Source organism: Ceratotherium simum, chromosome 3 (genome assembly GCF_057802395.1).
Source record: "Ceratotherium simum simum isolate JZ-2026a chromosome 3, ASM5780239v1, whole genome shotgun sequence".
Taxonomy (NCBI): Eukaryota; Metazoa; Chordata; class Mammalia; order Perissodactyla; family Rhinocerotidae; genus Ceratotherium; species Ceratotherium simum.
In genome coordinates this window covers 66,556,926-66,678,821 of record NC_141902.1, presented here as the reverse complement: position 1 = coordinate 66,678,821, position 121,896 = coordinate 66,556,926, and the positions used below count along the sequence as shown (strand labels likewise).

At 52.7% G+C, this 121,896-nt stretch overlaps 4 protein-coding genes and 1 non-coding gene across 14 annotated transcripts; 2 read left to right on the top strand and 3 right to left on the bottom strand.

Annotated features, from left to right (window-relative positions):
* Window positions 1-208: 208 nt before the first annotated feature.
* On the bottom strand, window positions 209-4,917 carry ISLR2 (immunoglobulin superfamily containing leucine rich repeat 2). Its single transcript, XM_014780910.2, has 2 exons — window positions 4,683-4,917; window positions 209-3,259 (listed from the first exon to the last, which is right to left on the bottom strand). Exon 2 carries the CDS (start codon window positions 3,249-3,251, stop codon window positions 1,005-1,007), a length of 2,247 nt encoding a protein of 748 aa, XP_014636396.1. The 5' UTR covers window positions 3,252-3,259; window positions 4,683-4,917; the 3' UTR covers window positions 209-1,004.
* Window positions 4,918-15,610: 10,693 nt separating this feature from the next.
* Window positions 15,611-15,714, top strand: LOC147917597 (U6 spliceosomal RNA). Its single transcript, XR_015551834.1, has one exon. It is a non-coding gene; the product is annotated as a U6 spliceosomal RNA (small nuclear RNA).
* A 3,776-nt stretch (window positions 15,715-19,490) lies between these two features.
* Window positions 19,491-64,452, bottom strand: PML (PML nuclear body scaffold). Of its 3 annotated transcripts, XM_014780901.2 has the most exons (9): window positions 64,209-64,452; window positions 61,975-62,441; window positions 42,979-43,559; window positions 41,404-41,474; window positions 34,448-34,597; window positions 33,824-34,079; window positions 32,791-32,843; window positions 23,159-23,309; window positions 19,491-22,078 (listed from the first exon to the last, which is right to left on the bottom strand). In XM_014780901.2, the coding sequence occupies exons 1-9, from the start codon at window positions 64,341-64,343 to the stop codon at window positions 21,291-21,293; spliced, it is 2,652 nt and encodes an 883-aa protein (XP_014636387.1). In that variant the 5' UTR covers window positions 64,344-64,452; the 3' UTR covers window positions 19,491-21,290. The 3 variants fall into 3 exon arrangements, with proteins under 3 accessions (XP_014636387.1, XP_087284813.1, XP_014636388.1); XM_087428687.1 differs by lacking the exon at window positions 34,448-34,597; XM_014780902.2 differs by lacking the exons at window positions 19,491-22,078; window positions 23,159-23,309 and adding an exon at window positions 30,931-32,130.
* A 2,110-nt stretch (window positions 64,453-66,562) lies between these two features.
* Window positions 66,563-75,508, top strand: STOML1 (stomatin like 1). 8 transcript variants are annotated; one of them, XM_087428686.1, is made up of 8 exons: window positions 66,563-66,774; window positions 67,917-68,006; window positions 68,316-68,422; window positions 69,506-69,655; window positions 69,970-70,173; window positions 73,198-73,393; window positions 73,873-74,082; window positions 74,597-75,508. In XM_087428686.1, the coding sequence occupies exons 1-8, from the start codon at window positions 66,657-66,659 to the stop codon at window positions 74,788-74,790; spliced, it is 1,269 nt and encodes a 422-aa protein (XP_087284812.1). In that variant the 5' UTR covers window positions 66,563-66,656; the 3' UTR covers window positions 74,791-75,508. The 8 variants fall into 8 exon arrangements, with proteins under 8 accessions (XP_087284812.1, XP_004421852.2, XP_004421850.1 ...); XM_004421795.3 differs by lacking the exon at window positions 67,917-68,006; XM_004421793.3 differs by lacking the exon at window positions 67,917-68,006 and having other exon boundaries at window positions 73,870-74,082.
* Window positions 75,509-90,966: 15,458 nt separating this feature from the next.
* On the bottom strand, window positions 90,967-115,488 carry LOXL1 (lysyl oxidase like 1). The gene is made up of 7 exons (XM_004421791.3): window positions 114,018-115,488; window positions 100,149-100,257; window positions 96,997-97,134; window positions 96,337-96,493; window positions 95,569-95,664; window positions 93,823-93,938; window positions 90,967-91,301 (listed from the first exon to the last, which is right to left on the bottom strand). Exons 1-7 carry the CDS (start codon window positions 115,162-115,164, stop codon window positions 91,295-91,297), a joined length of 1,770 nt encoding a protein of 589 aa, XP_004421848.1. The 5' UTR covers window positions 115,165-115,488; the 3' UTR covers window positions 90,967-91,294.
* Window positions 115,489-121,896: the final 6,408 nt, after the last annotated feature.

Genomic DNA, 121,896 nt, shown 5'->3' with positions numbered 1-121,896 from the left:
TTCGAGCTGAGGTCTCAGCCGGTCTTGCAGCAGCGGAAGCTGAGCTGTCGAGCGCACCGATCTCCTGAAACTCCAACACAGCGACAACGACATTGGCCGGGGACCAAGCCCACACCCTTGGCGGAAAAAGGGCATGCGGTCCTGCGGCGCTGTAAGTTAGGAGAGAGGGCGAGAGAAAACGGATTCTCCCCCACCCCACCCCGCCCAACCCCCGAGAGAGAGACACACACACACACACAATTCTCCCAGAGGCTGGGAAGGGAGTGTTAGCACCAGACCTGGAGTGTCGCTGTCTTTGAAAACAACGAAAATATGAAAATCGGAGCGCAGAGCTGAAAGGCGCCCCAGGCACGGGGCTCGGCTCCAGCTGGTCAGAAGCTGAGTGGGGGTGGGGGACAGAAGGGTTTGGGTCCCAGTCGGAAGGGGGCTTTGAAACTAAAATCTAGGGAGTGGCCACTGAATCCTGGCTTCTGGGACATGCACCCCGGAATGGGCGGAGTAGAGGTCGAGGCGGAACCCCACACCGCTCCACGCTAGGGACATTTGCTAGGGGTCCCGGGCTGACCCTCGAGCCACAGCGTTACCACCAGATGTTTCCAACGTCTTCTCCTGTTTCCTGTGGCTCCAGAGCCCACGATGGGGCGGGCCGCTGGGCAGAATTCGCAGATAACAATTGCGGTGGGAATGGAGAGGCGTGGATTTCGCCTCACGGTCTGCGAGTTGTGTCTTATATGTGGAGGGAGGAGCGGGGAAGTGTGCTTGCCGTGGAGGGGAATTCAGCCCACAAGGACAATGACGGTCGTGGGTGGCGGCAGACTGGCGAAATCGTCCCACTCTCACTAGAAGTCCCCGGTAGTCAAGATTGGGGAGTGATAAGGGGGCGGAGTAAGTGAAGGTGGCGGAGGACAGGGGCGGAGGGGGGCATAAATCCTGCCAGCCCTAGGCTTCTGCTCCCAGGCACCCAAGTGGGGGATGGGAATAGGCGGGCCGGGCGGGCTCCGGGTTCAGCCTGCTGTCTGCCTGTAGTTGCCGTTAATCTCCTGGTCGATGTTGACCGCCTCGGCACCCAGGGGCAGCCGATCACTGTACTCGGAGCCCGCCTCAAACTCTTCTTGGTTGGCCTTGGACTGGGACTCCACCAGCGAGCAGGCTGCTAGGCTCTCCTCCCTCTGCAGGTCCCCACCTGGGTCCCCCTGCTCCGCATCTTCGTCAAGGCCCTCCCCGGAGACCTCCTCTGGCTCTTCACCGCCCGCCTCGCCGCCTGCTGGGTAGCTTTTCTCGGACTCGAGGTAGGAGGCACGCGGGTCGAAGTCGGCCGCGATGCGCTTCTCCATGGGGTCGGGGGCCTGCGGCCGCAGGATAAGACGGTAGGGCTTGCCCGGGTGTTTGGCCAGCAGATGGCAGCACGCGGCGCCCAGCAAGGGCACGGTGGCCAGCACCAGGAGGAACACGCTCACCGCTACGATAACCAGCAGCGAGGGCAACTCCTTCTTGGTGGCGAACACCACTTGCACGTGACAGGCCTCGCCTGCCAGCGCCAGGCACACGGAGTAGTTGGTGCCAGGCCGCAGGCCGCGGAACCAATAAGCGTTGACGCCCTCCTCCACGCGCGACCACTGCACTGCTGCGCCGCCCCCCGCCGGGCACAGATAGAGCAGGCGCAGGGGCCGCCGCCCCGGTCGCCCCGCTCCCCCCGCTCCCCCAGCCCCGCCCAGCCCAGGGCCCCAGCGCGCCGCCAGCGGCGTCAGCTGCACCCGCGCCTCGCGCTCCGCCACGTCCAGCGCGATAACGCCCAGCTCAAAGAGGTGCGGCTTGAGCTCTGCGCTCTGGTTGAATGCGTGGTTGGACACGTACCGCGAGGGATCCCCGTGGCCACAACTCTGCTCCTCCACAGGATCCGCAGATACCTGGTCTTCCACCTCCTCTCCCTCACCTGCCTCCTCTTCCTCCAGCCCCTCTGTCTCCCCGAGGACGCTAACCCGGTCCAAGCCTTGGCCTTTGATTTTGCCCTCGGGCTTGGAAGGTAGGACGCTGTTGCCTCGGCCTTTGGCTGTGGACTTGCGCTCAGAGGTCGGGGCCTGCCCATCAGGGTCACCTCCTGCTCCAGGAGCGTGCTTTGGGGGCCCGGCATCCGCCACCGCCACGCGTACTGATGTGGAGTTGGTGCCCAGCTCGTTGTGGGCACGGCATGTGTAGACGCCTGCCTCTTTGGCACTCAGAAGGGGCACCAACAAGGATCCGTTTGTGAGGGCCAGGAAGCGCGGAGTGGCTGGGGGCGCGGGCCAAGCGGGTGCCGGAGTCGGGGTTGGGACCTCCGTCTGCGTCGGCCCGTCCCCGTCCCCTTCCCCTTCCTGGCCTTCCACGCCGTCCCCGTCGTCCTCCCGGCTCAGGATCGGCGGCTCTAAGACTACAGTGCCACCTGGGATCTGAAGTTGCCATTGCAGGCGGGGCGTGGGGTGTCCTTCGGCAACGCAGTGTAGCATGAGCGCTAGGCCGGCGCGCAGGGGGCTGCCTGGCGCCTCAGACGGCGGCTCGGCACTCAGGCTCACGCTGGGCGGTGCACAGGATAGGGCGGGCAGGCGGTGCACCGGCACCCCCTGAAGCGCGGGAGGCGAGGCGCACGCGATGGAGTCGGGTTCGGGTAATGAGACCCGAGTGCTCGCGGCCCAGGCCTGCAGCCATACAAGGCTGCAACCGCAGTGGAAGGGGTTGTGATAGAGTTGCAGATGTGATAGCGCGCTTAGCGCGTCGAAGGTGCCAGGAGCCAGGGTACGCAGCCGATTGTTGTTGATGCGCAGGGAGCGCAGGTCGGGCAGCGCACCGAGCGCGTCCCGGGGTAGCGAGCCCAAACGGTTGTGGTTCATTTTGAGAAGCTGCAGCGCGCTCAGGTTTCGCAGGTCGCTCCATGGGAAGCTGGATATGAGATTGTGACTCAGGTCGAGGTTCTTGAGCTGGCTTAGCACGGCCAGCGCGCCCGACTCCACCGTGCGCACCTCATTGTGCGCCAGCCACAGCGACGTGACCTGCGTGACGTCGGCGAAGGCCCCGCGCCGCAGCACGGTGATCTTGTTGGCGGACAGACTAAGCGTCGTCACGTTGGCCGGCAGTCCTTCTGGCACCTCGCGCAGCTCCTTGTAGGCGCAGTCGGCAAACTGATGCGCGTACTTGTCCACGCAGGCGCACGGCTCCGGGCACGCTCTGGCCTCTCCTAGCAGCGCCCAGACCAACCATAGGGCCAGCAAGGGCAGCATCGCGGATCCTGCAGATGGAAACCAGGGAAAGAGGAGAGAAGGTGACTCAAGGAGCTCCAGCTTCCCTCCCATATCAAGCTCTGCCTCCGCAGACCCGTCTGGAGCAGGCCCCAGGGCTCCAGTAACCTTCTCCTCTCCAGGAGCCTCTCTTGGACACGAATGGAGCTCAGCAAAAATCTTGAAATTCAATGCATGCACCCTATCAGGGCCCTAACTTCCTTTTCCAGCGGCCTCGTACCTCGACCTTTTTTCCCTACCTACCCCCTCACCCTGGCGCTGGCCCCTCCACGGGCTCGGCTGCTCGCCAGTCTTCCCTGGGCTCTGCACTGACCCCTGTCTGCGTTTCTAAGCCTTCGTTTAACTCTGTAAAAGGGATACACAGAAAGAGGTTTTCTGTCCATGACCGGCTGTCCTCCCTTGAACTCTTTGTCCCACGTACAGCACTCGCACACACACCCATACAGGCGCACAACAGTACAAACACACGCTCGGGCACCGCCATCAAACCGCCAACTTCTGCAGGGGTTTAGAGGTTCACAACACATTTGGTAGACACACAAACACAAAGACACCCAGACACGGACACAGTATACCCTGGAGACCTCATTGTTCTCTCAGCTGAACCCAGCATTTGTCCAGCATTCTCCACCACGGTGCAAAGCGCTTTCCTGTTCACTGTGAGAATTGACAGACACAAGGACACAAGTCCTCACACGCACCGACCCACACACAGGGACACGGCGCACACCGTGCACACAGCCCTCCACTGAGACTGAAATCCCAGCGGATCAGCAATGCTTAGAACTTGTGGCCAGTGGCAAGAGGCATGCGACCCCGGGAAGTAGACTTGCAGGCTCCTCTCCCATCGCGACAGACCATAGCCACCTGCCCTGGGCTGCAGCTCCCGTGAGGGGAGAACCAGGGGTGCTCAGTTAACCTTCCGACTGAGGAAGGAGGTCCTCCCCCATGTATGGACCAGGAACATTGGGGGACCTCACTAAAGATTCTCCCGCCCATCCCGCAGAGCCCAGGCGGCTCCTGGGGTGAGGGGGGAGGGGTCCCCAGCCGACGGGTCCTGGGGACTGCCACTAGCTAACTAAGCAGGGGAAGGTTCAAGGTTCTGCCCCTTTTCTGCAGCTCCACGATGCCTGAGGATCCCCACTCCCAAGTAAAACCTTCTTATCCCCAGCCACACAAACACACTCACACACAGACTCCCCGCTCCCACCTAGGGCTCTTGGCAGTTTCGGCAGAGCCCCTCCCACACTCTAGTCTTTGAGAACCCAGGTCCCCAACTCCGCCTTTGCTCCTGGGGGAGGGGCCCCTCCCCTCCTCTCCCGGTCTCCCCCACACAGCACAGCGAGGTCCGGCACCCTAGGCGAGATCTACTTCCCCCTGGGTCGAGGTTGTGGGGCCGTCCCCGCGGCTTACCCGCTGCTCGCTGATTCCCCGCACGCTGCCCTCGGGCTGCAACCCCTTCTCCAGACTTGATGTCGCCGAGCCAGGACCACAGCCCCAGAGCGCTTCCCACATCTGTTGCTTCGGCTGTGGGGAAGACGGACGAGGGGCAGAGACAGGGACTGGTAAGTTTGGGGACTCCTCTGGCCCTGAGGTCCCACTTCAGTTTTTCCTTTCGCGTCTGTTCCCCCCACCTCTCGCTGGCTGCAGACTGAAGAGAGTCCTCGCGCGCTCCCGGGCTCGGCAGGAACGCGCGCAGTTTCACCCACCTCCCACATCATCTACATTTGTTAAAGCCATAGAGGCTTTCCTCCTGGCCAAGAAAACCTTGGTCACAAGGGGCGCCCCCACGTCCACCGCTCTCGGCTCGGCTCTTCCCAGTTCACCGCACCCCTATAACCCATGCCCCTCCACATTTACACATCTGCAGACATTGTCACTATCCCTAATCACACCGCCACCCCCCCACCGTTCAAACACATTCGCACAGACACGCAGAGACCCTCACATCCTCCACACAGTCGACCTTCACATGTTAGAATTATGCATCATCATGTAATGATCGCGTCAATGTGTTGAGGTCTCGCTATGTTCACACACATTTTCAAAGGCACACCTTCACCCGGGACAATCACCATCCTCTCCCGCCCGCACGCACACACATTCACGCGCACTCACCCTCACGCGCGGGTCCCGCCAGGGCCAGTGAGCTTCGCTGCTAATTGACTGCGAGCCGCTTTTACGCCCCGCAACACGTGAGACGAACCATTTTTGAAGAATTTGGGGGAAGGGAAGGCGCACGACTAAAGGAGAGGAGGCGTGTCTTTCCCTTTAAACTCTTTTTGCAAATGCAGGCTATGGCGCAGACAGACCTGGAGCCGGGACCCGCTGAGCTGCGCGCAGCCAGGCTCGCGCGGTCCCTTCCTTCCCGCACCCCTCCCCGCTAGCCGCCTCCTCCCCGAAGCCACGTTCAACACGATGCATAATTGATAGTGTTAGCAGAGCGCCTCACCCTCCCTGCCATTTTTGCCTGGATCTGGGCAAATACGAGTCCTGGTCTTCCCCGCCCCCTGCCAGTAGACGGGAACCCGAAGACGGGAACGCAGGGCCCTGCCCGGCGCGGGGGGAAGGGACGCCCTCCTCTCTAGCCCACCGCTGCCCCTGCCCAGCTTCTTAAGCCAGACTCTTTACGTCTCCTCTTTTGTGGCTAAACCAGCGTTGAAGCCCAATGCCCAAGGCCCGGGCCGATGTGCACCGCCAAGTGGGGCGGGGCGAGCGGATATCAGCCTATATTAACTGGAAACCAGCCTGAGAGCACCCAAGCGCCTCGTCCTGAGATCTTGCCAGCTAGAGGCGGATGGGGCACCGGGACTGCAGCAGACAGCGGCCCAAAAGGGACGGTTACAGAACGTCTGCGCCTCCTGAGCACTGTGGGCTAGGAACTTAAAGCCGGAGCATCTCTCTCCCTCCCCCTCCCACGCCAGTATCTTCACAGCCTCACAAGCAAACACACCGTCAACCCCACACACTATCCCCCAAAGCCTCCGCGGCCGCCACCGCCCCACTGTCTCACGCCCTCACACAACAGCCGGCCTCAGCAGACTCGGATACTCGCTGTTCCCGACTCTCACTCCCTGTCTCTGGCCAAACTGCGACATTTCTTTTAGCAACAAGGAGGTGGAGGCGCAGGGATGTCGAGGCATTGGGGCTAAAATTCGATTTGTGTCCCCCTGCACTGCCCAAGGCAGCCCTGGAGACAGAGTTGCTGGCCAGAATCGGGAAAGGAGTACAGGCTCCAAGAGACACGCAGAGCCCCGGTCTCCCCGGGTCCTTTCCGTAGACACTGAGCTCTAGGGGCGCACGTGGCCTTCCAGCTCTCACCCCGGGCCGTGGGGTGTCTGGCAGTGGGTCCACAGAACCGATTTGGGGCCTTTGAGATGGATCTCCCTATTTGAGTGTTGAGCATTCTAATGAGCTGAGGAGGTGGGGGAGAGAGACGGGCGAGGAGTGCTGCAGCTATAGAGACCACCCGACCCTGGGTTCCGAGGATCCTTTGTAAATTAAATATGAACAGACTGGCGCATGCACACTCCCCACCCTCCCTCTCTCCTACTCCTGCCGTCGCTACAGGCGGTGCAGCGAACTGAGATCAGCGCGTTTCGCTCAGCCCAGAATTCAGAACCCAGAACTTCCCTCCACCTGCTTGGGCCTGTAGTCCTCACAGCCCGCCGAGGGTGAGGACGCTGGGGGCGCCCTGCGGCCGAAGGCATCTTCCAGGAGGGTGGAGGGATGAGAGCACCCTGACCCTGCGGTGGGACAGCGGGAGCGGGTCCCTAATCCAGGAGTGCCTGTAAATATTCTCAACAAAATATTGGCAAACCGAATTCGAAACCTGTTTGGGCCTGGCTGGGTCGAGGAGGGGGGCGTCCTGGGTGTGTTGTGGCATCTTGGGAACCCTGAGGGAGAGGTTCCGGGAGTCTTGGCCTGAGAAAAGGGGCGTGGGGAGGTGGGTGAGGCGAGGATGGAGAGTCAGCTCCCGGATGGAGAGTCAGGGAGATGAGAGGCGCCTGGCATAGAGGCAGGGACCAAGGCTCCGGCGTGGAGGCGCAAGGCTTGTGGATCCTCCACCTAGTTTTCACCTCTTTTCTGGCTCTTTTTGCCTTCGGTGAGGAGGCGGACGCGGAGGCAGGGGGGCGGGGGACAACTGGGAAGGGTTGAGGAACTGGAAGACAGGCTGGGGAGCGAAGGGAGAATGGGCTCGTTCACTCTGCGCCGGGCACTTCCCTGGACCGCGGGGACCCGCCCCACCAGCGTCTTGGGAACCTCTGGGGCCCGCGGGCCAAGCAAGACCCCTTTCCCTTACTGTCTTGCCGGGATGCGGAAGCCAAGGGAATTCGGCAGGGAGACAGGGCTCCAGGAGCCGGCTAAGGGCCCGCTGGCCACCCAGGCGAGGCGCCGACTCCTGCGGGCACCTGCAGCTCCCGCCCACTCTCCTGCAAGCGCTTTTGTTCCCCAAGCCTGCCTTGGGCGAAAGACAGCCCTTACCCCGCCTTCGACTCTGGAGAGCCCAGTGCCTGCCCTGGCAGGGCTGCAGCCCGAGTCGCCCCGGGCAGAGTCTGGTGAGGACTAGGTGGGAGCCAAGACTCCGGATTCAGCCTCCGATCCCGTCCAGAAGACGGAGCACATCTCGCCCAGCGCCGCCAGGCGCGCAGGAGCGGGTCTAATGTCTAGAAGGTTAATAATGGTACAGTTATTGAAGGGCTGGGGAACCGGGAGCGAAAATACCACCGCTGCGGCCGCCCACGTCTTTGATCGTTAAAGAAACAGGCACTTTATCAGGTGCGTGGAAGTAGGTGTGGGGAGAAGAAAGATCTAAGGTTCCAAGCAGTCAGTGCGGAGATTCCAGATTTAGAATCTGTAGAATCCAGGCAAAGGCTTTTTGACCCGGCTGGGGTCCCGACCCTAGGCAGACCCAAGGGCCGATAGCTGAGCTCCGGGCAGCGTTTTGTGGATCGACCACTAACTCCGATCTCGCGGACCCAGGCGGTCGCAAGGTTGGAGCGGGTTGAAACCCAGTAGATGCCCGCACTAGCTGCCGCGGCTGTGTCCGCGCAAGGTCTCCGGCCCAGGCCTGGTCCGCGCGCGCCCCCTGCTGGAACCCTCCTGCCTGGCGCAGAGACCCGGAGCAGTGGCTGCGGGGAACTCCGCGAGGAGGGCGTCGGCTGGAGCCCGCAACAAGGCGGGCGCTGCTCTGGGCAGTGCAGTCCCACGGGGCAATGTTACGAAGCGGGGGATGCTTAACCAAAGCACTGAAGCTTTCCTTCCCATGCCCACCCAGCCTGCGTCCCAGGAATCTGCACCCTCCTCTCCCCTGCCAACACAGGCACAGCCATCGCTTTGCACCGCATTGTGTTTCCAGCCCCCCGGGGTGCTAGAGGCACCTCTGAATACTCGTTGAACGAATAGTCCCTGGCAGGAACCACTGAACTCAGTTTTCCCGGGACGAACCTTCCTGTACACCTCCCCACTGTCTCTTCACGTGCTGTATGGGGGCCCTAGAAGGCAGTCCTTAAGTCTCATGATTTTGTCAGGGACCTATAAAATGTCCAAGATCTGAAAAAGAAAATCTTTGGCTCTAAGAGGGGAAAAGAAAACTGCAAAGTTGAAAGTACTGGATGTTTCGTTAAATGTTTGGGACGTGTCACATTGTGCAAATGGTTCAGTTGACTGCACTCAGAGTTATACATGCTCTTGAATTTAATGTGGCATGTGGGAAATTTAACGGATGTGGGAGGGCCTCTGAAAGTAAGAAAGTCAGGGTCGGGAAGGGCACCAAATATCCCCAGCATAGCAGCCTGCTCGGGAGACCCTCCACACAGCTGCCCTCCAGCCAGAATCTCCTGAACACTCCCTGCTTCCCGCCTTTCAGCTTCTGCAGTCCTGTTCCCCCATCCCCCACATTCACACGGTGTTCCCACACTCTCCCCAAGAAGCTGCTTTCCTTTTCTGATTTCCAGCAGAAAGCTCACTCCACTGGGGAGCCAGTCCCTGTCTCTACTCCCCCTCCCACCTTCCATCTCTCCTTCTCCTTATATACACTGTACATAGTGGTTAGGAGGAAAGGTTCTAGCATCATTCTCCACCATGTACTAGCTGTGTGACCTTGGCCAAGTTACTTAACCTCTCTGTGCCTCAGGAAAAAAAAGAGTATAAATATGAATACCTATTTTATTGGGTTACTCTGAGGATTAAATGATTCAATATATGCAAAGCACTGAGTACCTGGCACTTAGACAGTGCTCAGAAATGACCTATTATGCTTTTCAACAATAGCTGGAATTAGCCATCGTTGTTGCCTTGCAGAGTTGAGTACAGGTGTGCTGAGACGTTCTGCTGCACGTGCCCCTACAAGCTTGTGTCCCACCTCCCTTGCAAGAGGAAGGACCTTGGCCCTGCCCTCAAATGTCTCTCATCACCCCCTCCCCCCACACCATGGCATAGGCAGCAATCAGAATTACTACTATTATTTGTAAAGATTTCTAGTCTCAGATACTTAAACCTAGATTCTGATGTTTGTGGCTGTTACCAGTGCGCCTGTTTGGGAAGAAAAACCTGCAGCTACAGCCTTAGTGGAAGGTTTTTAATTAAAATCACAATCTGTTTAAGTATTCATTGGGCTCTGTGACTTTAATTATTTTCTAGGGAAAAACACAAAACCTACATTTGCATATTTCAGAGGAAAGTAGCAACTTGTGGCAGTTTGCTGGAGGCAACTGGGAGGAATTTCCTGAATGGTTCTATCGAAGCTCGAAGCTCGACATTATTAATAATCTGGGATCCAGTCCACGACCTTCCTCCCAGTGCTTTCATGAAATTAGCTTAACTTGCTGGCAAGGCCTTTTATTGCCATCAAAATTAAGGACAGCTCTTCCGGGCCATCTCATGTAATTATCCCGGTCTGTGCCTGTCTCACTGAAGATGGGGAACTCCTGCCTGGAAGAAGCAACACTGCTGTCTGGGAGGAACAACATGCTTAGCTGTTCTACCCAGCCCAGGCAAGACCAGTTCTCCCCAGAGGGGGGTCCTGGGCAGTCAGCCCCTCCATGGCAGGGTGAAGCAGGGGAATGGAGGGCAGGGACTCACTTACGATGCTTCCATCTGCAGATAACAAAATTCCCATCTCAAGGTGATTTAAACTATTAAGTGTATCATGTCACAATCAGGAAGCAGGGCTGGTTGATTCAGTAGCTCAGTAACATCCGCAGGCCCAGGTGCTTTCTGTCCCTCTCCTCTGCCACCCTTAAAGGGCTTCAGCCTGAGACGCATGTCCCTTGGTGCCATTGGAGGGCTTCAGCAGCAGCTAAGGTAACATGCTCATCAGTAAGAGACTAGTGGATAGAGAGACTGAATACTCTTTCCACATGCCGCAGCCTCTCCTTAGGTCTTACTGACACGTATTGGCTTAAGACTCCCCATCTCTGAGCCAATCACGGGCAAAGGAGATGGAATTGATTGGCTTAGAGCAATCATCTAGCCCTGAAATGGATGTTGGGGAGTCAATCCCAAGACTCACTACAAGCAAGAAATGCTCTTTAAATAGAATTGTCAGGGAACTGCATGATCAGAGCAATCTAATGTCCTGTCGAAATGAACTGAGAGTGACATAATTATAATGAACCTGAGTAGATACCCTTTTATCTGGAGATTAGACCAGTCTATGCCCATAGTCTGCGAGCTGGGTCAGGACTCAGTGTGAGCAGGGACAGGTCTCAGTGTGTGAGCAGGATCAGGGCTCAGTGTGGGACCAGGGTCAGGGCTCAGTGTGTGAGCAGGATGAGGGAGCTCTCTTGGGCAGGCATACAAACTAGAGGATTCTCTGCTTTCATAGAATTCTTGAAAGGATAAAAATCTGTTCTTGGAAATGCCTATGCTGGGATCCAAAGCTATTTTAAGAGCAGTGGAGTCTTCAGCCGTTAGTTGGCTATTTAAGAACAGGAGACGTCTATGAACTCAAAGATGTTCCTACATGACTTCACATCCTGAACATGTCACCCCGTCCCATGGCAGAGAAGAGAGGCACCTTACTGTCGAGGTGGCAAACGGAAGGAAGAATTCTACCCTGGTCTTATGAAGAATGCGGAGGCAGCACAAAGCTGCCAGCTTCACACGCTCGCTGTGTGATCTTAACCAACCCTTTGCCCTCTCCCCTTCTAAGATGCCACCCCTGCGGAGGCAGGAGGACGGGCTAGATGTGCTCAGAGGACCCTCAGTGCTGCTCTTCCCTGGGACCCTGCTCCTCCCGCGCTGCGGCTTGAGAAGCCAGTTTGCAGGTTGAGTTGGGGCCTGTAGGGGGCATCTGCCGGGTTTCCCGGGATGACGTCTTCGGAAAGTCTGGGGACCATTGGTGCCGCTCTCCTCATGGCCCTGGGCAGTTTCTTTGTTTTCCTCCTACCACACTGCAACCTGCCTCATCTCTGGAGGTCATCAGCACACCTGGGCCCAGGAGGTAACCCTCTTCCCAAATTTGCTGCGCACTGCTGTGCGGGCGGGCGTGTCTCTTCCTCAAGGCCCTTCACATGGTAGGACTGGAGGTGGGGGTGGGGGGTGATGTCATTAGAGATGAAATGCGATCATGGACTATTTCAGGAGCCTGGTGTGTAGGCCCAGGAAGGAAGGCCAAGGCTGCAAGGGCTCCCTGGCTGGTGGGGTCATGCAGGAGGGAGACATGGCTCTTCTACCCCTGTCTGCTCGGGGATCCTCGGTTCTCCATGGCCTGGTGCCATCAGTGGACATGGAGAGAGGCCACAAGGAGCACGTAGTCAGAGACTTCCTCCCCCTCGTGTGGCCCCCAGCAGAGCCCACAAGGGCAGAGTCCGGGGTCTCCTCCTCCTCCTCCATCACCCAAACTCAAAGCTCCTGGGGGGCCCCCCCGGGGCCTTCGCGTCCACTGTCCCCATCAAAGCCCAGAACAGCACATGCTAGGGCACACGGCAGCGTGGAATAAACTGAATTTCCTCTCGGGTATTTTCAGTTTTTCGCTGTCAACAGGCCCTTCATTTGTTTTTGGAAGTGGTTTCCCAGAGGCAGAGCTGAGATGAGATTTCACAAGCAAGGGGTGGGTTAAGGAAATGCCTCAGCAGAAACCAGTGGGGGAGAAGGGAAGCAGGAGAGGAGGGGAAGAAGCCAAGCCAAGGTGGGGTTTCGGCAGCCTCAGTCCCATCCCAGGGAGCTCTAGGCACAGCCGCACCTCAGAGCTTGTCCTGGTTTAGGCGGGGAGCGCAGCTTCCGTAGGCGCAAGGCAGTCGGACAGCAGACATCGCTAGGAGCTGCCTCCAGATGGAAACTGCCAGGTACTTCCCTTTCTCTGTGCCTGTGGGCAATCAGCCCCAGTAGCCCAAGGGCAGGCCTCAGAAGAAAGTGGCAGATGTGAGCTGTCAGAAGTAAAGCACAAAGAAGCGGAGGGACGGGCACACAGGAACGGCTCTGCTGCGTCATTCATTCTACAAATAGTTAACTGAGTGTCCCCATGTCGCCAGGTGCCGTGCTTGGCATGGGCGCAGCTGTGAACCAGGCAGACGCCATCTCTGCCCTAAGAGAGCTTACAGGCTCCTGCACCTCCTTGCATGTTCGGGTCTCCTGTGTGCGAACCTTGGGGCTTCTGGAAGGCTCGCGTCCCTAGGACAGGCTGCATCTGCTCCAGCCGGTCGCCTGCAGCCCAGGCTGGCAAGACTCTGTGAAGCCTGCACCCGCCCTAGAGAAAGGACGGACAGGGAGCTGTCCAGAGGCACGGAGCATCAGAGCTCGGGCCCGGAGGTCCTGTATCCCTATCCTTTCACTTTACTGGAGGGAAGACAGGCCAAGAGGGGAGTCACAGAGTAGGTGGGGCTGAGAAGTGCCCCCAGCGTGCAGCTTCTCTGACATGCCCTCCCAGAGCAGTCTAGTCAAGAACAGGCCAAGCTTGGTGGCCATTGCTGACCTGGGTGGTTAGGAGGCCCCTGAGACTCGGACAGATGTGGCTTCTCCGATGGCAGAGGGCAGCTGTTTCTGGAGTGGCGCAAGTGTCCCCACTTCAGGTCTCCTGTGTTAGCCCCGGTACCCCTGCTCCAGTGCTCATGGGCACCAGAAGCAGAGCCCTGCCTGTGTCCGGGAGGGACTGAGGCTGTGCCCTCAACTGGAGCAGCTCTAATAACAGCATGCTGACCTCCGCCGGGTCCCACAGGGAGAGCACCTCCAGACAGGCAGCTGGCTGGGCAGAGATCAGGAGGAAGGAGAGCCCTCCTTCGGGAGGGTCTTGGCATGATGTAAATGTGCCTCCAATCTGCACCCAGGCCAGGCCAGTTCTAATGGCCCTGTCTCAGTGACAATGGGTACCACTCAGTGTAAGGGGGTCCAGAGCAGGAGTTCAGGGATTAGGGGGCTGTACCTGCTTTTCCACAGACTTCTGTGAGACTTTGGAAAAGTCTCTCTCTCTTCTTGGCCTCAGTTTCCCCTCCTGTGCCATGGGGCTAATAGTCCCTCCCCACCCACCGGCATCAGCTGGGACAGTAACTTGGATCTGTCACACTCTTGCTCGTCAGGCCTGTCCCTAACATCCAAAATGAGGAAGATCCCTCCACACAGCACCTTCCCAGGAGGGACAGCCACCGTGCACAGTTCTCTGCAATGTCCTCTTTGAAGTGCCATAAATAGGCTTTCCCAGCGAAGCCAGCATGGATGGGCTGGGAAGGGTGAACGGATGCAGCGCCTGTGAATTCCTCAGCCTCGTCTGCCTGAGCCCTTATCTCCAGACCCAGCTGGAAACTTGATGTATTTATTTGCTTCTCCGAGGACCTCCTCTGTCCAACCCACATCCCTGCTGGTGCTGCAAGAAAGTGACCTTCCTGTAGACACTATGTCTGGTAGCCAGGGGGCTGAGGAGGGAGGGGACTGCTGTAAATCCTTCCAGCCTGCAGGGTGACCCTGTCGGGGTAGAGGAGACAGTCGAGGAGGCTTGGAGAGATGGGGACAAATGTACCACGAGAAGCAGTTGGGGACAGAGTCACCCAAATCCTAAATGGAGTGGAATCAGGAGAGAGAGGAGAGGGAGAGAGGGAGGGAAGGGAAGAGGAAGGAAGGGGAGGGGAGAGGAGAGGAAGGAAGAAGCCCACAGGCCTTCTGGGAGTCAGCCTTCCCAGGGTTGACTTCTCCTCTAGGGTGTTGGATATATAGTTATTTTTTTTTTTTTATGTGTTTCTTTTTTTTTTTTTGTGAGGGAGATCAGCCCTGAGCTAACATCCATGCTAATCCTCCTCTTTTTGCTGAGGAAGACCAGCTCTGAGCTAACATCTATTGCCAATCCTCCTCCTTTTTTTCTTCCCCAAAGCCCCAGTAGATAGTTGTATGTCATAGTTGCATATCCTTCTAGTTGCTGTTTGTGGGACGTGGTCTCAGCATGGCCAGAGAAGCGGTGCGTGCGTGCGCGCCCGGGATCTGAACCCAGGCCGTCAGTAGCGGAGCGCGAGCACTTAACCACTAAGCCACCGGGCCGGCCCTAGAGTTATTTTTTATTGAGCATTGCCAATTCACAAAGTTTAGTGCTTTATGGATCTTATTTAATCCTCACCATTTTTGCAGTAGGCATTACCACCCCCAATTTGTATGTGAGACCACAGAGGCTAAGTAGTTTGTCCAAAACCCAAACAGAGCTGGGATTTGAACCAGGTCCCTCCAAAGCCCATGTCCTAACCATCACCCAGCACCCTTGCCCACTCCCAAGCAGACTCAACAAGGGCACCACTGTGGGCCCAGCCTTGCCCACCCTCTGCCACCTCCTTTGTTGGTCTGATTCACTGTAGAATCAGTCTACCCTGGGGTCAGCCAGGGCTTTATGGCTGTAAACTCCAGAAGAGAGTCAGCCCACAGCTAATTCTACCCCCAGACCCTCTGCATTCATTCTGTGCAACAAACACAGTTTTCGACAATCAGACAAGCGACACTGGATTTCGCAATATCTCCTATCACACTTGTTTGGCTGGCTAGCTTTGTGGAAAATTTATGCGGTTAGCTAGCCAGGTCTTGTAATCTGCTTGGAGATCAAGTTTGGGATATTTATAATATTTATAAACTGACTTTCGCATAGTCCAGGCAGCTGGTCTTTGAAGAACTCCTCTGGGCTGAGTTGGAGGAAGTTCCTTGAGCCAATAATGAAGGAATTTTCCTCTCCTTTGTCAGCAAATGCATTTTGTAAGGCTGGGTAGAGACTTCCAAACTTTCTGTTTTGTTTTGCCTTTTTGTTTTGAAAGGGAGAGTCAGTTGAAATTCTAGTCCCTTCTCTCAGTAGAGTCCCCACAGGCATCTGCTTTATTCAGGTGTGAAAGGGCTGGAGCTGACCCCTGGATTCAGAGATAAAAATACATGATGGTGCGCTCGCTTTGGCAGCACATATACTAAAACTAGAACAATACGGAGATTAGCATGGCCCCTGCGCAAGGATGATACGCAAATTCGTGAAGGGTTCCATATTTTAAAAAATAAATAAACTAAAAATAAATGATGGTGCTGCCCCCGTCCCTCCCCCGCCCCAGGCTCAGGCCTGAGTCAGGGACCAAGGCAGCTCCAGGGGACGTGTCCTCAGAGATCTCTGCCCACGTTCCCCTCTATCTCCTTGCAGCCTGTTCCCACTGCGCCCCCACCTGTGGACTGAGCCACATGGAGGGGTTAATAGCCCCCACTACACTTCTTACTTGCATTGTAACTGGAGATGGGGCCTTACCCTAATTCATGCATTCTCAACAGGGGCAATATTGCCCCACAGAGGATGAAAATTGGTTTGAGGAAGGGCACTAACAATCTTAGTTATTCCAAGAGTTCTGACCCTCCAAAGGACCACAGCACCTAAGCAGATAGACAGTCCATCTGTGTAAGGAAGAAGTGAAATGATCTCTATTTGCAGATGGCATGATCTTGTACGCAGAAAATCCTAAGGAATCTACAGTGTATCTATGGTTTTAAATTTCACTGGGGGGAGTCATGACTAGGAAAAAAATTGCCTAAAAAACCTCCTTCGGGGGGCAATAATGGGAAAAAAAATAGTTGGAGAAGCACTGCCTTGAAAAAATTAGAATTAGGGTAATTTCAAGTGCTGGGACCAGAAGGTTGGGCTGTGAGCCTCCTGGGGCCTGCATTTCGCATCATGTGAGATGGGCAGACTAGGAGGGCCAGGGAAGGAGAGAGCAGCAAACCTGAACCCCGACACACGGCGGGGCACTGGCCAGGGAGGGCCGCAGATGGCGCCAGTCTAGACGCGGACTCCCCGCGGGGCAGATCCCAACTCTGCCTCATACAAGTTTAACGACCTTGAGCGAGGTACTCAACCTTCCTGCCCCACCCCACCCCATGTTCATCTGTAGAAGGAGGATGATGTAACCGCGCGGGTTGTTGGGAAGGCTGAACGAGGTTACCTGTGCTGAATGAGAAAACAGCGTCTAGCACATAGTGATCTTTCAGTCGGGTTAGCTAGGAGCATTACTCACCTGGTTGTCCCAGAGGCTGACTCCTGGATTGGGTCATTGTGCCCCCCAGGGTTCAGCGAGCTCAGGCGGAACCCCTGCTGGGTGCTTCTACAGGGGATGCTGGGGAGGGAGCTAGACTGCACTTGGGGGCGCGGGACCTAATAAAGGGGTCCTCCTCAGAAGCTCCTGCCCAATTGTCTGCAGTTTCAAGGACTTTTCTGTTGCTAAAGTGACAAATCCCTGCAGCCTAAAGAGTGATTCTAACTCAGTTCCTAATTAAATTCCTAACTCCATCCCTGACCTAAATCACCAAATGCGACCCTAAATTTGATATAACCCCAAATCCTAACCTCAGGCCTCACCAGCCCGACTCCTAACCCCACTCCATCCTTACCCCAGTTCTAACCTGGGCCCTAACCTTAGCTCTAACCATCACCCATAACCCTCACTCTAATTCCACTGGTAACCCACTATTTCCCGAAATTACGTCACTCGCTTCCACGGTCACATGTTTCGCTATACCTGTGTTCCTTCTGAGCATGTGCTTACTTAATATTTGTCTTTAAATTAGAGCTTTAAAGAATCCCACTTTAGCGTCATTCTGAGCAACTATATTCCAGAAATCACGGTTCTGATATGCTGGTTGTATTTTTTCTAGTTGATGTTAAAATGAATACAAAACAGTTAACCTTAAAAAAAAATGTTTCTCCGTGCAACATCTACCTAAAGATATCTCCCATACCACCGGAAGTATGCGTGGCACTTGGGAAAAGGCTGAAGCCACCGCGAGCCTAAACCCCACACACCACGGTTCCCCACCCACTTGGAGCAGTAGCCTCAACGCGCGACCGGGTGGGGCTGCGGCGCCCTCTGCTGGTGAATCTGGGAGCCGCTCCCCTTTGCTCTGGGCGGGTCGGCAATGTGCGACTGTTCCTCTGATATGACGTTTGGTGTCACTAGCTGTGGAGTTCTCTTGATTGTGAGGAGTGAAGAAAGGTTAGGAAGAGCCCCCTTACTCTAGGCGTAGTGGGCACCTGGGGGTGAGGTCAGAGGAGGAGACAGGAGCAGGCTGGGGCTGGGCCTGCTGGGAGGTGTGGGGTGAATTGTCAGGGTTGGGACTAGGGGGTCAGAGTGGGTCCAGGGTAGGAATAAGGATGGAAGTGGGGCAGGCCAGGGCTGGATGAGGGGAAGCTGCAGGGCGAGAGAACAGCAGGGCCAGACACCGGGTAGCAGCTGGTGTTGCGCAGGTAGAAGGAAGAGCTAGCATGGGGTTGAAGCAGATTTTTAAGTGAGCTTGCTGGGAGTGTGAGTGAGCCCTTGGGCCTCAGAAGGAGGCACTGGAGCAGGGCAGGGCTGGGGGGGCTGCCACAAGAAGGCTGTTCACTCTCACCACAGGTCTGTGTGGCTGAATTCTCCCACGGGGGTATACTGGGGACAGAGAGCCACCTACTGCTCAACCCCTCCACTGTGGATGCCCTTGACCTCCTTCCTTGCTCCCTCAGACCCCAGGACCCTACAGTTGTCTGCTCTGTCCCAGACCTTGTTCTTTATTCCCCAGAAGACAAGCCCATGTACTTTTTTGCTAAGATCCAACTAATATCCGTTTATTTTCCTATAACTTATAACGCAAATAACACTGCCATCTGGGTTGTCTGTGAAGTAAGATCTCACATTTGTGTGGTTCTTCATATATTAAAAGACTATTTTCAGGGGCTGGCCCAGTGGCTTAGTGGTTAAGTTTACGCACTCCACTGCGGCCGCCCAGGGTTCGCTGGTTCAGAACCCCGGGTGAAGACCTACTCACCGCTTATCAAGCCATGCTGTGACGGCGCCCCATATAAAGTAGAGGAAGGTGTGCATGGATGTTAGCCCAGAGCCAATTTTCCTCAGCAAAAAGAGGAGGATTGGCAATGGATGTTAGCTGGGGGCTAATCTTTCTCACCGCTCCCCTCCACCCCCAAAAAAAGACTGTTTTCACAAATATGTTCTCATTGGTTCACACAAGATCCTGTGAGGTAAAAATGATCAGAATTATCCCATTTTATGGAGTTAGAGCCTGAGCATCAGCGAGTTGGACGCTCCAGACCAGAATTACAGGCTACTGGGGATTGAAACTCGGTGTCTTGACCTGTAGCCCGGCAAGCTCCTGGTTAGTTGACATGGATGAACCTAAGACAGAATTCAGAGATGAAGCACAGGTGACCTATGTGGACTTGCTCTGAGAGACTAAGACTCCAGGACTGGAATTTGGGCACCTGGGACAGGTAGGTGGGGTTAAGGGTGGTGGCACTGATCAAATCACAATACCTGTGCCAGGGGAGCCCTGCAGTACTAACGTGAATTCCATCTGTGATGGTCAAGACAGCGACACATTAATGACACACCACCTCCTTCTTAAGGGTTTTACCACCTGTGGCTCTGGGGACACAGACAGGGGTACAAGATTACCCAGCAAGGGACAGAGTACAGTTCCTACACACCCTGATCTCTGGCTCCTGACTCCCTCTAGTGGGTAATTCTTGAAGCTGGCGCTTCTTTCCCTCCATGTGGCTCTCCTTTTTGGAAACGACCCCAGGCAGGCCCACCCTGGGTCTCCCCACTTGGAATGGGGGGGTTCACATCCGAGAGGCCCTCAGCACTGAGCAACGAGGCGTTCTCAGCTCTGCTAAGTCCCAGAAGGTCCCCACAAAGAGCAGCTCTCCCATGCCCAGGAGTGCTCCCTCTTCACCAGGCGGGAAGCTGCTCGGTGTCCCTGGGTGGGCAGAGTAGAGACTATGATTGGCGCATCAGGCTGTGAAGATTCATGTCTTTATTAAAGGCTGTGGAAGTAGAGGGAGGGCAGAATAGCCCTTTCTTACAAAACCTGTGATCAACTACATCTGAAGACAGCAAGCATTGGGGGGCTGAGCTTGGAGCTGGAAATCAGTGGACACTGCTAAGTTCACAGCGAGGCTGGGGGGAAAATGATATGGGGAGTGGCCCAGGTGCTGCCTTGCAGCTGCCAGGACGGTCATCGGTCATCGCAGCCAGGCTGGGGCCCCATCTTTTCTCCTTCCCTCTCCCCATCTGCCTGTTCCCACAGGCGCTTCAGAGCCGGCACCTGCTTTGAATCAGGGTCCTAGGTTAAACGCACTGGAGTTCACTGTTAGAGCCAGCACCCCCACCGTGGCAGCAAGTTCCTTTGGGCACCCACTGGATGGGGGCTGAGGTGTGGGCGCACAGAGTTCAGCCCTGTGGGAGCTGAGGCCTAGAGGCTGGAGGCCTGGGCTGCATCCCAGTGGCCGGGAGCCACAGAAGAGGGATGGGAGAGGGGAGGGACAGTGGTTCTGCTAGTCTGATGGGACGGCCCTGTGTTCTGCTGCTGGCCTCTGGTGTGACCACAAGGTTGGGGATCTTAGCTTAGGGCTGGGAGCTTGGGCTCAAGAATGAAAACCTTCTTGTCCACTGCCTCAGAGGCCTGCTGTCCATTCCTAAAACCCCAGAATGGCAGACCTGGATGGGAGCTCTGAGCCTGTCTGGGCCAACCAGCCCATTTTACAGGTGGGGAGGTGGGGCTCAGGAAGGGGCCTCTTCCAGGTCACACTCAGTGCACGCAGTCAGGGCCAGGACTTTCTCTGCAGCTCCACACTGCTTCCCCTTGGAGGAGTAGTCTATCAGACCAACGGTTCTGAAATTTAGCGGGCATCAGAATCATCTGGAGAGCCTGCTGAAGCAGCTTGTTGGGCCGTGCCCCAGAGATTCGGATTTAGAGGTCTGGAGTGGAGGCTCTCAGGGGATGCCAATGCTCCGGGTCCCTGGACTACACGGAGAGCAGCACTGGGTTAGAGGACACTCCTCAGGAGGGTTGGGGGCGCAGTGCAGAGAGCGAAGGGCCATGCTGAGAGGAGCTGGTGGCTTGGGGAGGTGTTTGGGTGGCCAGGAGGAAGGAAGCAAGCATGGAAGGGTCAGAATTTGGAAGCAGGGACAGGCATGGGGCAGCAGCCTCTGTCTCTGCTGATATGAGGCCCTTTGAGGATGAAAATGTTCCAGAGGGGAAGTGGACAGAGTGGCCTCCAGGCAGGCAGGGGCTGGGAGAACCCAAACTCGTGAGGGGCAGTTTGCTTGGAAAGGCACTTTGGGTACCCGTGGGGCCGCTGGTGTTGCCGACAGTGTCCGTGGGAGCTGCCATTAGTCCCCTGGGGCAGTGGCTGGGGGTCAGGGAGGAGCTGCAAGGACACCATGGATGTGGCAGGTCAGGTGGCGGGGGCAACATGGGGCCACTTAGAGAGCCCAGAGGCCATGCTCTCTTCACCCGGGACCTCCTGGTTTCGGCTCCTGGAGGGGAGGGGCCTGCAGTCTGGTGAGCTAGCCCACTGGTGCTCCCAGGGGCCCCACGGGGATCTGGTGGCCCCTGGAGGTGGCTTGGCCCTGAAACCTTCTTTGTGGGATTTTTAGAGAAAGGGAATTTGGTGCCAGAGAAGAACTGATTCTGGACCAAATGACAACTGAGTACTGGGGACCAGGGCCTGGAAATGCTGTGACGGATGGGGCCTGGCTCAGGGACCCCCGCCTTCTCTGCCTCCAGAGACTCCCAGCCAGTCATCCCCTCCTCTCAGCTCTGCTGGGAGGCCCTTTCTGCCACGCTGTGGCCAGTGAGAGGGGCAGAGATGCCTTCTGCCCGTGTCAAGGCCGGCCCATCCGACAGGCCTTCAAAGTAGGTGCTCAGAGCCTGCAGGTTGAGAGCAGGCTGGGCCGGGGGCAGTGAGGTGGTCTGCGGGCTCAGGTAGCGGCTGTACTTCTTCAAGCCCCCCTGCGGGTCACGCTGGTGTGCAGTCAGCAGCTCCATGAAGCTCACGTTGTGGAGGGCCAGGAGGCGGGCCTCGGCCTGGGGCAGGACGGCCGCCCGCACCAGGGGCTGCAGGGACGCGAAGCACTGCAGGTTGCTGAAGGGGTAGATGTGCTGGGCCAGCTCGGGGCCTGGGGAGATCTCGAGGAGGCGGCACAGGTCGCGCATGGTCAGCACGGTGGCCAGGGAGCTGCGTTCGCTCATGTTTCTCACCAGGTAGGTCTTGGCCAGACTCTTGAGTTTGAAGCTGCTGGCCCCGGGCACAAGTTCCCGGATGAGGGGCAGGGTGGCCAGGAAGCCCGAGATGGCCTCCTGGAACTCCCACAGCCTGTTCATGCCCTCCAGGGCCTGGAAGAAGTTGGGGAGGCCAGGCCCCCACAGCTTATAGCAAGCCAGCACGGGGCGGTGCATGGAGCTCAGGAAGCCGAGGAAGCGCTGCAGCCCCACCTCCAGGGAGACGGCCTTGGAGTAGACGCTGAAGAGGGCCTCCGGCTGGATGAGCACGCGGAACTTGCTTTGCTGGTTCACAGCCGCCAGCTGGCTAATCTTCTGGGCTGAGCAGGAGAGAAGGGCAGGGTGAGGCCCCAGGGGCACGGGAGGCATTGGGCAGGAGCAGGGGGTCCTCTAGGGCTGCCGACCCACCATCCAGAGACCCCACCTTGGAGCCTGCTGGCAGGAACCAAGCATTAGCCTCCAAATGCAGCTCTGACCCTGGCTCTGATGGGGACAGGGGTCAGAAGGGGTCAGGCTGCCCTCCAGACACCCCATGCTCATCTGCTGGGAGTCGGGCTCCCACTATCTTGCTCCCTGCCCCAGAGTTCACCAGACCCTTTAGATCCAGGTCTCTCCTGTCTGTCTTCTGTCAGCCTCCACCCACCTACACTCGAGACCCCTCATTGTTTCTACCTGGCCCTCCACTCCCTGCCTCCGGGCCTCCAAACCCATCAGTCACTTAGCTAAGGCTCCCAGCCCAGGCAGAGCCCTGGGTCAGACAGCACACCTGCCGTCCACTCCATTCAGAGCGTGGCCCAGAGCCTCCCTGTCAGGTCTGCAGACGACTTCCCTGTCCTATGGAAACACCTGCTGCTTCTGTTTGGCCAGCCCCATGTTGAGTCCATGCCACAGGGCAGGGCCCGGGCCTTCCGGCTCAGGGAAGGGCACTGCAGGGCCAGAGCAAGCACCGTGGGGAGTTGAGGGCCTTCCGGGAGAAGGGGTGCTCTCTCTGTGACCTGGGCTCTGTTGGCCTCCCCGTGCAGCCCCTATAGAATGGGCCCTGTACTCAGAAATGTGCGGTCACAGCCTGCGGCCTTGCTTGGACTGCTGGTCTCATGGCAGTGACTTCCCGCCCTGTGTTTCTGTTTAGAAGTGTGTTCCCAGGCTTTCTAGGAGAAGCACGGGTCAGAGGTGAACTCATGGAAGCACCTGCCTCCCGCTTTCAGGCACCGGTCCAGGCAGAGGTCCTCACTCAGACACCCGGGCATCCCAGGGGAGACGCAGGGCTCTGCCCACTCTCTGGCTGCAGCATTGGCCAGAGCTCAGGGCTCTCTTGGGCCTTGCAGATGGCCCTGCCTGCACTTATTTTGGGGACTCAGAGACTAAACTAGAAAGGGGCGGGGGTGCACTGGAGAACCCACTTTCATTGTCAATCATGAGGTCAAAGAAAACCAGGGGCCTGTCTTCTGCTCGGGGGTCGGCGAGGCTGTCGTTCAGGACCCTGAGGGAGCTGGGGCCCTCCAGCTGGAGGTCACTGGACTCGCTGCTGCTGTCATCCAGCTCTGGGGAGGACTGCAACACAGAGAAACCAACAGGTCAGGGGTCCGGAGGGCGAGAGGGGGCATATTGGTAATGCATGGTTGTGCCGGTGAGCAGGTGTGTGTGGTTGTGTGTGCAAGAATGTGAGTGTGTGTGGGAACACAAGCACGTTGGTATGGCTGGCGGCATCTGCATGCACATGAGGGAGGGTATGTTATTGGGAAAGGGAAGGTGTGTGCACAAGAGGATGTGTATGTGTGCGTGAATGGATGTGAATGTGCATGTGCACGTGCGAGGGTCATGTGTGTAAAACAGTGCACTAGCATTAGTGAATATATGTAGCAGTGAGAGGATGAGATCCCGTGGGCAAGTGTGTGTGTGAAAGCACGAGTGTGGGAATGAATGCAGATGTCCACTGTGTGTGTGTGTGTATGCATCTGAGGGGTGTGAATTTGTGAACCTGTGTTGACACAAGTGTGTGAACATGTGAGAGTATGTGAGCGGGCGTGTGCATGGGGGAGTAGTGCTGGGTGTGGAGGCTAGGGGCGGAGTCAGTGCTATGGTGGGCAGAGAGGGGTCTGCTCCTCACTCATCTCTCTGAGCAGACTCAGAAGAAACATCACAAACTTGGGACAGGAGGAAGGAGCCTCATCTCCAACCCCAGATGTTTCTCTGGAAGGGCCCAGGAGCCTGGCTTTTCTTGTCCCCAAAGCCAGCTGAGGTCCCAGTGTCCTACACAGAGGGGAGGGGGAGGATTGCTTGGCCTCTAGAATGCCACGTCCAGGTGGACAGAGCCTGGCAGTGAGGGCAGTGGAGGGAGAAGGCTCAGAGCCTGGAGCCCCCCCTCTCCTCCCCTGGGCTTAGGAAGCCTGAGGCCCAGGGGTCCTCTAGGCTGGGCACCTGAGGCTCTGTTCTCTCCAGCACCAAAGCAAAAACAGTTTGAAAGGCCTCGGGTGGAGGAAGGGCTCTGGCTCTGAAAGTCTCCCAGGAGGCTGGGGCTTCAGAGGGAGCAGAAACCTCTCAAAATATACAGTTAATTGCCCATCATCTGCACAGCTGCCAAATCCAGACGTTCAGTCTTTGGTGACCCGCTCAGAACCTCCTGTGAAAGCCACCTGTGGACATTAGCCAGAGACCAGGAGGAAGGGACATGGCCAATGTCACAGGGCCAGCTGGGGGCACTGCTGGGACAGAGTCCAGAGCAGGCCTCCAGTCTTTCCTCCTTATGGACTGGCTGATGGAGCTGGCCTCACCTGGGGCTGACTGAGGCCTCTAGGAACTCTGGCCTCTGGCTGATATCCCTGGCCCGGAACATCACTAACACGTTCTCCTAGGCCCTTCCACGCTCCTGGTGAAACATTTGTATTAACAGAACTTCAGCTAAGAGCAAAGTCATTACTAAAGACAGGTAAAATGTGCTGGATTTTCCTAGGAGTGGCTGATTTTTACCTTATTTGCATTTCATAGCCCTACCTCAGGCTCACTAACTTCCTTCCAGTTGCTGATAGAAACGGACATTCACTATGAATCTCTCTAGAGCAGGTTTTGCTTAGAGAAGCCTGTGAGTTCTGGGACTTCGTACAGCAGGCCATAATAAAAGACTTTGTCAAATGCCTTGCATATCCGTATCCGTGATTCGGCCACGCTTCAAAGGCTGATTTTGCATGTCTTGCTCTGAGTCTGTCTCTGTCCTGGCTCCCTCTCCTCCCTGTAAGGAGTCTTCTACCGGTGTCTTCCTCGAAGTCACTAGCTGGTGGACCAGAGACAACATCTTCCTCCATTGTGGGAAAATCCAAGTGTTTCTCCCTCCAGGCTTCCGGTGCCTGCTCCCGCACTTGGGCGGGTGGAAAGTGCTGGGCTCCCCTTGGTATTCTCCCCTGGGTCCCAGCCCCCTCTTGCCAACAGCTGAAGAACTGTCCCCTTGGCCGAGTCCTGCCACCCATTGACATGGCACACTGGGCTTTCTTGCTCTTCTTCCTTTCGCTCCGACCAGCACTGCAGAAGCCCTTGCAGTGCCCTGAGCGCTCCACCTGTCCCCTTCCTTCTGGCAGTGTCTTCAGGCCAGAGAGCCGCTCTTCGCTTCGGATCTTCTCTGCCAAGAGTGGAGCTCCCTGGAGAGCAGCACAGCTGTATCTTTGGGCTATCTCCTTCATCTTTATACCAGGGTCATTCATGATGGCCATCAGAATCTCACTTTTAGAGCCTCCCATTGTCCTGGGGTCCTTCTCTCTTTTATAGTCACGGACACGTCCTTTGTCTTGAACTCACTGGAGACGCTGCTGGCTCCTTTAATAAAAGGACACCCCTTTTGGCTAAGCTTGTTGACGGAGGGAAGGCTGGGTCTTCCAGCCCAACTCTTCTTCCTCTCAGATTCCCCTCGTCCTTGGGGACTTCCATCAAGTATGGCTACTCCATGGGGCTGGTCTCACTGGAGCACTTCCAGTGACCTCTGGCCAGCTGTAAACTCAAGTCCCCCTCCCTGCCTGAAATCCCAGAAACACAGCTGGGAAGCACTGGCACATTTAAAAAAGACTTTTCTAAAGACCCAAGTTTAACATAGGGCAATCCGCCGCCAGCAGAGGCTCTGGCGCAGGATGTCTTTCCAGCCCTGCTCACTAAGGGAAACCCTCGTGATCCACCCCCACACCCCTACTCCTCGCCTTATTACAATCAGGATAATTGAGTGGGTGGGGAGGGAGCATAGAGAGGGACAGTGGTAGAGCCCAGAACCCAAGCCAGGAGAGGGCCTTTCATTGGAAAAGGCTGGGATTTGCTTGGAAGGGAAAAGGAATGCAGCGGAGGGGAACGGAGTGGGGAAGAGATGAGAGCTCACGTGTGAGGACTGGAAAGTGAAAAGTGGGGAGACGCTTTGAGGAACTAGGAAGTGGGAGATGATGAGAGCTACAGGAAAGAGGAAGAGGAATTTAGGAAGTGCTGTTAGGAGTTGGATCCCCTTTAATATTCTTTGAAAGATGCAATACTGGAATTTATTTATTACACTTGGTTAATGGACTGTGTTTCTTTGATTGTAAAACTGTGCTCAGACCAAGCCACATGAGATCAAGGATTTTTCCAGGGCACACATGCAATCTGGTTCACGAGCTGTATTGCACTTATCTTCATCACAGGTCAACTTAGCAGGTCAAGTATTCCAACTCAGCATAGCAGGTCTAACGGCCGTACCAAGAGTGACCATGGGAAGCAGCTGGGTTGACATTTCAATCACCTTGCAAAAGTCTAGGAGGTTTATATGGGAAGATCCAGCAGCTCCTCTCCCTGCTAGATCACATCCCAGTATGTACGTCACCTCCATTCAAAGCTGATACATACACAGATGAGCAGCATTTCTCTGTCACAGATGTGCAATTGAATCCCCTCAATTCAGTGGTACTTTGGCTGTGCATTAACAGCTTTAAAAATCTTGATGCCCAGGCTGAACCCCAGCCCAATTCAATTAAAATCTCTGGGGCTGGGACCCAGGAATCTGTCCTTGGTAAAAGCCCCCAAGTGATTCCAGTGTGCAGCCAGGGCTGAGAACAACTGTCCTAATTACTGATTCATTCCATGTTTGGTCATCAGCAAATCAGACAAGAGCCAAGCTCTTTGATATTGAGCATCCAGTCCCCTGAAGATATCTATCTAGTATCTGACATTAATTCTTATCAAGAGTCCCCAAGCTCCTGAGGAAGTTTCTCAGCACCCAAGCTTAAGTAATAGCGGGGATCAGTTTGGCAAGACACACACATTGCTGTTTTTTGCAGACACAAAACCCCAGCTCTTGTGAAGTCTGGAAGACCCCAGAGATACCTCATGTTTGTCTGTGAACTGGACCACCCCGTTAGCTAGCCTGTGGCCCCTACTACCTTCTGCCCACTGCTTCAGCCCCTCTGCAGGCTGCTGCTGCCTCTCAGGGGACACGGCTCCCATCTTCCCAGCTGAGCCCCTGTTCTTTTTCTAATACACTCACCAGCATCATGGCCTCTCCCCTGTATCAGCTGCTCCCCACAGGCCTCCCTTCCACTGCCAGTCACCACTGCCACTTCTGCCAGGGGCTGCCCTCTCGGCTAGGCCCCCTCCTGCTTCCACTTGGTCCTGCTGCTGCCGGGCACGGGGGCCAGTCATCTGTAGCAAGAGTGGGTGAGAACACCCATCTTTTTCTGCCATGGATCCTAACACAAGGCCCATGGCAGAGGCACTGCTGACCCACCCTCGTTTTTAAGCATAGTCCTCACTCCAGGTCTCCAACGTCAGACCTGGGTCTTGCCCCTCCAGCCAACTATGGCCCCACTGCCTCCTCCAGCAGGGGTGAGGTCTCTTACAGATCACTCTTCCTGCTCAGTCTCTCCCCGAGCCCTGCCCACCATGCCAGACCTGTGCCAGAGCCCCCAGACATGTCTAGTTAACGGTCTAGCAACTGACACAGCTGCAGCCCGAGTGGGGAAGTGGGGGCCAGGGGGTGCCTGCATGCGATGGTACACTTGGAAAATGTGGTATCTTAGCAAGCCAGTATTCTACAACTTTCACACTGAAAGGTCGGATCAAGTCCACGAAGAGAGCATGGGTATGTGTGAGCCTGGAGGACCCTGTGAATGTCACCCTGCCCCCTCCCTCTAAGTTGCCGCGGGTCCTCGAAGAGAACCAAGGGTTTTAGAAGGGGGCACAGAAGGTGAGTGAGAAATGCATAAGGGGGACCTAATTTGTTTTCTTTTTAATTTTTTTCAAAAAAGCTTGGGAATCCTGTAATGGTTAAATTAAAAAATGTGTGTCTGATGAATACCTACACAAAAGTGGTGGTCCTCTGGCTCTCACCTCCAGACCTGGTCTCCAGAGGTGAGCAGCTGCTTCTAATCATTTAATTCTTCATAACCTGAAATGTGCTTCTCCTTCCTCCCTTGATTAACCTCAGACCTCACCTAGTGACTCCTTGCTGGCGGCTGAGGATGACTGACACCCATCTCCTAAGTATTGCTGGTTCCAGTTCCTCCACTTGACTCTCAGGAAGGCTGGCAGGACTACTGGCAATCCAATCCCTTTCTCTATCTTCCCTTCCCAGGCTTCTACCTCCACCCAGTGTCAGTTTTAATTTTATCAAGATTATGGGATGGAAAGAAGTGCTCAGATTTCAGAGGAATTTAGAACATGTAAAGATAAGACTCAAAAATTGACTGACTGTGAGGAATAATAAAAAGGGGGGTTGTCCAGGGCAGCCCTGGGGTCTTGGCTTGTGTAACTGGGCAGACTAGTGCAACTTACTGAGTGGAGGACGAGAGATGAGTTTGAGGTATCCATGGGGCGTCCGAGTGGAGACGTCAGAAGGCCATTGGCTATACTGGTCTGGCAGGCAGGAGTGAGCGCTGGGCACCAGCAGCCCCTGGACAGTAACTGAAGCTATGGGTGTGGCTAGATCACCAGGGAGAGGATATAGACGAAAAAGAGAAGAGGGCCCAGAAGCAAAGTGGGAAGAACAACATTTAAAAGAACAGAGACCTAAAGCAATCTACAGATTCAATGCAATCCCAGTCAGAATCCCAATGATATTTGTCACGAAAATAGAAAAAAGAATACTAAAATTCATATGGGGCAACAAAAGACCCCGAATAGCTAAAGCAATCTTAAGAAAAAAGAACAAAGCTGGAGGCATCACAATACCTGACTTCAAAACATACTACAAAGCAATAGTAATCAAAACAGCATGGTACTGGTACAAAAACAGACACACAGATCAATGGAACAGAATTGAAAGCCCAGAAATAAAACCACACATATACAGACAGCTAATTTTTGACAAAGGAGCTAAGAACATACAATGGAGAAAGGAAAGTCTCTTCAATAAATGGTGTTGGAAAAACTGGACAGCCACACGCAAAAGAATGAAAGTGGACCGTCTATCACCATTCACAAAAATTAACTCAAAATGGATCAAAGACCTGAAGGTGAGACCTGAAACTATAAAACTCATAGAAGAAAATATAGGCAACACACTATTTGACATTGGTCATAAAGGAATCTTTTTGGATGACATGCCTACCCAGACTAGGGAAACTAAAGAAAAAATAAGCAAGTGGGACTTTATCAGATTAAAGAGCTTCTACAAGACAAACGAAACCAGAATCAAGATGAACAAACAACCCACCAGCTGGGAGAAAATATTTGCAAAACATATATCTGACAAGGGGTTAATCTCCATAATATATAAAGAACTCATACAACTGAACGACAAAAAAACAAACAACCCCATCAAAAAATGGGCAGAGGAAATGAACAGACACTTCTCCAAAGAAGATATACTGGCCAATAGGCACATGAAAAGATGTTCAACATCACTAATCATCAGGGAAACGCAAATCAAAACAACACTAAGATATCACCTCACGACCGTTAGAATGGCTAGAATCACCAAGACAAAAAACAACAAATGTTGGAGAGGATGTGGAGAAACAGGAACCCTCATACACAGCTGGTAGGAACGCAAACTGGTGCAGCCTCTATGCAAAATGGTATGGAGATTCCTCAAAGAATTAAAAACAGAAATACCCTATGATCCAGCTATCCCACTACTGGGAATCTATCCAACGAACCTGAAATCAACAATCCAAAGAGGCTTATGCACCCCTATGTTCACTGCAGCATTATTCACCATAGCCAAGAAGTGGAAGCAACCCAAGTGTCCTTCGACTGATGACTGGATCAAGAAGATATGGTATATATATATATACAATGGAATACTACTCAGCCATAAAAAAGGACAAAATCGTCCCATTTGCAACAACATGGATGGGCCTGGAGGGTATTATGTTAAGTGAAATAAGCCAGAAAGAGAAAGACAAACACTGTATGATCTCACTCATATGTGGAATATAAACCAACACATGGACAGAGAAAACTGTATTGTGGTTACCAGGGGCAATGGGGGTAGGGGGTGGGCACAAGGGATGAACGGAGACATATATATGGTGATGGACAAACAAAAATATACAACCCAAAATTTCACAATGTGATAAACTATTAAGACATCAAAAAAAAAAAAAAAAAAAGAACAGAGACCTGAAAGGAGAGTGAAGAGGAGCAGCCAGAACTACAGGAGAAGCTGGGAAGGAGAAAGCAGAGGACCTGAAAGTAACAGACTGAGAACTCAAGGGACAGGAGGCTGTGGTCAGAGTCTCAGTGGGCCAATTCCCGGTGATGGTGAGGTCCAGGGTGCAGACACGTAGTTGGCAGCTGCAGTGGAATGGGGTGAAGACCCCAAGAGGTCAAGGAGTGGAGAGGCAAGGGTGGTGGGTGCTGGAGTCACCCAGGAAGAAGGCTGGACCTACGTGGGGACAGGAAACCTAGGAGGCAGGTCCCGGGCTCTTCCCTATGTGGGGTGAGGCAGGAGGATGTCTGAGAGGGGCTGGAGAAAGTGGGGCTCACCTGGAGACCTGGAACCTCAAAGGCAGAGGGATCTTACCAGATGGTGGGACTGAAACAGTCCAGGAGGCACCGAGGGCCTTGTCCCCACCTCCCACTTCTGATGCTCATAGGGTGTGAGAGAAAGAGGAGACAGTTTCCCCACAGGAGAACCGAGTTTCAGTGCAGGGAGGAAACAAAGCCACCTGCAGGGAAGAGCTAAGTCCAGCAGGGAAGTTGATGGTCATGGAAGAAGGGTTTGCAAGGGTATCTTTCAACAAATATTTATTGAGCAGCCACATCTGCCAGGTCCTGGGATGGACACAGTCCCCGCCCTCATGAGCTCAGATCCTGGCAGAGGCCTAGTGGAAAGGCTTGGGGTGGGGGTATGGGGCAGTGGGAGGTGCAAAGGGCGAGAGAAGCTTCTTTTTCTTGGGCAAAGAGGCCCAAGGATGTGTGAAATGATGGCCTGAATCCCAGTCATGTCCTCTTGGCTGAAGAGGACTTAAGTCTTCCTGCCCAGAGTCCATGTAGCCATTCATTCCTTGGTTTACTCCTTGACCAAGATGTATTGAATGCCTATTGTGTGCAGGACCTTTAGTGTGTGGGCTGGGCCAGGCAGTGGGATGGAGGCTCAGGGAGCAGGTCATGGGTGTTTGGCCACAGGTTACAAGAGGGTGGTGGCCAGCAGCTGTAGAAAAGGGAGGCACTAGGGACTCTCAGAGGCTTGTCTGAGGGGGGCCAGGCTGGTGGGGGACCTTTCTGGAGGGTGGGGTGGTAGGAATGCAATTGGAGGGACTTCCACTGGGACCTGGACTTGGGGATTCTCCATGGGGGCTCTGTCAGAATCCCTGGGGGAGACTCCTGCCCCAAGAGTCTGGGGTGCTCTTCCTCCCCCAACACCCCCCCTGAGAGAGGCATCAAGCTGGGGAGCCACAGACGACAGAGGAAGGGCAAAGAAGTTGTTAAGCCACTGTACATGGGGGAAGCCGCGGAGGGAGCGGCCTCGGGATAGTACTGCGCCTCTCGCCCAGCGGGGTTGCCCGCTTGCCCTTTGGAGGCGAGTGGGACACTCTTGGGGATTGGCACGATGGTTGGGAGGCCCCGTGGTGGCAGGGGTAGTGACTTGGACCGTGAGGGGAAGGAAAGTCCTCTTGGGGGTACAATAGACTTCGAGGGGCAAGCCTAATGAGCGGCGAAGGTGGGTACTTCTTGGTGTTCTGCGTGACAGGGAGCTGATCCCACGGTGGACAGCAGCATGCTCCTGGTGACCGGCAGTCTGGTTGGGACATTCAGCATCAGGGACAGCAGCTTGCTCGATGGGAGGGTGGAGAGGCCAAGCCAGGGGGCGGCATGTGCCATGTAGCAGACGGGTGAAACGCCGGCAGGGGTGGGACGCTCCTTGCGCTCTCCGCAGTGGCTGGGCTGGCGAGGAGTGTGGCGCATCGCTCTCCATGGGCTCCACGCGCTTTCCAATACAGAACCTCAGACTAAGGGCTGGAAGGGACCTCGGGGGTCACCCAGTCCAACCTTTCACTCTTCAGATCCCCTTTCCCCTGGACAGGTGACAGCTCAGCCTCCATTAGCAAACCTCTGGAGACAGAAGGGTTACAACCCACAAGGCCACTTGTTCCATTGTAGGATGGCTTTAAAGAAGTTCTTTCTTACATGGAGTGAAAACTTGCCTGTTTGGGCCCTGCACGGTGCTGCCCACGCCCACACACCCCTGCACCGGCCCTCACTGGCTGTGATTAACTGGGGAATGGGTTCTCGTCTACCCTCCTCACTGAGGCCTTAAGAGGACAGAAAATGCATAAGGAAGCTCCAGACAAAGGCATGGGCTAGTCCAGAAAAGAGACAGGGCTCTGGAAGGAAGCACTCTATCAGCATTTCAGAGGAGTATACGTGGTTACTGAAGGCTCCTGCCCCAGTATGGAGGGAGGGCTGGGGTGGTCCAGGCCCACAGCTGGCATTTGGAGACTGTCCTCAGGACAGCTCAGGACTCATTGCCTCGCTGGAAATTCCCCAGGCGCAAGGCGAGTCTGAGAGTCACCTGCTGCGGCTGTGCCCCCTGGGACCTGGCATGGGGAGAGGCAGGAGTCCTGGGCCGAACTTCTGGGCCACTCACCGAGTTTTCGGCATCTGAGTCTTCTGAGCTGCTGATCACCACGATGCGTTCCTCTGAAACAGGGCAGGGGAGACAGCGTTAGGCCCTGCCGGGGTTGCCCGGGCAGGGGGGTTCTGGGGTATTCTCCCGTGGGAGTCCTTGCAGGCCAGTGGACTGGGTGGGTGACAGGTGCCCTGCAAGGGGGGATGTGAACATTCACCATGTGTGCCAGCGTGAATCTGTTTACTCAAAGTGGCTTTCCATCACTGCCTGCCCTGCCCTCCCTGTGAATACTTAATTCAGCTGTTGGCCCTAAATTCAGCATTTGCTCCCTGTAGACATTTGACCCCTTTTGCAATCTTAAAGAAGCACCTTGCTTTCTTCCATTCTCAGCCCCTTTTGATTACCAATCGTGTTTGTGAGCAAGGAATATCAGTCGGGGCTCAGTATGTGAGCAGGGTCAGGGCTCAGTGTAGGACCTAGAATGAAAACAAAGCTGGACTCTGGATGAAGCAGATCCAGGAAGAACTGTCTTAAACGTTCCAGAATTTTATGGGTTGACCTACACTCATGCCCAAGGACTCCTTGTGTGGCAGTGTCCATAAAAGATATCCAGGACAAATGAGGCACCTTCGGTGGGTGGCCTGTGCAGAAAAATTTGGGAACTGATGGGAGTGGCCTCGATCCAAGTCCTCTCTGAGAGTGTGCCAGGCACCCACCCACAAACATTTCTTGGGGAGACCCACCCTGTGCAGAGGCAGGGTTCCGGGCACTGTAGGGTGTGTTGGGGGAAGGAGCTATGGACTGTGGGCCTCAGCCCTTCATGCTCCCCACAGTGAATCCCGGCAAAGCACATGGTAAGTGGATCCACCTCACCCCCAGGCAAACCGTGCGCTTTCCCTGCCCCATCAGGTGGTAGCTGAGAGCAGGACACACAGGGAAGACTGGTGGCTTTGGGCTCCCTGGGTGGCGTAAGGATGCAGAAGGGGGGCGCTCCCAGTCCCTGGAGGACAGCATGCAGGCCTCAGCCTCTGCTGCCCACCCACCTGCCTACCTGCCTCCGCAGGGTCGCTGGTTGTGTGGTTGCTGTTGGGCAGGAAGACCTCATTTCCTACGATGGGGCTCTTGGGGCTGGGAGGCTTGTCCAGGTGGGGTGGCGAGACTGCCCTGGAGGTGCTGGGCCTGGGCTGCTCGGGGGAGCTCCGGGCCAACCTTGCCTCTCTCTCCTCAGACTCCATCTTGATGACCTTCCTGGGGCACTCGGTCTGGCAGGACTTCCTCTTCTGCGGTGTGGCTGCACTGGAGACCTCCTGTGCAGTGGGAAGTCACAGGGCTGGGTCAGAAGCCTCCAGAGGCAGTGGGGTGGGGGGCAGGGGCCTGTGCCCCCCACCTTTCCTCTGCTCTCTGCCATGCAGATCATGCCTCTCTCCGTACAGGAAGCCCTCCCAGGCTGCCATGCACACAGGCCCTGCCTGCTGACCACTGACCTCTGCTGGCCTCTGATTGCCCTGGGAGTGGCTCATGCTTAGAGGGGAGCTTCCTAACAGGGCAGCCAAGAACGAGGGAGAACATAGAGTAGGTGCTAATTAAGGCCTGGAATCTCACCCCAGCTCCACCTCTTACTGTCTGGTGGGATCTGGGCCTTCGGGAGGGGACGTGGGTCTGGGGAGAGCCTCACCTCTCTGTCGGAGGGGTCTTTGATGGAGTAGGCGTACACTGGCACAGGGTGTGCTCCAGGCACCGCCTGTACCACAGCCACAGGTTGGGTCTCAGCCAGGGCCTCGGCCAGCCCCGGGGCCGGCGCCTGAGCCCTCTGCACCTCCTCTGGCTGCAAGGTCAGGAAACGAGAGTCAGGAATGACCAGGCAGCAGGCCCAGGGCTGGGACCCGAGGCCTGAGGTCAGCCCAACCCAGGGCCTCACCCAGCCACAGGTGCAGGCTGCCTGGTCCAAAGGGACCAGGAGGCCTCCCCACACCCTCCATGACTTCACCTCCTTCTGACCCTGAGGTGCTGGCTTCAATTCCTATGCTTCCTAACAGGGCCAGCAGACGACCTCAGGGTCACACTGCCCGGCAACTCCTCAAGGCTCACTCGACACCAGCCCCAGCTACACACCTCCAGGGACACAGTGCTCACTACTGACGGAAGCAGCTCTTCAAACTGCAAGTTGTAATGGTGAGGACATCCTTCCACTGGGCTGAAATTGGCCTCCCTGTGACCTTCATTCTGCCCCCAGGGCCTTAACCCCACCTGGGTCAGAACAGCGACTACACACTTTGGGCAAATCACTTAACACTTCTTGGGCCTCAGTCCCCTTCTGTAACAGAGGAATAATAATAATATCGCCCTCACAGGGTAATGTGGATGACATGCGTCACTACAAGTAAAATGCTTAGAAGAGCACCTGGCACTTAGTGAGCACCGATGATGATGATGATGATGAAGAATACTGTTTAAGGCTCAGTGCTGAGTGCTTCATGTACCCATCCCAAAATGTAGGGGCAGTTCCTCAAAAAGTTAAACATAGAATTTCCATATGATCCAACAATTCTACTCCTAGGTATATACTCCAAAGAACTAAATACAGATATTCAAACAGAAACTGGCATGTGAATGTTCACAGGAGCATTATTCACAATAGCCAAAAGGTGGAAACAGCCCAAATGTCTATCAACTGATGAATGGATAAATACAACGTGGTACACCCATAAGGCAGAATATTATTCAGCCATGAAAAGGAATGAAGTTCTGATATATGCAACATGGATGAAACTTGAACACATTATGCTAAGTGAAAAGAAGCCAGCCACAAAAGAATACATATTGTATGATTCCATTTATATGAAATATCCAGAATAGTTAAATACATAGAGACAGAAAGCAGACTCGTAGTTGCCAAGGGATGGGGGAGGGGGAAATAGGGAGTGACTGTTTCACAGGTATGAGGTTTCCTTTTGGGGTAATGAAAATATTCTGGAACCAGACAGATGGGATGGTTGTAGAAGATTGTGAGTGTACTAAATGTCACTGAATTGCACACTTTAAAATGGTTAAAATGGTGAATTTTCTTATGTGAATTTTACCACGATAAAAAAAATTATAGTTAAAAAAAAATAGGTACTACACTATGGTTATTGCCAATCTACAAAGAGGGAAACTGAGGCACAAAGAGGTGATGTGATTTCCTAAGGTCAAATACCCAGGAAAGGCCTGGACCAGGGTTTGAATCTAGCGTTCTGGAAATGGAAATTCCCTTCCTGCCCCTGCGTGTGATCCCTTTTTAGTCACTGTCTCCTTTACATCCCTCCCCACCAGCTTCCTCTATTGTGGGAAACTGAAGCATTCGCTGGACCGTTTGCTGAAAATGAGTGACGGGTGACCCAGACTCCAGGGCTCAGCTCCAGGGGCCCTGGCCTGCCACTCCTGTCTCCAATCCTGATCCCTGGGCACCTCACTCTGTGTGCCCCCAATGGATGAGCATCAATCAGGAGCCTGTAGTCCGTCCATGCAGTGAAGGAAAGGGATTCCCACCTGGCTGGAGGGGGCGCTCCATCTAGGAGAGCTGCATGGGAAGGGCCAGGCACTGGACGGGGAGATGATGAGGTCAGGATATGCTTTCCTCACATGGACAAGCTCTGTCCCTCCTGTGTGGTGGAGGACACGGTCAGGCCCACCCTCACAAGGGAAACACCAGGGATGGGGTAGGCAGGGAAAGACCGGCATGATGGCCCCTGTGCTGGGTACTGGAACCCCGAGGTTGATGCTCCTTAGCATCAAGTGCTTTGATGTAGGATGTGGGCTCTACACCATTTGCTATAATGGATGACTTCCTTCTCTCCTCCCTCTTCCCTTCCTTCCTGGGTTTTTCTTTCTCAACATCTTTACATCAAGGGAGGAGAGCTGTCTCTCTGGATCAGAGAACGGAGCCTGTCTGGGAGAACGGGTGAGAGTGAATGCTCTCCCAGGCCTCTAGGAAAGCCACATGATCTCCACTCTGCTCTCTACGCCAGTGTTTTTCAAACTACAGTCTGGGATCCACTAGTGGAACACAAAAGCAATCTAGTGGGTCATGACCAGCATTTTTTATATTACATAGTATACAAAATATGAAAGTACTTCCCATGTAATAAGCATAATTTGTTTTGCAAAATTTCTGTTTTAGCTACAGGTACTTGTGGGCATGTGTATACACTATAGGTTAGATGTAAAATATATTTTTACAGTGGATGGTGGTCAAAAAAGTTTAAACCACCTCATACCCATTAGGATGGCTACTATAAAAAAAAAAAGTGTGGGGCCCTGCCCGGTGGCGTAGCGGTTAAGTGCGCACACTCCGCGGCAGCGCGGTGGCCAGGGTTTCGGATCTTAGGCGCACACCGACGCACCACTTGTCAAGCCATGCTGTGGCAGGATCCCATATAAAGTGGAGGAAGACGGGCACAGACGTTAGCCCAGGGCCAGTCTTCCCTCAGCGAAAAGAGGAGGATTGGCGACAGATAGCTCAGGGCTAATCTTCCTCACAAAAAAACAAGTGTGGGTGAGAATGGGGAGAAATTGGAACCCCTGTGCGTTGTTGGTGGGAAGGTAGAATGGTGTGGAAAATTGCACTATGGAAAACCATATGGCAGTTCCTCAAAAAATTAATAGAATTACCATACATCCAGCAATTCCACTTCTAGGTAAATTTTATGTGTATTTTATCACCATTACAATACAAAAAAAGTTGAAAAGGCCCTGCTCTATCTATCCTCCCACGTCTGGCTGTACAAACTGCTGGGATGTAAAAGACCCTCTTTCACGTGGACCGTGACCTCCCTGAAGGCAGGGCTGGGCTCCTCTGCCTCTGTCCCACCCTCCCTGACAGTCATTCCCTCCCACTCCCCCAGCCAGTGTTAATGAAGCAGGGACACATGAGGGCTCAGTAAACAAAATAAAATCATGATGACTGATTTATAATTGTTGTAAAGCTTTAAAATTTTTTATTTTTTCCATTAAAGTATTGCAACGTCATTACAAAAAGAGCCTATGAGAAAGAAGAGGGAAAATGCCTGAGCCGCTGCTGCGCCGCCCCCCACCCGCGGCCCCCCCCCAGCGCTCCCTGGCTTAAGCCTGTTGGTGAGTTTGCTCATCTCCTCCTAGGCACACGGTTGCAATGAAAGTAAACCCGCATTTTAAGAGGAATGAGTGCTGGCACCAGAGGCCCAGCTCCTGCCTCCTAAGGCAGGGCCCCGGGGCCAAGGGTTGCCTTTCTCCTGGCACACAGATGGAACTGACTTTCTCCTGGGACAGCCAGCCTCACTCGAGCTGCCACACCTGCCCTTTGCACTCACAGTGTGTTACCAGTTCCTTCACCCAGCTCCACCCACCCCCAGCCTATTACCAAAGTGAAAGCAAAGGGCTTTGGACAAAGAGCATTCTTCTGATGTTCCAAGTTCAAACTGTTTAGAAGCTGATAGTGAGAAGCTGTTACCCTGGCTCCTGGCCCCATAAGACATTAACCACAATCCCGCTCAGAATAAGCCTGACGTGTTGTCTTTAGCTTGCAGGAAACCACAAAGGAAGGAAGGAGAAGATGGCTGAACAAAACCAGTCAAAACCGGTTGAAGGCAACACTGCAGTCTGACTTGATCTGACACAGACCCCGCAGCTCTGTCACAATACATTACCATATTATAGAACACACCCACTGACGCCACGACAGTTTACCACCGCCATGAAAATGGCAGGCTATAACCAAATAAGGAAAGAAAGGAGGTGGCACCCTTGCTCCCCAGAAAAGCCTGCCCATTTCCCAGAATAACTAGGAATATTCCTCCCCTTCCTTACCTAGACCCCTTATAACAGCTGCTTAATCACGCCAGGAGCTGAGAAGTTGATTTGTGAACTTTGTTCCCACTTCTCCATTCTTTGGCCACTGAATAAAGCTTGTGCTATCGAACACTCAACGTCGGTCTCCTTTCAAAGTTGTGACCCGGAGCAGAGGAAGAACCCTGAGAGGAAAGGCAAGAGATCCTCCTCCAGTCTCTCCCTGGCTGGGGAGCGAGTTCAATCGGTACCAAAGTCACATCAAGACAAAGACCTGGCAAAATGCCTCAACCATAGGCAAGACAGCAGGGGCCCTCTTGCTATTCATTAACCAGCGACTGGCACCTGGAAGACGGCCGAGATCTATGACCCACAGCACTTTCCACTCTTACTCATGTGATTTATTTGGGGATATTATTCATTCTAGCATTGCTTGTAGTACCAAAACAACCTAAATATGCACCAACAGGGAACTGGCTAAATAAAGTATGCTCCATCCATTCATTGGACCACTATGCAGATGCAAAAAGGCATCAGGAAGCTTCCTGCCTACTGATAGGGTAAGAATTCTGGAATACATCATTGGTGAAAAAGCCCCAGCACAAAACTATGTATATATGGTATTATGCTACCTTTGTGCAAAAAAAAAAAAAAAAAAAAAAAGAATGGAAAACTAATGTCTATAATCATATTTGCTTGTAATTACATGAAGAAATTCTGGAAGGATATGTGAGAAATTAATAGAGAACTGGACAGATGGGGGACATTGTAGGAGTGAGACATTTATCACTTTCTGTTTTTATTTCTGACCATGTGATTGTATGACATCCAAAAAATAAAATAAAATGGCCTTTTTTTTAACTTTTGAAGTTGTGTATATGGGAATGCAGCACCTAAGGCAGTTAGGAGCTGGCTTCTAGTCCTATCCCTAGCTTGCTGTGTGGCCTCGGGTTAAGTCACACCCTCTCTCTGGGCCTTAGCTTCATTCTCTGTAAAGGAGGGAGTTAGACTCCATGCTCTCTCCCAGCTCTGAAACTCTCAGATCCTAAGTCCTGCCTCCTCCAGGAAGCCTCTCCTGATTGTCTCAGCCTGCAGCAATCTCTCCCTCCCACTGGCCATGCCATGGCAAAGCTAGAAAGGCTTATTGCCCTGACCACCCCCACCAGAAGACCTTCTTTCCATGGAGGACTAGTCAGTTCTGGGCCCAGATCCTTGACAGGCAAGCACACGCAAACCTGGATGACCAGGATGGGGAGGAGACCAGACACCTGGTGCAGGAGGAAGCTTATCCTGGTGGAGAGGAGCCATGCACGCAAGAGCCCAAGAGGGCAAGTCAAAGGGATGCCACTGCATTTCCACCTAGGGAAGCACTGTAAGTCAGCGCAGCTCAGAGATGGCAGTGAGTGCCTCAAGAATGAGTGAGCTGCCTGTCCCTGGAGGTGCGTGCATTGCGGGAGATCAGAATTTGCTACCCTAAAATGTGTCTCTTTGGCTTGATTATTTTTAAGAACAAGACTCAGAAAGAGGGGCCGGCCCGGTGGCATAGCAGTTAAGTGAGCGCGCTCTGCTTTGGCAGCCTGGGGTTCGCAGGTTTGGATCCCAGGCGCACACTGACACACGCTTGTCAAGCCACGCTGTGAGGGCGTCCCATATAAAGTAGAGGAAGATGGGCACAGATGGTAGCCCAGGGCCAATCTTCCTCGGCAAAAAGAGGAGGACTGGCACCGGATGTTAGCTCAGGGCTGATCTTCCTCACAATTCAGAAAGAAACTTTGACCTTCCCCCTAACTGCCCAAAGAATTTAAGATAGAAGGCCTGTCCCAAGAAGGAGCTATCACCATAGGTAACTCTAGTATAATATGAACTAGGTGTGGTAGACAGGGTGGAACCTACCAAAGCCCATTTTATCAGTTCTCTCATTGTTTACAGATGGCCCAGCAAACATTTATTTACCAAACATTTTCTTTTCCATCTCCATGTGAATTGCCTTCCTTCCCTTTGAAGTTCCAAACTACAACCCCCAACATCCTCCTCTGTCTTTAGCTGAAGATGGTATTTAAGGTGGTGGCTTCAGCCATTTTGGCGAGTTACTCAGTTTTCCTGGGTTTCTCCCATCTATACATGTTATTAAATTTGTTTGATTTTCTCCTGTGATTCTGTCTCATATCAATTTAATTCCTAGACCAGCCAGAAGGACTCAGAGGGTACAGGAGTATTTCTTCCTCCCTTACAGCATGAAAGCTGGACAGCCACAGGTCAGGGGTGCTGCAGAGGGAATGCCAACATTAGAAGGGGTATGAGCACCTTCCAACCCTGAACAACTATGGTTCTTGGATATACGCTGACACTGAAATCACACTGATGGAACCCAGGCTGCTGGGATCGAGGCCTGACTCCTGGCCCCATTCTCCACTCCTCTCCAAGAACCATGAGCGGGGGGAGAAGAGGGGAAGGTCCACATGTTGACCCCAGGAAAGGCTCACATCTAGGGTGGGGTGGGGGGGACAGTCATTTGCCACATCTATCAGTGCCACCTACCAGTGACCACCTCCTTCACTTCCTGTCCACCCCGTGGTCTAAAGCCCTGAACCCATCAAGAGCTACTTCGGCATTTAGGAGCTCAGAGCCAGCCAGCCAATCCTTCCCTTACTCCCTCCCACTGAAAGCTCCAGTCCAGCCACTGGCTGTCCCTCTCAGGCGCTCTCCCTCCTCTACTGCCTGGAGACACACAGACAGCAAGACTCAGTTTCCTTCCTGACACAGGCAACTTTCAACCCGCTGACCTGCTGGACTGTACCGCCTCCCCTTCAGACCTCAAACCCATCTCACCAGGTCAACGTCAGAAGGGTCCCTGCGAGTGCTGGCAGCCTCTGGGCTGGTTCTCTTGGGTACAGCTGCATCTGGAGAACACAGAGAAGGTCACAGGCAGGTCAGGCCCAACCCTGGTGAGAGGCACCCTGGCTTGGGACAGTGACAGAGGGAACATCCCTGTTGCTTTTCTGGGAGACTCATTCTCCAGGGCCTCTCACAGCACTAGGACAGGTTCCTTGAGGGGCTGGCAGTTGGATGGAAAGCTCCTAGACTGCAATGGGCATGAACCCAGCCAGAGGGAGAGAGGGGTGGAATCAGAGAGCACTTGCCTTTGGCTTCAAACCCCAAATGCCCCTCTCTCCATCTCTGGGCCACCACCAAGGCAAGCGTGGACAATCCTAAAGGCATCATTGCTCACTGACTGCTCTGCATCCAGTGAGAGCTCTATGATACTCTTCCTGTTTTTATTAAATCTAAATCTCTCATGCTTCAGAATAAAATAACTCCCTTCTCTGCCATTGCCAAGTTACAACACCCAAGGCAAGCTGTTTAGACTCTGTGGGGTCATTTCCTGTATACCGGGTAACATTTAATATGTAGGTGGCTAAGGCACAACTCCATGGCCATTCTAGAACTATGTATACTTCTATGAGCTCACATCCATCAGCCCAAGAGCAGGAGTGAGTGAGCCCTCCATCACTGTCACCTGCCCAGGGAACCTTCACATTCTGTAGCCTCTCTCCCCTTTCCCAGTAAGGGCATCCTCATACCAGCTGTTCAGAGCTCAGATTCCAGCCTAGAGATTTCGTCCAAGAGCCATTAAAGCCTCCTAGCCCTGCAGGCCCTCTTGTGCACACCCCTCCCCATATCTCTTGAAAGCCCCCTGATGTCTCCAGCTCATACATACAGAGCTGCTACAACTCCTGGATTTGGACTGCAGAGCCAAGTGCTGTTTCATTCTCCAGCTAGTGATGTGCCCCATCTTGTCTCCAGCTGGATTGGACAACTTGAGGTCAGGAACTGGTCTGCTGTCTCCCCACTTCCCAATACCAGGCAGGACCCACAAAGGTTGGCAGCTGGTCCAGATGGCAGGCCATCCTGGAGCCAAATGATCTCCCCTGAGCCACAGCCTGGTTTTAGGTAAGCACTTAACCACTCCAGGGGGTTTTCTCAGCCCCCTTCCGCCCTAACCTCATGTTCCAGCTGACTTCTCTGTTGCTGGACCAGGTGGCTTAAGAGAACTTCCTGAAGTGGCTGGTCCCTCCGGGGCTAAAACGATACCGGCTCTCAGCTTTGTAGTTTCTTAACTCCCCCAGGGTCACAAAATCACAGCTAACCCATAGCGTCTTCTAAATTAATAAAACGTGACCCCTGTGGGGGGGCTGCAGCTCCATGTCGGGGCATCCTCTCTGCTTTATCCTGTGCCCTGAAACCTCCGATGTGATCAAATTCAAGAAACTTAAAAACCCCACAGTTTCTTTTCTGTCACATGGAGATGATCTTTTCTGTCCCGCCTACCCCAGGGAGCAGCAAGCAAGTCACAAGCCTTTAAATGGTAAACAAGGCAGCCATGAGGGTGTCTTGGGTGCTTACCTGTCCCCTGGGTGATGCAAGAGATGAGGTCCTGCAGGCGCACCTTGAATTCGTCGAAGCTGTCGGTGCGCACGGCGGCCTGCAGGCTCCGGGGCTCCTCCTGGCGCAGACGGCCGAGCGCCTCGCTCAGGAAGCCGTGCATGTCCAGCACCTCCTGGTCCGAGGCATAGCGCTTCATCCTCTGCACGAGCGCGCCGCCCATGCGGATGCGCTGCAGCACTGCATCCAGGCGGCTCAGCTGGCCCGCTATCTCTTCGTAGTCGCGCTGGTACCGCTCGTTCACCGCCTCCAACAGCTCGCGCTCCTGCTCCCGCACGTGCGCTACTACCTGGCGCACGCGCGCGCGGATCAGCTCCTCGGTTTCGGCGCGCACGCGGCCCAGCTGGCTGACGGCCGAGCTCATCTGCGCCTGCGCCGCATCAAAAGCGCGGTCCTGCTCCTGCAGCGCTTGGGTCATGGCGTCCAGCTCGTCCTGCCGCTGCTGGATCTCCGTGCTGATGTCGCACTTGAGCTCGCTGTGGCCGCTATCCAGCAGCGCGCACGAGCAGCACAGCGGCTTGGAGCAGCCTCGGCAGTAGATGCTGTGGACACACAAGGCCGGCCTGATTTAGGGCTCTCTTGCTTTTTTTCCCTTGAAATTTTTGTTATTAAATTCCTCTTCAAAAATGACAAAACTTTGAATCATGGTATGTTTCTAGTTTCGTGCTTTTCCCAATTCAGTGTTTGTGGTTATGGTAATAGTATCCAAACTACCAATAAAACATTAGAATACAAAAAAGTTATTAAAGTAACAAGAGCTAGCCTCTGTGAAACAACGCAAAGATACCTAAAAAGAAAGTTAGTCATCTCTTCCCACCGGTTCTGAATTTCCTCTGCCCAACTCCAGCCAAGGTATCCAGGTGAGCATCCTGGGTGCATCCTTCCACACCTCTCTCCACTCAAACCACCTTAACACAAATAGTATCCAGACTGCAGCTGCTTGCAGGATTCTAACAACTTGATACATTTCATCTCATTTAATCCCCGCTAGAGCCTGTTAGGGGAGAATTATTGTTATCCTCATTTGACAGCTAAAGAAACTGAGACATTCAGAGGTTAAATAACTGTCTCAAACATCTACAACAATTTTGGGGAGTTGATGATTGTTCTTAAAAAAAGATGAGATCATGCCATACTGTTACTTTGTAACTTCCTCCTCTAACTTTCTCTAGGTCTGTGAGTATAGATCTAATGTATTCTCTTTAATAGCTCCATTATATTCCAGATGGACCACAAGGGATTCAGTCATTCTCTTGTTAATGGACATTCCAGTGATTCTTGTTTTTCTTTTTGCCAATATGGACAAAGCTTTATTTAGCCTAATGCATGGATGCTTTTGTCTCTATGAAATAGATTACAAATAATAGGATTGCTAGATCAAAGAGTGTGTACATTTTTATTTTAATATTTTTATTTATTTAATATGTTTTAGCTAGCAGACACTTCCATAGCAGTTACTATGTGTCAGACACTATTATAAGCATTTGACAAATATGAACTCATTTAATCCCCCTAATAATCCTACGGAGTACGTATTGTTATTATCTCCATTTTAAGGATGGGGAAACTGAACAAGAGGTACAATAACTTGTCCGAGGTCACACAATTAGTACGTGGTAGAGTCCAGATGCAAACTGTAGTAGGCAGAATAACGGCCCCCAGCCATGCACTAATTCCCAGAACCTGCGAATATGGTACCTTACATGGCAAAAGGACTTGGCAGGTATGATTAAACCAAGGATCTTGAGATGGGGAGATTATCCTGGATTATCTGGGTGGACCCAATGAAATCACAACTGTCCTTATAAAAAAAAAGAGGAGGAGAGTGGGAGAAGGGAGACGTGATGATGGAAGCAGAGGTCAGAGTGATGCTATCCTGTGAGCTTTGAAGATGGAAGGGGGTCATGAACCAAGGACTGATGGAGGCCTCTAGAAGCTGGAAAAGGCAAGAAAAGGGATTCTCCCCAAGAGCCTCCAGAAGGAACACAGCCCTGCTGACACCTTGGTTTTATCTCAGTGAGACCCATTTCAGACTTCTGACCTCCAGAGCTACACAATAATATATGTGTATCGTTTTAAGCCCCTAAATTTGTGGTAATTTGTTGGAGTAGCAATAGGAAACCAATATAAAAACCCAGTTTGGCTCAGACTCCATGCTCTAACCACTGCAATGCTGCCTCTTCAAATATTACCAGGAAAAACATTTAGTTCCTTCCCCAGAAGTATTGCTGTAATTTACTCTCATCAGCAATGATAATAATAAGTCAGCCCACCTGAGGCCAGGAGAAAGGATCTTAGCTGGGGCCACTTTGGCTCAATTATTGAGATCAACTTGTCCTGAAAACTGTCAACAGAGAGGTTATGGCCAACCTGATTCCAAAATCACGGCACCAGGTACTGGTCCTCAGCTTTGCTGGCTCTTAACCTTCCTAAGTCACCCAAGGTGGTAAGGTCCCAGGGCTTGATCGTCCTGATCAAACACAGGAGACTTATTCCAGGCTAGCAGAGGTTTCCTGGAGAGCCCAGCATGTGGGAAAGGGGAATGGGGGTTGCCACCAGTCAGAGCATTCAGCAACTCCAGCCACGGGAAATCTGATCTAAGAAACAGAGACCCATTACCCAGAGGTAGGGCCAGTGACTGAGGTACGGGGCAGCTGAAGCAGAGAAAAGAGGTGGGCAGATGTGGATCTGACCTCAGCTCTGTACCCTTGGCAGGTCACTGAACCTCTTGACACCTCAGTTTTCTTATCTGGAAAACAGGGATAATTCCCACCTCATATGGGAGTGCTGTAGGGGATCAAATGAGAGAATTCCTATATAAAAACATTCTTAACAAAGACTATGATAATTATAATTGACTGAAATATTAGTGCTCACCCATGACGCTATTAATGAGAAATGCTAAGCAATTATGAAAAGAACTAATAACTCTACAGAGGGCAATTTGGCAATATCCATCAAAATTACAAATGTATTTACCCTTCGACCCAGCAATCCCCCTTCTAGGTAACTATTCTGCAGCTCTAGCTCCACACTTACAAAATAACATCCATACAATGCGACACAGTCCAAGATAGCAAAGAACAGAAACAACCTAAGTGTTCATCACTAGGCAATGAATTACATAAATGATGACGCACCCATACAATGGAGTACTATGCAGCTGCAAAAAAACTGAGGAAGCTCTTCATATGGCAAAATCTCCACGGCCAAATGGGGACAATAATAGGAGTATTAGAAGGATTTAATGAGTTTAAATATATAAAATTTAGAACAGTGACTAGCATATAACGAGTGTTTAATATTTGTATTATAATGATGTATATTTTAAGTAAAAAAAAATCAAGGTGCGGATGTATAGGATGCTACCTTTTGTGTAAGAATGGAGAAAAATAAGAATATATTCATATTTGATTGTGTTTGAATAAAGAACTCTCAGAAGGATGCAGAAATTAATGAAAGTAGTTATGGGATGGGGCGAGACAGAGGTGAAGCGAGACATTTCACTGTATGCCTTTTAGGATGCTTTCATGTTTGAACCTGGTGAATGTATTACCTACTTCTTAAATTAAAGAACAGAATACTAATAAATGTGGGCAACTATACAGGGTGTAGAAATAAAGGGAGGAGAACTAGAACCAGGTGTCGTTTTCCCTGCTTTGGACCCCCGGGAGAGGGGCTGAGTCTGAAACTGGCTTCCCGTCCTCAGAGAGAGTGCTCCATGCCTGGGAGGGGCACACTGAGGGCAGCCTGGCTAGAGGGAGAGCTAGACTTCTGGGCTGACCAGTCTCTGCTGGGTCCTATTCCTAAACCCCCTCTGCCCCAAATGGGGTCTCCCGAGGGAAACCGGTCACCGCCCCCACTCTGGACGGAAGTGGACAAGTGGCAGCAGCTCTCTGTGAGTTTGTTGGACTGAATCAGACCCCCTGGGTCTGAAAGCCGTCAGCCTTCTGATAAGACTGAGGGGCACTCTGAATCAGAGTGACCCATCGAGAGGCTGCCACTCAGGACCAGGAATGACCTCCTTGGCCTAGGATCCCTTCACTCTCACTCAAAGGACACTTATTGAGCACGTACTGTGTTCTTGGCACTTTTGGGGATGCAGAGGTGAGGTGGGCACCTGCCCACAAGGAGCTCCATGACAAGAAGCCAGACTTAACACAGACATAGAGAGGTGTAGCTCCAGAAAGCAAAATCACAGTTATTTGTTCCTAGAATATTCAAAAGAATGAACTAAAATACCACAGAATTAATAAGAAATTGCTCAGCAAAGTGGCTGGATTACACTAGAATTAACCGAAGAAAATAGCTTAATTCTATCTCAGCAAAGCAAATGAAAAGAAAATATGGAAAACTAATTCCATGCTCTTATTCACAACAGCAATTTAAAAAATGCTAAAAAGAGGGGCTGGCCCGGTGGCGCAAGCGGTTAAGTGCACGCGCTCCGCTGCGGCGGCCTGGGGTTCGCTGGTTCGGATCCCGGGCACGCACCGACGCACTGCTTGGCAAGCCATGCTGTGGCAGCGTCCCATATAAAGTGGAGGAAGATGGGCACAGATGTTAGCCCAGGGCCGTCTTCCTCAGCAAAAAAAAAAAAAAAAAGAGGAGGATTGGCGGATGTTAGCACAGGGCTGATCTCCTCACCAAAAAAAAAAAAAAAAAAAAAAAAAAATGCTAAAAAGAAACCAAACAGAAAACAAAACAAAACAAACCTAGACATGATCCTAACGAAAAATATGTAGGACTTACATGGAGAAAACGACAAAAACCCACTGAGAGATAGAGAAAAATCTAAAAAACAGAAAAAGTGTATCAAGGTCCCAATGAGAGAGACTAAATACTATAATATTCTCTTCGAGTTAATGTAAAGGTTTAAAGCAATTTTAATCAAATTACGAATGAGATTTTGAAACTTGACTGATTCTAAATTTCACATGATGAAATAAACAGATCAAATAGCTAAGAAATTTTTGAAAAATCAGTGTAAGGAAGGAGATTTTCTCTGCCAGACAACACATTATAGAACTACCATTATTAAAAGTGTGGTCCGAATCTGAGTCAAGAGAAAGATCAGCAAACAGACCAGATAGTCTTGAAACAGGCTCTGGCATCTCTAAGAATGTAATATTTTATATAATGAGGAATGCATGCCAAACTAATGGACATTAAAGGGGTTTTCAACAATTGGAATCAGGAAAACTGGCTACCGGGGGGGGAAAAATCAAGTTAGAGCTTTGCTTCATACAACACACCAAGATACATTTCCAATGGATCACAGTTAAACGTGGAAAATGGCTCCATGAAGATGCTATAGTTGACTATTTACTCTCATGATAGTAAAGACCTATAACCACTGAAAAAATGGAAGAAAATACAATCAAAAGATGTGACTGCCTAAAAACTCAAAACAATACATTTTTTGGAAAGACATTCACAACCTCCTGTTATAAGAAAAGCTCGCTACGGAACATTGTGTTGTTCATTTCACTTTGGATGGTTAAAGAGAGAGCAGGAAGGAAAGGAAAAGTCTATATTGCTGGTAGTTACCTCTTTGTCTTTCTCCTTCCCCCCTTTCACCTATTTAGATTTTCCAAAAGTTTCCATAATCAATTCTAAGCAAAGGAGTTTGGACTTTAAACAGGAAGCAATGGGGAACCCTCAAAACACATCCCAGGGCCGGCCCCGTGGCTTAGCGGTTAAGTGGGCGCACTCCGCTACTGGCAGCCCAGGTTCGGATCCCAGGCGCGCACGGACGCACCGCTTCTCCGGCCATGCTGAGGCCGTGTCCCACATACAGCAACTAGAAGGATGTGCAGCTATGACATACAACTATCTGCTGGGGCTTTGGGGAAGAAAAGAAAAGGAGGAGGATTAGCAATAGATGTTAGCTCAGATCCGGTCTTCCTCAGCAAAAAGAGGAGGATTAGCACGGATGTCAGCTCAGGACTGATCTTCCTCACACACACACACAAAAAATCCCATCTAGGAATTACAACAAAGCTCTTTCTCTTCTTTCCTGAGGTGTATTGTTTCACTTATCGCTTTATGACTGCTCAGTGAATTGACTACCTTGTTAATATTTTAATAGAAGCCCCAACATGTTTCCTGGTTTCTCAATCTCCCCATCCTAAAGCTGCCTATGTCTAAACTAGGTGAACAGACTTAGGCCTGAATCTGAGCTCTTCCAATTCCCAGCTATGAGGCTTTGAGTAAGTTACTTTCTTTGAGTCTTAATCGCCCATCTATAAAATGGAGATAGGATGCTTCTCTCACAGACTGTTGCAAGGATGAAGATGGGCTGGTGTATGTGAAGTGACCCACACAGTGCCAGGTACACACTGGACATTCTGGAGCTGTGAAAGAAGAGGGGACATTAACTACACATGTACACATGGCAGCTGATAGCCCGGCTGCTGGGGGGGGAACCTCTCAGCCTCAGGCTGTAAGGAAACATCACCACTGAGTATGGTCTCTGGATGTCCCCTTCCCAGTATGGACAGGCCACCCCAGTCCAGCCACACCTCCCGCTAGGACCAGAACAGCATGCCACTTATGCTGTTCTAGGAAACAGGGTAGCTCAGAAAGTAGAAAGCAAAAATCCTGTATCAATAGGACCCATGGAGAGCTGGCCTCAGAGCAGGACTCCAGTGCAGGGCCTGGCTCGCTTGAACGGCAACTGAAAAACCGCCCTCCATCATCCCCACCCCCACAAGGGCAACTGGGAGCTTTCACTTTGGTAGAGTAACAAGGGGAGCAACCTCCTTTGAAAATTCAAATAATTAGCTAGAGAGCAATTAAAGAGACCCGTCAGTCATTTACACAGTAGTGTGAAAACATTTAATCAGACTGGTTTCCTGCTATCTTCTGGGTGACACAGATGAGAAAACAAGATTTTGGAAGCCAGGAGAAGAGATGGAGAATTGTAGAGCCTGGGATACTTAAAGAGAGTGACAGCATTACTCCTATTGACCTTCCGTCCTCCAACTATTCATTGGTTGAGAAGGTGGTGGCAGAGATGGGAGAATCTGAGGTCTCACAGAGGAAGATAGTAGAAGTTAAGAGAAGCAGCAAGGAAAGGGGAGAAGAGGATGCCTTGTCTGTTTCACACTATTGTCTTATGCTGGCCCCACACCCAAGAATGAGGAAGAGAAAGTCTGTGCTTTTCCTGTCCCACTCTTTTCTATGCAGGTCTCTGCTCCCAAGACACAGGGCTGGCACATCCCTGGCGGACAGTGTTCTGTTGGGCCACACCCCTCACTCAGTGAGTAGCAGGTGCGCTGCTGCGTGGAGCCCCTACCCCTCCTGCCCTCTTTACGGCGGTGAACAGCACCACCATTCAATGACCACTCAAGCCAGAGCCCACGGGGAATTCCAGGTTCCTCCTCCTCCTCTACTGCTTCAACAGTCACCCATCATTAAGTCTTGTTGACTCTACCTTCATTTACTTTAAAAAAAATTACTGAGTAACCAAGTGTCTGCACAGACTAGGATGTGAGGGTGATTAAGGTAGCATCCTAGCTCCCAAACCTCTCACCTCAGTTCCCATCGCTGCTGCCTTTGTTCTTGCCCCAGTTACGGCTTTTTATACCTCCTTTGGCACTATCCCCTAACAGGCCTCCCTGCCTCTGGTCTCTCCTGTTAACCCTTCCCAGTGCCACCAACATGGCATTTCTAAACTGTGATTATCATCATATGCCGAGGTGATTGCAATGATGTCCCGCAGTCGGAATAGTATCAAGTGCAGGACATTTCTAAAGCATCACCTAAGTTATACATTAATGAGGGAGATTCAATTTTTGGAACAAAGTGGATCACTTGGGGAAATCCATTGAGTTTTATAATAAGGCACTACAATTATATCACACTGAATATTAGTGAACATTAACGCAATATGAGTCTACACGCCAGTAAATGTTGCAAGACAGTAAGACAGTTTATCACATAGATAAGTGCAGTGATTATCAAGCTATTTAAGTCTGATCTAATTTCAGTAAATGAAATGGCAGAAGAGATGGAAACGGCTAAAACAATCAATCAGTTAAAGCCATGAATAAGAAAAACGATATTTGATGATTAAGCTAACAATAAACACTATATTAGTTAAATAACATATGGAATAAACAGGCAGCTCTTCTATTTAGTCACACCAATCTCAAAATACCTCACCAACTCTAACAGCTTTGTCAGAACAAATCCAAATTGTAAAATATGCCAAAGCAGGAATTTGTTACAAAATTCAACGACTAAAGTTAATCATTCAATGTTAACAGAATCTGGTGACACAGAAAACAGGCAGTAATCCTTATGTGACATAACAATTTTGATATGCTCAAGCACTTTTATAAAAATGTGTATAAAATGATTTTATGTAGCTTTGAACATACACTGTGGTTCTGATTGTCAAATCTCATTCAATAGTCATTAAATAAACAAGTTCCCCTCAAATTATAGTAATACTGTTAAGATCACTAATCTGAAAAAACCTAAAAATAATAAATTAAAAATTGGTAATACTAATGGTAATAGAGCAAGAAGAGGAAAATAAAAAGGAAGACCAAGAAAGAGGAGGAGTCATGTAAGAAAATTTCATAGAAGTAATCAGAATTTTTAAATTGAAGGAGTATGCCAGGTTCCAGAATAATTTGATACAAAATGCTCAACACCAAGACAGCTTAGTCAAATTAATAAACTTCAAGAATGAAAAGTATCTTTAGGCATCAAGACAGAAAAGGCAAATAAATTTGGCCTCACAGTTCTCCCCGTGAACATTTGATGCTGGAAGACAACGCAGCAGGCCCACAAAATTCTGAGAAAAGCCTGTGACCCAGGTTGATTACAGTCAGCCAAGATAAGAGCAACCAACAGACACTCTCAACATCAAGAGACTCTAGGAATTCAGAACACAGAAGTCCTTCTTGAAAAATACTGCTTATTGACAACATCCATTCAATTAAGAGCCAAATCAAAATAAAGAATTGGTGAGAAGTGGGGCCGGCCCGGTGGTGCAAGCGGTTAAGTGCGAGCTCCGCTGCGGCGGCCCAGGGTTCGCTGGTTCGGATCCCGGGTGCACCGACACACCACTTGGCAAGCCATGCTGTGGCAGCGTCCCATGTAAAGTAGAGGAAGATGGGCATGGATGTTAGCCCAGGGCCAGTCTTCCTCAGCAAAAGGAGGAGGATTGGCAGATGTTAGCTCAGGGCCGATCTTCCTCACCAAAAAAAAAAAAAAAAGAATTGGTGAAAAGTGATGTTAAAGGACCTTGCTGCGCATTAGAGCCACTGCGACACAGAACCAAGACCAGAGAGACGGGAGTGGACCATCCTGATCTTTCTTAGCAGAGACTCAGTTACTACTGTCTAAAATGGACAGCATTTCCTTAAAAACAAACTATAAGGACTCCAACCCCTTAATGTCTTAGCAATTGTTTTGCTTTATCTTAGAGAGATCTTTTAGGAAATATTTTAGAATGAAGAAATACGTCTTTGAAGTTTAGCAAGTCCAATTTTACTTGAGTACTTTTTCTTCTGTTAAAGTCAAGGAAAATTAAGTTTAACATTGCGTAAATTGCATGCTTTCTTTTAATAGTCTAATTCTAAGGGAAACCACACTCCAGTTCTAAACAAGCAACTTGCAGAATCCTTTTTTGTAACTCAGCCGGTTGTTAGTTGAGGACTGTCTGAAGGTAGAGGCCAGCAGTACCAGGAAAGGTGCGCAGGCTGCAGTCAGGAAACCCTGCATCCTGTTCTGGCCCTGGCTCAGACAAGATCTCCTATTTGGGGGTTAGCTCCCATTAACGCTCTGGCCTCTCGTCTCATTTATACAACGGGAACAGTTCTTTCTTCCTCAATAATCTTACAGACGGGTGTGGGAATTAAGATAAGAGCACAGGAAAAACATCTCAAAAGACAGAAAAGTTCTCTATTGTGTTAACAAGAGGTAGAATCCACCCAGAACAGCCCATTCTCTGACCATATTAGAGGAGAGAAAGCTTCCTACTGGAAAGGGGCTGCCCAGGTCCCAAGGGGATGGGAGCTTCACTTGAGGCTGGCTTCAAACCTGTCCCAGGCACTTTGGTTTCTGCTCCACTGCATTCCACACACCTGGACTCTGCTTTGCTTTCGCTTGCAGTGGCTGCCGGACATTTCTCTAAGATGTATTAAGGACACACTCCTCTTGCTTTTTGTACCACACGGAATTGGATTTTCCCTTTAGGGAGACACACACTCCCTGTTCTCAGCCCATGAGCTTTGGGGGAGCCCGTGTCTGAGGCCTAAATCAATCTGAGTAATCCCCAGCAGCCTCAGTGACCCTCTCACGGACAGGAGCCTGATCCAATCAGAGACAGGCTCCTGACCCAATCAGATACACGCTCAGGCTTGGCTTAGAATTCCGGGAAGAGATTCTTGGTCTCTCCTGCTGGATCTGAGGATGAGGGTGTGTAATGGAGCTGTTGCAATCATCTGGCAACCGAGAGGGAGAAATCCTTCTGTAACGGAGCTGACTTGGAGGAAAGCCAGGTCACAAGAAATACAGAGAAAGCAGGTTCTGGTCACACAATTTGAATATATAATCGGGTCAGGTCAGAAGCCTACCACATTTATTCACTTATACAAGCCATTCATCCATTTTTGGCTTAAGCCATTAACTAAAAATTTGTTACTAATTTATACGTTTGTTTTAGTTGCAACTCATACAGACAAACCTCTTCGAGGTGCAGCTCAAATGTCGACTCTTTCATCAAGGTTTCCCTGATCCTCCCAATTAAACACAACTTTTCCCTCCTTAAAACGGTCACAGCACTTTATCTGAACATGTCTTCTGATACCTATGGGTCCCTGCCGTGGAACACAGGGCTGTGCACACTCACAACTTATCCATAGACAGAAACCCTCCATAGATTCAGACTTCAGAGTCAGGAATCCTTATTCGCCTGGCAACAGCGATCAATGCTGGTATGAAATAAATGCTCAATCAATGGTTGTTCAATGGCTGGATGTACAGACGGTCAGATGTGGTTCCAGGAGTTTAATTCTATGAGTTAGGAATCAAGACAAAAGGCTATTAATTTCAAGTCTTATTGTTAAAACTTCTTCTAAAATGTCTGCAGCCTCTACCCCTGAGCAGCAAAGCCCACTCCTTAAGCTGGAAAACTCAGAGATGGGGATTCAGGAGAATTGAGACAGGGACACCAACCCTAACCCTGATCTTGGCTTGGGTCACTCCAATTCCTTGCTTCTTTCTCCAAAACACAGGACACCAGGGGCAGGGGAAATCCCTTTTACCCACATATTATTCAACCAAATCTACCTTCGAGGTCCCCCCAGGAAAGGAAAAGCAGTTGCTCCTGGCTCTGAAACCAAGTTCCCTGGGTGAGTTCATAGAAAAACTTGAAAACGGGTCATTTGTGCCCTAACTCCCGGCAGCAGCGTTTCTTCTGCCCATGTGGTGCTCCTCACAGCCAGCATTCAATCCCAGTAATATCTCAATCCCCAATAAGACGCAATTTACTGATAACTTTACAGAGGTCACCAGGCAGGGCAGCCAGACACCTAGGCTGCAAACTCTCAGGAGGGCTCACTCGGTTCATGAGGGTAAGGGGGCTCCTTAGAGTCTGCACCCTTGGCATCTGGCTTTCCTCCTGCCAGCCCAGCCGTAAGCGGGCCGATCAGGACCTGTCTTTTCCATTTCCATTTAGCCAGCAGCCCTTCCCTTCCTTGCCACCAGCTCTGCCACTGCATGATGTCTGCCTCTGCCATGACCCCTCCCCTGGGCTGTCCAGAGTGCTTCTCCCTCACCTGTTTCCAATCATTCCAACTTTTGGTCTTGGGAACTCTTTTCTCAGTTCATGATCTCATCACACCTCTCAAACTTGATTAATAGGTCTTTTGTTTTCTCCACTCAACTATAATTCAAGCTCTTTCTGGCTATAAGCTTTGATGGCCGTGGATTAATCCCCTCACCCCATCCAGCCAGGCTTTGGGATCTGACACCCAGACCATGGGTCTCAGCTTCACCTGCAGTCCTAGACCCATATTCCTCCCGGGTGGAAGGCACTCCCCAGCGCTCCCGAGCACACATGATGGGAAGGCAGGCCTCCAGGTCAGGCAGGCCCCGGCAATGTGAGACCCCGGCCTTCTCCCTACCCCTCCATCTCTGCCTTCTTGCAGGCCTCACCCCCACCTGCACCATAGCCTCAGTCTCCCAACGGAGTTCCCTTTTCCCTGGTTCAGATTCTTTGCTTCAGTTTCTGTTGGGTGCATATACCCAACAGTATGGTGGTAAATCTCCTCAAACCCTTTACGGAATGGGGTGAAATATAAATAAGCATGAAGCCAAAGAAACAAATGCTAGTCTCCCTGCTCCCAAACTTGCCACTTCAAAGCACCACGTTGATGGATGATCTGATCATCCCACTCTCTGCCTTAACACTCATCAGTGGGTTTCCAACAGTGCCCCTCACAGGGTCCATTTACACTGAGTTCTACAGGATATTCACTGGTAAAATAAAAGTAAACTGCATGAAAAAGGAGAAAGCTGAGAACCTTCTATGTCCTGGAAATTGTAAGACAGAGTTCTAACTCCTCCAGGCCCCCCATGTCTGACCCCGGCTCACCCTTCCAGCCCCTGCCCTCATGCACACCTTTTACTTGCAGTTTCTGAAATGCAGCAGACCTGCTAGTGCCTCTGCCTTTGCACCTGCCCTCCCCCCAGGCCACTTCTCCTTCCCTACAAGCCAGGCTAAGTGTGACACCCTCTTGGAAGCTGCTTTCCCCAGTCAATGCAGGCTGGGCAAGTGGTCTTTCTGGAGATCACTCGCCTTTGTGACTGCCTTCCTTATTCCTTCTTCTCTTAAACAATCAACTGAGCACACACGGGATTGTCAGCCCTGTGCCAGACGGGGATACTGGCAGGGAAAATGTAACATAGGGGACAGTGTGATGCCACTTCAGCACGGAGTGACGCTGGTGAGCAGGCTGCCGGTGAGCTGGCTTCCTCGAAGCACTTTGCAGCCTTGAGTGTTAATTCCGCATCTGTTGTTGTGGCCACCAGACTGTGACCTCAAGGAAGGGCAGGGCTATGTCTGTTCACATTTATACCCTAGCACCCAGCAGAGGGCCTGCCACACAGTAGGAAGGTGGGCTGAAAGAATGGACTCCACAGGCCTGGTGATCAAATGCCAGTGGCCCCAGGGCAGACACTCCCAGGCTGAGTTCTAAGTTCAAAGCCACCTCTGGTGCTGCTCCCCAGGGTGAGCTCTAAATTAGCTCTATGTCGAAGAATGGAGTGGTTTATTACTGACTTGCGACCTGAAGAAAGTTGTGGGTTATTTACGACACTGAGGTTTTCCACAGAAAAAAGGAGTTTTTCGAGTAAACTGTGAAACAATGTGAACTGAATGTGCATGTATGATTTTCTAGCAACATGGCCAGGTTTCTGAAGCCATCCACCATGCTTAAGGGACCAGAATCCTAGCCTCTTGCTGGCTGGACCAGCCTTGCCCTTTGTACCCGGGGAGAAACCCACCCCTGACCCCCATATTAGAAGTGGGACTACTTGTAAGCTATCACCACCTGGGGCTCTGGGGGAAAGGCCCTGTCCTCACTGCGGGCTAAACTGTGGTTTACACAATTGCTGCCGGCTGATAACAGCTACCAGAATGCTACACTCCGGATGTCAACATTTACACGTCAGCAGACAACACAGAACCAAAGGACCTATAAAGAGAACCAGCAGCCAAAATGGGGACCGAACAAATTCTCGGCCCACACTGAAAAAAGGGTAGTTAGGAAACACAAACCTAAAAATTCTAACTTTGTTTTTCAGAGAGCTTTAAGAACAAACTACATCGAAAAACAAGATCAGGCTGACAAGAAAAAGCATCCTGAGAACATTAACCTTTCTTGGAAATTAAAAAAACATGATTGGGGCCAGCCCAGTGGCATAGCGGTTAAGTGCCCGCGCTCCGCTGCGGCGGCCCGGGGTTCTTGGGTTTGGATCCCAGGCGGGCACCGACACACCACTTGTCAAGCCATGCTGTGGCAGTGTCCCATATAAAGTAGAGGAAGATGGGCATGGATGTTAGCCCAGGGCAAATCTTCCTCAGTGAAAAGAGGAAGATTGGCAACAGATGTTAGCTCAGGGCTGGTCTTCCTTACCAAAAAAAAAAAAAAAAAAATGATTGCTAGGAAAAAAAAAAACCCACAAAACTCAACATAGGCAGTAAGTAGTAGAAAGGAGTCTCCTAAAGAAAAAGAAAAGTTGGTCAATTAGAAAATCAATTCAAGAAACTCTGAGAATCTGGAAGAAAAAAGGCAAAGTAACAGAATTAATGAAAAAAGATAGATGGATTTGGAATTCTAATCTCCATATAACAATAGTTGTAAAAAGAAAAAATAAGCAAGTAAAGGGAAATCAATTCATAAAAAAGCAGAAGACAATTTCTTTGAGCTGAAGAAAGACTTGAATTTTCAGATCAACAACGTCATGGAAGATTACCAAAAAAAGAAAAAAGACCTATACTTAGATATAGCTTCATCAATTCTTTCCAAGAATAAAGAAAAACTTACATAAAAATCCTTAGCAAACAAAAACAGATTACCCACAAAGGAAAAATAACTAGACAATAATTGAATTTCTCATCTGCAACACTGGAGGCCAGAAATTTATGAAGCAATGTTTGTATATCCCAAGATGAAAGAATTGTGATTGTGACCTCAGACTCTCACACCTAGCTAAGCTTTCCTTTATGTGTGACAGCAAACCAAGGACATGCAAGTTAAGACATTTAAGGTCTTCAGAAAGTAAACTCTTTCTGAAAAGCAACAACAAGTATTCCAGCCAAATGGGAAATTAATCACATTAAATAACTCAAGAAAGGAGAAGATATGCTATAGAAAAAATTATGTGAGCAATGAAACCAATTAAAATCCAAGATTATAGATAACAAGTGGGTTATAATGTGATTTTGACACTTAATAGCTGTTAAGAAAGGATGCTTGGAATAGAAAAGGCATAAAAAATTTGGTAATAATCTAGAACCAAAATTTCATGTTATTTCAACTAAATTAGAGTGTGGGTAGGGAAAAAGGAGAGAAGAAAAAGTATGCTAAAGGTTTAATCTTATCTGGAAGACTAGTTATAATCTACTCTTGATGGTGAGATACACACACATACACACATATGTTCTAATATGTTTGTTAAAAATCTAAACAAGAGTAGAAAGAGGAAATATATTGAGATATATGTGTGTGTGTGTGTGTCTACTCTACAAAGAATACACATTTTTTAAAATCCTAGTAATATGCTGTCCAAGGATTATGGTAGACCCCAAAGAAAACCTCAATATTGTCTCAGATATAGAACTCTTACATATCAACTGATCATAATGTAGAAATTAACATCAAATGTAGAAACCAAACATGACAAACCACTTGAAAATTTTAGAAAACACTCTTTCCAAAACTCTTCCGTCAAAGACAAAATTTTCCAAAAGAGAAAAGACTGAAATTATAGATATTTGAGAAATGACTGAGTATGAGAACACTACTTAAAGTTATGGGATGCACCCAAAGTCATATTCAGAGGAGCTTATTAAAAGGATAGCAAATAAATGAATTAAATGTTCAATTCAAGAAGTTAGACGATGAATAATGACAAAAATGTAGAAGATAGAAAATGATGATAAAAACAAAAAGATTAATTAGAAAAAAGGAAAATACTAATATCTGTAAGCAATATAAGGAAAGACCAAAAGCTAGTGCTTTGAAAAGATCACTAAAATAACCACAAAGGGCCGGCCCCGTGGCTTGGTGGTTGAGCGCGTGCGCTCTGCTGCTGGTGGCCCAGGTTCGGATCCTGGGCGCGCACCGACGCACCGCTCCTCCGGCCATGCTGAGGCCGCGTCCCACATACAGCAACTAGAAGGATGTGCAGCTATGACAGACAACTATCTACTGGGGCTTTGGGGGAAAAATAAATAAATAAAATCTTTAAAATAACCACAAAGATACAACATGAGAAATAAGAAAGGCAATAAAATTACCGGTATAGAGATTTTTAAATTATGAAAGATAACTCAGAATGAACTGGAAAATTTTCCAGAAAATCTGACTAATGATCAAAAACAGACCAATACCATGGAAAAAAATCTACTATCCAAAAATGGCACCAGTCCCAGATAGTTTTTCGAGAAACTTCTATAAGTCTGAATTGCTTATGTTCTTTAAACTGTTCTAGAGCAGAGAAATTATAATAGTAAGATTTTAACATTTACTAAGTACTTACTATGTTCTAGGCACTATGCTAAGCAATTTATATATATTATCATGTTCAAAAAAGGAAAGCTTACAAATTCATTGAAAGAGATTAGTATAAAATGGATAAGAAAACTTAACAAAGAAATCACATATATTCATAAAAATTGATCACATGTATAAATATAGATAATAGCTTAAATAAAACAGTACTAAATGGAATCTAACTATGAATTAAAATAGTAGTATATCATGAGCAAATAGAATTTTTCTTCCCAGGAATTAAAAAATAAAGAAACATACTGATATATCTCATCATACTAAAAGGTGAAAGGACCCCTTCATAGAGTCCAAAAGAACACCCATTCCTGAGCTAAAAATAAAACAACATAACAGCAACAACAAAACTCTCAGTAAACTAGAAATGGGAGGCAACTTTCCTAATGTGATTTTAAGTTACCTTAGGAAGTCAATAATAAGCATCATACTAAACAAGAAAAGATAAGAAACTTCCTCATGAAAGAAAGGAACAAGATAGAGTTGCCTTTTCTAACCACTTCTTCACATTATTCAATATTGTTCTGGCCAATGAAACAAAGCTACAAAGAGGTAATGTGTAAAAGCTGGAAAGAAAAAAGGTTCTATTATTTGCAGATATGACTGTTCACCTAGAAAACCCAAAAGAATCAACTGAAAAACTTATAAGAATAAAAGAGCTCAATAAGATGGCTAGATATATTAATATACATAAATTAAGAGCATTAGTGAATGTTAATGATAACCAGTTAGAAATTACAATGGAAAAATATTCCATTCACATTATTAAATATTATAAGTTTAACTCTAATTTAAAAGTTCAAGACATCTGAATAAACCTATAAAACCCAAAAGATATAACCAGAGATGAGGACAATTTTCCCCAGATTTAATGCGATTTCAATCAAAATCCCAATGAATATGAAAATTGTGAAACTGCATAAATTATAAGAGCAAAAGAAAAGCAAAATTATTTTTGAAGAAGAATGGGAACTTGCCCTATCAAATATAAACCTACAGACTTCCTTACCACAGTAAAGATTAGCGTAGGAATAGTCAGATCACTGGCACAGAACAGAGATTTATAAACACACCCATGACTACATGTGCATTTAGTACATGATAAAAAGGGCATTTCAGATCAAGGCAAGAGTGGATTATTCAATAAAAGTTGTTGAGAGAACTGGTTTTCCATTTGGAGAGAAAAGCAAAGTGAGGATTCCTCCTTATACCACGTATAAAAATAAATTCCATAGGAATTAAAGACAATTATAAAAACAAAACCATGAAATTATTAAACTAGAATATGTGTAAGAAAATATTTTTTACATTGGAATGGGAACAATCTTTCCTAGGATGATCAAAGCCAGATACCATAAAGGAAGAGATTGATGGATTTGACTATATAAAACTAAAAACTTAAACACAATACCTCATATTAAACAAAATGACAAAGGTCAACATGGGAAAAACAGGCTATTATAATTAAAGAGACTAATTCCTCAAAAGGAAAAAAAAAAACAAATAGGCAAAGGACTTAAATAGGCAATTCACAAATGAAGAAACATAATGGCCAATAAACACATGAAAAACCACTGAACCTCAACCTTAACAACATGCAAAGAAAACCAGATTCAAATGATAATATATGCTGTTGAGGAATCTGGGTAAATCGCATTCTGGTGGTGCAGGTGGTAAATTTCCAAGCAGGAAGCAAGCCACACTCAGTTAGGCAGTGATGTAGCTCGAAGTGTGTCCCCAACGGACAAGAATACTTGCACTTTGCAAGCAGATCCCCCGGAATGAGTACACACAGAATCTTATACAAGCAATCTATTGGGGTCAGGGGAGATCAAAAGTTCACATAGATATGCTACCTTTTGGCTAAAAGGGGGAAAAATAAGACCTCATAAGACTATATACGTCCATCTGTGTATTTATTCACAAAGAAACTCTGGAAACATTCAAAACTAGTAACAATGGTTAAGTGGATAGGGGGAGGAAGAAGTGGTGGGAATTAGGCAGAAGGGGACAGAGAACTGGAGACTCTGACTTCTCTCTTTATAAATTTTGTTTGCATCTTTTTGAATCATATAAATGTATTATCTATCAAAAAATTGAATTAAAATCTTGTGTTTAATAAAAATAACCAGAGTTGATATTTTTTTCATACCAACAATCCCAGATAGCACAGTGATAATGGTTTTGACTTTTCAGACAGCAAGTAACTGCCTGCATCTCATCCTAGAATCCAGCTACACGGAGACCCCAAGGCAGCACTTATGGAAAATTCCACCCTGAGACTTTCTAAAGGGCAGTTTGGAACATGTATCAAAATGTAAAATTTCCATACCCCTTCACCCAGCAACGGCATTTCTAAAAGTTTATCCTAAAGAAATTACTAGATAAGGATGCAAAGATGATTTTGCAGCATTCTTTATTACAGAGGGAAATTGGAAACTTTTACTATCCACTCGCGTGGGATAGCTTAAATTGTGGTCATCACCACAGATGCTGCTGGTCTGAGGAGCACACTTTTGAGTTGCAAGACCCTGAAGCTCCTTGTCCCACGCTCCCAGCTGTGTGACTCTGCGGATCTCTGCTCCCCTCACCCTCTACCTGGCTCTTGCAAGGATGCGCCACCCGACCCCGGGGCCTGCTCTCTCACCTAGTCAGCGTAGGGGTGCGGTGGTTGGGGTTGGAGCAGAAGATGTTGTTGGACTTGCGCGTGCCGTCCAGGAACTCGCGCACCGACTGGCTGCGGAGCTCTGCCAGGCGTCGGGCCTCGTGCTTGAGGAACCACTGGTGCGCCTCAAAGCACTTGGCGCAGAGGAGCTGCTCGCACTCGAAGCACCAGAAGTCGGCCGGCTCTTTGCAGCGGGTGCAAACGGCCTGCGCGTCCACGATCTGCCGGTACACCGACAGGCGCCGCTGCAGACTCTCGAAGAAGACGTTATCCAGGGCCCGCGCGTCAGCGCCTGGGGGCTGGGTCGCCTGGCAGATGGGGCACTGCGTGCCCGGCGCCTCCAGGCATCCTGAGCACAGCGTGTGCAGACAAGGCAGCAGCTTAGGGCACTTGGCTTCGGCCTTGCAGCCCTGGCAGCGCAGGAACTGGAACTCCTCCTCCGTGGCTTGCTGGGGGAGCAGAGAGGGAGGGGAGGACTTAAGTCCCAGGAGTCCCAGCCAGGAGACACCCGCCGCTATGGCTGGAGGCTGGAGGCTGGAATGGGACTTCATATTCCATTCCAGGCAGTTACTGGATGATGCAAAACCCAGGCTTCTCAGTAACCCAATCCCCCATTTACTCACTCCACAATTTATTGAGCATCTATTTCCCATCATAGTACCAAGCCCTGAGATACAAGGACATATGGGATACATCCCTGCCCTCAAGGAACTCAGTCTAGATAGGATATACATTAAGTATCAACTTTATACTCATAAGCGCTCATATAAAGTGCTTAATACAGTTCGGTGGTACCTTAAAAAGTTAAACAGGACTACCACATGACCCAGCAATTCCACTCCTAGATACATACCCAAAAGAACTAAAAACACGAACCCAAACAGGTACTTGTACACCCATATTCATAGAAGCATTATTCATAACAGACAGAGGTGGAAACAACCCAAGTGTTCATCAACAAATGAATGGATAAACAAAGTGTGGTCTACACATACAACAGAATATTATCTAGTCTTAAAGAGGAAGGAAATTCTGCTACACCATGGATGAACCTTGAAGACATTATGCTAAGTCTTAGACAGTATGGTTAAGTCAATAAGCCAGACACAAAATGACACATCTTGCATGATTCCACTGATATGAAATACCTAGACTAGGCAAATTCACAGAAACAGAAAGTAGATTAGGGGTTACCAGGGGCTGGAGGGAGGGAAGAATATAAGAAGGTATTGCATAAAGGGTATAGAGTTTCTGGGGTGATGAAAAAATTCTGGAAATAGACGGCGGTGATGGTTTCACAACATTGTGAATATACTTAATGCCACTGAATTGTACACAGAGAAATGGTTAAAATGGTAAATTTTATGTTATGGATATTTTACCACAGTAAAAAAATGTAAAAAAAAAAGTGCTTAACACAGGACCGGCACATGAGAGGTGCTCATAAATGCTAACTAGTATTGATAAGTAATATTATTCCTAGTTGTAATTATGCAAATAATACAAATTACTGCACTTACTGTGCTTTCATGAAGGGGAGCAAAAGGGCCTGGCAGAGCATAGAACAAGTGATCTGAGAGTTCCTTTGGGAGCGGGAGGCTGGGGGGGTCTGTCCAGAAGACTAAGGCAAAGCTTCCAGGAGGAGGACCTAATAAACTCCCTTGGGGATGGGGGTTGGATGGGCAGGGTTTTCCAAGAGAAGAATCCGGAAGACTTCCCAGAGGAGAAACCACAGGAGCTGCGAGGGGTTAGCTGATACACCTCTCTCCTCTGGGCCACAGTTTCACTTTCTGATCTGGGAACTTGGATTTAACTTTGTCCACACCTGGGACACGCCACTGGCTTCAGGCGGGGGCAAGCGGGCTCCTAGCTCCATTCTCCCTCACCTGTGGTCCTTCATCTGAGGCGAGCGCTACCAGGCAAGTCATCAGGGTGCGCGGGGAAGTCCAGTTCTGAGGGCCACTGACCCTCAGCATCTTGCCCCCCTGCTCCTGGAGAATCGCAGCCCAGAAAGGTTCCCCTAACTCATCCCGATCCTCTCTTCTACTCCCGGCTACCCCTACGCCAGCCAAGAGGGTCAGGACCCCTAGAGTCTGGTCTTCCCTCTGTGTCACTCTTTAAGGTACTTGGCCAAGTTCCCCTCTCCCTTCCCACCTCTCCCCCCAACATAGCAAATCAACAAAGCCTAAACCCCACCTCCCAAAACCCAGTAGTACCTCTGTGGGGCAGTGGCTGGGGCTGGGCTGGTGGTCTTCCGAGAGGGACTCCGGGGGAGGCATGGTGGGCGTGTGGGGCAGCGCGGGATCCTGCTGGGACCCCGGAGATCTGGCGGGTGCAGGCTCCTGCTGCATGGACTCCAGCTCAGTTTCGATTCTCGATTTTGATCTTGGAGGGCGGGAAGAGAAGCTGAACGAGACGTGTGCGCCAGAAGGCTGCCTCTCGAGGGTTCGGAAAGAGGAGGTGCCGGCTCAGGGCCCGCCCCCCGAGAGGAAGTGAGACAGAAGCTGGGGGCGGTTCTAGGCGCAAAGAGGCAGGCTGTGGATTCTGAAGACACGCTCAGAGCGGGGAGGAGGAAAAAGGAGGAGCGGAGTAGACGCACAGCGGGCCTGGCGGTCAAAGGATAGTGGCGGGGCTGACCAGGAGGGAGGCAGCCCCCACCCTTGGCTGTGAGCCGTACCTTCAGCTCACACTGGCAAAGCTTTGTGCCAGCCCCCAGATGGGAGCTGGGGGCATGGAGACGAGTCACATGTGGCCCTTGCTTTAGAAGCCCTGATCTTGTGGAAGTAGCAGGCCCCCAAACTGAGATTTTCACACAGTTATTGGGACTGGCTGGAAAGGAGATACTTTAGCTGGGACTTGAAGGAATGGTGGGAATTCACAGGGGATTCAGGGATTGGGGGAACACTTAGAGAGAACAGCAAGTGCAAAGGCATGGAGGCTTGAAACAGGAGAGCCTGTTTAGAAACTAGTTTTGGTTATTTTCAGATTTAAGAGGAGACTTAGGAGCAATGTTGGCCCAGGAGTGGGCTGGGGCAAGATCATAGCTAAGGAGATGGACCAGTTCTGTGGGTGATAGTCGGTTTGGAACCGAGGAACAACATGATCCATTGTGCATGTTGGGACAGTCACTCTGACAATGTGAGACAGGTGGCCTGGCTTAGGAGAATGGCTGTGGGATGCAGAGGAGAGGCCTGAGTTAGAGACACTGGGAGGCAGCGCTGAGTGGAGATACAAGGAACAGGATGATGACTTGGGCGAGAGCTGGAAAGGCTGATGAATCTGAGGCAGTGAGGCATGGGGAGGGAAGAGGGAGAACTGGTGAGTGAGTATGAAGAGGGTGAGGAGAAAGCAAGTTAGCTCTTGGCCAGTGGAGAGGCATGCCAGGCCCGCCAGCTGGTGAGGGGAGAAAGAGCAATTCCAGGTGGCCTCATTGGGCCAATGCCCCTGGCTTCAAACTTCAAAGCATCCCAACCACTGTGCTGACCCTTGTATACCCATTCTGCGCTCAGTTCTAGCTTGGAACAGACTAGAAGGGATGGTGACAGGGCCTTGCTCTTGTAAAGCTTATAGTCTGGGGTGTGTGTGGAGGGGGCATGGGGGGAAATCCAACTTCCCAGGGACTGTGTGAGGACTCATGAACCTGCCCTACCCTCTAGCCTGATCAGTACCCCTAAAGCTTTAGAATCAGGCCATCAAAGTAGGAAAAGCCAAAGATAGTGAGCAGTCATCTGCAGAAGGACCTAGAAGTGGCCTATGGCTGGGGGCCTGAGGGGCTGAGGAGGCAGGACCGGCATGTGGCTGAGACAAGGAAAACTTTATTAATTTCTTGGCTCACTTTGGAAGATAGCCTACCCTAACACCCTGTTGGAAGTTAGTGCTTCTCAGAGTAAATTCACTATTTGTATTCGGGTTTTCTCAAGCCACAGAGAGGCAAGTTACCTGGATCTGGGTACCTGGATCAAGGGGCGTGCTCTTTCTGGACCCCACCTGCCCTGGGATACCTCTGTGCCACCCTCTCATTCCTTACTCTGACGTGCTCCCTGAGGTCTGCACAGAAATTTCTTTCTTTTTGTGCCAAAGTTCAGGCCCTCCCACCCCCCTTAACCACAGTGACCTGGTTGACAAATAAGTACTGAGATCCACTTTGTGCCAGGCCTTGTTTGCTGGGCTGTGGGGACACGAAGAGTAATAATTTGCTGACCATGGCCTGGAGAAACCATAATTCTAAACAAGGGCACCCTGCACAAACACCCCGACCCCAGTGTGTGATTGAGAGGCAGTGCTGAGAAGCTGGTAGCATTTGCTTGACTCTGGAGAAGATTCAGCTCCTGAAAAACCCGTTACAAGATCCAACTTCCCCTCCTGCTCTTTTTCTAAGGCCGAGGGGGAGCATGGAGGAAGAGGCGAGAACTCCTTCAGCCTCCCAGGAACGCAGACCATCCTTCCTCCGCGCCCCGCGGCCACAGTTCGGTCCTCCCAGCGCAGGGGGCGCTGTGCGACGGCGGGAGCCGGGCCCGGCCTGCCTGCTCCTCCTGCGCCTGGGCCCCGCCGCTGGCGGCGCAGGGGAAACCGGAAGCGGAGGCCGGCAGGAGTCGGGTAGCGTAGGGCCGGCTGGTCCAGCCCGGCGCCGTGCGAGGGCGGGGGCGTGCCCCCTGTCAAGAGCCATGCTTGGCAGGTCTGGGTACCGGGCGCTGCCGTTGGGGGACTTTGACCGTTTTCAGCAGTCGAGCTTCGGCTTCCTGGGCTCGCAGAAGGGCTGCTTGTCCCCGGAGCCGGGGGCCGGTGAGTGGCCGCCCAGCACGGCGGACCTGGGGGGTACCGGCTGGCATCCCCAGGCCCGAACTCTTTGCCTCTCGAGAGTCAGCTGGTCTGGCGCCCTTGCACTCTAAGAGGAGGGGCCGAGAGGGGGCACGATGTGGTGAGGAGCCTGGACTGGGCGCTGGGATGCTGGCGCTGATCCGCCCTTCTTAGGGCTTCCGGCTGCAGCCGCAGAGCTTTCTCATCTTCCAAGAAGCCTCGCCCCATCACATTTCTCCTCGGCCCTTATCAGCCCTTTAGGCCTGGGCAGAGGTTTCAAGTTGCCATTTTGCCTAGAAAGAAACCAAGGTCTAGGCATAGGAGGTCACCAGCACACTAAGGGCACTTGGCTGCAGAGAAATGGCAGAATCTTCGCCCCTGGGGGCACCTGTAGACGCCCTGAGCTCCAGTATCTCCCTGTTTCCTGGTGGAGATGCGCAGGGCAAAAAGGCAGGCCCTCAGCTGCCTGTTGTGTCTGCTCTGGCCCTTCTTGCTCCAAAGCCTTGAGTTGTTCCCTTGGCCCACAGGCCAGATCCCACATTCCTCAGCCTGACAACCAAACTCTGGAGGATTTGGTCTCTCCGTGACCCTCTTGTACTGATAGCTGCCCCTATCCAAGAGTTCCTTTCCTGCAATGGCCACATGGGTCAGAGCCAGGCAGGAAAGGAGACTTAGAGGATTTGGGGTTCCTGGGAGGATGGAGCAGAGGCTCCTGTCTGCTTCCTGTCCAAGGTTGGGAGGGGAAGGATAGCAGAGAATAACCTCATCCCAGATTCTGGGGCTGTCTCAGCTCCACTCCCATCCTGGGCTCTTGGTTCTCAGGGGCCAAGACCTCTGGCTCAGATGAGCCTCATCTTCCTGGTTCCCCCTCCCCTACCTCCTACCTGAAGCTGCTTCAAGTGAAGCTTGCATTTGATGGTCCTTAGGGCACTGAAGTGGGGTGAAGAATTGTGAACTAGGAAAGAACATCTTAGCCCTCATTTATGGCTCCTATTGATGAGCCATTAATGCTTTATTCCTTTAGGCTAAGGCATTATCTCCAAAAGGACTCCTTGAAAGCACCCTTCTGGAGCTGATGGTAGAGGAGGAAGGGGTTATGCCAGCAGCTTTCAGTTCAACCCAGCAAGTGTTTACAGACGCCCAGGTGCTCCTGGCTCTGTGCCACATATGCGAAGGCGATGTAAATCATACAAGAGGATTGACTCCTGCTCAGCCCAGTGAGAGAGCATCACATGGATTGGCTTCTCAGATCTGATGGCTGTTGCCTAACAGAGAACAGGCCTTGTGAGGGTGGGACTTGGGACAGATTAGTTTTGATGTGTTTGAGAAGGGAAGAGTCCTTAACTAGCACTTGCCCAAAGATATGGGAGTATGAGGCAAGGAGGCAGATTGAGAGCCCTGAGAAGAAAGGAGCCACTGAAAGGGGAGGGAGGCAAAAGGTACACTTGACCAAGTTCACTCTGCCTGCAGCTGTGCTGCCAGACCCAGTTGGTGTTCCTTGACTGCCTCTGTTCTCTTGTCCCCAGATGTGCCTCAGAGCTGGCCCTCCTGCCTCTGCCACGGCCTCATTAGTTTCCTGGGGTTCTTGCTGCTACTGATCACCTTCCCCGTTTCCGGCTGGTTTGCCCTGAAGGTAAGGCTGACTGGGTCAGCTCCCAGGGTGGTTGGGCCACACTGAGAGCTTTGGCATTGATGGATGAATTCTCTGTCCTCTGCTCCCTTCCCCTAAATATTATATGATAACACTTCTGTGAAATGGGCTGAGCAAGGATTGTTCATTTTCATCTTTCAGATCAGGAAACTGGGCTCAGACTTGTCCAAAGTCATCCTGGGAGCCAGTAAGTGATAGAAACAAGCCTTCCCAAACTCCCAGTCCTGGCGTCAGGACACTGGCTTAGGGTGGCACAGATATCTCTGCCAAATCTTCCTCCCTTTGGGTTAGGCTAAATTAGAAATGAAAAACACTCAACTTGGCCCAGCAGTCAATGAGTAGTAATAGGAATTCAGGCCTCGTTTTCAACGAGGGTTGGTATAGATGGGAAGAGGATGCACTAGAGTTGAGGCTCACACCTGAAAGCTGCGGTGAAGGTGGAAGCCCAGGCAGGCCGTGTCCTTCGTGTGGCCCTAGGCCACAGCCAACTTCTCTAGAAAGCCTTTGGGTTTGGTGTGGTCTGAAAGGGAGTCCTTAGAAGATCCTAAAATCCTAGTCCTAAAACTGCCTCTGAAACAAATACTGTGTGACCTTGGGCAAGTCACTTTGCCTCTCTGGTCCTTCATTTCTCAATTTGGACGTATTTTCTTCTTTGAGGACTCCAGGGACCTGAAGTTGGCAAAGCCCTTTGCTTGGAGTTGCTGTTAGAGCAGCCCCACCCTTTCTCCTAACTAATTCAAGGGCAGACAGTTTCCTGGTTTGACTCATGTCTAGCTGCAGACCACGGAAGTGAAAAGTGTCTCTGAGGATCAAGTCAATACAGTGTGGTAGTTGAGAGCATGACCCCTGGAGTCGTTCAGAACTGCATGCAAGTCTTGCCAGTTTCACTTAGGGGCTGTGTGGTTTTTGAGCAAGTCACCGAACCTCTCAGAGCCTTGGTTGTCTCATCTGAAAACAGAGCTAAGGATACCTGACACTGACCCAGGTGAGGCGGAGAGAGGGAGGAGGGACCAGCCCAGGCTCCCCACTTTCAACCCTTTCCCTTGCCGTTGTCATTGTGGACAGATCGTGCCCACCTATGAGCGGATGATTGTGTTTCGCCTGGGCCGGATCCGCACCCCTCAAGGGCCTGGCATGGTTCTGCTCCTGCCCTTCATTGACTCCTTTCAGAGGGTGGATCTGAGGACGCGAGCCTTCAGTGTCCCTCCCTGCAAGGTGAGGGGCTTCTTGGCTCCCCTGGACAGAGGGAGTGGGGGCTTGTGCAGAGTGTACTGTGGGTGCCAGTACCTTGGCCTGTAAGTAGCCATCAGGGGCGTTGGGAAGGGGTGGGGAAGAGACCAGAAAATTGAGGATGGAGGCTGGCAGGACATCCTTGTCCATATATCTAACCCCATGTACCTGGGGACACCATTTTGCCCTTGAAGAGCTAGCTGCCAGGTGGGTGGGTCAAGCTGGGTGGTCTCAGTGAGCTGGACCTCCCTGCAGCCCCAGCCCATTGAGTGTCTCCTCTTTCACGGCTTCCCCCACAGCTGGCCTCTAAGGATGGGGCTGTGTTGTCCGTGGGGGCCGACGTCCAGTTCCGCATCTGGGACCCAGTGCTGTCGGTGATGACTGTGAAGGACCTGAACACGGCCACGCGCATGACGGCCCAGAATGCCATGACCAAGGCCCTGCTCAAGAGGCCTCTGCGGGAGATCCAGATGGAGAGGCTCAAGATCAGCGACCAGCTGCTGGTAGGCAGCTCCTCACACGGTAGAGCTTGGTGGCTGGCACTTGGGGCTGGCTCCGTCTGCCAGGGCACTTTGCAGAAAGCACCAGATCACTCTGGGCCTCAGTTTACCATATGTCCCAAGAGTGTAACAACCTTTGTAGAGCTAGTGGTCTGGGTGAGACTCTGAGTTGAGGAACAGAAGATGGTCCGGGACCATAGGGATCTTGGGCAAACTGGTCCCTGAGACGTGAAGGGGCTCCGACAGGGGAGTGGCCTGCTTCTGACTGCTGAGATCTTACCCTTCACTGTTCTGTGGGTGTTGCCATGACTACACTGCGCCTCAGGGGCCCTCAGCAGACTCACAGGCAGGCAGGTGGGTGAAAAAAACAGGGGCCCTACTGGCCCAGTCACCTTCTGGAGAACTCTGCTCCACGGTGCAGCATGTGCATTTTTGTGGTTTTGTGTTTCCTTGTTGTGAACAAAGCAAAGGAACACAAGGACACTTGAACCTTTTTATGGACTCTTCTCCATGTATGAGCAATTATCTACACTGGAATTCACCTCAGATCCCTTCTGTGACAAGATGGGGTAGAAATGACTACACGGTGGTGGTGTGTCCCCTGTACCCCACGCTCCCCTTGTGCTTTCTCCCATGTCCTGATGGGAACGTGGGTGAAGTTTTCCCTCATTCCCCTCGGCTCTGCCTTCCCCAGGGGCACTGGGGTTAGGAGGGGAGTGGGGTAATGCCAGTCCTGGAGGTCCCAGTCTTTTCAGGAAGTAAATCAACCAGCTGGGTGACATTCTATTTGGGATAGTGACAATAGCTCTCCTGTGCATAGCAGCTTATAGTTTACAAAGTCCTTTTGTCTGCCCCGGTGTATCTCAGCTGTATATTTTGCTGCAAGAGGGCCCGTATTATTGTTTTGTTTGGAGGGAGGAAACTAAGGCTCAGATGTTATTTGACTTGCCTCTCAAAGCCATGGTCAAGGGCAGAGCTGGCCCAGAGCCAGATCACCTGCCCCCAGCCCCAATCTAGTGCTCAGTCTTGTACAGCTCAGATAACAAGTTGACAATTTTTATCCATGAAACCACAGTCCATTTAATTTACCTTTAGGAAAAGAAAATTATCTCGGCCTTGTTGCATACATTGATTTAGTGCAGCAAAGCTGAAAGAGGTGGTTTGGGGGAGTCGGTCTCGCACCGGGAGGTGGAGTCATATAGGGCCCATTGCCCGACTGAGTTGGCACCAGGTGCAGTGCGGTCGGTGCCTGTGGTTAAAATGAAATCTCAGGAAACTCAGCACACCTCCCGTAAGCCCTGGTTCAGGCAGCGTTTCTCATTCTCACTGCCCTTTTTGTGTCCTTATCATCTGGAGGGTTTGCACACTCCCCACCTCTCACCTGCTGGGCCCTCCTCGTGCTCCAGGCCAGCTGCTTTACCCCTCACTGCCCTGGGCCAGCCTTCCACAGCCCCCACCCATCACTCTCTGCAGCAGGCCTTGCCTCTTAGTCCTCTAGGAGAAAAACTCGAGGACAAGAACTCTTGCAGCTTCCTCCAGCATCACCCCTTCAAACTCATCTATATCTGTGCTATTTCTCTTGCCTCATTGGAAGCTCTGTCTGCTTCCTCTGTGTGAGGCTCATCCCTGACCCGGGCAGTGCTCTGGGCCCAGGACTCGGCTCCCTCCCTCCATTCATCTTCTCTTCTCCCCTTTCTGCATAGACACATGCTCTCCCTTTGTCCCCGTCCCCCTCTAGCTCTCACTCCCCTTCCCTTCTCTGCTTCCCCTCCTGTCCGTAGGCTCCTAAGTCAGCTCTGGCCGACATCACGGTGACCTCCCTCTTGCTAGTGCAGGGGACACTTCTCAGTCCTTCCCTTCCTCACCTGGGGGCAGCGTTTGACTCTGGAGCCCTCCTTCTCTGCTCTCGGATCCCCTGCTTCCCTTGGCTTCCTTATCCCACACGCCTGCTTCTCCCCCTTCCTGGGCACTCCTGCATGTTCTCCTGCCTTTCAGTTCGCGGGTTTTCTGTCAATGGCCTCTTCTCGTCTGTTACCTCCTGGGGAGAGCTCGTCCATCCAGGGCTTTTTGCTGTCTCTGGACACTATTCATAACACTCTGCTCCAGCCCCGACTCTCTCCTGCGCCCTGGACCCATTTATCCGTCTGCCTATTGGACAGTTGGTTGGCTGTCCCCTAGACCCCTCAAGTTTAATGTATCAGAAGAAAGTTATCATCTGTCCCCGACCCACCCCCAAGTCTGTGCCTCCCTCTGTGTGTCCCCTCTGGGTGAATGCCCACACGCATGGTCCGTGCAGGAACCCACACCAGAAACCTGGCTCTTCCTCATGAGTCGACAGCGGGCAGGCAGCAATCCTAGTGCTTCTGTCTGTCTAGTGTCTTGCTGTAGCTTAATATAGTTGACAGCATTGTGCCCCTCTCGGTGTATCTCGGCTTTACAGCCACCTCTCTGCCTGACACCAGATTCAGGTCATTTCTGCCTGCAGTTGGTCTCCATGCTTCCACCCTCAGCCCCCTCCAATCCAGTGTCCATATAGCAGCCAGGAGGATCTTTCCAGTGAGCAAGTCTGCTCTGTCAGCTCCCTGCTAAACTCCTCTCTGGGGCTTCTTGTGCCTCAGAATAAATCCAAGTGAGCAGGTGCAGCCCGCCTCTGACCCCTCAGCTGTCTCCACTCTCCCAGCACACACTTGAGGGTCCAGCTAACAGCTACACTTACTCGCAGTTCCCTGAACATTCCAGGTCCTCCTGTCTGAGCTTTTGCGTGGAAGGGTCCTCCTTCCCCTTTGCCCCTTCACCTGGATAACTCCTCTTTCCCCCGTCCCTCCCCCTCCCTGGGCCTGCAGGTGGGTCAGGCTCTCTCCTGGTTGTAATGGCCCTCTGCCTGCGTTCCCAGGCCGGAACTTCTCAAGGCGGGGTGTGGTGCCTCAGGCACCGCTGTGTCCATGTGTGACCATTCCAGCCTCCCAAAGAAGGTACTCCGGAAAGGTCTGTTGAACGAATTCCATTTCTTCCCACACTGTCCTCCAGCTGGAGATCAACGATGTGACCAGGGCCTGGGGGCTGGAGGTGGACCGTGTGGAGCTGGCGGTGGAGGCCGTGCTCCAGCCACCCCAGGACAGCCCGGCTGGGCCCAGCCTGGACAGCACCCTCCAGCAGCTGGCCCTCCACTTCCTGGGAGGAGGCATGTCCTCAGTGGCAGGAGGTGCCCTGCCCCCGGGGCCAGGTGAGGAGCCTTGGGGAAGAGGGTGGAGGTGCTCACCAGGGCACTCAGCTTGGGGTCCAGCACAGGCTGAGCTTTGCTACTTGCTCCCTTAACCAAGCCCCTTTGGCAGTGCACACCCTGCCCAGCTGTTCCAGCCGCCCTGATTCTAGAGCTCACCGAAGCTAAGGCAGTGAGAAGAGCCCAGGTGTCTGTGAGTGTCTGTGTGTGTGTGGAGGCCTTTGGGAGCCTCCGGGGGAGGGAGCGACAGCACCCAGAAAAGAGTTTTACGTTCAAGGGTGGAGTAGCTTAGAAGTGGAGTTCTGGGGTTAAAGCTGAAACTCAAGGGTGGTTTCTCAGCAGAAGAGAAAGTTGAACACAGGCCTGAAGGGGCTCTAAGGGGAAACTGCCGCGAAGGTGCGGAGGCCACGGTGATCCTGACCTTGGCAGCACGTTGACTCCTCTCTGCCTCCCTCCCCAACCCCGTTGGCTGCCCCCAGCAGACACCTTGGAGATGGTGAGCGAAGTTGAGCCGCCTGCCCCTCACGTTGGTGCTGGGCCCACCCCGAAGCAGCCTGTGGCCGAGGGGCTGCTGGCAGCCCTGCAGCCCTTCCTGTCTGAGGCCCTGGTCAACCAAGTCGGGGCCTGCTACCAGTTCAATGTCACCCTGCCTGGTGGCACCCAGAGCACCTACTTCCTGGACCTCGCTACAGGTACAACTGCCCTCCCCGCCTTCTCACCCACGTTGCTTGGAGCCCCCGCCCAGGAAGGCCTTTATTAGACTGCCCCCTGCTCTGCCAGCAGTGTAGGGTGAACCCATGGCAGTCAGGGGCACACACGCTGTCTGCAGACTGATTCCCCAGGCCTTTGTCTCCCTGCCCTGTCCTTGTCAGCAGGACAACTGCGGCAGCCGAGCTTCCTACCCCAGGAGCCCTGCCCATGTTGTAGGCCTCCTGGTGCCAGGCTCTGTGCTGAGCCCTTTTGTGCCTTTTCCCGTCTGCTTCTCACCAGGAGCCTGTGATTTAGGGACTGCTGTCATCCCCGTTTCACCAGTTTGGAAACTGAGGCTCTGAGCGCTCACACAGCCAACTGGACGTGAACCCAGGGTGTTAGGACCTGAACTCTTAACCACTACTTTCCACTTCTCCCAGTGGGACATGCTAACCCCTTCTTCCCCTGCCACACAGCTGTCCTCCTACTAATGCTCAGTTTTCTTTCCCCCCACAGGGCAAGGGAGGGTGGGACACGGGGTGCCTGACGGCATTCCTGATGTGGTGGTGGAGATGGCCGAGGCGGACCTGCGGGCCTTGTTGTGCAGAGAGCTGCGACCCCTGGGGGCTTACATGAGCGGGCGGCTGAAGGTGAAGGGCGACCTGGCCGTGGCCATGAAGCTGGAGGCTGTCCTCAGGGCCTTGAAGTAGCAGCCTTGGCTGACCATCCATAGCCCAGCCCCGAGCCTGACACCAAGTCAGGGGGATGTCTTGGAAGAGGAGTCATTGGCACTGCACCTCAGAGTATTGAGGCCCTGAGAAGTTTCAGGCCCAGCCAGGAGCCAATAAATGGAGGCTGAGAGACACCGGAGCTGGGAGAGGCTGCGTCAGGCTGTCCTGTCCTCACCCACAGTGTTCCCTGGATAAGCCTTTGCCCATCCCAGGCCCCGGCCGAGCGCCCAGCCCTGAGCTGGGTACACGGCGTGATGACAGGAGCCAGGCCTGTTCCGCTCTGCTGGCTACCTGACTGCAGAGGCAGGGCCCACAGAAACAGCCTGATGGCAGCTGGTTTGGTCCCAGTGTGAGGTGGCAAAGCATGTGGCCCAGGCTCCAAGCTCCAGAGGGGGCGTCAGAGAGGCTGGGAGAGGGAAAGGGAAGGCGGCCACCAAGAAGAGCGGGTTCTGGAGATCGGGCTGGGCCTGCCTTCCTGATCGCAGCTGAGGTCCGGCTAGTGGGGGGTGGGAGTGGGAAAGTATGGGGCCTGCTCCTCCCCTGGCCCTGCTCCTGAAGGTGTCTTGACTCATCTGCCAGCTCTGTCTTGCATGCCTGGCGGGCTGGGGCCCAGGGCAGCATGAAGGAGGGCCCTGCTGTTCCTATGCTTCTTACCAGAGGTTTGAAAACCTCAAATAAATGTGGTATTTACAATGTACTGGAGAGAAGTGGGGGCATGGGGGTGGGTAGGACGGTCCCCGAGGTGATGCCCCTATTGGACCAGGGCCCCGGGGGCTGACACAGGTTCTCACGATGCTCTTGAATCACCCACAGTTCCCTTTCCTGCTGAGGGCCTCAAAGCCCCTGGGACAGGCGTGGGACACTGTTCCTCTTTATAGTCAGGAGAGGTTTGCCAGGAAAGGGGGGGTAGGGTGTGTCAGAGCTTGTCCCACAAACATTAACCCAATGAGGGGTGGGGGTAGGGGGGCCTCGTATCACATTCAACAGAGGAGTTGGGACTGCTCTTAGCTTTCCTTCCTGTTACCCGTGGGTCGCTGGTCCTCTAGCAGCAGAAATGAGGAAACAGGCCATGGAGGTGTGGCCTGGGCCCAGCCCCGGGAGCCCAGCTGGCCTTCTGCTCCAGTGCTCCAGCCCAAACCCCAGGCCCCCCAGAGAAGGGGGCCTTGGACTTCTCCAGTCCTGCGAAAGGAATCTCACTTCCTGAAGAGGCTTGTGAAAAAACTCCACAGAAATCTGATCCTCCCCTTTGAGGAACAGCCTCTGGCTTGTCCTCTGGCACCAGGCCTCCCCCGCAGGGCCCTCTCCAACTTCCTTGGCACCAGGCTTTGTCCAGTTTGCCCTTTTGTTCCTGCCAGGGCCTTGTCCCTCCTCTTGTTGGTCCTTCCAGCGCAGACTGCACCACCATCGGGTTCAGGTTTCAGCTCCAGGGCCCCTTCCTGGTGGGCCAGAGCCCCAGCCTGCTGCCCCTGCTCTGCCCCTCTCTCCACTCACCTGGAGGCCACCCAGCCTTCCTCCCGGTCCCCGCCAGCCACACTCCCCCCGTCCTTGAGGCCTGGTGGGGCACAGTCCTCTGCTCTCGCCTGGGCTCCCTCCACTTTGGGGCGGTCATCATGCCCATTCCCCACTGTCTGTGTCACTGTTCTTGCACAAGCGCCTGCCCGCCCTGCTGGACCACGAGCTTCATGTCTGAGCGATCCATGTTTTTTCCCTCTGGTGCCACTGCACACAGCGCACCAAGTGTTGATGGGGAAGCCCCAGGCATTTTCCTTGTGAAAGCTTAGGGGAAACTGAAACTCCTCAGGTTTTTCTTTTTGTGGATGTGGGAGGATCAGCATAACATTCCTGGGTGTCTGAGTGGGTGGCGAGCAAGGCCTGCCACCAGCCATTACCACCCCGGTCCTGTCAAGGGGAACTCATGCCTTGGCGGGCCAGCACTCCAGGAGAGGGAGCCCACAGGTTCAGGGGCCCCTAGGCTTCAGAGGGCTGAGCAGACCTGCCGTCCCCAGGGGATGAGAGGGGCACCTAACCGGGTCAGGGTGTGGGGAGGGAGGGAGAGGGTGTCTGATAACCAGAGAAGGCTTCCTGAGGACGTGATGCCCAAGACTTGCATTTCCGTGGGCGATGAGAGAAGAGATGGGGAAAGACATGGGGCAGAGGAGAAGCCCCTGTGAGGACACGGACAGAAGAGGCAGCCAGGCACCTTGGATTTGGGGAACTGGAACCTAAACTATAAGGGGGGATAAAAATAGTAACTCACTGGGTGCCAAATGTGTTCCCATACTGGATGAGACACTTCCTATAATATTATTTATTTCCTGACGATAACCTGGGGAGTAATGACAATTAAAATGGTTATATTATGCTATGTTCATATATTAATATATAATGTACTTGATATTATTTTTAAAATAAGTATTTAAATTTTGAACAGCTAATACATTCACCTGGTTCCAAAATTTTTAAAGATTGAAAAGGCATATTATGAAAATCGTCCCTCATCTTCCTGACTCCATCCACATAGTCCCACACCTTCCTCCAAACAGGTATTCCTGATAACTAGTCTCTTGGTTATTCTTCCAGAAGTCTTTTATTTATTTTTTAATGCATATACAAGAAAATCTAAATATATATCTTCTGGATTTTTTTTTATACAAACGGTGACATAGCATACACTACATTACACCTGGAGGATCTTTCCATATTAGCACACACAACTTTCCCCACTTGGTTTTGTGGTGACCGAGGATTTCATTGTATGGATGTATCATAATTGATTTAACCTGCCTTGCATTGATGGCCTTTTTTGTTTTGCTCTTTCAAACAATGTTGCAGTAATAACTTTTAACATATGCTATTTCACCTGTGGTTGAGTTTATCTGTGGGATAAAATCCTAGAAGGGAAATTGCTAGGTCAAAGCATTTGTAATTTAATAAATATTGCCCAATGCTCTCTTTGGGGGTTATTCCAATTTATACTCCCATCATTAGTGATTGAGAGTTTTTCCTCATAGCCATGCCAACACAGTGTGGTGTTAAACTTTTGGATTTTTTGACAGTCTAGTAAGTGAAAAATTGCATCTCAGTGTAGTTTTGTTGTTGTTATTGTTCATTTGATTATTGCCTTTTAAGACTTGGATTTCTAGAATATTTTATGGCTTTCTCCACTATATAGGGGCACAGTCCCCCATCCTTACTGCCCCAGATTCTCTGCCTCTCAGCCAGGAGAGAGGCAGAAGAGAGAGAGGAAGGGAGAGAAGAGGGGAGAAGAGGGGAAAGGGATGGGGGGGCGGTGTGGAGGAGGCTGAGGATAAAAGGGACTTGCCCCCCATGGTCCTCCTCTGCTGGGAGCTGCTTTCCCTGGACTGGGACTCCAACTTCCTTTCATTGAATTTCCAGAGCCCGGCACAGTGCCTGCCATATAACAGGCACCAGAAACTGGTTTTTAAAATTAACTCGATGAATAAGATGAAGGAGTATTAGATTTGTTGAGGAAGATGGAGGTAAAGAGAGACAGAGGAGAGAGAGGGGGGGAGATGGGGATAGGGAGAGAGGAGAGACAGAGAGAGAGAGAGAGAGACAAAGGGAGAAGGAAAGGGAAAAACAGGGAGAAACAGAGACAGAGAGAGACAGACAGGGAGAGGGAGAGATAGAGACAGAAGATGAGGGAGACTTGAGTGGGAGATTGGAAGTTCAGAACAAGGAGAGACAGAACCACAGGGAGACAGGGACAGAGGGAGGGAGTGGGAGCCAAACCGCGGTGCCTGCCTCAGTGGTGAAAACAAGGCCGTGCGGGTCGTCCTGGAGAGACCAGAGTCACCCCTGAGGAGGAGAAGCCCAGGGAGGCCACCCAGGGGCCTCTGAGGGCGCCTTGGCTCCCTGGTCTGGGTCTCCTGTCTCCGTGAAGGGAGCTTACAGAAGCTCAGTCATGAGCTTGTGGCACCATCTTGTGGCGGTTTGGGGGATAGCTGGTTGTCTCATTCCAGACGTAGCTTTCAAGGGCTGGGGAGGGTCCTAGGGGGCTGGGGAGGATCCTAGGGGGCAGTGGAGCTCCTTTAGTGGAGAGAAAGTGAAGAGTAGAACCAGGAGGCCTGATGCCCAGGCCTGGGAAAGGTTCACCTTGTCTGACCATTCCCATGTACGTTCACACACACACACACACCCGTGTGTTCCCAGGCCCAGGGTGGGCTTGGCAGTGATGCGGGTAGAGAGGGAAGTGGGGGATAGGAATTGGCCAGGAGAAATTGGGGGGGTTGACTAGTGTGACCAGGAAACTGCAGATTATGGGGTTAAATCTGTAAAATGGGGCTAATTATATCAAAGGTGTTTTTAAGATCTGCCCAGGATGAGGTGCTATTACTTTTGGAGGTTCCTCCTCAAATCAATTACTAAAATGTACAGAATTCCTACATTAAATATGAAACATTATTATAAAATAATATGAAGTGATTTTTGTAAGTTTGCCTTGGAAATTATTTGACTAAGAGTAATTCATTTATGGTGTAATTATCTGTGAGTTCTCAGCACTCCTGGGGCATTTATTTGCATTCTTGAAGTGCTCACAGAATTTAAAAAAATCTAATCTACAAATTATTTCCAAATGTAATGAATTTTTTATGAACACCACATTTAATAATTACAGATGTTGACAGAATTAATGACATAAATTAACAATTGATGACACTTTGTAGACATCTGATTAAACATTTATTAATTTGGGTTATTCTGTAGTTTGCATTTTGGAGCAGGACTTTTCTCAGGTTTCCAACATTTATGTAGGTCCCTGAGAAGCCTGAGGATGCTGGGGAGTGTCCCTTGGGACTACCTTACCTGGAAAATAAGTGGCCCTGATAACAATTACCCAATAGGAGAGCTATAATGAATAAAAACAGGAAAGTATGTGGAAGCACTTAGCACAGTGCCCAGCAAACTCCAAGCATCCAGTGAAAAGTCGTAGATGTTATTAAATACACACACTCACATATTCATTCACTCACTCATTCAGAAAAATTGTGCTGGGCATGCAAGGTCCCAGGTGCTGGGACAGCAGTGAGCAAGCCATCCGAGGCCCCATCCTTGGGGAACATACATGCGCGTTGGGAGAGCTAGACGTGAACAATAAGCACTGAAAATAAGGCAGTCATACAGTATGTGAGAAGGCCATTAGCGCCTCGGGAGAGGGCCTGGCATGTTCTACAACAGCAAGGAGGCCAGTGTGGCTGGAGTGCAGAGCGGAGGAGGGTGGGAGGAGATGAGACGAGAGGCGAAAATGGGGCCAGTTCCTGTGGGGCCTTGGAGGCCACCGTGAGGACTCAGTGCAATGGGGAGCCGCTGGGGAGTTCCAGCAGAGGAGCGTGTGAGACTGAGTACACAAAGGGCTATGGCCAGATCACATATAGAAACAGGGCTCTGACCTGCGCCCTGCAGCCACCTGCCTGGAAACCAACCCCTGTGTCCAACAACAGGCCCAGGAGGCCAGCCTGCTATCTCTAGCGACAATCCAGGAAGCTGAGCAATAGCTTCTGGAACAATTGGCCCCAAATGGTCAAGACTCGATTAATAATTGACAGGGTCCCTAATTTTTGTTCCTGCTTCCGACTTAGGACCAACCACAGAAAGCCCAATATGTGCCCTAACCAATCACACAGGACACCCCGCTTCTGGTCAGCCCACCTCCAGCTTCCCCAGGCCACCAGCCTCCAGTCAGGGCACACCCGCAGCCCTCCCTCCTCCCTCCATAAAGCTTTCCCAGGCCTCTGCCTGCCTTTGAGTCTCTGCCAAAATACAAGCGGGGTGGCTGACTCCCTTGCTCTAGCAGGCTCTGAATAAATAGCCTTTGCTTTTCTCATTTGGTTGGTCTTCACTTACTTCCACAAATGACAGAAACTGCCTTACATTTTAAAAGCTGCTCTGTTGAGAACAGGCTGCCTGTAAAAGCAGGGAGACCCATTAAGAGGCCATTGCAATAATCCAGGCAAGAGATGACAATGTCTTGGACCAGGCTGGTCACAGGGCAAGTGATTAGAAGGGGTTGGATTCTGGTTATAAGTATTTTAAATTTTTTATTTTGAAATAACTAGAGATTCACAGGAGGTTGCAAAGAAATGCACAGAGAGGTCCCAGGTACCCCTCCCCCAGCCACTCCCCCCAACATCTCTTATAACCGCAGCACAATATTAAAACCAAGAAATCTACATTGGCACAATCCACCGAGTTTACTCAGATTTCACCGGTTATACGTGTACCCATTTGTGTGTGTGTGTGTGTGTGTGTGTGTGTGTGTGTGTAGCTCTATGCAATTTTGTCACACATGTAGCCTGGAGTAACTACCACAACAATCAAGATGCTCGACTATACCATCACCATGAGATCCCTCGTGTCACGGCTTTGTAGCCACACCCCGGCCCTCTCATTCCTAACCCCTGACAGCCACTGATCTGTACTCTATTTCTATAATTATGTCATTCACAGTTGTTCTAGAAACGGAACCATGCAGTATGTATCCTTTTGGGGCTGGCTTTTTCACTCAGCGTAACTCCCTGGAAAGTCATTCAAGTTGTCACTCGTATCAACAGTTCATTCCTTTTTATTGCGAGTGGTATTCTCTGGGATGGATGGACCACGGTTTGTTTAACCAGTCACCTTTTGAAGGACATCTGACTAGTTTCCAGGTTTGGGCTGTTACAAATCAAACTGCTATGAACATTTGTGTACAAGTTCCTCCACGAAAATAAGCCTTCATTCCTCTGGGATAAGTGCAATCGCCAGGCCCCTGGTAAAGCCATTTTCAGTTTTGAAGGGAACCGGTTATATTTTGAAGACAGAGCCCAAGGATCACCTGACAGACTGGACGTGGGTGTGAGAGGAAAGAGAGAAGTCAGGGATGGTTCCAAACAAGCGAATACACTTAGAACAGTGCTGGGCAGAATAGGGCTCAGGAGATGTCAGCTACAGCGACAGCAAACTCAACGCAAACTACAGGGAAAGGATAAAACCCCTGAGACGCCATAAGCCACGGACATGGCGTGAGAGGTGTTAGGAGCCACTCACAGGGCACTGAGTGCCCAGAAACCCCTTTGATTATTCACACGTATTAAAAGTGAAAGAGAAGAGTTCTCCTTCGTCTTAGGATGTAGAAAGCCACAGGAGAAGGTCACGCCCATTCTAACAACAAGAAAAAGCCAGATAATCCACAAAACTATAATTTTTAAAACCCATCGTAGAGCTGAGGTCGTAGTAGGCAACCAAGAGAACTGAACTCCAAAGAGCAACAGGCGCCTGCGAGGAAAGACAGGACAAACGGTTTTGCCTTGGGAGAGCAAGTGGGGGGCGGGGAGGGAGTGTGCCCACCCCCCTCGCCCCCCAGCTCTTTCCAGGGAGGAAGAATGGAGGCAGAGTGGGAGGAGCAGGAGAGGGGAGAGACTCCCCCAGTTCGCGGCACGAACGTGCAAGATGTGATTAGCTGCTGCTGCAGGGCAGGCACACAACCTCACCTGCTTCTGCAGGAGGTTCTCTCAAACACAGCCCTGGGCCGGGGGCAGCAGACTCGGGTCCCGGGGCTGCTGGAGGGGAGGCAGAAACCAAGATCTACTGCATCTGGGGAAAAGATAAAAGTAAACGCCGCTGCTTGCCCCTGTGGGAGGGGCAGGAAAAGCTCTCCTAAGACCCAGCAGAGATACAAGGCGAGGATCGGGATCACTGCCACACTGCCAAGTCCCACCCTCTGAGTCCCAGGTGCACAGGCTCTGTGAGGCTGGGCCAGGAGAACGGAGAAACAGTCACAGCAGTCTACCACTAGGAGGAGAGCAAGAGCCCGCAGAGGAACCCCTCTGTGGTGGAGGCGGGCAGGACCTCTGAGGGCTGAGAGTGGAACAGCGGGAAAAACCCTCCGGAACCCCAGGCTGTCTACAAGAAACCCACTTTAAATATAAAGACCTAGGTATGTTAAAACTAAAAGAATGAAAAAAAGACATGCCATGCAAACACTAATCCAAAGAGAGCTCAAGTGTCTATATTAACATGAGACAAAATAGACTTTGGGACAGAGACTATTTCCAGGAATAAAGAGGAACAATACATAATGATAAAGAGGTCAAGTCCATCAAGAGGAAAAACCACCTCAATGTGTATGCACTGGAGAACAGACCCTCAGGATACACACAATTATAACTGATAGAACTGAAAGGAGAAATAGACAAATCCACTTCTCTCTCGATGCTTCATAGAATGAGCGAGTAGATGGAAAATCAGTCTGGATCTGGATAACGTGAATAACACTGTTAACCAGCTTAACCCAACCAATGTTTATAGGACACTCCACCCAACAACAGCAGAGCACACATTCGTTTCGAGGCACATGCAGCTGCACCAAGATAGACCGTAGTCTGAGCAGTAAAACAAATCTCAACAAATGAAAAATAATTAAAATCATACAAGTATGTTCCCTTATCATAATAAACTATAAATCAATAACCAAAAGATATCTGGAAAATCCCCAAATATTTGTAAATTAAACAACACACTTTTAAATAACTCAAGAGCCAAAGAAGAAACAATGAGACTAATTAGAAATATTTTAATTAAATGAAAATAAAAACACAACTTATCAAAATTTGTGGGACACAATTTAAAGCAGTGCATAGAGGGAAATTATAGCATTACATGTTTATATTAGAAAATATAGGAGAATATCTTTGTGACCTTGTTGAGGTAGAGATTTCTTAGATAGGACAAACAGTACCATCCAGAAAGGAAAAAACATGATTATACTGGCGTTCACCAAAATTAAAAACTTCTGCTTTTCCAAAGGTACTAGTAAGAAAATGAAAATGCAAACCATGGATTGGGAGAAAATATTTGCAAAACACAAAACTGATAAAAGACTTGTATTCAGAATAGATAAAGAGCTCTTCCAACTCAATAATAAGACAGACAAACCAATTAAAAATGGGCAAAGGATTTGAACAGAAATTTCATCAAAGACGAGATATGAAGGAAAATATGCACATAACAGATGCTTAACATTATTAGTCATTAGGGAGCCGAAAATTAAAACTACAATGAAATACCACTACATACCTACTAGAATGGCTTTAAAAAAAAAAATAGAATACAAAGTGCTGGCAATAGCCACTTTGTGGAGCAATAGCCACTTTGGAAAACAGTTTGGCAGTTTCTTGCACAGGTAAACATGTGCTTATCATATGACTCAGTAATCTCATCCCTAGGTATTTACCCAAGAAAAATGAAAATGTATGTCCACTCAAAGACCTGTCTGTGAATGTTTACAGCAGTTCTCTTCATAATGGCCCCAACCTGGAAACAACCCAAATATTCATCTTCTGGTAAACAGAAAAACAAATTGTGGTCTACACAATGGAATACCACTCAGCAATAAAAAGGAACAAACTATTGATACACACAACAACATGGATGAATTTCAAAAACATTATGTTAAGTGAAAGAAGACAGATACAAAGGGCCACATATTTTATGATTCCATATATATAAGATTCTGGAAAAGGCAAAACCGTAGGGATAGAAAGAGGATTAGTGGTCGTCGGGGGTCGGGGTGTGGGTAGAAAATTGACTACAAAGAGGCCTGAGAGAAATTTAAGGGTGATGGAAATATTTTACATCTCGATTGTGGGGGTTTTCTATGTCCGCACATACTTGTCAAAACTCATCAAACTGTATGTCTAAAATGGGTGAATTTCACATACGCAAATTATTCCTTAATATACCTGAATTATATTTAAAAAGTGAAAGAGACAAACGCTGTGAATTAGAAATGAGGAGGCCTTTGATGTCACATACCCTGGGAATAGAGTCCTGCACCCTCTGGTGGCCTCCAGGGGCAGTGACAGTCCGTTTCCTGGCTGAGAAGCTCCCAGACTGCTGGGACCCCAGATGCCAAGCCCCCCCATCTCTCCTCTGGCATGGGTGCACCACCAGCTGGATCAAGTCCCCTGGTCCCAGGATTCGGTTGCTCAGGTCACCACAGACACCGTCCCCCAGTGTTTTGGGGGTATGCATACTGATACAGCAAAGAGGGAATTCCATCAGGACCTGATTATTTAACTAGATGCTACCAAATCCGGCAGGGAGAAAGCAGAGAATGTAACCTATTTAAAAACAAACACACACTTAAAAACTTCTTAGAAAGGAAAAGAAATGACCAATTATCAACCTCACAAGGTATTCCAGCTGACTGCAGTTTCCAGCAAGCAGCCACAATTCAAGATGTAGCCTGTTGTATTTTTGCAAGCTTTGCGCACCTGCCCCGTTTCACTCTCTCTGCTTCCTGAGATGAGCACTTAGGATCATACACAGTGAATGTTGGGTCCATATTGCCTGGATCCCGATACGGGCTCCAGTTTTGCCCTGGCACAGATCAGGGATGCGGGAAAGCACACCAAACACTGGGTGTGGGATGACTGTGGGTGATGCTGACTGTGTCAGACAACACTGTAACACAGGCTTCCATTTGCTGGCCTCCTATCCAGGCCTTTGCATCCATTGCCAAGAGTAAAATTGGTCTGTGCTTATCATCACGAAGTGGGTGGGGTAGGATGGCTCTCTTTGTCAGATTTGGTGTCAGGATTATGTCAGCTTCACAAAACCAATCCATCATGTCCCCCATACGCTCCGGAAGAGTTTAAATAACGTAGAAATGAGCTGTTCCTCCAGTTTGAAAGAATTCACATTAAAACACTCTCCATCTGGTGTCTTTTTTAGAGATGTCAACATTTCTTCTGTGGTTATTGGTCTTTCACTCTTTGAGTCAATTTTGGCAATTTACAAATAGATTCCTAAATATTATTATTTAATGTTGAAACACTCCAATTCATAAGCACGGAGTTGTATGTACTATTCTCTTAAATTTCAAGTCATCTCTATGGCTGTGTTAATATTCCCTTTCTAATCTCACGTTTTGTATTATTATTTTTCTTGACTAGACAAGTTGATGGTTTGTCTATTTTAATTTGCCCCTGCCTTCCCCTGCCCATAAAGAACAATGAGTATGAATTACACTACTTCTAGGAGGAATTATGCTTCTCTCCCCCAGCCACTTTTTGAGCTGCTGTTTCCAGGAGTCGTGATTCTGGAGAGCTGCGGAGGAAGGAGATGAAGGTTTGAACAGCGCTCTGGCTACGCTTCAAAGCACAGGCAAATGGTTTTTGTCTGGTCCCAGACGCCTTTGAGGATCTGGTGGAAGCCACGCCCCGTCTCCAGAAATGTGCCTGCCTTTGAATCCTGGCTCTCCTATTTACCAGCTGAGAGAACTGGGGCAAGTCACATGACCTCTCTATGCGTCAGCTTCCCCATCTGCAAAATAGGCATAATAACGGTGCCTCCCTCGTAGGGTCATTGTGAGGATTAAATGGGCTAACCTTTGTACAGCATTTAGGGCAGAGCTGGCACACGGTGAAGTGTTCAAGAAGTTAGCTACCATCACTCTCATTATTGGTGTTCTTCTGCTGGGCCTTTGTCTCCCCACCACGTCCCAGGAGGTACTTGTGCATCCCCACCCCAGGGGCCAGATATGAAGCGGCTTCTGTGAACCAAGGCACCCTGTGGGGTGGTGGAAGTTTGCTCCAAGAGGCAGAGGGGAGGAGGAGGAGTTAGGGAGGGCGTGGTAGAAGCAGGTAGAGGAAAGAGGTTGGGAGGGCTTCTCCCAGACTGGGGAGGTGGGGGCTGCGGCTCTGCTAGTAGTAGGGACAATATCCTGCTGCTGGCAGTACCCTGAGGGTGTGGTGAACCTTGAGGGACACGGCTGCGTGGTGCCCTTATGCCCCAGCTTTGCAGGGAGCGGAGATGACTGCCCTGGGGGGTTCAGTCAATGAGGCTGCGTGCAGTCACTGGAGGAGACTGAAGACCACAGGGCCCCTCTCTGATGTTCTGGGCCTTCTAAGGCCTCTAGGGTGGGAGTAAAATGACTTAGGACATTGAATTTCCCACCCAGTAGCCAGGGGCTCAAAGCAGATTAAACTTGATTTTGAAAAATTAAAAAAAAACAGCAATTTCACATCGCCAGGGCACACAGGAACCAAAATCCATGCCTGCTTCCCCTGCCTTCTACATTTTGAGTTTTGTTCTTAAAGCTTTTTCAGGACCTTCTCGTTCTCACAAAGTTCTGCTGCAATTTCCAGGTGATGTGCGTCATGTGCACCCTTGGGCCCCGGGTTCTGTCTGCTCTCCTGCCCCACGTCCACAGGCTTCAGTGAGCTTCCTGGGGTGTGGGCAGTGCCTCTCATTCTCCCTGGCCAGCTGGTGCCAACCCTGCCCACGGCCCCGCCTGAGGACTCAGTCTGGGGAGTGGTGGGGAGATTTGCAGGGGGGTGTGTGTCACTTTCCAACAAAGGCTGTGGTTGTAGTTGTACCCAGAGGCAGCCACAGTGAGGAGCAGCTGGGAAGGGCCGTCCCTGTGAGGGACCAGCAAGGCTCAGAGGTTGTGGGTGGGCAGCCTTGGCCTCTCTTGTCCTGACCACAAAGGGGAGGAGATGCCTGATGGGAGCTGGGAAGACCCCCCTCCCCTCCCCCGCCAGCTGGAGGGGCAGGTGTTGTCAACCTTGCTCAGTCTGGAATCAGCAGAGCAAACAGGAACCTCCCTCAGGAGGCTGGCCCGAGGGGCGGGCATCAGGGGTGAGGGGCAGCCTATCAGCCAGCGTGGGTGCTGTGGGATCAGGCAGAGACCTCCAATGCAGAAGCGTAGGGGCTGGGCCCTGGCTCCCCTTCTCTCCAGGGTCGAACTTTGGAGGCTTTGTTTTCATGAAATCTGTAAATATCCTCACAGGCCCCCCCACCCTTGGCCAAGCAGTCTCTTAAAGTGCTCTGTCAAGGGTCATTCCTACAGATTAAGAAGCCCCTCACCTAAAACTCAGGAAGGGCATCGGGCCAGCTCTGCCACTCACATGGTGGTTATCAGATACTTCCATGACACAAGCCTAAGTAACTTCTCAAAAAAGGTGGGATTTTTGCGGAGTGAGGGGAGCTCGGAGAGGTAATGTTTCTGCCTGGGCCCAAAGCGAGGTGCTGCTGCCCTGGGTAGGGGGCAGGCGTGGAGCTATACGCATCGGGGTTGGGGGAGGGGGAGAAGACCAACGCTGTGGCCAGGACAGCATGGGATCTGGGTCTGAGCTGTCCCATAAACTGGCTTTCACCAGACCCAGCCCCTGGCCCTGCCCACCCAGCCACACCCTCCCCTGCCCAGGGCAGCTTAGCATCCTGATTACTACCAGTGAGCCTTTCTGAAGGTTCCAGGTCCAGCCTGGTTTGGTGTCTAACGCCCCTGCTTCGGGCCTCTGTCTGTGGCATCCCCCAAGCCAGATGATGCCCCAGGCCCTCCCCAGGCTGCAGTCTCTCTGCTGGCTGTCCTGCTCTGAGCCCAACAGTCGCCCCTCCGCCCGCCCCCACACAGGCTGGGCTTTGCCTGTCACTCTCCTCTCCTTCTCTCTCTCCCTTTCCCCATCCTCCCCTCTTCTCTTCCCTTGCCCTCTTCTCTCCCAGACAAGGAACAGCAGTGGAGCCCAAGGAGCCCAGCTCCTCAGGACACAGATGGGGAGACTGAGGCTCAGCAGAGGACAGAGTTAGGACCACAGCCAGGTCCCCTGCCACTTGCATCGCCTCTGCTCTCTGTCCTTCCTGCTCTCCAGCCCCACCTACCCAAAATTGTCAGTACAGTCCTCCCTCTCTAGCCATGGGACACTGGTTCCAGGACCCCTGTGGATACCAAAATCCATGGATGCAAGTCCCTTATCTAAAATGGCATAGTATTTGTATATAACCTACGCACACCCTTCCATATACTTTAAATCATCTCTAGATTACTTATAATACCTAATACAATGTAAATGCTATGTAAATAGTTGTTACATTGTATTGTTTGGGGATTAATGTCAAGAAAAAAGTCTGGGCATGTTCAGTACAGACGCAGTCATTGCAGGCCTTTCCATCTGCGGTTGGCAGAATCTGAATGGGGAACAGTGGATACAGAGGGCCGACTGTACTTAACAGATTCTGCTGCCCAGACTGCAGGGGAGGCTGCAGGAAGGCCCATTTCACCTCCAAGTGTTCCTACAGCAGCATCTGAGGGTGGTGAGCCTCTCGGCACTGGGGCTGAGCAAGCCGAGGATGGAGGGTGTCAGGCAGGTGGCCTGGAGGCCCTCTGCAGCCCAGGTGGATTCCTGCACATCAGTGCCCAGACGTGCTGGTGGAGACCCTCTGGGTCTGTGCCCCCCAGAGGGAGGTTCTGCGTCAGGAGTGGAGACGACTCGCCCCCCGCCTCCCTCTTCTCCTGGAAGGCCCTGTCTGGTGCTGAGCACCAAGCTCAGGTTGGGCACATGCACTGCCATAGACCAAGAGGGAGCCTGGTGGGCCCCAAGGCCCTCACCAATCAGGCAAATCCCATACGGTTTTCTTAGAATGCGACTCCCAGGGAATAATGCTTTTTTGGTTCCGGCAGGGAAGGTGGCCCTGCTCGTCCTCCCCTCCTGCTCCCCCCACCACCGGCCCCTCCAGAGCCAGGCAGCCCCACCCCCTGGAGCACTGCACATTCCCAGGAGGCCTCCTTGAGCATCTGCTGAAGCCTGTGGCCTCAGACAGCCTCCCATTCTGGGCTTCCTTTCTGACCTGGGAATTGGGGACTGTTGACTCTACCTCATAGGGTCCTCTGACAGTCTGGAATTTGGTGACCTTGTCTGAGCCCTCCCTCGCTCACTCCTGGGGGCACCTAGAAAGGAAGGGGGTGCTGGAATCAGGACAGCATCTCTGAGGCACACACGGGCGAGGGGTACAGCAGAACCGTGACTCCCGGATGACAGACTTCTGCCCACACTCCTTCTCAGTTCTCCCAGCCCAGCCTCAGATGGCGAGGGGCAGGGCCGCACCATCTACCCTGGGCCAGGAAAGAAGTGTACCCTAGCAAGACTCGGTGAGGGAAGGCAGGAGGGGCTGCAGCCACACTCCAGCCTACTGCCCGGGCTGGTGAGTGGCGCAGGGCCCCCAGTGGGCTGGGGCCAGAACCCTTCTGGAAGCACAGCATGGCTCCAAGAAGCCCTCCCTCTCCACCCCGTCAGGACCGAGTTGCTGCCAGGGACCCTGAGGCATGAATAGCATGACAGCCAAAAGGGGGGGCCTTTCTCCTTGGAGGACTCTGAGTGCAAATGGGCTGGGGGGTCCATAGTGATCTGGAGGGGTGGGTCCAACACCCTGCAGCTCAGCCAGCACCTGCCTCTGCAGCAGGAGCTCAGTGGTTCTCCGTGTCAGAGTGTGGGTCAGGAAGGAGCGCATTCCCATTCTACTGATGGGGAAACCAAGGCCCAGAAGTGTAGCACGACTTGCCCAAAGTCACACAGCCGGTGAGCAGGAGAATGGACCCTGGAACCCAGAGCCCCGGTTCTCTCCCTTTCTCTCTAGTGTTATCCGCTGGGAAAGCAGGGAGCTGAGGGAGGCAGGTGGGCGCAGAGGTATTCTGAGGGCTCCAGGGAGGCGAAGGAAGAGGGGAGTGCCCTCCTTCTGCTTCTTCCTGCCCGGACCCAGTGTCCAGGACCTTGAGGACACCATAGCCAGGGCAAGAGAGAGGGACATGGAGCCAACGGGCCTCCCCCCATCTCCCATTCCCACTGCCATCAGCCTCTGCCAAATATACTCTTGTCCCTTCCCTCCCTGGGGACACGCCACCTCCCACATGAAGCCTCCACCATTGCCCTGGGGCTGTGTCACTAGGAGTGGCGTGCACCGCCCTCCGTTCCCTGTGAGCTCCCTGAGAGCAGGAACTGATTCTCCCATGAGTGCTCAGTTCCAGCATAGGCCTGGCATTCAGTAGGTGCTCAATATGTGAGTAAGTGGCTGGTGGAGTGAGAGTGGGAGGCCACAGGAGGGGAGGGTGGTGGAGGAGCAGGAGACCAGCAGGGAGGAGTGGGATGGAGCCCCTCCCCCAGGGGATGTGGAACTCTTCCCACTTAGGGGCTCAGCCTCGGGATAAACCTGGGGAGGTTTCCATAGGGGCTTGATGCCCTCTCGGTCAAGGTGTGGTCCTGACAAGGTGGTAGCTGCCTTCTCCACATTCTGCTGGGAAGGATGAAGCCCGAGGACGTCCCCTGAGCCCAACCTGGCTCTGGCCAGCCCAGCCAGCAGGCCACATGCAGAACCACAGAGTAGAAAAACCTTATTTTATTCAGCTCAGGCCTGGGCAATCTTGCTCTGTGGCATGGCCAAAATATAAAAAATAAAACCAACAACCGACAAAATAACGCAGTAGAGAAAAGTTAAGTACAAAATTGGGCCTGGCATCCGGAATCCCTGTGGTTTCGGTCCACGTTTGCTCCCTGAGGCCGGCAGGGAGGGCTGCCCCTGGCGTCCAGCGGTCCCTGCCTGTGAGAGGGGGCTGGGCCCCTCGGGCGGGCGTGTCCTGGCAGGGGGCCACCTGGGGAGCAGGGCCTGCTTTGGGAAGTGGGGAGGTTGGCCGTCTGTCCACCCTCGGAGATCAGGACCTAAGGGAAGAAAGAGAGCAGCTCAGCAGCAGGCTGCGGGGCAGGGCCTCACGCAACCCCAGCCAGGCCCCTGCTGCCCACCCCAGTCAGGCTTCTCTTCCACAGCCCAGGTCCCAGGGGGCGGGGGGGCAGGCACAGCCTCCATTTCCCTCAGGGATCTGGGCTCAGGGGAAAGGGGCCGACCCCTCAGCCCCAGCGCCCGAAGAGGGGTTTCATGGACTCGCCCACCCACCCAGGGCACGGTCTCAGCGGCCCCTCTCCCCGTGCCCTGAGTCCCAGATTGTTTTCTAGGCCATTAGCAGAGCTGCTACTGTCTGGAAATACTTTCTTGTTTTTTCTAACTCAGTGCTTTTTGAAAAAAGCCTCCTTTTTCCTCTTCAGAAACATGATGGAAACCCACAGGCGTCAGTCCCGAGGCTGTTCTGGGAACACTCCATCCTGCTTCCTGTGCCGGCCCGCTGCCCGCCTGTGGTCAGGGTCGCAGAGACTCTCTAATAAGACCTGACCCACTCCAAGCACTTATGTAAAGGGCTCAGAAAGAAGGACCTTGGCCTTCCCTGCGCCCGCAGGCCTAAGAGGACTGGATGGGAGCTCAGGGCTAATTCTCTGTCTGCCGTGCTGAGGGGCCTAGCTCACTGCCTGGGAAACGGGAGGCTGTCTCAATCCACCTTTCCCAGCAGCAGGCGGGTCTAGAGGAGGATGCAGGGTCCCTGCCTCCCTGCGTACCCCTCCACCCTCTTTTTTTTTGCATGCCCCTTCCTTCCTCCCTCCCTCCTTCTCCTTCTCCAGAACTGCATCCCAGAAAACCTCTATCATTTAGGTGTCCCTTGAATTTTGAATGCCTGAATGAGACAGGCCCTGAGGAGTGAGAAGGTGCTGGAAACCCAGGCCTGCAAAAGAGATAAGTTGCTAGGGATGGGGCAGGAGTCAGCCATTTCAAACATACTCTGTGACCTGGACAATTCTGATCTAATTCTGCTTATGACGAACCTAATCTCTGTATTGAACTAGAGGCTGCTGTTCTCATTTTTAATACACATGGTGCAGTGGGGGCTGTGAACAACTGTTCACAGCTTAGTGGTAGCAGCTAAGGGTGAAATGGCTGTCTCTAAGTGGGTCCTGACTCTGGTCACAGACTGAGCCCGGACCCTGGTCACACATTGGGCCCCAATCCTGATCACACACTGAGTCTCAACCCTGGTCACACACTGAGCCCTGATCCTGCTCACACATTGAGCCCCAGCCCTGCCACACACTGAGCCCCAGCCCCGGTCACACACTGAGCCCCGACCCTGCCACACACTGAGCCCCGACCCTGATCACACACTGAACCCAGACCCCGCCACACACTGAGCCCCGACCCCGCCACACACTGAGCCCCGACCCTGCTCACACACTGAGCCCCGACCCTGCTCACACACTGAGCCCCGACCCTGCCACACACTGAGCCCCGACCCTGCCCACTGAGCCCCGACCCTGCCCACACACTGAGCCCCGACCCCGCCACACACTGAGCCCCGACCCTGCTCACACACTGAGCCCCGACCCTGCCACACGCTGAGCCCCGACCCTGCCACACGCTGAGCCCCGACCCTGCTCACACGCTGAGCTCTGACCCTGCTCACAGGCTAAACCTCTCGTACCTGTCAACCATTAATAAGTATACACTTTTGGGGAAGATGCCCCTCTGAGCCTTGGAATCTCTGGCATTTGTCCCCCAGCTGAAGGACTAAAGCTCTAGGACTACTCTTTTTTTAAATGGAGAAGACTTGCTTTGACCTGATCAAGCATTTTAATATATGGAGTGGGGTGGGGTTTCTTAGTGAGTTTGTAAGCTGGGGGTCCCTCTGCAAAGTACTTCACGTGGGGAATCAGGAGAGAGGCTGAGGACAGCCAGCCTGGGGCAGCGACAGCTGAGGACCCTGCCCAGGAACCATGTGCCAAAGGCCTGGGCTTAGAGTTTATCAACCCCTTCGACAACAGGGCCCAGGGACCGATGACAGCTCATTCCAACTGGAATCACTTCTATTTGGGACTGTTTAATCCACTTGATAAGGATAATAATGATCACACAGCTGCCATTCATTGAGCACCACTGTGACGGGTTCTTGAACACAGGCCTTTAAATCCTCCTCATAAGCCCACGTGGAGTGCCTATTTTATAGTTGAGAAAGGCAGTTCAGAGAAGTGAGGTGAACTGCCCAATGTCACAGAGCGAGGACTGCAGAGCCCATGCCCTTCCACCCACCCATGCTGCCTCCTGCTGGTTTCCACTTGAGAAATCTGCGGGAGCCGCACCCCAGATCAACACCCGCAGCCTGTGCGCCCCCCATGGGCACTCAGCGTGGGATTGGCATGGACAAGGCTCCTCCTGCTGAGCCTGTGGGCTGGGCCCACAGGCAGCTGTGTCTGGCCATCAAGGTGACCCAAAGTGCAGGTAGCTTATGTACTTCATGTGGCCCTGCCCGCTCCCCAGGTAGGAAAGGGGCTGGGGCAGGGAGAGTGGTGGGCAAGCACTTACTGGACAATTTTGCAGTTTGTTGCAGACGCATAGCGACCTGTATAGTGGATGTTGCATCTCACCACGTTGTTGGTGAAGTCAGACTCCAGAACAATGTACTTTGGGTTCACATGCACCTGAGGAAGGGGAACGGAGGGAAAGGGAGCTGGTCAGGGGGCTGCGCTTCACCTGGTCACCAGGGAAGGCAGTGGAGAGGCAGGCAGACAGACAGACACAGAGGAGACAGAGAGAGCAAGACAGGGAGATGGAGAAAGACCATGCCAGACCAAGAGACACAGAGACGGAGACACACTGGAGACACATGGGGAGATGCAGAGAGACAGAGTGAGGAAGGAAGAGACAGCTCATAGTCAAAGAAAACATCACTGGATCACTCTTTTCAGAAGATGGGAAGCTTCCCCAGAGCCAGAGCCCAGGCCAGGTGGGCCCCACATGGGGCACTCAAGATCAGAGAGGTTGAGTCACCGCCCTAGGGAACACAGCAGTGAGTGAGGGACCACGCAGGGGTCCCATGCCTTGTCCCCGACTCTGAGGCTGGCACCCTTTCACTACACGTGCCTGTCTAGGTGACCTGTTGAAGGCCTGTCCGGTGCCAGGTGGCATCTCCTGCCCTGGAGCGCAAGTCACCTGACACTCATTGAGACAATGGCCCAAGAGTAACCTGTCTGAAGAAGAGCTGTCAGGACACAAGGAAACCTCTTAAGTGTTGCATTAACTGGGGGGTGTGGGGAGCTTCACTGGGGTAGGCTACACCCAGCCTTATTTCCAGAACATTTAAAAACAGATACAATGATCTCACTCTTAAATCCTCATACAGTCCTTTGGGGCAGGAACTGCACGTTACTTATGCGGCTCAAATCCCCAGTGCCTAGAACTCAGAGGGGCCTTTGTACGTGTTTGGTGGGTGGACGAATGAGGGAAGGAAAACAATACCCTTGACAACCCAGCCCCTGGGTGAGGCCGAACAGAGGCCCCACCGAGCCCGCTGAGAGTTGCTCAGGATGGGGCTGCAGCCAGCTGCTTCCGGCTTGCTGTGTTCTGGAGCAGCCTCTCCAGCAGCCCGTCTTCATGCAGGTTAGAGGTGTCTTCACTGCCCTTCCTTTACTGAACTTCGGCCTGGAGCAGTGGGTCCAGGGGAGCTGGCAGAATGAGCCCACCCTCGCTTTGCACCTGCGCAGAGGAGGCCGAGATTTGGCTTCCCCAGGTGAGGTCGTGATGACTGGGCCCCCACGCAGCCTGCATGGACGTCCCACGTTGGGCAGTGTGTCCTTACCATGCTTTTCTACTTGTCAACGCCAAGGGAAGGGGCACTGGAGTGAGCATACATGGAGCAGGGGTTCAGGCCGGAAGGGACTATTGGGCATGGGAGCCCTCGGCTTTGTAGGGGTCACTGTGAGGAGTTGAGGGTCTCTCTCAGAGAAGGGCAGTGTCCTCTCCCAGAGGGCACAGAGCCTGCCTTGCCCCGCAGACAGGAGGATGGACCACATGGCTCTCCAAGTCCTCCGTCACTGAGAGAAAACAGAGTCATCACCTCCTCTAGCATCATCACACCTGGGCCGAAGGCTCCTTGGTGCCTTTATTGGAAAGAGGCTGTGTCTGCCTGAAGCTAAGAGCTTCCTCCAGAACATCATCAGCTGCTCAGCAGCTGGGGAGCGAGCACACCCAGAGGCTGAAGCATATCTCAGAGGAGGGGGAAACTGAGCATGAGCTGTAGGTTGGAGAGGTGCCCCAGAACAGGAAGCCCACCTTGAGGATGTAGTTCCCGGGCTGCACATCGGTTATGTCAATCCATTGGCAGTCGATGTCCGCGTTGTAAGTGTCATAGCAGCCTGGGCTCAGGCCCTGGGAAGAGGGACAGGAGTAGAGGTTGGGGTGCTGTGCACTCCTCAGAGCCACCCCATGCCCACCTCAGCAGCCTGGGGCCTCCTTCCTCATGCTTCAGCCTGATCCTGGCCTAGGATAGCTGCTCAGAGTTGGTCTGCCCCTTCTAAGTCCAATGGGTGGGTGGACCAGAAAGACAATAGAGAGAGATATAACAGTCATATGGGAAGGATGTAATGAAGGAGGGAGGGATGCCTGGGAGACATGGATGGAGGAATGGATAAAGAGACAGGCAGGATAGATGGACATTCTGTGGGATGTTTGGACAGACTGACAGAAGGACAGATCTGGATAGACAAATAGGCAAACGGAACATCATGCCATCTAGATGTCACTGGAATGTTCCTTTGTTTCCACGAGCAGACAACCCTGGGAACGACACAGGAATGGGCACAGGTGGGGGGCAGTCTCCGAGGGGTCCTGTGGTGGCCTGAGGACTGGTGAGGATACCCTCACTCTGACTGAGTGGCCGGGGTTCTTGGCACTAGCCCGTCCTCAGCTTGGCCCAGCCTCCCCTCTCTCCTGGGCGGGGCTCCGTCCCGCACTCACTCCCGTGGGCCCGCCCTGCCTCTCCCCGGGGCGGGGCTCCATCCCCCACGCCCCAGTGGCCCTGCCCCGACCCTCTGGCCCAACCTGCGTGTGAGAGGTGCACGCGTAACGCTTGAGGTTGCCAAAGTCGCAGGTGCTGTCCTCCAGGCAGAAGCTGGCCTTGTGGCCCTCGGCTACCTTCTTGCCTGTGCCTGCATCCAGCAGGTCGTAGTGGCTGAACTCGTCCATGCTGTGGTAATGTCTGGGGCAGAGGAGAGGAGGCGGCAGAAGAGGGCTTGGTCACCCCTGGGCTTCCCGTCCCGCACCCCTCCTGAGACAGGCCCATGACCCTGCTGTGACACAGCCTCCTGACCAGTCTGGGCTCTGGGGGTCCGTGGTCCTGCGTCCCACAGGGCGGCATCTCTGCTGTCCCCACCTAGCCAGGTCATCCTAGGAGAGCAACTCCTCACGACTCATTTCCTCGTGGGCTCTAACTATACTGGCCTCCCTTGGGCAATGCCCTGTATTCTAGACATTTCCATCCCTTATCAAGACTGATCCTTCTACGTCCCATCTTCCAGTCCAGCTTTTGCTACGGCTCCTCTGAGAAACTCTTGGCCCAGAGACGTATCCTTGGCAGGCAACACCTCACCGGGGCCCTCCCGCCGGCCCCTGCCCCTCCCAGAGGCTAACGCGGGAGGGGAGCTCAGGCCCGAAGCCCCTGGCCCAGAGGAGGAAGCGGGCGAGGCCGGGTGGTCCACTCACTGGTGGCAGCTGTGCCACTCCCAGGTGTGCCGCGGCCGGTTGGGGAGGAAGTCCGCTGTGCCCTGGTTCTTCACACGCTGGGGGAAGCGCAGCAGGACCCGCACGTCGTAGTCGGTGGCCTCCGGGGCGTAGGCTGTGCTGTGGGGACAGGTGGGGAGACTGGAGTGGGGCTGGGTACCGTGACACCGACACCCAGAAGGCCGACTTGTCCCTAAAGATCCTCACGTCTGACCCCCTGCACTGTGGCAGAGGCTCCAGCCTCTCCCCCGGACTCTCCCCCTCTCTCCTGACCTCCATGCCGGCCTGGCTGTCCCCTCCTTTCTGGCCTCCACCGTGTGGCTGGCAGCTGCCAATGGAGTCTTTCTAAAGAGCATCTGGTCTGACAACGACCCTCTGAGGGTCCCTGATGGCTCTCAGCTGGGGGCAGCCCCTGGGGGTGGGGGCATATCAAAATCTTTGGAGGGCTTTTTAAAAACGGCCCTATCCAGGAGAGTCTGGTAAGTTTTCCCTTCTGCGGACAGAGCCCTAAGTGTTAACCAAAGTACGCCACGTTGCTCTCACGTGTGGGCCTAAGCAACAGGCTCGGGCTCTTCATGGTCAAAGCCTCTTCACTTTCCTGGTTTTGTCTGCCCTTCTGCTCCCCCACACACCCTTGGTTCCAGCTTCCAACACTGTTTCCCAAACGGACATAACTCTTTCACTAATCTGTACTTTTGCCTCTGCTGTTCGCTTGATCCAGAACTCACCCAGCCTCCTAGACCCAACTCAGGACCCCTCCTCCAGGAAGTCTGCCTTGATTGCACCACTTAGAGGACTCCTGACTGCCTGAGAGCTCTAACAGCACTGCCTGCAGCACACCCGGATACGGTCGGTGAGACTCCGCCACCTCTCCCTGACTTTGTGGCTTCAGGACCTGCCCCTTTCTGTTCAGGGAGCATGGGTCTAGTAGAGATTGCCTGCTCACAATTCACTTACTGACCCTCAACTCCCAACTGTGACGGGCCTTGTGAGAGGAGAAGGAAAAAGAGAGAAGAATGAGGGGCAGCAGTGAGGGCACACGCACGCACACACATACACACCACCCGAGGGCTGGCTGAAGGCTCCTTCCCTCTTCAGCTGACCGCAGACAGCTGTCCTGGCCGGCCCAAGGGGCACTTTCCTAGCCCTCTTTAAGGTCTGGGTCTTAAGGCCAGAGGCAGGCGGTGGCCAGTTGGGGGGATTAGCTCTTTCTGAGAGGATGTCTGGACAACAGGCAGTACAGGCTCCTGTCTGCCAGGACGTAAGTCTCTTGGCCTTGTCTAGGGGATGCTTGGAATCCGTCTGTGTCTGGACTGGAACAAAACATCCTCCTTCCCTCTGTTCAGTTAAATCCTGCCCTTCTGTTTGGCTCGGCACACCATGGGAAACCATCAGGGTCTAGGTTCTAGGCCCAGCATGACCACAAACTCGTGGCGAAACTCGGAGCAAGTCCTCCCCTCGTCTGTATTCTGCCTGCCGTCCGTGAACTGGCACGGGTTTGCGGCCCACACTTTCGATGATCTCCAAGGGCCCTCCCGCTGCAGTTCTGCTGCATTTTCTAGGTCTGTATCTGTGCCCAGCCTCCTCCGATGCCTCAGACCTTGCAGACCTCTCCCTCCTCTGACCTCACACAACTCCAGCCTGCTAACGGCTCATTCTGGCTCTCCTCCCACTCCCTGCTGCCTGTTTCTGTCATTGGGGCACGGGGTGAGGGGCAGCTCTCTCCAGCTAGACCTGGAGATCCCTCAGGGCGGATCTCTGGCTGCCTCCTCCCCAGCCCAGCTGGGACACACGGCATGCTCCATGAAGACGGGCTAATAGTTTGGCTTTGACTCAAACTCCTCAAAACTCAGCTCAATGGACTGCCATGGAGGCTGAGAGTTCCTCACCGCCGGAGGAATCACAGAAGGAGCATTATCTTATGCTCTCTTCCCAGGACAACGGAGACGAGACCTGAGTGGGCAGGCGACGGAGTGGTACTCAACGTGTGGTCCCTGGACCCGGGCCAGTTCGCACACTGTTTGTTGCCAGTTTGTAAAGAGATAAGGAACTTGCTCCAGCATGTAAATCAACTACATCACTAATCACACTGCTTAGTTCAGCTGACACTATTGGTTTTTGAAGCAAGACTCTCTCGATGAAGGATGCGGTGAGTTGAGTTACATTCTAGTGCGAGCTCCTTATCTTGTTACAGATAGAGAGCGGTCTGTGGTCAGCTACTCTCAGTGGCAGTGGACTAGAGGTTCCACAAGTGAGAAAATGCTGAGATTCCAAAGGGCTTCCCAGATACTAAAAAGTGAAAGTAAACAAAGAGCTCCCACGTTAAAAAAAAAAAAAAAAGCAAATAATTACAAAAAGTAGGTGATTTCAACATAGAGGGATGTCAACAAAAGAAGTAGGGCAACGTAACCTTTAGCAAGTTCTTCTAGCAAGGGAGGTGTCCCCAAAGCATAAGTATTTGAATAGAATATTCGCTGTTCAATTCAGAAGCAGAATCCCCCAGAAATAACGGAGAGTTGGCTGTGCTCACCTTCTGGGTTCCTGTAAACTGGCATCCTCTTCCCCTCTCTCTAGTGCAACCCATAACTGAGGCCTTTTTGTCACCCATGCCCACTGCCCCTGCTGTGACCCAGGCAGAGACAGCCTGGGCCAGCCAAAGCGACAGCTGTCCTCTGTGAAGACGGCTCAGCAATCCTGCCCTCTATCTGGAAGGCTAATCCTCTGAGAGGACTTCCCTGGGCCCTTGTGGGAGCCCTGGGAACCTGGGCTCCCCACGAGGAACCTTCTCACGCGGCAGCTCAGATCAGAAAGGTTTTAGTTCCCCTTACTGCTCCTCAGTATCCTGACGGGGCAACACACACCTTCGGGGCCAGGGTGAAGATTACATGCCACAGTGAAAGTCAAGTTCCTCGTACAGTGATGCATACAGACATGTCAGATAGTCGCTTGTTCCCTTCCCCTCCTGACTCCCGTGGTGCAGGCAAGGCTCACAGATGAAAAGGTCAGGGTCCTGAGAGGCTCAGACACTTGGCCAGGGGCATGCAGCTTGCAGGCAGCTGGCTAGCATGAGCATGGGTTCCGGAAGACTCCCAGGGACCGTCTCAATTCTCCATGCTTCCTCCTCAGCTCCTTACCTGGCCAGACACTTCTCCTCCGCAGCACAGCGCAGGGAGTACAGATGAGCTCTCTGCACATAAGTGGATGCTTGCACGTAGTTGGGGTCTGGGACCAAGTCAGGGAGACCTGGAGTGGGCAGTGGGGGAGAGGGAGAAGAGCATGGCACTGAGGAGGGTCAGGCTGGCCACCGTCAATGCCCAGAGACCTCCCCAACCCCAAACACCCTTTGCCATTCTTCTTCTACACAGGCTGTCACCTCCTCCTGGAAGCCTCCCACCCCCAGCCAGGTGTGTGATTGGAACCATTCTCCCTGGGCACAGGTGTGGGGTCAGGGAGGTCAGGCAGTAGGGGCTCACCTCTGGGGCTCCATGCTGTGGGAGCCGCTGGGACCTAGAAGAGCTGGGACGTGAGCAAGATGTGGGAGACAGGGCAGCATTTGGAGAGCCAGAGAAGAGGAAAGGGTATCCCTGGCAGGAGTAGGAGCATGAACAAGGGCCTGGAGGCAAGACTGAGTGAACCAAGTAATTCCCTGACAGAGATGCTCCCCTCCACGTCCTTATTCCCCAGGCCTCTGGGCACCAGCCCCCAGACGCCCTCTTCTCCTCTCACCCCTGCAGCCAGCATTCTTCGTGAACCACCAAGAAAGCCCTGGGCTTCTGGCCCAGAGTGGGTCCCAGAAGGCTCATGGGCAGAGCCAGGTGAATGGTGGTTGGCAGAAGTGAGGTGGGTAGGAAGGGATGGGCTAGCAGGAAAACATATCCCCACAGCAGCCTGCTGACCAGGCAGGATTCTCAGCCTGGGCACCCAGCCCGACCTTCTCAGGATTCCTTTCTTCCTGCCATGGTCCCCCGGACCTGACCACGCCCTCCCGTCTGCAGCCTCTGGCCTCCAACCTGAGGGGGCCCTGGCTCCCTCCCCTGCAGGGCCTAGGGTCCAGTGCCCACGGAAGACTGCTCCAGCCCTGTGGTCACGTGTTCCCCAGGATATGCTAGAGCCAGGGGTCTGTCCATCCTGCCTGCCCCCTCTCTGTGCATAAGTTAGGCCCAGTGAGAGTTATTAGGACTAAGCAGAAACCAAATTCAGGTGTCCAGACCCTATCCGCATGAAATAAGGAAGAAATGATCTTGATGTTGAGTGTGGGAATGGTGGGGCACAGGTGGGGTGGGTGGTGGGCAGGGGAACGCCAGAGCCCTGGGCTCCATCCCAGCTCTGCTACCAACTTAAAGGACAGTGGGCCTGGGGCCTCAATGTCCCCTCCCCTCTCAGGCTTCAGGGATTCTGGTAGAGAAACGATAAAATGAGGCTGTCAACTCCCCTTAGCTTCCTTCAAGCCCTCCGCTGTTGTGGGCACGCATAGCGAGGGGGCGTGAGTCATGCAGACAGGATTCCAGCACCTTCTTCTTGCTGCCAAAAGCTCCTGTCAGCTTTTAGGTCCAGAGGATAAGGCAGAGAAGGACTCTGGCTTCTGAGCTTTTCACAGAGGTGTCTGCCTGCACACCACCCCTCACACACACATCCCTTGGGCTCCCAGACTGTAGCTCGACTCACCCTGGGGCCCGGGCCTCACCCGGGAGCAGCCAGTGTGATCTCACCTACTGAGAATGAAGAGGAAGCTGGGAGCACAAGGGTGGGTGAGGATGAGGTGGCTCCTGGCTGATGGGGGCCATCTTGGCCAGCCTCAGCCCCATTACTCAAGCCCCCAGGAATGCCTGCAGTCACTTCCCAAGGGATCCTCAGGCCCTCAAAGCAAGGGGCCACCTCGGGGCCAAGCTGGTTCTCAGCCTCTGGTCCTCAGAAACCTCTGGGGGAGAAGCGAGGAAAACACGAATGCTCCCCTTCCCCATCATCAAAGTGCCTTTCCCTCAGCAACATGTGGGGGTGGGTCAGCTGGGCTCGAAGCCTCACGGGACCCAGCATTTGGCACCAGACATTCCGCCTCCCCCACCCCTGGCCCAGTTTCAATAAACACTGCACAGATGGCTCCACAAAGCTTTTCTGGCCCGACCCTTCCTCTCTAGGCCATTCCGTGAGTTGCCTGTGCAGTCCAGGGAAGTTAGAAGAGCCAGTTGAGAAAAAGGTCAGGGGTATTGAAGGCTGGTGCCACTCCTGGCCTCTGACTGAGCCCTATGGTCACACACTGAGCCCTGACCCTGGACCTATACTGAGCTCTAATCCTGGCCACACACTGAGGTTTGACACCTATCAACAACTCTGAACCTCAGACTCACTGTTGTTTGTCCCCAGATTATGGACTAAAAGCTCTGTACCTAAAAAAAAGAGTCTTAAAAAGAATTGCTTTCACATCATCAATCCTTTTTGATTATAACTGAGTGGAATGAATTTTTTTTTGTAAGCTCCAGAGCCACGGGGGAGGGGCATCTATAGAGTCTACCTGTGGGGATTCCAGAGGAAGCCTAAGGACAGACACCTCAGAGCTGCTGCTGGTCACATTCTGAGCCCTGACCCTGGCTATAGATGACCATCTTCCTCGCACTGTTGAGGAATCTCAGGTTGAGGAAGGTGCCTCCTGCTCCAGGAAGTCCTCCCTGACTGGCAGTGACATTCCAGACTGCACACACTTCTCCTGTCTCACTACTAGATCTGGGTTGAGCTATAATTAGATTTCATCATAGTCACCTATGTCTACTCCCCTCCAGACTATGCGCTCCCTGAGGGCAGGGCCTGGGTCCCACTTACCCCCTCAGCAGGGCAAAGCCCCATGCTTTAGGCTGACTGACTGCCCCATTCCGTCAGCCTTTCTCAGGCAACCTTCTTGAATGATTAGTGGCTTAATACTTTACTTTCCAATCATCCATGAGCATGCTCTACACCTTGTACCCTGTAAGACATCAGGACACACATACATGCTGGAGGGAACGGAGGCTCAGAGAAGGCAATGAATTTGACCACAGTCACACAGCAAGTTGCGGCAGCCCCAGGAGGAGCTCCCAGGTCCCAACCCCCTTCCAGGACTCTACTTGTCATTCTTCTCTTTATAAAAATGAACTTTTTTGAAGTATAATCTACAGTCAAATGCACAGATTTTAGGTGTACAGTTTAAGTTTTGACAAATGTATACGCGGTGTAACTACTACCACAATCAAGCCATGGATTGTTCCCACCATCCTTGAAAGTTCCCTCCTGCCCCTTCCCAGTAAATCCCCCTTCCCCCCGCCACCACCTCTGGTAACCACTAATCTGTTGTCTAATGACTTTAGATTAGTTGTGCCTTTTCTAGAAGTAAAATGGAATCACTACAACTATTATTTTATCATCTTTGTTCTACATCTCTGACCATCCCAGGCGTCCTGTGACTCCCCCAATGGGCTCCCTCTGGCTGTGCTCCACCTCCGTTGCATCCTCATTGCCCTGGGGGAAGCTGCCGGAAAAGAGAGCAGCCTTGGGAGTTCAGGCCGGGTGCCCCTACCCACTTCAGATCCCTTGCCCAGGTCCCTGGGCATGGCAGGCCCCCTCCCTCAGCTGGTATGTTTTTCTAGGAAGGAACAATGCCTCCTTCTCCGGCCTGCTCTCCCAGGAGGCATTCCATCAGCAGCCAGGCCTGCAGGCTTGGCTCTTAGCCCCTCCACAGGGGCTCGGGCGTGGGGGTGGGTTGTGTGGTACTGGAAGAGGGCTGGGGGAAGGCTTGAGTGGGGGCTTGTGGATGTAAGGGTGGGGCACAACCAGGCCCTCCAGGCAGGGTGGCCAATGTTGGGTGAAGTCTAGTTACAACCAGACCATGTGCTCACCCCCCATCCCAAGAAGTGTGCATCTTAAAGGAAGATCCTGGAGAGAGGGTAAGGCTTACTCAGAAGACAGTGAGAACTATCAGTAATTTTGAGGAGGGGCTGGGATCTCTTACCAGAATATATGGAGTCATCCAGCCCTTGGACCTGGCACTTGGGGTCTTTATAAAGTGGACTTCAATGAGAACTTTCCTGGAGACTCCCGTTTTTATAAATGCAGAGAAGTGAATTGATCATAATTCTCATTTTAGAGCAAACTAACCATTATCACTGGTCTATGCAAGGCCCCTATATTGTAATAAACATTTTTAACCTTCATCCTCATCCTTGACCCTCAGACATATCCTTGAACATCTGTGTCTCTGTGAAAAATCTGCAGTGTGTTGGAGATGGGGTATATATTCTTAAACTACATAAATTATATTGTCTTAGAGGTCTCATTCTGTTTCTTGATTTTCTAGTCAATGTAAACTTCTAAAATCTATCTAGTTCATTGTTTGTCATTGCTAAATACAATTCCACAGTCTGTACCCTCCATGGCTGATCTAGCCAGTCTCCTGGGGATGGACCCTTGGGGACGGGGCCGACCACTCAAAGACTGGGCAGATGCTCTTGCTCAGGCTACCCAGGGAGGTCCTGGTCACCATCAGTGTCCTGCCTTCCGCACCAAAGGCAGACAGGAGCCTGACTTCTTACCCCACTCTGTCACAGATCTTCTGTGTGACCTTGGGCAGGTCTGGCCCCTCTCCAGGCCTCACTGCCTCCACTGATCCAGATCTGATTGTCCTCTGCCCCACTGAGGGCCCGGAGCCCTGGGCCAGCCCCCTGTGGGTGCTCTTCCCCAGAAGGAATGAGCTGACCATGGTGGTTGCGCAGATACGGATTCAGGCTGCACAGAGCCCTGGCCAGGTTTGGGGGGACACTGAGTCACAGGGCAGCAAAGGCCCCTGGGATGGCTGAAGCCAGGCTGCTCAGCAGGGGAGGGGCTGGGTGTGAGTGAATCGGGTCCCAAGGCCATTCTGTAGGCACCTTCTGGTCAGGAAGAAGCCCCTCTTGGAGCTTCCAGGGCAGTGAAGACAGAGTCAAGGGACAAGGGCCAGTGATCTGCATCCCCACTCTGCCCCTAGAGCTGCCTCTGTGGGGGATCCAGGGCCCCTTCTTGGGGGGCCGATGTGCTCAGGACCAGCCCACACTGCCCTCCCTCCTCCAACCCAGGCTGGGCCTGGAGCTGCTGGCTGGCCCACATGCCAGCCCACAGGAAGCTGACCACTGTCTTCCCCTTCCCCGGCAGGACCCAGCTAGGGCCTTCTTGTGGCAAAGACTCTAGCAGGAGAGTTTACCATCTAGTCTCAACTCCCACTATCCAGGTCTCTTCTACCTGCTTAGGCTCAGTTTCCCCAGCTGGGTGACGGGGAGACTGGACTAACCGGCCCTTGAGCACAGGTTGGATGGCTCCATAAACACTTGGAGACTAAAATATTTTCAGGAGCTATGCAGTCCATTCCCCAGCCTCGGGCAAGAGCCCAAGACCTCTCACAACCTCTACAGAGAGGACTTTAGCAGCCAGGAAATTCTCCCACCGTCTGACCTAAATCCTTCCTGCTTTAGGAGAAATCTGTTCCCTCGTGCTCAGCGGTTCCTGGAGGCTGCCCAGTGCACAGGGCCTCCGGTCACATGCCTGTTGCTAGCCCACATCTCACCTGTTTTCCTCCTGGCTTCCCCTTTTCTGTGGTTTCCATAAACCTCGTCTCCTTCAAAATCTTTCCTCCCCAGGCCTCCTGCTCACAAGAAGCAGACGAAGGAAAGTGGAATGCAAAGGGCTGGAGGATAAACAACGTCCAGCAGGAACCGGTCAGCCGGTTGTGAAATATGTGCAGAGCGGGATGTCTTGGCTCATGCAGCCAGACTCCAGAGGAGCCCCTAGGTGGGGAAAGCAGAAAGCTCACAGAATAAGGAGGAGCCAGGAGGGCCTCCAGGGCAGGAGCTGGCAGCTCTGGAGCCTACGAAAGTATCATCTAATAATCAGGAGATTAAATTGTCAGCACCAGCCTGGCGGTGCCACACCTGTGTGATGAGGCGACAGTTAAGGGGCTGTAGGATCCACTGTGCCCCACCATGAAGGGCCAATCCCAGCCCAGGCAAAGGAGCTATGGTGGCCATAGAGCCAGGCCCAGAACCTTCAATGGCTCCCCTTGCCTACAGAATCAAGCCTAGACTTCTCAGGGTGGCAGCTACGGCCTTCTGTGATCTGGCCTTAACCCGCCCTTCCACATCTCTTAACCCTAAGGATCCATGGGCCGCTCTCTAGCACACCTGACCTTTTCTGCCCCTAACCTCTAACCCCATGATGCCCCTGTCCTGCAATTCCCTGCCCCCCCCCGCCACACACAGCCCAGCGTTTCCCTCACTGGAGTACACAGTCTTTAGACCCCAAAGCCTACCTTGTTTGTCCTGACCACCCCCTGCCACCACTCTGTGCCCCTCTCCCTCTTCCAGCACACATCTGCTGCCCCCACCTGACTGGGAGAGCCAGTTGGGTGGCAGCAATGGCCTCACTCATCTGTGTGGCATGACCCGACTCAGAGAAGGGGATCCGTGTGTGTTTGTTCAACTGGGCAAAGTGCCCGGGAAGCAGGCCGAGGCTGCGCTGGGACACTCACCTTTGGGGAGGTTAGCTACCCTCCCATCTGGCCAAGGCTTCTGCCATCTCCTTGCACACCTCACTCACTCACACCCTTCCCAGCGTGAACACAGCCCCTACCCTCCTGCCCTCCCACCCCGTAGGCCCAGTGCCCCCCGCCTCCATCTCCAGAAGACTTCCTGGATGCTGCCATCTCCTGGGTTCCCTCCCTGGCCCTCAGACCCTTCAGTGACCCGAAGTTTTAATTTTTCTTACAAAACCCACTCGGCCCACAGCCTTCCACCTCAGCTAACAGTAAGTCCATCCTTTAAGCTGCACACGCCATAACTGTGTTATGCCTGACCCCTCTTTGTCTTACATCCCACATCCAATCCATCGGAAAGCCCATCGGCTCTATCTCCAAAATATACCCTGATTCTGACTTCCCACCACCTCTGCTGTTACCACCCTGCCCGGCCACCATCATCTCGGCCTGGATCTCTGTACTAGCCTCCTCTTGGTCTCCTGCCTGCCTTCCCACTATCCATTCCCAGGATAGCAGTCAGGGACCCTGTTTAAATGTCACTGTTCAGCTCAAACCCTGCAGTAGCTCCCCAATGCATGGAGAATAAAAGCCAAAGTCCTCACAGTGGCCTACAAGGCCCTCCATGGTCTGGGCCCTGTTACTTCTCTGACCTGTCTCCTGTCATGCCCCACTCCAAAGCCATTCTGCTCTAGCCACACTGTAACACACTTGAAAGCCCTGGGGAATTCCTGCCTCAGGGCCTTTGCACTGGCTGTTTCCTCTGTCTGGAACGCTCTTCCTGCAGACAGCTGCATGGCTCACTCATTTGCTTCCTTCAAGTCTCTGCTCAAATGTCACCTTCATGAGGCCCACCCTGACCACCTTTGCAACCTCCCCCAACACTCCAGATCTCCCTTACTTATCTCTATTTTTTCCCCAGCACTTACCACCTTCTATTACTTATTTACTATGTTTATCCATGAAAATACAAGATTCACGAGGGTGAGGATTTTGTGTCTTTCTTTTCACTAATGAATACCCAGCTGTAATCCAGCGCCCAGCACCAAGGAAGGCACTCAGTGAGTATTTGCTGAGTGGCTGAATTTCCTCAGGAGATGATATCTGCTCTCCTCAGCCAGACGAGACCCCCAGGGGGAAGGGGTGAGTGGGACTGTCCTCTGCCTGCCGCCCAGCTGCTGGCCTAGGTCTTGGTGCACAGCAGGTTATGGGAGCTGGAGGGACGGGCAATATGGAAGTGGGCCTGGGCCACTGCCTCCTGCTGCGAGGCTGAGACCTCGGTGAAGACAGGGATGGCTCCGGGGCACCTCTGAACTCCCTGCACCAGCTCAGGGCCTGGCACCTGCGTGCCCTCAGTGAGCACGTGCACAAATACTCACACCCCACAAAGGGTCTGAGGGCATCTGCCTGCATGAGCACAGACCTCATTATTAAGTAGAGGCTGGGCCTGATTCCAAAAGTCCTTTCTTTTGAAAAAGGATTCGCTTTGGGGTTAGAAAGCCTGTGGTTCCAGTTGGCCCACAAGCAGGAGGAGGGGTGGGCTGTCTCCGGAGGCTCTGATGGCAAATCTGGCATTCTGGCACCAGTGTCACCCCATTTCCAGGTGATACTGAAATGCCCGGTTTCTGGGTGCCCATCAGCAAGGGGGAGAGGGACTCAGGTGCAGCCCTGGCCCTGTAATCCTGAATGCAGACAAAAAGGCCCTCTGGGTCCAGCTGCCTGTGGTGAGAAGGCCGTTGGGTCAGGGCAGGGGAGGGGACAAGACCCAGCCTCTCCTTCCGGCCTCCTAGCCAACTGCTGCTCCGCAGGAATGCCGGGCACAGAATTGGAAGCAGGTGTGGGCTGCCTGGGTCGACCACCTGCCTCCTACCCCCGCCCTTCCTCTCCTGCCATTCCAGCCACTGCCCTGGGGAGTTTTCCATGTGTTCTTGGCTTGGACAGGAGTGGGGGGGACTCGGGCTGGGACTACTGGGGAGGGGTGCCCGCGGGAGATGAGAAGACATGGAGATGGGGCCCCTGGGGTTAGGAGAAAGGGAGGAGGACGACGAAAAGCCAGAACTTGCACACCAAGTGTGGCAGTAGCCTGGTGCCCGGAAGCCCCTAACGACTCCCCCCCTGCTCTGCCACCACCCCAAATGGCTCTGTGTGGCCTGCGAACTCAAGGAAAAAATCCAAATTTTGGATTTCCAGGGGGTTTAGACCTGAGAGGAACAATGAACCCAGACTCATACCCTTCCCTGAGGGGCAGTCCAGCAGGGTCCAGGCCTGGCCACTGATGAACTCAGAGACCTTGGATGAGTTACTGAACTTCCCTAGCCTCAGTTTCCTTGTCTGTGAAATGGGGGTGACACTACTATCTATCTCACAAGGTTTCTGGGGGGCCTAAATGAGAAAAGGAAGATACAATGCTTGGCACGGTGTCGGGTGCGTGTTAAGGGTTCAGTAAATATCAGTTGCTATTATTATTTACAATAGGAGCTGCCTCTTCTTGCAGGGATGGTCCAGTTGAGACCAGGGGAGAGAGGATGTGACTTTACAAACTGGATGATCAGAGAGGAGACAGGAAGTCTGCCTGTGATGAGGCTGCCCAGGACACTACTTGTTTGTTCTGACACTAGTGACCTTCGACTGCCAAATGGGGAAGTAGGAAGAGGACCCAGTTCCCTCTGTCTCCACAGCTGTCTGACCCTTACCACAACTTCCTCGGCCTGAAGACTCCATTTCTCTCCCAAGGAACAACTCCTTCAGGGAAGGAAGGAGGGATGCTGAGCTGTGATTCTGCCTCCACCAGTCACCAGTTATGTGACCTTGGGTTAGTCATTTAACCTCTGAGGGCCTCCGTTTCCTCATCTGTGAAATGGGGATAATAATACTTAGGGTTGTTATGAGGATTAAGTGACTAATTGCAAAGCTCCAAGAAGAGTGTCAGGCATGTTGTAAGCACTATATAAGTGTTGGTTAAATAAATATTCTGGAGTCTGGAGTGAGAATGACAAGGCCTCACGCTAACACCACCCTGGGGAGATACTCTTCGCTTCCAAAGCCTTGCACACTCACTGTCCCCTTGCACCCTGTCACAACCAGTGCCTGGAACATACCAGGCAGTCAAGTATCTATGGAATGACCAAAGGAATGAGCAAATAAATGAGATGTGCAGAGGAAGCAATAATTAGAAAAAAATCAGAAAAAAAATAATATATAGTGGTTAAGAACTCAGGACAGGGAGTCATGCAGACTCAAATCCCGGTTTCACTACTAAGAGGCTGTGTGACAATCAGCAAGGAACTTGTCACTTTGTCGATGAAATGGTCTCCTGGGGTTGATGAGGGAATTAAGGGAGATGATGTGTAAAGTGCCCAATATATGCTAGCATAATCATCCCCTGTGGGTGCAGCGGCAGGAACTGAGGCCCAGAGAGGGGGAGCTGGTGGAGGAGGCCCAGGCTCTCATCCTGCCCCACCTGGCTCACAGGTGGAGCAAGGGTCCTCCTGGGTCAACTCAGTGCAATACAGAGGTGACAGGCTCGGTTTGAATTCTGGATCGATCAGCCGCATCCAGCTGTGAGACCTCCCTGGTCTCAGTTTTCTCCTCTGAACCAGAGGACTGTAATCTCCACCTCTCCCGGGGCTGTGAAGGTGAATGAAATGGCACATTTAAGCCACTAAGCTCAGCAGGGGCTCTTTGGCAAATGGCCGAGTTGTCAGTATCATCCCCGCCTTGGGGCTCTAACTCTGGACACCTGCTGGGTGGAGGCCTGCCTCTGTCCTTCCCAGCATCTACTCCAAGCCCTGTGGAGGTAGGCAGGCGACCTGGGGTGGGGGCAGGGAGCCAGGGCTGCTCTCAAGGGCTAAGGGGCCCTGTCTGGCCTCTTGGGTGCAGGAGGCTGGATGGATAGGGGAGTACCCTAGAAACACCCCAGGTGTGTAGGAGATGAAACATCTAGGCCCAGGAGGAGCACAGTCCCCACGGGGGCTGTGGAGGCCTGAGAGAGGGAGGAGGAGGAGAGGGAAGGAAGGAGGGGCCTCAGGTTCTGGAGCTGTAGACTAAGGCATTTAGATTTTGTCCTGAAGGCCTTGAGGGCCACAGAACCTTCTTGAGCAGGAAAGTAACATGGTTGGCCCTGCATGGGTTTATCTGCCCCATGTGTAGGATGGACTGGCAAAGGAGAGGCTGAGGGCAGGGGACCAGAGAGGAGGCAGCCACAGCTCCCTCCTGGCCTCTGATTGGCCGTGTGAGGTCAGGGATGCAGGACCCACGCCAGGCAAGGCTAGCGCAGCCATCAGAGATGCCCTAGGAGGAGGCAAGGGCAGCCTGCTCCATGTTACTTTCACAGGGTCGCCAGAGCTGGCCAATCAGGCCAGGGGTGTTAGGGGGAGGCCCTGGGAGGAGAGGTGTGGTCTTCTGGGGATGGGAGTCCGCACTAAATCCACAAGCTCAGAGAAGCTAAGGCTACGGGGAGGCAGGAGCAGGGGTGGGGAGCGTGGGAGAGGAGGGCCTGGCTGTGGTGGAGGGAAAGGCACAGAGCAGGGGACACGGGGCCTGGGAAGCAGGATTTCCTGAGAGCCAGGCAAAGTATGTGACCCTCTCTGGGCCTCTGTTTCCTCGTCGTCTCTCCGGTTACACGGTTCAGAGCTGGAGACAATGGTATTGCAGGAGGCCCTGGGCAGCCCCCACCCAGGGTGGGATGGAAGAGGGTGCAGGCACCCAAGGAAGAAACCAGGCTCTGGACAGGCGTTTGGAAACGGCCCAAACACGGAGGGATGTGGGTGGTGCACACATGTGTTTGGTGTTGTTAGAACACATCCACGCCCACACACACGCAGGCTGCCAGCGGCCGGCCTCAGACCCCTGGGTGTGTGGCCAGGAGGAATGAGGTCAGTCTCAGAGAATCCGCCCTGGACTCCCACACCAGGCCTGGGGGTCTGATCTCAAGCACAAGGCCTGGCCCTTCCTGAACTGGGATTTTCCGTGGTCCTGGCCTAGCAGAGTGGGGAGGGGGAACCAGTGGCCGGGAAAGGGACCGCTCCCTCTCTGGCTTGTGAGCCCCAAACTAGCCTACACGGGGTCCCCACTCCCACCCCACACACCATCCCCTCCATGCCTGGGGGAAGAGGCACCTGGAGGGGCTGACGGCCACCCCTTGAAGCAATGCTTGGGCACCTCCTCCTCTGGGAAGTCCTCCCTGAGCCCCTAGTCCCTGACTGGGGCAGCCCCTCCTCTGCGCTTCCCTAACAGTGCCTGCCCAATCACAGTACTGCGGTGCCCCTTCTGCTGTGCCCCTCCAGGGCAGGGCCTGGATTTGAGCACACCAGCACACTCCGCTTGGCACCTCGCATACTCCCTTCAGGGGAGAAATGTCTTTAACCCAAACGAATGTGGGGCTCAGGGGCAAGGCCAGAGGCTCTGCTAAGCACCAAGCACCCCCACTCCAGACATGGCCTTGCCCTGGCCAGTCCCCCTCTGAACCTTAAGAAATGACAGGCCAAAGTGGGGCCCTAGAAAACCCACTGGCTTGGAGCACAGACGCTGAGTGCCAGGCCTGGCTCTGCCAGCAGTGCTGTGGCATTTGAGGCTTCAGTTTTCTCCTCTGCCCAGAGGCGGGGCGCTTCTGGCCGAGCCCCACTCTGCGGTCTTGCATTCTAAGAAAAGCCACCACTAAAGCTTAGCACTCTGTAGGTAAAATGTCCTCTCCTCCAAGCGGCTCTAGGAGTAGCTGATGCACACTGTAATCCGCCCTGTTGCAGGGATGCTGCAAGGCCCAGTGAGGACCAGATGTGGGCAAGGCCACCGTGGGCAGGAGGATGCCCCCTTCGTCACATCACAGAAGGGCCCTCCATCTAGCTCCTGTAGGTTCTCAAAGTGGGATTCAGCACCCCTCTTTAATGTTACTCCTACTACTTGGGTGAGGGAGTGGGTACTACAAGTGGGGACACTCCTCTCCCCTAGCCTTGGGCTCCAGCAGTCCCTAGGGAAAGGGGAGTACCCCTCCCTCCCCCTAGCAGCAGCCTCTCACCCAAGGTCAGTATGGCTTCAGACAAGGCAGCAGGCCCCGTGCTGACAGAGGCAGAGGAGCAAAGGCTGAGGGTGCAGTACCTGAGCCCCTGGGCGGTGAAGGGCTCAGCCCTCACCTGGTGGGCCTGGCACACCCTGGGCGTGGAGCAGAGAATCAGCACTGACTGCAGCCTGAGAGAGGCAAGGCAGGGGTGGAATCCATCTGCACTGGGGACCGAATGGAAAACCGTGACGGAAGCTGACTTTGGACTTGCAGAGACAGAAGCAGGAAATTCTAGGACAGCAGAGGATGGGCCAACAGCCGTCTAGCCCTGGCCAGACCTCTGGTGGGCCCTTGCCACAGTAGCCCACCTGCTAACAGCACCTGGAGAGTTGTCCATGTGAAGAAGAAAGGCTGCCCCCCTCACTGTGCCCTCGGGTACACATGCCCCAGCCCCTCCCCCGCCCCCCAAAAAGCCAGAGGGAGGCCTGTCCCCAGCTGCCTCCTGGAACTCTCCTCCAGGGCCAGGACCAGGGTGAACTGAGTGAAGAGAGTGAGGCACTGGCCAGGTGTGCAAAATTTAAGAGGGCGCCAAAAAACTCAACAACCAAGATAAGTAATATTTGAGGCAAGATTTGTAAAAATCAAAATTAATGCAAAAAATCTGTGATGAACAAAATTTCAAATAAAGACAGGATCAGTATTGCTGATTTTTCAGTTTGCCTCAGACTCGAATATGGCTTGGCATGGCACCATTACTGAGTCTATTTAAAATTTGGATATTTTGTTCATCATGTTTTTGCATTATTTTTGATCTAAAAAATATATTAAAATATTACTTATTTTGATTACTGAGGTTTTTGGCGCCCCATTAAATTTTGTGCCGGGGCCAGTGCCTCACTCACCTCTCTAGTCCAGGCCTTGCAGTGTCCGTCTGAGCGAACTCCTGATCATCTAGTCTGGACTCCTGCCTGCGGCAAGAGCCTCCCCTCTAACCTTTTGCCCATTCCGGCCAAGCTCACACATACCCAGTGACTGAGACTTGCCACACCTCCAGAGGCAGCCCCTAAGGCCTTTCGGAGCCTGCTGCTTCCTGCTTCACCCTGTGAGGCTGGCACAGAGGCATCTCCAAGGGTGGAGGACATGCCCTGAGTGGAATGAGGGAGAGGCAGGGAGAAGGGCTCCTTCCTTTTGTCCCCAGATGACCCAAGCCATGTCTACAAGGTGCCTCCTCCTAAGGCCCGGCCAGTCCCTCCACCCCCTGGCCCCCAAGCCAGGGTCCCAGTCCAGGAGTGCCTGGCCAGATCCTGGCACTGATGATGCGTGGACGTGGGGAAGGCTGGGAGGAGGGACGCATTGGGGCTGTTGATGGGAGTCCTGACTTAGCAGTTCAGGGGAGGCCTCTGGTAAGGGAGGAGGGGTCTGGGTGCCAGGTGCGGTTCGCTAGTGACCAGGAGGCCGGACAGCGGGCGCCAGGACGGTACTCACCGCGACCGTTCTGGTTGGGCCGGTACACGCTGCCCACACTGACGCGGCCCTGCTGCGCCCCGTTGCGCTCCCCACCCGGCGGGGGCGCGTCCGAGCTGCGCACGGGCAGGTAGGGCGGCTCCAGCACGCGGAAGGGGGGCTGCGGCTCCACGCGCGGCGGGGCGTAGGCCTCGGGCGGCACGTTGGCGTAGGGCGGGTACCAGCCGAGGCGGGGGTCGCCTGCGTAGGCGCCGCCGGGGGCCTGCGCGGCGTCGGGGCCCGGTTCGGGGTAGGCCTGCTCGAAGCCCGCCGTGCCCTCGTTGTACAGGCTGTGCGAGTAGCGGCGGTCCAGGCCGTCGGCGGGCTGCGGCGGCGGCGGGGGCTGCGGCGCGTAGGGCCTCTCCGGGGCCGGGTAGAAGGTCTGCGGGGGGTACTCGGGCTGCTCCTCGCCGCCGCCGTACTCCTCGTAGCGCGCCCGGGGCTGGAAGGGGTAGACGACCCCCGCCGAGGCCACGGCCGCCGCCCCCGCGCCCATGCCGGCGCCCGCGCTGCGGTAGTACACGTAGCCCTGGTCGTAGGTCCGCGATGCGGGGTCGTAGGTCTCGTACTGGCTGACGTAGGGCGCCTGCGGGTAGGGGAACTGCTGCGGGAAGGAGGGCGGCTGGCGGTAGGTGGTGGCGAAGGCCGAGGCCGAGACCGAGGAGGCGGAGCCCCCGTGCCGTTGCTGGGAGACCGAGGTGCGGGCCCGGGCCATGCCCGTGCTGTCCCCGACGGCCACCTCGCGCCAGTTGTCGGGGACCTGGCCGAAGCCGAAGGGGTGCCGCGCTTGGCCGCGCACGGTGTCCGACGCCACGCGCCCGGGCAGGGGCAGGGACGGGGCCTGCCGACGCCGAGGGCCTCCTTGGCTGCGCCGCTGCGAGGTCTGGGGGGCGCCCGCCAGCAGTACCCGGGAGCTACTCTCGGCGTGCTGAGGCCGGGCCGGCACGTACTCTGAGCCTGAGTTGAGCAGGCTGTACACCTGCCCGTTGTTCTCCCACTGGATCAGCTGCCGCCAGCGCCCCGGGTCTGAGCCCTGCCCCGGTTGCGCCTGCTGCCCGTGCACCAGGACGCAGAGGCAGGCGCCCCACACCAGGGCCCCCAGCCGCCCGCCGGCTCGGGCCAGAGCCATGGTGGCCCCTCTGCAGAGGCCCGGTGGACCGAGAGGCTCTCAGGAGTGGACTCCTGTGCGTGCTTCTCTTTCCACGGCCTCGAGGACAGGACGGCTCCTTGCCTGCCCCAGCTCTAGCTTTGTCCATCCTGGCCTTGTCCCGAGCGGGACGGCTCCTCCGATGACAGCATTTCGAGGCCAAGGGGTCAGGACAGGGCAGGGGCGGTGCCCAGGGCTGCACGAGGCTCTCTGCAGGGCACCGGGCAGGCAGGACTGCCTGGGGGCCTTACATGGCCAGCCCGGCACTGGCTGGCCGCTGGGCTGGCGCTTTCCCACTCTGAATGAATAAGCAACAGGCTTGGAGTGTTGGGAGGTTTCGGGCAGCCTGGTCTGCCTGCTGGGGCCTCCTCCGCGGGGCCCTACGGCCCGCCGGGTTTTAGCTATGTGGCCTGTCCCACAGCCGCTATGCTCCCTCAGTCCCTGGAGCTCCCAGCCAAGCCAAAGACCTGCCTCTCAGAAAGAGAATGAGGCAGGGAGTAGGAGGAGGCCTCTGGGGACTCAGGCCTGGTAAGTGGGGCCCTGGCAGGGAGAACAGGGCTGGGGTGTCAGCACTACTCTGGCCAATTTTCTCTGCTTTGGACTCAGCATCACTGGTCTCACCTTACTTATTGGCTTCTTGTTTGGGCTTGAATGAGCCCCTGACACCTGTCCACTCCAGTCTCTCCCCAGGACCCCTGGGCTCTCATTCCCCAAAGGCAGTGCTAAGAGACACCCTTCTTGTTGGTGGGCCTCCTTGGGGAGATGCTGAACCCCAGCTGAACCACCCTCTAATTCTGGACCCTCACTTTCTCGGGCCGGAGTACAAAGGGGCTGGAGCATAAGCTTTTTCCCTCTTGGCACACATCTCAGCCTCACTCTCCCGGTCTGTAGGACGGGGTATGCCCCTGTGCTGAATAGAACTTGTGAAATCATGGGAGAGAGCAACTTCTCTCACAGCATGTGTGGTTTCTGTCCTGCATCTCTTGAGTCAACATAGCCTGGAAATAACCCAAGTGTGCACATAGATCAAATGAAACCCAGGGGCTGTCTTTGATATGGGAAAGGGGGTTGTTGTGAGGCATTGGGTGCTGTAAGCATAGAACAGCGGAAAGGGGGATTCGAGAGAACTGGGCCTAGTCCTGTTGCTGTGATTAAGTTGCTGGGTGATCTTGGGCAAGTCCCTTCCCCTGTCTGATCCAGTTGCCACATCTGATCAATGGAGGATTAGACCAGATGGTCCCCAAGAGTGTTTTGGGGGGTTCTGTGTTCTCTCCAGGGACAGCAGAGATAGGAAGAGTCCCAGAAGTTTGAACACTTTGACATCCAAGAAATCGCACTCTGAATGCCTCTTCTCGGCTGCCTTCTCCAACCTTGCTCCTAGGAACTGGAGGGCAGAAATTCCCCTCTTGTGCTTATGTACCAGGTAGGAAGAACCTACTCTTAACTTGGCCCCTGCAGATTCCCCTTCCACTCTGGAAACTCCTGGAGCCCACCTTGGGAGGAGACAGCCAGAGTGGACATTATCGGGGACCCTGGACCCCGGACCCCTGCCCCCTCATCCTTGCCAGCCAGCATTTGTTCACCCATCGCACTGTGCTTCAGGATGAGGCTTGGGGCATCTGTCTACCCTCATAATCCAGCCAGCAGCCGTTCAACAGGCCCCTCAGCTCCCCAGTGTGGGGTTTGGTCTGACTCCAGACAGGACCCCTGCAAGGAGTGGCTGGTTTGGCTTGGGACACCAAGCTAGATGCAGAGCCAGGCTCACTGAGGGCCGGGACCTGGAGGGTTAAGCCTTCCCTCCCTCCTGCCTGCCCCCTGCAGTGCTGGCCTCAGCTGCTTGGAATCTCTGGGGTCCTGTAGGGCCCTCCCGCCAGCCAGATGGGCAGCAGCACCAGGAGAGGAGGAGGAGAAGTGGAAACAGGCCTCAGGGTACCCCCCCCCGGCGGGGAGTGGAAGGGAAGAGGAGGAATGGAGGGAGGACAGAGGATGGCTGTGAGGTAGGGGAGCCCCACTGGCCTGGAGTAGACAAGGCAGGACCCCTCTTCTGGAGCCAGGTAGGGGGCCAGGGCTGCCTCAGGGCTTTCCGGCTATGGGGAGATCAGGGCACAGGCCAGTGTGCTCAGCCAGCCTCTGCCTCAAAGCCAGCTCTTGGCATGAAACCCTACCCAATGCTGGCTCCTACTCCTCTTTCTTTTTTCTTAATAAGGTCGAATCAGAGTGAGTCGGAGGAGCCAAGTTTCCTGTTAGGCTCTGTTTGAATAAACTCTGCTCCGAACATAGCTTGGGCCTCTGCACAGGCTCCCCGGGCCAGGGCTGCGGCCCTGCCAGCTGTTTCTGCTGAGACTGGAGACCTGGGGTCCCCAGATGACTGAGCTGGGGTCCTGGCCTGGCCCCCAGCCACTCCCCAGGAAAGCCTATTAAGCTCTCAGAGCTTCAGAGTCTTCATCTGTAACCTGGGGGTAGTACCTTTCTTGTGGTGTATTTGGGAGCATGAAATGAAAAGTACCCAGCACGGTGCCAGGCATGTGGCCACTATTTTCTTTCTTTCCTCTGGACTAGTGAGAGAAGGGAGGGGTTCATCTCCCAAGGATGTTCCCCTCCCCATTTTCTCTATTCCTTTCCTGTTTTTGTCTGTCTTCAGCATCCTCCCTTTCCCAGGGTAAACCTTATGCAGGGCTGAGCATGTCTCCCAAGGCCTGTTCTCTTCCCTCCTCTCCACTGCCTCCCTCCCCCTCCTCCTCTCTTCCAGTCTAGGTCTCCTGCAGTGGCTGGCAGGGCCTGGCAGCTCTGTGAGCCCAGGGGGGCTTGCCTGGTTCCACCTCTCTACACGAAGGGCAAGGCCTTGCCTCAGTAGCTGGAGGTGTCCTGGCATCCTTCGATTGAAACCTGCAGAGTGGGGGCCTGAGGGAGACCTGGGCAGGCTGCAGGGGCTGCAGAACTTGGGCTGGGCCTGAGCTGTCTGGAGGTGAGGGGTGTGGCGGGCAGCTCCTCGCTAGGCCCTGTCCCCGTGGGCTGGTTCCCAGTCCCTGGCACTGGGAACCAGTCTCAAGGGATCTCGGAGGCCAGTGATATAGAGCTGAAAGGGCTTGTGTGTGACTTTATTAAGCACCTACTGTATGCACAGGTCCGGGCTGGGCTGCTCTGTTGCTGGGCCTCCCATGGAGCAGCTGGTGTCCAGTGACCCTGTGGTAGAACTCCAGGCTCTGGAAAATCCATGGGGGAGCAAGGAGGCCTCAGGCCTGACCAGCAGAGGGTTTGGGGAGCACAGAAGGGATGAGAGGGGAGATGCCTCACTGCTTTGCGGAGGAAAGGACCAGGAGGCCGGCTGTGGGTCAGAATGTTTCTGTGGTGGGAGGTGGTGGGAGGAAGGGATGAGGCAGGCTCTGGGTACCCCTGCCCTTTGTCTGCCACACAGGGCAGGGCTGGGTCTCCCCCTCTTCCCCATGATCTCTGGCTGCTGAGCCCAGGCCAGGACACCTGGGTGGGCCACTCAGGAAAGGCGGTGGATGGGATGTGTGCTGAATGGGGAGTGGAAGCCCCAGCCCAGCCAGCATTGGACTGTGCGGGGCCCCAGCCACTGCCTCTGGAAAGTGGGCTGGAGGAAGTGCTGAGTGAGGAGGCCTGGCGAGCTGGCATAGAACGCGCTGACTCCGCAGGGAGAGGACCACCGAATGACCACTGCCAGCTGGGCCCCGCGCCCACCCCTTCCCCGTAGCCACATCTGGCGCAATTGTGGGGGAGGCAGGGGGGCTTCAGTCCCCAGAGCCAAGGCAGCCGTGGAGGGGGCTGGGGCCCTTTGGTTTGGAAGTGTCTCTCTTCGGGGCTGGAACTCAGGAGAAAGCCGGAAGTGGGGGAGGTGAGGTCAGAGCCTTTTCAAGGGACAGATGGTGGGGGAGAGACGGAACCCACCCTTCTCTAGGACCCAGGGGAATTTGGTGGTTCTGACCACCTCCCACTCTGTTTTCCCTCCCAGCTCTCCAGGCCCCTTCCCCCACTGTTCGCTGGGGAATTAGAAATACCAGAGCTGATATAACAGTCTAGGCATCAAGGCAAGGCTCCATGGAGGCCGGAAGCCCCCTCGGCCCCCAAGCCAGCCAGCTTCTCTCCTTCCTGAGTCTGTCCCCCTCCCAAGAGGCAGGCGTGGCTCTGGGGCCTGCTGAATGGTAACATTCCCTGTTCCCACCCCCTCTAACCCAGGGCCCAGAGCTAGTGGAGGCAGGGGAGGATCATTATTGCAGAAGGGATCTTATCCCAAGAGCCTTCTTGGTGGAGGGATTTTGCAGAAGCTGTTGGCTGGGGCCAGGGTGGGAGGGCCCCTTATGTCAAGGTTGGGGGTTTGACCTCAGCCAGCATGCAGTGGGGAGAAGGAGGTAATGGAGTCCCGGCCCAAAGGAAAGAGCTGGCAAGACCAAGCAGGGTGCCAGTCCTTTGGGCTACAGCCTGGCAAACCCTGGAGAATTAGCAGGGAAACTGAGGCTGGAACCAAATGGTTCTAATAAGGGCCTGGCAAGGCCAAGGGAAGGCTCTTCTTCCTCTCTCCCTGCCTCTCTTTCCTCTCCCTCCCTCTCCCTCTCCCTCCCTCCCTCTCCCTCCCTGCTTGTTTTCCTGCCTCAGTATCTTTAACTTTCATTTGGGTCTCTCTGGGTTTCTCTAGCGTTTTTGTTTCTTTTTTCAATACCCACCCCCCTTCATTCATTCATTCATTCATTCATTCATTCATTCTCTCAGTCTTGCTCCGTTTCTGCTCTTACATATCTCTGTTACTCGCTCCGTCTCTGTCTGCTGGTGTTTCCCCAATTATTCCTCACTCACTTGTTCACTCAGCGTGTTCCCTGGGTGCCTGCTGAATGCCAGGCCCTGTGCTGGCTGCGGGAGTTACAGGGAGAAGCCAGACCTGTCCAGTCCCCAGAGAGCTCCAATCTAGTGAAGGTGACCCAAGTGAGTGGGCAAGAACAGAGCAATGAGTCCTAATGTCTCTGACCTTTGAGAGACATTTCTGTTTCCCTCAGTCTTTTTTTTTTTAATATAATTTTATTTATTTATTTATTTATTTATTTTTCCCCCAAAGCCCCAATAGATAGTTGTATGTCATAGTTGCACATCCTTCCAGTTGCTATATGTGGGACGTGGCCTCAGCATGGCCGGACAAGCGGTGCGTCGGTGCACGCCCGGGATCCAAACCCCGCCACCAGCATCGGAGCGCACGCACTTCACCACTAAGCCACAGGGCCGGCCCTGTTTCCCTCAGTCTTGATGTCTGTCTGTCCATCCGTCCATCCCTATCCATCTCCGACTCTATCCTTGTTTCCCCTTTGTGAGGTGGCTTTCTTTTTGCTTTCTGCAGGGCACATGCAGTGTGCTTATTTCCCTCTGGTGGAGGAGGCAGTGGAGCTGAAGAAGGGCAGGTCTGGGGCAAGGGTGGAGGTGGGCGATGGAAGGAGCAGGGCCCTTGGGGCCAACGCTGACAGCCGTGGGTGCCCAAGGGCTGGGGACAGGGCTTCCCCCCCTAGGATGCAATTCTGCCCCAGGACACTGTGCTTCAGTGAACTTCTGAGGCACTGAGTCTGACACTTGGATTCTATGCAGAGTGTTGATTTGAAGGCAGTGCTGGGTGAGATGAGATGATGGTTATGGGTATGGATTAAGCTCTACTCTACGCCACAGGACTGGACAAAGCAAGGCTCTTTACTGATGGCATTTCCTCTATTTTGGTGTATGTGACCCCCATGCCCACCCCCAGGAGTCCTCAAGGAGTTGAGTTTTGCCCAGCTGGGGTCTGGAAGAGGAAGGGACCACGGGGTGATGAAAGAGGAGTAGAGACAAGATATTTGCAATCTCTCCCTTAAATTTTTTTGTTTTTCAGGTTACAAAAGAAATATGCCAATTATAGGAAATTTACAATACAGAATAAAAAGAAAAAAATAACTCACGCTCTAATCTAGAGAAAACCACTATTCCAGGCTTCTTTCCCCCCATTTAAAAAAAGTTGAGATCATATTGCATATGTTGTTTTCTAACCTGCTTTGTTTGTGTACTAATATATGATTAACATTTTCCCATGTCAGGGTAACCCCCATAACCTTAAATTTCTCTTTTTAGTCTTCACATTGATCACAGGAGCTCCCGCCTGCCCAGTTAAGGAGGCATCAAGACTTTGTTCCCTCAGATGCCCTGTGTTTGGGGTGGTGAGGGGCTGGCTCAGGCTCAGGCTCAGGCTCAGCCCCTCCCCTATTAAAACCTCATCTCCTTCAGGACTGGACCTGGATCCTGAACCTATAGTCAGATCTTCCATTTCACTCTGGCAGGAGAAGCTCAGATCTATGTTGGGGAATCTTGACCCACTGGTTGAGATGGGAAGGTGGTGTGGTGGGGGTTGCCTTAATCTCTGTCTGCCCAGGAGGCCAGCCACTTCCTTCCTGTAGTGTCAGAAGGACCAGTCTTTCTCTGACCATAAAATGTTGGTAGCAAACTCCCTGTGGAGCAAGTGGTGGCTACCAGCCTTATGTCTACATAACCAAGAGGGACCTCCAGGACCTCTTCTCTGACCCCAGAAATCCCACTTCACAGACTTTTTTGTGTTCTCCTAGGAGGAGAAGCATCTGGCAACTTAAATTTTTAAAAATAACAAAAATTTTTACTATAACATACACACAGAAAAGTATGCAGATCTTAAGCCTACAGCTTGATGAATGATCCCAAAGTAAACATACCTAT

Excerpts from the sequence above, each read along its gene's own strand:
- ISLR2 (XM_014780910.2), bottom strand. The coding sequence starts at position 3,251 with ATGCTGCCCTTGCTGGCCCTATGGTTGGTCTGGGCGCTGCTAGGAGAG.
- PML (XM_014780901.2), bottom strand. The coding sequence starts at position 64,343 with ATGCAGCAGGAGCCTGCACCCGCCAGATCTCCGGGGTCCCAGCAGGAT. Across the intron at positions 41,475-42,978 it reads TTGCATCACCCAGGGGACAG|ATGCAGCTGTACCCAAGAGA; the intron begins GTAAGCACCCAA and ends TGTGTTCTCCAG. Across the intron at positions 34,598-41,403 it reads ACCCTTCTGACGTTGACCTG|CCAGAGGAGGTGCAGAGGGC; the intron begins GTGAGATGGGTT and ends CTGACCTTGCAG.
- STOML1 (XM_087428686.1), top strand. The coding sequence starts at position 66,657 with ATGCTTGGCAGGTCTGGGTACCGGGCGCTGCCGTTGGGGGACTTTGAC. Across the intron at positions 66,775-67,916 it reads GTCCCCGGAGCCGGGGGCCG|TGTTTACAGACGCCCAGGTG; the intron begins GTGAGTGGCCGC and ends CAACCCAGCAAG. Across the intron at positions 70,174-73,197 it reads AGATCAGCGACCAGCTGCTG|CTGGAGATCAACGATGTGAC; the intron begins GTAGGCAGCTCC and ends ACTGTCCTCCAG.
- LOXL1 (XM_004421791.3), bottom strand. The coding sequence starts at position 115,164 with ATGGCTCTGGCCCGAGCCGGCGGGCGGCTGGGGGCCCTGGTGTGGGGC. Across the intron at positions 95,665-96,336 it reads CGTGCACCTCTCACACGCAG|GGCCTGAGCCCAGGCTGCTA; the intron begins GTTGGGCCAGAG and ends CCCTCTTCCCAG. Across the intron at positions 93,939-95,568 it reads CCGGGAACTACATCCTCAAG|GTGCATGTGAACCCAAAGTA; the intron begins GTGGGCTTCCTG and ends CCCCTTCCTCAG.